Source organism: Mobula hypostoma, chromosome 26 (assembly GCF_963921235.1).
Source record: "Mobula hypostoma chromosome 26, sMobHyp1.1, whole genome shotgun sequence".
NCBI lineage: Eukaryota > Metazoa > Chordata > Chondrichthyes > Myliobatiformes > Myliobatidae > Mobula > Mobula hypostoma.
The window spans coordinates 37,401,832-37,523,727 of NC_086122.1; the positions used below are offsets into that span (position 1 = coordinate 37,401,832).

Sequence of the window (121,896 nt, forward strand, 5' to 3'; positions counted from 1 at the left end):
AGTGCTGGATATCCCATGCAGTGCCTAAATCAACTGAAAGTAGGACAAATACAAGACAACCATTCAGTGATATTGACCCCAGAACTCTGAGAAAAGCTCCCTTTCACTTTGTAAATAATGATATTGAATCTAAAGGCCACACAGGGAGAAAGAAATGTAAGGATGAGAATATTTCTTTTATTTTTGCACTATTTATTTAATTTAAATGTTATATATATTTAAGTGTAATGTGATGCACTTTGGGGAGTTAAACCAGGACAAAACTTGCATGCCCTGGCAAGTGTTGTAAAGCAGAGATACCTAGAATGCGAATGCAGTGTTTCGTGAAACTGGCGACACAGGCAGGCAAAATGATGAAGCAGGTTAATGGCATGCACGCCTTCTTCAGACCGGGCAATGACTACAGGAGATGTTGCAGCTCTACAGGACGTTAGTGAGACCACGCCTGGTTTGCTGTGTACAGTTCTGGTCTTTATACTGCAGGTAGAATGTGATCAAGCTAGAGAGGGGATGGAAAAGATTCAGAAAGATGTTGCAGAGACTGGAGGCTTGAGTGACGAAGAAAGACTGGATAGAAGGGATTGTTTTCCTTGGAGTGAAGACAGATGAAGGGTGACCAGTGAGTGTATAGCAGTTTATAAAATCGAAGGTCACTGTCTTTTTACTGGAGTAGGAGAGCTAAAACTAGAGGGCACAGGTTTAGAGTGAGAGGAGAAAGGTTTAAAGGGAACTTGAGAGTATGGTGGGTTTATGGAAGGAGCTGCAGGGGAAGTGGTAGAGGCAGATGATATGAAAACATTTAAAAGACATTTGGACAGTAGGAAAGATTTACAGCAGGGGTTCCCAATCTTTTTCATGCCATGGACCAACATAATTAAGCAAGGAGTCCATGGACCTCAGGCTGGGAACCCCTGGTCTAGATTAATGTGGATCCCACTAAACCTTCAAATGTGACTAGGTCAGGAAGGCATCCTGTTTGGAATGGACAAGTTTGGCTAAAGGTTTCTGTGCCGAACAGCTCTATAATTCTACAGCTGAGTAATCTGAGTGGAATTCCCTTTCCCTTGATTATTTATACTTAATAAATATGGTTTCTCATTTAAGAAGTGAGTGGATGACTCAAGGAGTTTGGAATTCCTGCTGACTCTTTTGGAATTTAGTGGCTTTGCATTTGAGATTCTTAATTCTAGTGGTGATTTCACCTGGTTTGCCCTTGACCCTTTGAAGAACAATCCAATTGAACCATTTTCCTGAGATTTACCTTTAAGCTTTAAAATCGTTTGCATTTGTACAATTTTCTTTTAAATTTCTTCCTAAACCTGCTGCCACCAGATTTTCTGGCAGTGCATGCTAAATTATTGCATCTCTTTGCATTTTCTTAACATAACTAAAATCTCTCCATCTTTCTTTTAGCTAATAATCTGATTGTGATTTGGTGCTGTTTCTTGTTTCCTGTTCTTTTCTCAACCTCCCACAATATTTCAATGTCTGTTAACTCGACATCTCATGATTTTCAATTTTAAAGAGAACAATCTTTTCCATTTCTTCACATAAGTGAAGCCCCTTATCCCTGATTTTCTGAAATAGGCATATTGGCGTTATGGTAGATTCTTAATCTCATCTGTGGTGGTTTATGGTGTAACATCACAATCAGGTTTTATATTGCTGACATATGTCATGAAATTTGTTGTTTTTGTGGCGGCTGTACAGTGCAATACATACAGGAAAAACTATAAATTGCAATAATAAATATATGTTAAAATATATTAGTAGCTCAAAAGATAGTGAGGTAGTGTTCATGGGTTCAGTATCCATTTGGAAATCTGACGTTGGAGGTGAAGAAGCTGTTCCTAAAATGTTGAGTGTGTGTCTTCAGGCTCCTGTACCTCCTCATTGATGGCGGCAATGAGAAGAGAGCATGTCCTGGATGATGGGGTCCTTAATGATGGTTGCTGCCTTTTTGAGGCGTTGCTCCTTGAAGATCAGAATCAGGTTTAATATCACTGGTGTATGCCGTGAAATCTGTGGTTATGCAGTACCAGTACATAACAAAAACTGTGAATTACAGTGTGTGTACATATAAATAAATAAGTAGTGAGGTCGTGTTCATGGATTCAATATCCATTCAGAAATCTGATGACGGGGGAAAAAGCTGTTCCTGATTTGTTGAATGTCCTCTGTGCTGGGGAGACTAGTGCCAATGATGGAGCTGGTTGTGTTTACAACCCTCTGTGGCTATTTTTCCATCTGGCGTCTCTTCATCTGCTAAGTGGGAAAGGATTGATGAGGAAATCTAACAGAGTCTGATCATTTATTGCAGGGGGAGCTGAAGGCAAAACTAGGCAGGTTGTTTATATAGGACATTGGTGACATTGCATCTGGAATGCTGAGTACAGTATTAGTTTTAAGGAAGGATGTTAATGGCTGGAAGCAGTTCAAATGTTTCCTTGACTCAATTCCTGGAAAGGCTGTGGTTGTCTCAGGAGGAAAGGTTGGGACACGATAGGACACACTTGTCTTTGTTGAGAATAATGAAAAGCAAACGTTCCTTAGAGAATTTAGTACTGGTGTCACTTTCAAAATAAGGTTTCATGTGTATAAGACCAAAGAGGCAAATATTTTTCTCTGAAGGTTATGAATCTTAGCAATTCCATTGCTCGAAGGGCGACCTTGAAACTTACTAAGGGCAACGTTAACAGCTTGGGAAGTAAAGGGGTGAAGCGTTATCAGGGATTGACTGTCGTGTCAGGAGCAGTCAATCAGTGATGATGCCATTAATTGGAAAAGGCTTGAGGGTCCAAGTGACCTGCCCCTCCTAACTTGTAGGTTCATAATTTTCCAAGACCTCTTTCAGAGTCGATGCCTCCAGAAGACATGGTACATCATTAAAGACCCCTCACACCCTCTCCAGGAACTGTTTGTTCTTCTGCCATCAGGCAAACATTACAAGAGCATCAAAACTAAAACCACAGGGCTACTAAACAGCTTCCTCCCACAGGCAGTCAGACTGCTAAATAGCTGCTCTACTTGACTCTGCTTTGGGCACTTTTAACTTGCACTGGACACTTACAACTTGATTTTAAATGACATGTGGCTGTTGTGTTTTACTATTTATTGTTATGTTTATTATTTAGTGTTGCATTCGTTATGTTTTGATTGCACTGCCCCGAGAAACGTTGTCTCATTCTGCCCTGCAGAGCCAATGTACCGTTAGAATGACAATAAAGTTTTTTGAATCTTGAATCTTGAATCTTTTCCCAGATCAACAAATTCTTGTGTACTTATGATCTACGTAATCTTGCTGATATCATCTCTGTGACCTATCTTGTGCTCTACTTGATCTTGCTGATATCATCTCTGTGACCTATCTTGTGCTCTACGTAATCTTGCTGATATCACCTCTGTGACCTATCTTGTGCTCTACGTAATCTTGCTGATATCACCTCTGTGACCTTATCTTGTGCTCTATTTGATCTTGCTAATATCATCTCTGTGACCTATCTTGTGCTCTACGTAATCTTGCTGATATCACCTCTGTGACCTTATCTTGTGCATATTTATTCGGTTTCTAATATACCGAATGTGCAATATAAATGTTGTGACCATACTTATCTCAGTGATAAAGCACTGCTTGGGAGGGTTTTTTTAAGATGGGAACTCCTTCATGCTCATTTGAGGGGGGGTGTTACAGGGAGGGGAGAATTTGGGCTGAAAAATGGCAGATGGAGTTTAATACAGACAAGTGTGAGGTATTGCACGTTGGAAGGACAAACCAAGGTAGAACATACGGGGTTAATGGTAAGGCACTGAGGAGTGCAGTAGAACAGAAGGATCTGGGAATACAAATACAAAGTTTCCTAAAAGTGGCATCACAGGTAGATAGGGTCGTAAAGAGAGCTTTTGGTACATTTGGCTTTTATCAATCAAAGTATTGAGTATAAGAGCTGGAATGTTATGATAAGGTTGTATAAAGCATTGGTGAGGCCGAATCTGGAGTATTGTGATCAGTTTTGGTCACCAAGTTACAGAAAGGATATAAATAAGGTTGAAAGAGTGCAGAGAAGGTTTACAAGGATGTTACCGGGACTTGAGAAACCCAGTTACAGAGAAAGGTTGAATAGGTTAGGACTTTATTCCCTGGAGCCTAGAAGAATGAGGGGAGATTTGAAAGAGATATATAAAATTATGATGGGTATAGATAGAGTGAATGCAAGCAGGCTTTTTCCACTGAGGCAAGGGGAGAAAAAAACCAGAGGACATGGGTTAGGGGTGAGGGGGGAAAAGTTTAAAGGGAACCTTAGGGGGGGCTTCTTCACACAGAGAGTGGTGGGAGTATGGAACGAGCTGCCAGACGAGATGGTAAATGTGGGTTCTTTTTTAACATTTAAGAATAAATTGGACAGATACATGGATGGGAGGTGTATGGAGGGATATGGTCCATGTGCAGGTCAGTGGGACTAGGCAGAAAATGGTTCGACACAGCCAAGAAGGGCCAAAAGGCCTGTTTCTGTGCTGTAGTTTTTCTATGGTTTCTATGTTATAGAACAGGAGCAAGCAGTCCCTTTAGTGAAGAGACAAATCCTTTGTAACTCTGTTCAAGAATGCCAGTACTTATATTTGTGCATTAATGTATCTCCCTTTAAGCATCCTGTGCTAGCATTTCTGGTTTATGATTTTATTGTTTGTTGTTCATCCCCGCACTTTGTGGTGCATCGGGTGGCAACCTTGCTGTTTCTTTAGCATTTGTCTAATTTTTACAAAGCCGAGTTGCTATCTGGACGCCAGCCCAGCACGGATGGGGAGCGTGCGAGGAGCTGGCCAAATTCGAACCCAGGACCACTGGCCTTGAAGTCCAGTGCAGATGCCATTGCATGGCTTTATAGGATACTGAAAGATGTTCACTGACGTTTTGCTTAACAAATTCATAAAGAATCTAATCTCTCGTGAGAAGAATATTTTTCATTTACTGTATTTTACCGTGGATTTGGAGATTTAGTGAATAGTTAGAAATTCTAGTTTTTTCTCTTCAGTGGGTGTTACATTGGCCAGTGCGGAGTGTCATTTGCTGGAAATCTCACAAAAGTGACTTGCAACCAGGTTCAGCATTAAACATGCACGAGCACTGGGAGAGCCACACTCTTCTTGCTCTTTCAGCAGGGATAGCAATTACTGGAGTAACCCATCTCAAATTCTTTTCCCCCACCTCTCTATTCCATCATACATCTACCCTTCTTGACTCACCACCCACCCCAGTTCATTCTGAGGCTCACCACAAGAGTCATTGCATTGAGAAGATCACTTTCCTTAACCAGTAGGTTGAAGGCTTCGTAGGAAAATGGAGGTTATGGGCTGTATCAGAATCAGTTTTATTAGCACTGAGATGTGCCATGAAAGTTGTTGTTTTTGTCTCAGCAGTACAGTACATGACATAGAAACATTAGTATAAGTTACAATAAGAAAGTAAATTAATAAATAGTGCCAAAGAGGAATAGGGAGGTGGTGATCATGAGTTCATGGACTGTCAGATGCAATGTCAAAGGCTAACATTGCATTTGCCTTCCTCACTACTGACTCAACCTGCAAATTAACCTTTCGGGAATAGTGTCATGGCTGCAGAAAAGGTGGACATCATGGAGGGATTGTCTACGGAGTCTCTGTGGGTGGAGGTTAGGAACAGGAAGGGGTCAATAACTTTACTGGGTGTTTTTTATAGGCCACCCAATAATAACAGGGATATCGAGGAGCAGATAGGGAAACAGATCCTGGAAAGGTGTAATAATAGCAGAGTTGTCGTGATGGGAAATTTTAATTTCCCAAATATCGATTGGCATCTCCCTGAAGCAAGGGGTTTAGATGGGGTGGAGTTTATTAGATGTGTTCAGGAACGTTTCTTGACACAATATGTAGATAAGCCTACAAGAGGAGAGACTGTACTTGATTTGGTATTGGGAAATGAACCTGGTCAGGTGTCAGATCTCACAGTGGGAGAGCATTTTAGAGATGGTGACCATAATTTGATCTCCTTTACAATAGCATTGGAGAGAGATAGGAACAGACAAGTTAGAAAAGCGTTTAGTTGGAGTAAGGGGAATTTTGAGGCTATCAGGGAGGAAATTGGAAGCTTAAATTGGGAACAGATGTTCTCAGAGAAAAGTACAGAAGAAATGTGGCAAATGTTCAGGGGATATTTGTGTGGAGTTCTGCATAGGTATGTTCCAATGAGACAGGGAAGTTATGGTAGAGTACAGGAACTGTGGTGTACAAAGGCTGTAATAAATCTAGTCAAGAAGCAAAGAAAAGCTTACAAAAGGTTCAGAGAGTTGGGTAATGTTAGGGATCTAGAAGATTATAAGGCTAACAGGAAGGAGCTTAAAAAGGAAATGAGAAGAACCAGAAGAGGATGTGAGAAGGCCTTGGCGAGCAGGATTAAGGAAAACCCCAAGGCATTCTGCAGATATGTGAAGAGCAAGAGGATAAGACGTGAAAGAACAGGACCTCTCAAGTGTGACAGTGGGAAAGTGTGTATGGAACCGGAGGAAATAGCAGGGGTACTTAATGAATACTTTACTTCAGTATTCACTATGGAAAAGGATCTTGGTGATTGTAGTGCTGACTTACAGCAGACTGAAAAGCTTGAGCATGTAGATATTAAGAAAAAGGATGCGCTGGAGCTTTTGGAAAGCATCAAGTTGGCTAAGTCACCAGGACCGGATGAGATGTACCCCAGGCTACTGTGGGAGGTGAGGGAGGAGATTGCTAAGCCTCTGGCAGTGATATTTGAATCATCAATGGGGACAGAAGAGGTTCCGGAGGATTGGAGGGTTGTGGATGTTGTTCCTTTATTCAAGAAAGGGAGTAGAGCTAACCCAGGAAATTATAGACCAGTGAGTCTTACTTCAGTGGTTGGAATGTTGATGGAGAAGATCCTGAGAGGCAGGATTTATGAACATGTGGAGAGGTATAATATGATTGGGAATAGTCAGCATGGCTTTGTCAAGGGCAGGTCGTGCCTTACGAGCCTGATCGAATTTTTTGTGGATGTGACTAAACACATTGATGAAGGAAGAGCAGTTGATGTAGTATATATGGATTTCATCAAGGCATTTGATAAGGTACCCCATGCAAGGCTTATTGAGAAAGTAAGGAGGCATGGGATCCAAGGGGACATTGCTTTGTGGATCCAGAACTGGCTTGCCCACAGAAGGCAAAGAGTGGTTGTAGATGGGTCATATTCTGCATGGAGGATGGTGACTGGTGATGTGCTTCAGGGATCAGTTCTGGGACCCTTACTCTTCATGATTATTTTAAATGACCTGGATGAGGAAGTGGAGGGATGGGTTAGTAGGTTTGCTGAGGAAACAAAGGTTGGAGGTGTTGTGGATAGTGTGGAGAGCTGTCAGAGGTTACAGCGGGACATTGATAGAATACAAAACTGGGCTGAGAAGTGGCAGATGGATTTCAACCCAGATAAGTGTGAAGTGGTTCATTTTGGTAGGTCAAATATGATGACAGAATATAGTATTAATGGTAAGATAGTATTAATGGTAAGACTGTTGACAGTGTGGAGGATCAGAGGGATCTTGGGGTCAGAGTCCATAGGACACTCAAAGCTGCTGCGCAAGTTGACGTTGACTCTGTGGTTAAGAAGGCATACGGTGTATTGGCCTTCATTAATCATGGAATTGAATTTAGGAGCCGAGAGGAAATGTTGCAGCTATATAGGACCCTGGTCAGACCCCACTTGGAGTACTGTGCTCAGTTCTGGTCACCTCACTACAGGAAGGATGTGGAAGCCATAGAAAGGGTAAAGAGGAGATTTACAAGGATGTTGCCTGGATTGGGCAGCATGAAAACAGGTTGAGTGAACTCGGCCTTTTCTCCTTGAAGCGACGAAGGATGAGAGGTGACCAGATAGAGGTGTATAAGATGATGAGAGGCATTGATCATGTGGATAGTCAGAGGCTTTTTCCCAGGGCTAAAATGGTTGCCACAAGAGGACACAGGTTTAAGGTGCTGGGGAGTAGGTACAGAGGAGATGTCAGGGGTAAGTTTTTTACGCAGAGAGTGGTGAGTGCGTGGAATGGGCTGCCGGCAACGGTGGTGGAGGCGGATACGATAGGGTCTTTTAAGAGACTTTTAGATAGGTACATGGAGCTTAGAAAAATAGAGGGCTATGGGGAAGTCTAGTAATTTCTAAGGTAGCGACATGTTCGGCACAACTTTGTGGGCCAAACGGCCTGTACTGTGCTGTAGGTTTTCTATGTTTCTAAGTAAAAGTAACAGATTACTCCTGAAAAAGCTATAACTGGGACAATGAACTGTGTGGCCTTGGTACAGCGTTTTGTCATGTGGTAGTGAGTTTGGGTGGTCCAAAAGCAGGAAAATAGTGACGTTGCAGCTATACAGGCTATCTGTGTGCTGGTGGATTGTTTTACAAGCAGTAGATTAAATGAGAGGTTTAGTCTTCATTTTAATAAACATTGGAGCTGAGAGTGTATGTGGCCCTTGGTAAAAGACAGTTATTTTCATGCTTGTCAGTATACTAAGCACTTAATTGCTGTAAACACAATCTTGTGACCATGGTAACAAAGATCATATTTTTCTATGATAGATGCTGTACTGGGTGGGCTTTTACTAGACTATAGGAGACGATGGAAATACAACCAGAGCTTTCAAAAAAATGTATAAAAGCACAAAAGTCCTTGCATTCATATTGTGCTCACAGAATGACAGCGAGTTCTGGTTAATTGGGCCATCAACTAATCAATGCAGTCCTTATTTGAGCCACCTCTTGAAGAACAAAACAGAAAACAGCCAGGATTCCCTTCGTTTATTTATGACTCTATGTCGCTTAATTGGGACAAGAGACGATTGCCATGTAGTTTCTAACTAGCATTAGTCACGTGTACATGCATGGCTGTTAGACACTATATCATGCTTAGAGTGAACAGTTTGTAAAATAGTCAGTTGCATGTGTTTGTGTTCAAAAAACAGTGATTTTTGACACTGATGGTTGTCAAAAATAAGCAATCAGATATTTCAGAACTGTTTTGCTCACTGCAGTTTCAAGCAGTCGGGCTTGGAGATGCCAGAAACGGCCAGGAGTGAAAATGAAACAATTTCACTTTTTCAACAAGTTAAGAAATACGAATATTACATACATTTGCGTATAAAGATAATACATACCAATCGCCTTTATACACAACTACAGAAGCCATGTCACCTGCCAAACCGGAGAGGGAAAGTTCTTCTCTTATTTTCTAATGAATTTTGAGTAGTATTTGTTTTTTTTTGACATCAGAAAATACAGAATTTGCATACTTAAATAGTCAGATTATTTGTGTAATTGCATATCTACTTTGTCTAATACAAGGGTTCCCAACCTGGGTTCCCCAGATCTCTCAGTTAATGGTAGGGGTCCAAAGCATGAAAAAGATTGGGAACCCCTGGTTCGATACAAGCATAGAAATGCACGTTGTTCTTGCCTGGATTAGAGCAGTGGTCCCCAACCACCGGGCCGCGGACCGGTACCAGGCCGCAAAGCATGTGCTACTGGGCTGCGAGGAAACGTATGATTTGACGATATGAAACGATATGAGTCAGCTGCACCTTTCCTCATTCCCTGTCACGCACTGTTGAACTTGAAATAACCTACCAAATCATACCAAATAACACATAAAACCTAAAATAACACTAACATATAGTAAAAGCAGGAATGATGTGATAAATACACAGTTTATATAAAGTAGAAATAATGTATGTACAGTGTAGTTTCACTAAACAGAATCGGGAAGATTAAGCCAAAACCGATTTGTAGGGAAAAAAATCGGCATGCACACACATGCGCACATGTCATGTATGCGCACGTCACGCATGCGCACATGGGTGCCCACGCAAGGCTTCGTGGTCATGGTAGTCTTTCCCAGGGAAAACACAAGTGTCCCATATTTGACTGCTACTTTTGTCCCTTATTTGGGAGTGAGAAAGTTGGCAACCCTAACTGTAAAACACATGTTGAGGTGAGTTTAACCCTACTTGAACAACCTCCCCCACCCCCCCCCAAAAGAGTTGAGGACCCCTGGATTAGAGAATATTACCTATAATGAGAGATTGGAATTTGTGTTGCCTGGATTAGAGAATATTACCTATAATGAGAGATTGGGAACCACTGGTCCAATACAAGCATAGAACTGCATGTTGTGTTGCCTGGATTAGAGAATATTACCTATAATGAGAGATTGGAATTTGTGTTGCCTGGATTAGAGAATATTACCTATAATGAGAGATTGGACGAGATTGTTACAGAGTCGTAGAAAAATGCAGCACAGATGCAGGCCCTTCAGCCCATCTAGTCTGTGCTGAGCTAAGAGGTGATCAATGAAAACATGAGAAGAATAGATGGGGTCTTTGGTTTACTGAGGCAGCAAGAGATGTCGACTGGGAAGGCTGGTTTCTATTATGTGCTGAGCTGCTCACTGCTGTTTCTTCTGGTGAAGGGCAGAGCAGCTGCCATACCAAGTTGTAGTGCATCCAGATAGGATGCGTTGTGTTGAACCAATAAAAATTGGCAAGGGCGAAAGGAAATATGCCAAAGCCCTTTAGATGCCTGAGGAAGTAGAGGTGTTAGTGAGACATCTTGAGAGCGGTGTCAGTGGAGTTGGACCAGGACAAGCAGTTGGTGATGTTCTCTCTCAGGAACTTGTGTTGAGTTATCTTAGTCATGAAACGGCACTTGGAGTATTATATACAGTTTTGTATAATTCCAGTCGAGATGGCACCTATGTACAAGTCTCCTTTGGTCGACATCTTCTAGATAGATCAGGAACCATCTTTTTAAATTCTTTTATGTCATTATTTGTTTCTTGGCTTGGACGTGATTCTGGAATTGTTGAAGGCTGTGTTTTGCTGTTTGGGGATAGTTTGGGTGCTTCAGCGCTCTGCAGCCTCCGAGAGGATTCCGGGAGGCAGAGGCAGCATAAGCAAACCTCGTAGGATGGCACACGTGCCGATGTTTGACCCTATTTTGCCGACTAAAATGACACGGGCGATTGAAGCGTCAAGGCGAGCACGGAAGTTTGGAGATTGTTTGGGTGTTCCAGCTCTCTGCCGTCTCTGAGAGGATTCCGGGAGGCAGTGTGCACAAACCTTGTGGCAGGCAGGTTGCAGGACCGGGCACAAGTGGATGTTTGGCTGCTTCGCTGATTAAAGTGAGGAGGGAGATTGAAGCATCAGAGCGAGTGCAGAAGGTGAGCGCTGACTGCCTGTCTTTCGATTGGTTGCTCTGTACCGGAGAGAGGAGCGCCTACTGCTGGGCCTGGGTCCAGAGACTATTACCCACGTTTTAGAGATGTTATGTCAATCGATTAATCCTAACCAGTTTTTTGTCTGTTAGTAAACTTACAATATATTTTGCTTTTCTAAATCTGAGAAGGTGGGAGAAAGGGGTTGAGAGGGAAAATAAATCAGGCGTGATCGAATGGCGGAGCAGACTTGATGGGCGGAATGGCTTGTTTCTGCTTCTACGTCTCATATTGTTAAGCCTGTTTTTTTAAAAAGGTGGATTTTCCCCGAATTCCATTTTAGTTGCATATTAAGTTACTTCATTTGTTTATTACAAGGGTTCTGGCAGGGAAGGCTTAATAAGCCATTCTCTGTGAGGAAGGCGTGTTGTCACATGCAGATTATGCTGAATCATTCCAAGAGAAGTGTTTGACAATTCGGCCTTAGAAAGCTGTGACCGGATTAAATGGCTTCATCAGGACCTCTATTTAATCAAACTAAAAAGAAACAGTGAAAAGATCTGTTTGTAGTGGCTATCATACTGTTAGCAATTTTAAAATGGTGATGTTCCATCTGCCTCATGAGGTGAGTGCCGATGGTTACAGGCCACAGCCACGGGGCCAATTCAGCGCTGAAGCACCTTGATGAAAGGTAAACAAAAATGCAAGAAACATGAACTGCAGAGGCTGTGAAAGTGAGTCCACAGCGGCAGAACCCGTTCAGCGCTGAGGTGAGTGAAGCCCGTCCAGGAGCCCGGTGGCTGCGGAGCAACAGCTGCTCCTGATGGCGTGGAACTCAAGACTCCTGCCCTTCTGTCTGACGGTAGTAGCAAGAAGAAAGGGAGACCGATCAAACACAAGCAGACGGCGTTGAACACCTGCTCGCTTTCAGCTCTTGTCCGCTGCTGTAGTGTACTGCTGTTAGTGTTATCTTGCTGTTGTCACAACTAGGCCTGGGCAGTAAACATGGCCCCTAACAGCAGTCCTCCATGCTATGAACCGGTAACAAAAATTCGCTGCAGCAGTTTGTACATTTCAGTTTACGATGGCGTTACTGAAGATGGGCAACAACCTATTGGGGGTTCATAAAGCAAGAAGTGCAACTGAAAACTTTTTGTAAAGACTTTTTCTGTGGGAAATTGTGGTAAGTGATCACTGCAAACAATGAAGGGGTGAGCGAAAGCGAGGCTGACTCGAGAGTCGAGGCATGCCAGTGTGATGCCAAGTCTGAGCGAGGCCGGGCATGTTCAAGGAGAAGTGGTCGGAGCGAGGTTGAGACGGAGTGACAGTGCAAAGTGGAAAAAAGTAGGAGTGGAGGAGAGGTAGATTTGGAGCCTGTCCACCTAAGTTGAGAGCAAGGTTTGATCGATCAGAGCACCGGACCGACTTGGAAAAGTCGGATACGGGCCGGAACATGGCAGTGGAGTCCAGGCCCGGAGCGTGTCCTATCCATTGTGAGGAACAACCAGATGTTTGGACCATTTAGAAGCCAGGCCAGAGGGTTTGGAAAGGCAGAGTGTCGGGACCAGAGGCGAGGGCCCTGCTTATGGCTCAGTGACACTTACTCGGCACTCCACATCACTGAGGTTGTGGCCTGCTCTCGGCTTCGTGTCTATGGACTCACTTTCGTTCTGAATGCTGTTGCTCGCTTTTATTGTTTGCGCCATTTGAGTTTCTCTCCCCCCCCCCACATTGAGTGCTTGTCGGTCTTTTTTTTAATGGGTTCTTTCAGGTTTCTTGTTTTGTGACTGCCTGTAAGGAGACAAATCTCAAGGTTATTTCATTTATACAAACTTTGATAATAAATGTACTTTGAAGAAGTTGAACTTTTGAGCGTTGAACCTAGGAACCAAACCGTTAAACTGGACTGTGGGCAGTGTGATGCTGGGGGTTATCTATGTCTGTGGCATCTTGTGGTAGGTGTACTTTTTCAGCCTATGGTAAACTGTTCTTTAATTCTTCTTTCTGTTTTGTTCTGTAATTACAGGTATCAGTGTTAGTAAGGCCCCAGTGTTACCATGACGACCGTGGTGATGGAACAGATTGGTAGACTCTTCATCAATATCCAGCAGATCCGTCAGATCCCAAGCCTGGTGGAGCAGTCCATTCCCAGCCTGCCGTGCACCGTGAAGGATTGGGAGGTGCCGCGGATATTCCGGGAGCCGTATATCCACTCTGGCTACAGACCGGTGGAGCAGAGCTGGCGATACTACCTGTTCACCTTGTTCCTGCGGCACAACGAGTCCGTCAATGTCTGGTCCCACCTCTTCGCTGCGCTGATCATCCTCCTGAAGCTGCAGGAGTTCTCCCGGACGGTGGACTTCTGGTCGGACCGGCACGCGTTGCCACTGCTGATCCTCCTCCTCTCTGCCTTCTGCTACCTGACCTGCAGCTCCCTTGCCCACCTCCTGCATGCCCGTTCGGAGCTCGCCCATTATTCCTTTTTCTTTGTGGACTACATCGGTGTGGCGGTCTATCAGTATGGGAGTGCTTTGGTCCACTATTACTACTCCATTGAAGAGGAGTGGTACCACGTCATCAAAATGTTCTACCTCCCCATGGCCACCTTGTTGGCTTGGATGTCCTGTTTAGGATCCTGCTATGCAAAATCTAATGCCAAGTTGCTGCACCCTTGGTCACGCAAACTCTACCAGATAGTCCCAGCCGGGCTGGCCTACATGTTGGACATCAGCCCTGTGGTGCATCGGATATATAGCTGCTACTCGTCGAATTGCACTGACACTGCCATTTGGTACCACCAATGCCAGATCATCTGCTTCCTTGCAAGTGCTCACTTCTTCTCGTGTCCTCACCCAGAGAAGTGGCTCCCCGGAAAATGCGACATCTTCCTGCAGGGGCATCAGATTTTCCATGCCTTTATGGTCCTCTGCACCCTGGCCCAACTGGAAGCTATCCATCTGGATTACAAACACCGGCAGCATTTCTATCAGACGTGGCATAGCGACTCCACCTGCTCTGTGCTGCTCTGTCTCGCAGTGATCGTTTCCTCCAGCGTTGTCACTGCCGTCTACATGAGGCACCTCATCAAAATCAAACTCGGCCTCAAGGAGAAGTGAAGATGGGTGCTTCTCAATCCAGCATCTCACCTATCGTGAATATACCATTCATTGGGGAGTGGCGGAAGGGTAGCGGAAAAACTGACTCTGGTTTCCAGCTGGCAGTGGACTCTGTGCCTGGGAGTTCGATTCTTGGACTGAAATCAGCAATGATTTCTACGGCATTTTCACATGAGACTGGCCGTGATTTTTGGCAAGCATCAAGGACGTGCAAGGATTTGTCAAATACTGTAATACTGAATGCCTTATATCTTTACATAGCACCTACCTTGTAATTGGTGAATTTGTTCAGTTGGCACCTGTTCAAGCAGAGCAGGGCCAAGCGTGGCCATGACTCCCTGCGGAGCAGAGTTGGCCAATGAGTAACTGCTAGCTTCTGGTATCTTTATCCTTTCCGGTTCTGATAAATTTGAAACAGTTACTGTGTTTCTCTTTGAACATGATTTGAGATTAGTGGAATTTATAATATCCAAAGTTTACATTGAATGCACTACACAATGACGTTGGTTGATGCTGAGAAAGTCATCGATCTAAATCAACATCAAAAGCCAATATCTGGATGTGCAAGGATATGAAGTATATCAGTGTTACAGAGCTATGGCTGATGTGGAGATAATCAGTGCTGTCCACGTGTTAAAAGGTGTACTGCAGTAAAGAATTAATCTATCATATCTCCCAGACCAGAATGCTCTCAATTATCGGTTCCATTCCAGCCCTTTCTATTCACTCCCTGAACTACTGAATAGCTTTTGGCGATGTTCTATATACCTGTATTTCCTGATCAGTGCCATGATAGTGTAACGCTTAGCCCGACGCTATTCCAGCTCGGGGCGTTGGAGTTTGGAGTTCAATTCCACTGTCATCTGTAAGGAGTTTGTATGTCCTCCCTGTGGAATGCGTAGTTTTCCTCCAGGTCCGCTGGTTCCCGCCCATAGTCCAAAGACGTACCGGTTAGTAGGTTAATTGATCATTGTAGATTGTCCTGCGTTTAGGCTGGGATTAAGTTGGGGGTTGCTGGGCAGAGTGGCTTGAAGAGCCTATCTCTGAATAAATAAATGAAATCAGTAGAAGGAGACCATTTGGTTCAAGTCTACATTGGCACTCAGACTAATCCCAGCCACCACTGTTTTTCTCTGTTACTTATCCTCCCACGTTTCCTTCAGCTTCTCCCATCCCCTCCCCAATTTTATCATGTGTGTAAGAACTAGGGGCAGTTTGGCTGGGTAACCTACCAAATTGCACATTTCTTAGGATGAGGGTGGAATCAGGAGCATCTGAAGGAAACCCATGTGGTCACAGGGAAAATGTCAGATTCCACACAAAGTTCTCAGCGGAGCTGTCAGTCACCATGAGACTACAGGTTTGATCTGGCTTGTCTCAGCTCTCTGTGTATTCATTATCACAGGAGGTAGTTGGACGTTTTAAACAATTTCCCTGCTCTGTAAATAATGCCATAGGATATTTAACATGCACCTGTGCAAACAATGTTGGTCATTGGATAGCTCTGATCCTGGCCGACACCTCTTCAGATAGTTGGTGCCTGCCCTTGCCAAACATTACACATTGGTATTGCTGATGGTTGACTCTTGAGAACTATCGAGGCTCTCCAAATGTGAAAGAACATTTTCTGTCTGTGTAATGTTGTGCTCCTCAAGTTCAAAGTCAATTTTGGAAAATTATGTATTTCGATGGCATGCCAGGATTAAACACTTCCCGTGTAATTATGGTCACTTGGTGTTTTGCCTCCTGCCAAGTCTGAACTGTGCCGGAAACCTTCCCTGTCGGCTCCATGTACAACAGTTGCTGCTTCTGTGGCTCGTGAAGAAAAGATTGGAGGTGCAAACGATTATAAAGTAGCAAAAATGGAAGCTTGTGTATGTCTGCTTTAGTGACGTGGGTTGAGAGCTGTCAGTCTGTTTCCCTTGAAATAAATGTCATTAAATTTTCTGTGTTCACCTGAGTTTACAGCACATCCAGAAAATGTGTGGTCTGGGGTATCACGCAAATTTTTTTTTAAAGTAATGGGCTGAAACAGGAGTGCATCCAGCTAAGCCATGAAGGACAACCACCCAAGAGCAGAAACCGCTTGCTGGATACAGCGCACATAATGTTCAGTTGACCTCATTGTTCACAAAGAGTGAAAGGTTACGCTGAACAACTCCTCTGCTGTTTTTTTTCCCTTGTTGCACTGTTTTGCAATACTCCCGCTATGATATTGGAAAGGAAGATGATCTTTGTGGTTGCCCTCTATTTCCAACTGTTGGGGAGAAGGGGTGAAGCTCTGGGTGTAATTGACTGAGGCAGCACTGTTTATGAAGCAAAACTTTCAGCCTTTCAACATGTGTACCCATGCAAATAAAATCATATTCAATGTTTACAAATCTTTTGTGAAGGTTTCCTGTGCTTCATTGAATGTGCATCACCACAACTAATTCCAATTCAAAAGCACCATGGCTTCCTACATGCTTCTGTCACCTTGGGTTTGGAGATCTCCTCGAGCAGCAGTGAATGCAGTTGTCTACAGCATATTGGCCATTGTATCTGTTGGTGACCCAAAATCATGCTTGCCCAGGTGGGGCCTTCAGTCCTTGAGGTTGTCTATGCAAACCAGGAAAATTGTGCAAGGAAACAAGATATCATATGGGGCTGAAAATCTCCTGTTTAAATTGGAACATGTTCTCCCTTGGGAAATGTTGGCCCTGACTTCAATATAGTCAGCTAAACTTTATACAGCTTGGTGTGACACTGGACCAACATACTGGAAAGTTAAAAGTATATTAAAATAACACTACCAATGGTTTACGTAGTACTAATTTCCCTATTTTCAGCATGTTATTTATATATACCTGTAGAAGCCTCCACTAATGATTGCAATGCTAATGGCTTCAGAGCTACACTCTGTAGAATAGTTCCCTTGGAAAAGACGTAAGTGGTGACCTTAAGGAAGTATGTAGTAAGACTAAAAGACATGAGCAGAATTAGGCCATTCGTCCCATCGGGTCTGCTACACTATTCCATCATGGCTAATTTATTTTTCCTTTGAACGCAATTTTCCTGCCTCCTCCCCATGATCTTTAAAACAGAGGTTGATCCTGTCAAGAACCTGTCAGCCTCTGTTTTAAATATACTCAATGACTTGGCCTCCACAGCTGCTATGGCAATGGATTCCACAGATTCACCACCTTCTGGCTAAAGAAATTCTTCCTCATCTCTGTTCATAGGAATGTCCTTGTATTCTGAGTCTTCCACATTCTCACTGCTCTTGGGGCAGATTTCTTCTGTGTTCCCTGATGGATTTCCTGGTGATAATAATGACAATCTTTGCTAAATTAAATAATGCTGTGTTCAAAACATGTCTACCAGTGGCAAGTACAAACTGTATTCCTAGTTGTAGTTTTAAAATTATGGAACTCAAGGCTAAGCTAATTGTGTGCTGGTTTAATATGAATTTTGCAGCAACAGGAATAATTCTGGTGGCGGTTGTCTGTCGTGCCTGATGGTGACAGGAAACCCATGCGGGAGGGTTTTTTAAGGTTGGTAAACTGTTGCACCGGGGCAGTTCCACTCCCTTGGGCTTCAGAAGTCCAATTCCAGTGGTACAAACAAGCATCGCAACGGGGTCTTGCTTAGATGCAGTCGATGACCATGACTTCTGTGCCTCGAAATGGCCTTCACTCTCCATGGACTGTTACAGAGCAGCCTTCCTGGCTGTTGGATCTCACTGTAGATCTCATCTGTCCAGTCTGCCAGAGCTGACGTCGCATGCTAGGACAGGCATGTCCTTATCTCACCGGGGTATGATGCCCACCAGCTACCCTCACCTGGTCTTGCCTGCCTGGCATTGAGGTGTACCAGGGTGTAGCTGCAGTGGCATGCAAACAGCTACTTGGAGCTACAGGTGAGAGTTGAGTGTCCAGTGGGGACCAAAGGTGAGTGAGCTCCCTCAGAATGGGCACGACAAGCCCCTTCACCAGAGGTGCTTCCCCTCTATGGACATTCCATCCATCCTGACAAGATTAATTCTAGTTGTACATTTAGGTGGGCCAAACCAAACCATTTTCTCTTTAGTTGAAGTTGATTGTCATGGGTGTTCATACCCTGAGTATAAGTGACATGAAAGTAAGCTACAGTGCGTTACAAGCGTACACTACCAAGCAAAAGTCTTAGGCACATATATAAGGCTTTTACACAGTAATGTAGTAATTTAATGTATTACACTGCACTGCTCCCACAAAAAATAAATTTCATAACATATACGAGTGATGATAAGCCTGAATCGGGCATGGATCTCTATTGTAGACTGAATGTGGGAAGGGTGCAGAGAGAGGAAAGAATCATGGTTGGGGAGAAGGGAGCACCAGGGAGACATTCTGTAGCGATAAACCAATTGTTTGGAATCAAATGACCTTGCCTTGTGTCTCAGGGCGGGGTGTGTCTGCATGTGCATCACCTCTACCCCTGCCCCTGGCATTCCTCTGCCACCTGTCCCACACCCCTCCACCCTTGCCGTTCCCAACATCCACCAGATCTACAAACTCGCTCTCCACTCGACATTAACACATACAGTACTTGACAGAGCTGGCTGAATCTACTACTCTTTGCAATCTCTTGTGATCCTGTGGTTTGGAGCCTCTATACCAGTTGGTGATGCATCCAGTCAGAATGCCCTCCACTGCACACTTACAGACATTTGCAACAGTCTTTGGTGACATACCAAATCTCCTCAAACATCTAATGAAGTAGAGCTGCTGGCATGCTTCTTCATGATTGTATCAATGTGTTGGACCCTTCTTGTTATATCCTGGTACCTTAACCCATGATAATACACTTTGTGCTATAAACCCCACTACAAAGAATCAAATAACTAACTGGTGAACATTAGCCATTCATATGTTGCTAGAATTGGAATGTCTGGCTGATGCAAAATAAATACCTTTACAATCCTGTGATGGCTTAAGGGAAATTTATTATCAAAGATGAAGATTCCTTGAGAGTGAGTCCATAGGTTGTGGGAAAGTTCAGTGATGGGGCAAGTAAAGTTGAGTAAAGTTACCCCCTTAGGTTCAAGAGCCTGATGATTGAAGGGTAATAACTGTTCATCAACCTGGTGGTGTGAGTCCTGAGGCTCCTGTACCTGCTTCCTGTTGGCAGCAGTGAGAAGGAGAGCATACCCTGGGTGGTGAGAGTGGGCCAGCACAGAATGAAAGTGGACAAAAGTGCCACAGAACAGGATTTCAGGAGATGCCTGTTCAAGTTCAACTTTGTTGTTTGCATAAGCATACTGTAATGGCTTCTTTGTAATGTTCACTGCTAATGCTAATGTGTTGGCTTCTTTGTAATGTTCACTGCTGAGGTAACGGTTTCTCTGTAGCAACCATGTTTGGGTTATTGCTGGAGATAACAGGACTGTTAGCCAATTGGGGATTGTTGTTTTGTCTTGTGTATCTGGAAAGATGTTGTTTTCACGGTCTTTTGTCGAGGAGAGATGAAGAGGGAAGACGCGAGTGGAGAAAGCTGGTAGTACACCGGACAGAGTGGCCTGGGGTCTGAGGGTCCGAAGGTCAGCGATGTTCGGAGGAGATCGATGGTGAAAGAATGACTACTGAGTGAGCTCAAACTGGAACTTTGACTTTGACTTGGGCCCTTTTTTTGTTTTGTTTATTTTCATTACTAACCCTATCTTCAGATTAAGATTCATAAGGTCTATCATTTAATTGCATATGGTGTACTGTCTGACATTCTGCGTTGTGGGTTTGTAAGTGGGGGTACATCACACAGCATCCACACAAACGTGATGAACCAGTTTGGCGGGGCTGAAGGCTGATTCCCCCAGATGAACACGAGCTGGGTGAGCCTGAGGGTTACAATACATACACAAGGTATAAATGCCATGGAAATTAGGTTTGTGCAGCAGGAACAAACATAAAATAAATTAATATCAGTTATACATAATTTGCACATGTCTATCTTTGACCATTCCTGTGAAGCACCATAGCCCTTTTTAACAGGAAGTGGTGGATACAACCCAGTCCATCACTGGAAAAACCCTCCCCACCTTTGAACACATCTAAAAGCAGTACTGCCATCCATCATCAAGGACCCCCACCACCCAGACCATGCTCTCTTGCCGCTACTACCACTGGGCAGGAGGTACAGAAGCCTTAGGTCCCACACCACCAGGCTCAGGGACAGTTATCACTCTACAACCATTAGTGTGGATAACTTCACGCACCACAGCCCTGGACAGATTCTGCAGTGTACAGACTCACTTTGAAGTATTCTTTACAACTCCTGTTCTCAGTGCTTTTCAATTTGCATAACCTGCCGTGCACATTGATTGTCAGACTTTATGTACAGTTTTTCATAGGTTCCATTGTTATTTCTTTATTTTCCTGTAAGTGGTTGCAAAACAAAGACTCTCAAGCTTGTATATGGTGACATAGGTGTACTTTGTTGACAAAACACAAATATGTTACCATAGGCATTCTTGAGATTCACTTTCTTTGATCTTGCCTTTAATGCAATTTTTCCTTTACCATTGTTACACCTAAAGACACGATGTGGAAGAGTTGTGTTTTCCGATTGGGGCCTGAAGTGAGTAGATTTTCTGATCCATAGGATGACCTTCACCTCAACCCAAGCTCCTGGTGGTGATTAAGGTAAGAGCAACATGTGAAAATAGAGGAGGAGGGAATCCAATGGCCCCTTGAAAATACTGTTCGGGCAGCATCTGAGGAAAGAGAGATATTTAATATTTAAAGTTGAGGATCTTTTATCTCAACTCAGAAGGAAAGAAAATAAGTTAGAAACATAGAAAACCTACAGCACAATACAGGCCCTTTGGTCCACAAAGCTGTGCCAAACATGTCCTTACCTTAGAAATTACCGAGGGTTACCCATAGCCCTCTGTTTTTTCTGAGCTCCATGTACCTGTCCAGGAGTCTCTTAAAAGACCCTATTGTATCTGCTTCCACCACCATTGCTGGCAGCCCATTCCACACACCCACCGCTCTCTGTGTAAAACAAAAAAGTACCCCTGACATCTCCTCTGTACCTACCTCCAAGCACCTTAAAACTGTGCCCTCTCATGCTAGCCATTTCAGCCCTGGAGAAAAGCCTCTGACTATCCACACGATCAATGTCTCTCATCATCTTATACACCTCTATCAGGTCACCTCTCATCTTCCGTCGCTCCACGGAAAAAAAGCCGAGTTCACTCAACCTATTCTCTTAAGGCAAGCTCCCCAATCCAGGCAACATCCTTGTAAATCTCCTCTGCACCCTCTATGATTTCCACATCCTTTCTCAATGAGGTGACCAGAACTGAGCATAGTACTCCAAGTGGGGTCTGACCAGGGTCCTATAGAGCTGCAATATTACCTCTCGGCTACTAAACTCAATCCCACGATTGATTAAAGCCAATGCACCGTATGTTTTCTTAACCACAGAGTCAAACTGCGCAGCTTTGACTGTCCTATTGACTCTGACCCCAAGATCCCTCTGATCCTCCACACTGCCAAGAGTCTTTCCATTAATACTATGTATAAGTTAGTTCAAGATTCAAATTAATTTTTCACGTTTAAATCAAAACATACAATGAAGTTCATTGCTTCTGTTAAAAACCAACACACCCAAAGGTGTGTTGAGAACAAGTGTTATCATACATTCCAGCACCAGCATACCATGCCCACAATGCTCAGTAGAGCAACACAGAACACAGCAACCAACAAAACAGCAACAGCAAAAACAACCCCGTATCTCCCTCCCGCCCATCCATGCACATACACAGTTCATTAACCCCAGGACAAACTTCCAGTCTCCAGTGGGCTCACTTGGACCTACTTGGACTCACCGGGATTCTACCTCCCCAGCAGACTCAAAGGAATTTACAGGCAGCTTTATCCTTGAATTCTGGACTCATTTAGTTTCTTTCTTTTTTTCTTTAACTATCTATCTATCTTTATTTACATAAAGTGCAGAATAAACCCTTTTGGCCCTTTGAATCACACCGCCCAGCAATCCCCCCCGATATAATCCTAGCCTAATCACGGGACAATTTACAATGACCAGTTAACCTACCAGCCGGTATGTCTTTGAACTGTGCGAGGAAACTGGAGCACCCAGAGAAAACCCACACAGTCGCAGTGAGAACATACAAACTCCTCACTGGCAAAGGCAGCACTTGCACCCAGTCGCTTGTACTGTAAAGCGTTGTGCTAACCACAATACTTCCTCCAATTCGTCTTCAGGCCTTGATTCTCGGCATCAATCATAGGGCACGCTGATCACTGAACTCCAGACTTCAAACCCTGGACTCGCCCCTGGTGGAACCTCAAACACTAGGACTCGAATTTAACTTACTTTATCAAATTGAATTCCTCTTGTCCCACACAGAACTCTGATTCCGGGGCCCACTGACCACTCTTTGCTTGGATTTTAAGTTGTAGGCAGGATGGGGAACAGGATCAAAGGAATATCTCTGATAGTGCGAGGCGGCGGTTGCCATGGTGAGAAGCTAATGATGAAGCTGTCTGCTTGATTGGTTAGAAACATAGAAACCCTACAGCACAATACAGGCCATTCAACCCACAATGCTGTACCGAACATGTACTTACTTTAGAAACCCTCTATTTTCCATGTATCTATCCAGGAGTCTCTTAAAAGACCCTATCATATCCGCCTCCACCACAGTCGCCGGGAGCCCATTCCACGCACTCACCACTCTCTGCGTTAGAAAAAAAACTTACCCCTGACAACTCCTCTTTACCTACTTCCAAGCACCTTAAAACTGTGCCCTCTCGTGCTAGCCATTTCAGCCCTGCGGAAAAAAACCTCTGACTATCCACATGATCAATGCCTCTCATCATCTTATACACCTCTCATCCTGGTTAGTAAGAGCAGGGACACAGCAAGAACACAACCAAAAGGAAATGTAAAAGATGTGTAATGCGGAGCTGCAGGGAAATCCAGCACAATATGCACTGTAGGTGGAGAGAGGAAACGCTCAGTCACCGGCGCAAGTAAAGAGCTCGCTGCTGCACAATAGGAGACAACGGGTTCCCTGAGGAACAGCAGCTGGGCATGTTTCAGACTTGTGCACTCAAATCCAGCACAGTCATATAACTGTATCGTCTGTCTGTCAAAGATCAGCAGCAGATTTGCAAAGGCCCATAGCCTCGTGTGTCACCGTGTGCACCGACAGACGACCGAGCTCAGGTGTGGAGGAACAACAAACTCCAATGCTGAGACAGAAAGAACAGTTTATTCATTGGAATTCCAATGAACGTCGGTGGCTTGACCGAGTGTCACCGCGAGCTGAATTAATCTCGAAGCACAGACAAAGATCCCGCAATCTGTGCTAATTGGGAATCTGCTTTAAATAAGCATGATACGCTGAAAACCCATGCCAGTCAAAATAAATTTAACAAGATTAAACAGAAAGCACGAGAGCTTAACGACTCTAGATCAGACAACAATGGACAAATTTAGGTGCAGAGGCCCGCAGGACTCACGACACTTGGGAGTGAAAAAGAAGCTTAAGAACATAGTCATAGTCATAGTCATACTTTATTGATCCCGGGGGAAATTGGTTTTCGTTACAGTTGCACCATAAATAATAAATAGTAATAGAACCATAAATAGTTAAACAGTAATATGTAAATTATGCCAGTAAATTATGAAATAAATGCAGGACCAGCCTATTGGCTCAGGGTGTCTGACCCTCCAAGGGAGGAGTTGTGAAGTTTGATGGCCACAGGCAGGAATGACTTCCTATGACGCTCTGTGTTGTATCTCGGTGGAATGAGTCTCTGGCTGAATGTACTCCTGTGCCCACCCAGTACATTATGTAGTGGATGGGAGACATTGTCCAAGATGGCATGCAACTTGGACAGCATCCTCTTTTCAGACGCCACCATGAGAGAGTCCAGTTCCATCCCCACAACATCACTAGCCTTACGAATTAGTTCATTGATTCTGTTGGTGTCTGCTACCCTCAGCCTGCTGCCCCAGCACACAACAGCAAACATGATAACACTGGCCACCACAGACTTGTAGAACATCCTCAGCATCGTCTAGCAGATGTTAAAGGACCTCAGTCTCCTCAGGAAATAGAGACGGCTCTGACCCTTCTTGTAGACAGCCTCAGTGTTCTTTGACCAGTCCAGCTTATTGTCAATTCGTATCCCCAGGTATCTGTAATCCTCCACCATGTCCACACTGACCCCCTGGATGGAAACAGGGGTCACCAGTACCTTAGCTCTCCTCAGGTCTACCACCAGCTCCTTAGTCTTTTTCACATTAAGCTGCAGATAATTCTGCTCACACCATGTGACAAAGTTTCCTACTGTAACCCTGTACTCGACCTCATCTCCCTTGCTAATGCATCCAACTATGGCAGAGTCATCAGAAAACTTCTGAAGATGACAAGACTCTGTGCAGTGATTGAAGTCTGAGGTGTAAATGGTGAAGAGAAAGGGAGAGAAGACAGTCCCCTGTGGAGCCCCAGTGCTGCTGATCACTCTGTCAGACACACATGCGCCCATGGCCCATTATGTCACTGTGCACCCGAAGTAACAGCTTCAGTGTGAAACACTGCTAATACAGTTCTTCACCTGTATAACATTGTGTCTCAGGGTCTCGCCAGGTGACCGTGGGTAAGTCCGAAAGTCCGATGAGCTTTATTTGTCACATGTACATCAAAACATACAGTGAAATGCGTCGTTTGCATCAAATCAAATCAGTGAGGGTTGTGCTGGGCAGCCTGCGAGTGTTACCGTGCTTCCAGTGCCAACATAGCATGTCTGGAATGGGGGAAGAAACCGGAGCACCCAGAGGAGACACGTGCTGTCACGGGGGGAACGTACAAACTCCTTACAGACAGCAGTGGGAATTAAATGCCGATCTTACTGCTTGTGACGTAAAGCGTTACGCTAGCCATTACGGTACCATTGCCACCCGTGAAGCATCACATTCTTCCCAGGCCAACTGCCACTTTAACCTCGTGCAATTATCTGCTGCCTTTATCCTAAATTCCATTCGCCTCCGCACGGTGTACATTGATCAATGCCCAGTCCTGTTCTGGCAAAAGTCTCAATTTCAAAACACTCTTAACTCAGGTTCAAGTGCACAGCCTCCCTCTGCCCTTCCCAACAAGGTATGAGTCACAGGTTTAGCATTAGGTTAACAGAGAATTGTTTGGTTACTTGGGTGCTATGTGCCTCCCACACTATGGTGATTGAATGACATTTGTAATTGTTTGCAAAAGATTGAGAGATTATCTCGTTCCATTTCATCTAAACAATTCGTAATTCCTTCTACAAATACCAATGAACGTCATCACTTAGTACTTGGCAGCATAATACAAAAGAGAGCATTTATTTTACAAATGCATGAGATTCAGCAGGCGTTAGAAATCTTGAGCAAAACACACCAAGTGTTGGAGGAACTCAACAAGTCAGGCCTTATCTGAGGAATGGTCTCAGTTGACATTTCAGGCTGAGACCCTTCATTGGAATCTTTTTTTTACATTTGCATTATACCTTAAAATTGAAATGCTCTGAGTCAAAGTGACTTGTATTTAATTCTAATTTTAGTCATTTGAACACAAAAAAAAACAGACATGTAGTCCAAGCCTAGTACTGCTTGAGTGCCTTACTGTGGGAAGCAGGACTAGAAGATAGATTATGTGCTCAAGTGAATAGAGAGACATCCATTTAGAATGGAGATGAAGGGGAATTTCTTTAACCAGAGAGTGCTGAATCAGTGGAATTTGTTGACACAGGCAGCTGTGGAGGCCAAGTCACTGGGTCTATTTAAGGCAGAGATTATTAGTTTCTTGATTGGTCAGGGCATGAAGGAATATGGGGAGAAGGCAGGAGATTGGGGCTGAGAGGGAAATGAATCAGGCATGATGAAATGGTGAAGCAGACTCGATGGGCCGAATGGCCTAATTTTGATATCTTATTGCCTTACAGTTTCAGTGGCAACAACTGCTTAGGATTAGCAGAACTAGAACCAGGATCCGATTTCTTATTGCTGACACGGGATGAGGTTGTGCCTACAGAAACTTGTACATTTCCAAACCAAAGCCATGGATGAACCAGGAGATTTGTCATTTGCTGAGGGATAGATCCATGGCATTTAAGTCTGATGACCCTGGTCTGTGCAGGAAAACTAGGTATGACCTGTGTAGGGCTATTTCAAGAGTGAAGAGACAATTCGGAGCGAGGCTGGAGGTGACAGCGGATGCACATCAACTCTAGAAGGGTTTGCAAGATATTACTTCCTACAAAGCAAAACCCAATAACATGAATGGCAGCGATGCTTCACTACCAGATGAGCTCAACACCTTCCATGCCCACTTTGAAAGGGAGAATACAACTACAGCTGTGAAGATCCCTGCTGCACCTGGTGACCCTGTGATCTCTGTCTCGGAGGCCAACGTCAGGCTATCTTTCAGGACGGTGAACCCTCGCTAGGCGGCAGGCCCTGATGGAGTACCTGATAAGGCTCTGAAAATCTGTGCCAACCAACTGGCGTAAGCATTCAAGGATATTTTCAACCTTTCACGGCTACGGTCGGAAGTTTCCACCTGTTTCAAAAAGCAACAAAAATACCAGTGCCTAAGAAGAATAGTGTGAGCTGCCTTAATGACTATCACCCAGTAGCACTCACATCTACAGTGATGAAATGCTTTGAGAGGTTGGTCATGGCTAGAATCAACTCCTGCCTCAACAAGGACCAGGACCCACTGCAATTTGCCTATCGCCACAATAGGTCTACAGCAGATACAATATATGCTCTTCATATGGCTTTAGATCACCTGGACAACACAAACACCTATGTCAGGATGCTGTTCATCGACTATAGCTCAGCATTTAATACCATCATTCCCACAATCCTGATTGATAAGCTACAGAACCTGAGCCTCTGTACCTCCCTCTGCAATTGGATCCTCGTCTTCCTAACCGAAAGACCACAATCTGTATGGATTAGTGATAATGTCTCCTCCTCGCTGACGATTGCCCACTGGCACACCTCAGGGGTGTGTGCTTAACCCACTGCTCTACTCTCTCTGTACCCATGACTGTGTGGTTAGGTATAGCTCAAATGCCATCTACAAATTTGCTGATGATACAACCATTGTTGGTAGAATCTCACGTGGGACAAGAAGGTGTACAGGAATGAGATATACCAGCTAGTTGAGTGGTGTCGCAGCAACAATCTTGCACTCAATGTCAGTAAGACTTCAGGAAGGGTAAGATAGCGGAGCACAAATAAATCCTCAAAGAGGGATCAGAAGTGGAGAGAGTGAGCAGTTTCAAGTTCCTGGGTGTCAAGATCTCTGAGGACCTAACCTGGTCTTAACATATCGATGCAGCTCTCAAGAAGGCAAGGCAGCAGCTATTCTTCATTAGGAGTTTGAAGAGATTTAATATGTTCTTAAAACACGCCAAAGGTTCTATAGATGTACCATGGAGAGCTTTCTGAAAGGCTGCGTCACTGTCTGGTATGGGGGGTGGGGTGGGGGGGGGCTACTGAACAAGACTGAAAGTTGTTACAGAAAATTGTAAAATTAGTCAGCTACATCTTGGGTACTAGACTCTGCAGCACCCAAGACATCTTCTAGGAGCGGTGCCTCAGAAGGGCAATGTCCTTATTAAGGACCTCCAGCACCCAAGGCATGCCCTTTTCTCACTGTTCAGGAAGTGGGTACAGAAGACTAAAGGCACACACTCAGTGATTCAGGAACAGCTTCTTCCCCTCTGCCATCCGGTTCCTAAATGGACATTGAACCCATGAATACTATCACACTTTTTAAAAAATACATATTATTTCTGTTTCTGTTCTATATTTAATATACATATATATACTCACTGTAATTGATTTACTTTTTTTTCCCTTTCTACATTATCATGTATTGCATTGAACTGCTAAGTTAAAAAAAATCTCACGACTTATGCTGATGATAATAAACCTGATTCTGATGGTGGAGGGGAAGAAGCTGTTCCTAAAGCATTGAGTGTGTGTCTTCAGACTCCTGTACCTCCTCCCTGATGGTCATAATGAGAAGAGGGAATGTCCTGTGTGGTAAGGGTCTTTATGATGGATGTTGCCTTTTTGAAGCATTGTCTTTGGAAGATGTCCTCCTCCATGATGTGAGGCTGGTGCCCATGAAGGAGCTGGCTGAGTTTATAACCCTTCATAGCTAGTTTCCTCCTGGACACTAAGAAGATGAGAAGAACTATACCTTAGCAACAGGAGTGAAAGAGTCCAGGCACCAGGTGCCTGAGATGTAGATTACACTACTCCGCAAGAATATACACTGGAGAAAGTGCAAAAGTCATTCAATAAGATGTAAGTGAACAGGGAGTTTGCAGCCTTGGGGAAATGTTGAGAAATTTGGAAACATTTTTCTTTGAAAAGAGGAGACCTGTTTATGGTTTCTAAAATTCTGAATGGTCTTACAATGGAGGACGTGGATGGAATTCAGAACTGGGAGCTGTTTGTGTGGTTTAGGGGGAATAATGTTAATGAAACCAGATTGTTCTGTGATTCTCTGCTTTTCAGATCAGTCAAGTTGAAAATTACACTGGTGGTGAGCTTTGGGTCTTGTAGTATTTTCACTGCTTGGTACCGAAACTGCATTGCGGTGGGCAAGAAGGCCCTACAATGTTAGTAGTCAAAACTACCCAACATATCACTGGCACCAGCCTACCTGCCATTAAGGAAATATACATAGAAAGGTGTCAGAAAAGGGCCAGTAACATCGTGAAGGATCCCACACACCCTGCTCATAGACTGTTTGTCCCACTCCCGTCAGGAAGGAGGCTACATAGCATCCAATGATACACCAGGACCACCAGAATCAAAAACTACTTTCCCCAAGCAGTAAGGCTGATCAACACCTCCACCCACTAACTCCTCCACGACTTCATCATTTCCCATCAGTCACCCTGTGTACAGCCTAGCGTCATCTTATGGACATGCAATGAATCTATTATATAAGCTATCTTATGTATTTGTATTTACGAGGGGTGACTGATAAGTTACTGGCCTAAGGTAGAAGGAGATGAGTTATTAACCAAACTTTCTGCATAATCACTCAAAGAGTTGAACTGCACGTGCATGTAACGAGAGCTGTATAACTGTCTCCTTCTACCTTAGGCCACAAACTTATCAATCACCCCTGCTGTGGACCACTTGGAGGTCCAAGACACTCTCGTTACATGCATCTGCAGTTCAACTCTTTGAGTGATAATGCAGAAAGTTTGAAGTTAATAACTCATCTCCTTGTACTTTAGGCCATGAACTTATCAATCACCCCTGCTGTGGACCACTTCTACAAGGAAGGGATCCGTATGCTCCACGACCGCTGGACTAAGTGTGTACATGTAGGAGGGGACTATGTTAAAAAGTGAATGTGCTAGGTTTTCTAAAATTGACTCCTTCTACCTTAGGCCACGAACTTATCAATCACCCCTGGTATTGTGTTTTCTTATGTTACGTACCCCGTAACTGGGTTGCCAAACCAGCAGAAATGGATCACTCAGTTGGAGTCTGGATTACTAGAACTAAGAAAGTTTTATTAAAGAAACAAGCAACACAGTAATCGAAAGGATAATAAATGCAACAGTTCAGCAATGATAAACATTCACGTGCACAGAATTAAGATAACAGGATCAATCAAGCTCTATCGTTGTCTAGGGGTAAATGACCAAATTTAAAAGTGACTCAAAGTTCAGTCCAGTTCAGTCCGCAGTAATCGTTGCCATGGCGATGGACAACGTGGGGGGGAGAGAGACAGAGAGAACAGGAACAACTGATCATTCAGACACGGCTTCACTCACAGACCGGCGAGATGGCTCACAAGCAGCTTTTGGGCGGGTCCTTGGTGATGTCACCTGAGGTCACCGACTGTGACCCCTCCTCCAGATGCGGTCGATCCTCTGCAGTGAACCCGGCACCCAGGCAAGGGCGGACACACACCGGGTTCCCGCTGATCGTACCTTTCCACCCTGTGCGTCTATGGCTTGGTTCCGCAACCAGCCTTCCAAACGACTCCCGCCGACTTGCGGGGGGGGGGGGGGCACCGCTTCCAGGGTCTCGTTACCTCGGGTGTCGTGTGTGTCCTGCCCCAGCGAACCTGTCCTTTTTTATCCCCCTGCTGGGGTATCGCCTGTCCATCACTTCAAACAGTTCAGGGTTCAAAGGGGGAGCCAATCTTGACAATACCCAGACTGATGGCTCCTTCATTAACACCTCCAAATGCTGCTCCATTGTTCCTTATCTCTCCCTCCCCTGAGGACAGGTGGCAGACCAACTGCTGATGCCACTGGTGCTAGCCCAGGCCAGCAAACATCTTAATTTATGCGTATTCTCGTCACAATTATTATTCTGTTCTTTATTTTTTGTGCCGCTTCAGATCCAGAGTAACAATCAGTCATAGAAAATAAAAAAAATAAATTACAAAAAAAGTACATCACAGAAACGGGCCCTTCGGCCCTTCTAGTCCTACAGAACTATCTAAAGTGCCTAATCCCAGAATTATTTTGTTCTCCTTTACACTTTTGTACAGGAAATTACATTAAACAATCTGGACAGTTGACTATGTTTCGGAGGAGGTTTACGCTGCGAGAAAGTTATCGGGTAAGAAAGGGCTTGCTGAGAAGTCAGCCGTCACACAGACATGGGTCTCTACAGACATTCAAAGATGTGCACAAAATGGCTTACTTTTAACTGCTTACCACATTTTTTGGATTAAAAACAGAAAAATCTGGAAACACTCAGTAGGTCAGGTCAGGCAGCAGCCATAAAAAATGGATTGGTATTAATGTTTCGCGTTAACATTTTTTCTGAGTTATGTGAAGGCATTGCTAAGCCAACAAACTTAGCAGAAGACTGTCCTGCAAGTTCTTTTTTAAGATCTCTGAAATAAATATTTTTTAAAATATGTTGGAAAAAATCAGAGGTTATCGAAAAATAACGGTATAATAGTCATGATTCGACTTTGTTGATACCCCCAACTACAAGATGCTTTAAGCAGGTTGACCGTGTGGCCTAATGGATAAGGCGTCTGACTTCGGATCAGAAGATTGCAGGTTCGAGTCCTGTTACGGTCGTACTGCTCACCTCAAGGTTTTAATTTCTACAGTGGGTACAATTGTATCAAACAAATGGAGAAACGGTTATCTATATCCCACCCTTGATTCGATGAGGTAAAATCAGGATGGCTGCTACGACCCTAACATAAGGATGGGAATGTGGGTCTGCGTTAGTCATGATTTTTCTAGTTTTGTTTGTAATGTGATTGGATAATAGTACGGTAGTGCTTTGAATTTATAATAAACGTATTTTTGTTTTAAAAAAACAGGCTATTAGCCAAACTATTTTCTATTAATGTCTGAAAAATAATCAGATCTGATGAAAGAACTGAAACATTACCTATGCTTCTCTCTCATCCCGAGTATTTCCAGCGTTTCTATTTCTACTTCAGATCTCCATCTCCCATGATTCTGCGTATTTATTACTCCTAGTTTTCAACTCTTTCCATTTCTTATCTTTTCCAACCTATGCTCCTTCCACACCTGACACTAGAAACCTCTTTTTAAGTCTCCAGTTGTAAAAGAAATTCATCTCCAAATTTCTCAATTTTCCCATTAAACCACGTGCTTACTTCTGGTACCATTCTTTTGAATTATTTCTGTAGTTTGCCAGAGTGTCTTCGTTCTTTACGGGCAAGAACAACACTCAAGCTGGACACAAAGGGACTGCAGATGCTGGGATCTGGAGGTAGAAACTATCTGCTGACTCTGTTTCACAGATTCTGTTGCATTTTTGTCCGACTGTGAATTCCTGCAAGAAAATGGATCTCGGGGGAAATTAAGGTGACGTGTGTAATTTCAATTTCAAGTTCCTAGGTCTGAATATCTCTGAGGATCCACCTTGGGTCCAGCATATTGCTGCAATTACAAAGAAGGCATGACTCTGTTTCATTAGGAGGTTGAGGAGATTTGGTATGTCGCCAAAGACACTCGCATAGTTCTATAGATGTACAGCGGAGAGCATTTTAACTGGCTGCATCTCCAACTGGTATGAAGGGGAGTGAGTACCGCACAGGATCGAAACAAGCTGCAGAAAGTTATGAACTCAGTCGGTTCCATCACCCAGGCCATCTTCAAGGAGTGATGCCTCAAAAAGGCGGCATCATCATTAAGGACACCCATCAACCAGGACATGCCCTCTTCTCATTGCTACCATCAGGAAGGAGGTCCAGGAGCCTCAAGGCGATGCTCAACGAATCAGCAATTGTTTCTTCCCCTCTGCCATCCGATTTCTGAATGGACATTGAACCCATGAACACTACCTCACCACTTCCCCACCTGGCTTTTCGCACGATTCATTTAATTGAACTTTTTAAATGTATATACTTACTGCAAATTACAGTTTTTAAAATATGTAGTTCAATGTACAGTGGTATTAAACTCGATTCTGATTTGATAAATTTACTTTGAACGTAAAGACAAAACACAAAATAATCTGCAGATGCTGGGGTCAAGGGTTCCGGCCCGAAACGTCGACCGATCTTTTCCACGGATGCTGCCCGACCTGCTGAGTTCCTCCAGCGTGTTTTGAGTGTTACTTTGAACGTTGAAGGATCAAGTGGCATCTGCGGGAGGAAGGAACTGTCCACGTTTCGCGTCGAGCCCTGCATTAGGACTGCAGGCTCTTGACCCGCAGCTTCAAAGGGTCTTCACTTCCCACAGATGCTCCTCGACCCAGTGAGTTTCTCCAGCAGTTTGTTTGCTAGCACCTTGTTGTAACTTGGCAAAGGTCTTAAAATGCTTAACATTCGATCCAAGAATGATCCTATTGTGGTGTTTAAGATGATGAATGTAATTAACATAGATAAGGGGAAATTGTTTTAGTTTGATGGCGGTTGTCAACCGTGTCCGACGATGACAGGAAACCTGTGCAGGAGATTTTTAGAAGTGGGAAAGCCGTTGCATTGGAGCAGTTCCACTCTCTCGACTCCAGAAGTTCAAGTCCAGAGGTATGATCAAGTATCACAAACTGGGGTCTTCCTTGTTTGCGGTGGATGACCAAGATGTCTTCTATGCCTTGCCATGCCCATCGCTCTTGTTGCAGTACCGCCTTCCTGGCCGTTGGATCTCACCCGTTCAGTCCGCAAGAGCGGGCCTTGCATGCTGGGGCAGGCATGCCCCATGTCCCATGCCCCTATCTCACCGGGGTTTGAGGCCGCCGGCTACCCTCACCTGATTTTAGCCGCCTGTCGAAGCGGCGTTGCAGCGTGTGGCCGCTTTCGCATGCAAACAGCACTCTCGAGTGGCCGGTGGGGACAAAGGTGAGTGAGCTGTGCCGGAAAGGGCACGACGGGCCCCTTCACCAGAGTGTATGGGGTGTCCAAGGAGTGAGGGGTTTACAATATTATGAATTACAGGAAGAATAAAATGGTGAGTCTACACCATTGTTAAATACGATCAAAGCTGATCTGATTGCAACCTCAGCTCTACATTCACTTACAAGAGAAAAACTGCAGATGCTGTCCTGTCGAAGGGGTTCGGCCCGCAACGTCGACTGTACTCTTTTCCTAGATGCTGCCAGGCCTGCTGAGTTCCTCCAGCACTTTTTCTCTGTGTTGTTCTACAGTCACGTGTTCTAATCTATCACTCGCCTACTTTTCAAACTGCTATCTAACTGCAGATTTAAAATATTCAAAGACTTACATCTCCCTTTAAGGAAGAGAACTCCAAGAGCTTGCAACTGTCCGAGCGAGATATGTCCTGATGGGGAAATCCCTTATTTTGAACATGAATTGCTAGTTGTAAATTCTCCGACAGGATAATAAATACTCTCCACAAACACATACCAAGACCTCACTATGTTCCATCTGAGTCACACACCGCTCACTCCTCCAAACCAATACCGCCAAAGTGAAGTAGCAATGAAACGAGCCCTTCATTTCACCTAGTCCTTCCCGACCAAGATGCCCACGCAAGTTAGTCCCATTTACCAGCACTTCACCCATGACTTTCTAAGCTCTTCCTATCCATCTTCCTGTCCAATTCCGTTTCAAAGGTTGTTGTTGTATTTGCTTCAACCATTTCCTCTAGCAGAGGGATCCCCACCCTTTTTTATGCCATCTTCTGATTCGGTGTAGTTACAAAGAAAGTGCAGTACACGCAGACCATTAAGTACAAGGCCATGACAAGAGAGATTGTGAGATGAAGAGTCCATTTTATCGTATTAGGGACCATTCAATAGTCATATAACAGCAAGATAGAAGCTGTCCTTGAGCCTAGTGGTATGTGCTTTCAAGCTTTCGTGTTTTCTGCCCAATGGGAGAGGAAGTGGGTGGAATGTCTGGGGCTGGTATGTCCTTTGATTATCTTGGCTGCTTTATAGACAGAGTCCATCGGGGAGAAACTGGTTCCCATGATACACTGAACTATATCCATAACTCTCTGCTGTTTCTTGCAGTCATGGGCAGTTACCATATCAAGCTGAGGTGCATGTAGTTAGGATGCTTCCTATGGTGCATCGATGAAAATGGACAGGGTTGAGAAATTTTCTCGGCTTCCTGAGCCGCTGGAAAGTTTTCTTGGTCATGGGGTCAAAGTGGTTGAACGAGGATAAGCTATTCGTGATGTTCAGTTCTAGAAGTTTGAAGCTCTCAACTCTCTCGACCTCAACACAGTTGATGTAGACAGGAGCATGTGCAGCGACGCTTCTCTGAAGTCCATGGCCAGCTCTTTAGTTTTTCTGACGCTGAGGCTCTCTGTCTCCTTCTTGTACTCTGACTCGGCAGTATTTGATACTTGGCCCACTTGAGCTCGTATCATCTGGGAGCTTGCAGAGGTAGAGCCGGAATCGGCCACACATTGGTGAGATAATGGGGAGTAGATTCGGGGGATGAGTGTTGTGAATAGTCATGGCGGAGGTGTTGCTGCCTACCTTCTCTTACTGATTATCCTGTCAAGGATCCAGTTGCAAAGGGAGGCCTGGAAATTTGGAGATGAGTTTGCTTGGAATTATAATATTGAAGGCAGAGCTGTAATCAGGAAGCAACAGTCTAATGTGGGTTCAGCAGGTTTATAGGTCACGTGTGTAATTGGGCTTGTTAGGCAGGAAGGACCTATCACCGCGCTGTAACTCCAAATAATAAAAAAAAGTTTGCATTTCCACCTGTCCTTAGGAATCAAGCAGCCTATAGCTCTTTACTTCTTTAGCGATACAGCGTGGAGTTGGCCCTTTCAGCTATTCGAGCCACACCAACCCAGCCACACCCGAAAAATCCGATCTTAATCTTAACCTCATCGCGGGATAATTTACAATGACATATTAACCTGCACGGTAAGTCTTTGGACTGTGGGAGGAAATCGGAGAAGACCCACGTATTGCACGCGGAGGATGTACAGAGGCGCCTTAGTTTTAGTACAGAGTGCGAGGCACGAGAATTGAACTTCAAACTCCAAAACGCCCCCGGCTGAAATAGCGTCACGCGAACTGGTAAACTACCGTGGTGATTTGTTATATAAGGAAATAAAAAAATTAAAAGATGCCAGACTGATCATTCTCATATAATCTTGGCAGAAAGCATTCACTTTTAGATCATTTTAAACGGATTTAGAGTTAGTGTCTAGTCGCAATTCTCAATAAACTCTCAATCTAGTAGCAGTGGATGTTGGATATTAGGGTTATTTTCGAACACTTGAAGCCAGTGTTCGGTGAAGCTGTGTCGCTAAGTGACACCTTACGTACTTCTGTGAAACACAACAGTTTACATGTGTGTTGCTTGAATTTCCAGCATCTGCAGAATTCCTGTTGTTTGAGTTTACAGATTAATGTACCTTGACATCCAAGGTGTTCCCTCTCTGTAGTCAGTAACTATAAATAGCAATAAAAAAAGTTCCTTTTCCTTGTTCCTTATTGACTCCTATAGAGAGGATGTATTACTGGTTCCTCAGGTTTGAAAAGATATGAGAAGTGAAATATCATTCTTGCCTTGTGAACTTCTGCTTGATTTGAATTTTTTTAATCGAAGGTATATGGACTGGTGCCAAAGCCAATACTCCTCCCCCACCCCCTCTGATATATATCCTGCTGATTCCGGCTTTGGGGCAGTGCTTGGTTGTGGTTTGAAGCAGCGAAAGGCAAGGTGGACAGGTGCATACTATGCACAGTGAAGTTAAACGTTGCTCACAAAGGTCAAGGTGAGTTTAATAAATTAAATTTTGACTGTGTTTGGAATAAAATATTAATTGTAATCAATGAATGAAAGAAGGGGAGAAAGGCTTGCATTCACACAATTTTGTTACAGACCACACCTGGAGTACTGTGTGCAGTTTTGGTCTCCAAATTTGAGGAAGGACAATCTTGCTATTGAGGGAGTGCAGCATAGGTTCACGAGGTTAATTCCCGGGATGGCGGGACTGTCATATGTCGAAAGATTGGAGGGACTGGGCTTGTATACTCTGGAATTTAGAAGGCTGAGAGGGGATCTTATTGAAACATACGATTATTAAAGGATTGGACACGCCGGAGGCAGGAAGCATGTTCCCGTTGATGCGTGAGTCCAGAACCAGAGGCCACAGTTTAAGAATAAGGGGTAGGCCATTTAGAACGGAGTTGAAGAAAAACTTTTTCACCCAGAGAGTGGTGGATGTATGGAATGCTCTGCCCCAGAAGGCTGTGGAGGCCAAGTCTCTGGATGCTTTCAAGAAAGAGATGGATAGAACTCTTAAAGATAGCGGAATCAAAGGTTATGGGGATAAGGCAGGAACTGGATACTGATTGTGGATGATCAGCCATGATCACAGTGAATGGCGGTGCTGGCTCGAAGGGCCGAATGGCCTACTCCTGAACCTATTGTCTATTGTCTATTGTCTATTGAAATATTTGACTGAATGGTCGAAATCTGTGAAGGACAGCCTGGGCAAAATGGTTATTAGCTATACCATCAGGCTCTTGAACAACTTCACTCACCCCAACAAGGGCTCTTCATCTCATGTTCTCAGTATTTGTTATTTATTTATTATTGTTAATTTGGATTGTTTTCTGTTTGTATTTGCACATTGGTTATTTGTGCAGTTTTCCATTGATTCTCTTGTTTCTTTGTGTTTACTGTGAATGCCTGCAAGGCAATGAATCTCAGGTTTGTATGTAGTGACGTATATGTACTTTGAAAATAAATTTAATTTGAAATTTGAGAAACAGCAAGGAGATAATGACCGGAAATGGGTTTAATTGATTGGAAGTTGAATCACTCACTTAAAAAAAAATTGCCTCACAATCTTCCAGTTTGTCCGAGGGGACTCTGTTTTGCGCGTTGTCCAAAGGACGTCTAGCACCCGAGACACGGCCAGTGCCACCCACTGTCTGCACTGCGTCTAGCACCCGAGACAGTGCCAGTGCCACCCACTGTCTGCACTGCGGCGGAATGCTAGCTCAGGACCTAGTGCTCGAAACCACAGCCTTCTGACCTGGACAGGAGTTCAGGGATGGCCCAAGACACAGACACAGAAACAGAATGAACGGTCCTCTGAGTTTTGATAAAAATTGTACAGAACAGAGGGAAATAATAAACGCCAGGCCAACAGGGCCACTAATTAAAAACTCTCAGATTAACTAAAAACTAAAACCGTCACTGCGGCTCAAAAGCAGTAACCCAGAACTAAATTAATACACTGCTTTTAACAACATCTATCTAAGTCACTAATCTTCCCTTCCGGAATGTGGACCAAGGTAAGAAGGACATTGTCACTATCCTTCAATTCACACTTAACAGGAATGAAACGCAAGGAAGGGAGTTAAATACAATTACAAAGAAACCCGGAATAGTTGGAAAGTATGCATTCTCATGTGCGTGATTGGCGTCTTCTTTCAGCTGCCCGTCTGCGAGGGTGCCCAGACTCCGCAGCGGTGTCCGCGGTTGTCACAGACTGTGCTGATTCTTTGATATTGGGTGGACAATGTGCGAGAGTTGATCTACAAAACACTCAACCTCAGAAAACTCTCTGATTTAAAACTTGGTTCCTGCTCAAAGATTGTGAAATATTCGCCGGTCAAGTTGGCTCACTCTGCGTTACTAACGCTGGATCAGAAATGAAGGGTGTTATAGGAGTTTGATATTAAGACAGTGATGAATTGTTGGTTCAAAACTGAGGGAAGATTGCTTTGACAGAAGATTGGTACTGAAGGCAAGCAGCAATGATAGATATTCGGTACAGAGGCAGTGCTGTACAGTTAGGACATTTCGCAGTGTCAGAAGGTCAGTCTCCTGCTGTAAGGATCTATGATAAAATTGTTGAGTGGAAGTCACCATAGAACAGCCATATTTTTCTTCGTACTTCCTCTGTATTGGAGTCATCTCCATCATGGGCACCAGCCTCCCCAGCATCTAGGACATCTTCAAGGAGCCGGGCCTCAGAAAGGCAGCATCCATCATTAAGGACCCCATCACCCAGGACCTGCCCTCTTCTCATTGCTACCATCAGGAAGGAGGTACAGGAGCCTGAAGGCACACACTCAGTGATTCAGGAACAGCTTCTTCCTCTCTGTCATCCAATTTGTAAATAGATATTGAACCCATGAACACCTCCTCACTACATTTTTCCCTTTTTTGCACTTATTTACAGTTTTTTAATGTTATGTATTGCATTGTACTGCTGTTGTAAAACAACAAATTTCATGACATATGCTGGTGATGTTAAACCTGATTCTGAGTAATTACAGGAACTATTTTATTTCTATTAACGTAGGAATTATATGAGGCAGTGAAAATGGTGAAGAATAGAAGCAGATATCCAAAGGATTTATTTATTTGTTCATTCATTGAGATACAGTGTGGGGGAAAAAAACCCTTCTGGCCCTCCAAGCTGTGCTATCCAGCAATCCCCCAGTTTAACCCGAGCCTAATCACAGGACAATTTACAATGACCAATTAATCTACCAACCCGGACGTCTTTGGACTGTGGGAGGAAACCCATGCGGTCACAGGGAGAACGTACAAACTCCTTACAGGCAACAGTGGGAATTGAACGCTGGTCGCTGGTAGTTTAAAGTGTTGTGTTAACTTCTACGCTACACGTGGAGACCAGATCCATCTGAAGCTGAATTTCCACCCCAAAGAGTTTAATTTCCCGATTCCATCATTTCCTATCAATCATGACATATAATTTATCTGCTGTTGAAGCATAAGAACAAAATATGCGAGCACACAAAATTCAAATGGGAGAAGTTAAGGAGAAAGAAACTTGACTCTGATCCAGCTGTATCCGTTACCAGCAGGTAAAAGAGGTTAAACTGATGATCTATCACAATAGCAATAAAAGAAAGAACAAAGTGGATTTATTTATCATCCTTAAGAACCCTCAAGATATTTGAAAGCACTTTCTACTCAATGAAACATTTTTCAAGTGTCATCACTTGTGAACGATCTGGGGAAATGGCATTGTGATTTGTTTTTATGAATTGAAGAACAGATGTTTGTCGTGGGGTAGGGCTATTGAATGAGAAGCACCAAAAGGAGGTCAGTGGGTACTGTGGTATAAATCAGTTATTACCTGATGGAATGATAGGATTGGCTCAAAGTTCAAAGTAAACTTATTATCGAAATACATGTATGTCACAATATACAGGGCTGAGATTCATTTTCTGTTGGCAATCACAGTAAATCCAAGAAACACAATAGAATCAATGAAAGTCCACACCCAAAGGATGGACAAACAACCAACGTGCAAAAGACGACAAACTGTGCAAATAAAAAAAGAAAAAAAGAAACAATAAATGTAAGTTGTAGAATCCTTAAAAGTGAGACCATAGCTTGTGGAATTAGTTCATTGCTGGGGTGAGTGAAATTATTGCCTCTGGTTCAGGAGCCTGATGGTTGAGGGGTAATAATAGTTCCTGAACCTGGTGGTGTGGGACTTGAGGCTCCTGTACCTTCTTCAAAGAGATGAAAGAGCTTTTATTCTTCCCATGGCTTTGATGTTGTGATGGACAGTGGCTAGGTCAACACAGAGCCCATTGAGTGAGATCCTGAAAGGTGAATCAGCTCTCACAAGGTGTATCCCAGTGAATGTCAATAGCTTCAGAAAGGATTTGAATCCTTTGAGCATTGATGTAACTCGATTTATGCCCCAGTGATTTAAACGAATGTTTAACAAGGCTGGAATGCTGCCCTTTAAACCTCAAATTACACATTTAGAATTTTATTAACTCTTCATGAGTTACAGTATGTTTGATTTAACCTTTTCTACATTATAATGAGTAACTGTGCCTTCAATGACAAGTGGAAAGTAATTTCATTGAAAAATAGATGTACATGAACTAACACTATTTTACTGGTCCACAGTGAAACCCTGGCATACCATTTCATCTAGCAGCTTTAAACAGGGAAAACATTCAAAAATCCAAGGTACAAAGGGATTTGGGAGTCCTTGTGTAGGATTCCCTAAAGGTTAATTTGCAAGCTGAACTGGTGATGAGGAAGACAAATGCAATGTTAGCATTCATTTTGATAGGACTAGAATATAAAAGCGAGGCTGAAATTCTGGGGCTGTATAAGGCACTGGTGAGGCCTCACTTGGATTACTTTGAACAGTTTTGGGCCCTGTTTCTAAGAAAGGATTTGATGACAGTGAAGGTAGGACCAATTAGAGATAAAGGTGGGAAGATGTGCTTGGAGGCTATGGAAGTGAGCAAGGTCCTCAATGAATACTTTTCTTCGATATTCACCAATGAGAGGGAACTTGATGATGGTGAGGACAATATGAGTGAGGTTGATGTTCTGGAGCATGTAGATATTAAGGGAGAGGAGGTGTTGGAGTTGTTAAAATACATTGGGACAGATAAGTCCCCGGGGCCTGACGGAATATTCCCCAGGCTGCTCCATGAGGCGAGGGAAGAGATTGCTGAGCCTCTGGCTAGGATCTTTATATCCTCGTTGTCCACGGGAATGGTACCGGAGGATTGAAGGGAGGCGAATGTTGTCCCCTTGTTCAAAAAAGGTAGTAGGGATAGTCCGGGTAATTATAGACCAGTGAGCTTTATGTCTGTGGTGGGAAAGCTGTTGGAAAAGATTCTTAGAGATAGGATCTCTGGGCATTTAGAGAATCATGGTCTGATCAGGGACAGTCAGCATGGTTTTGTGAAGGGCAGATCCGTGTCTAACAAGCCTGATAGAGTTCTTTGAGGAGGTGACCAGGCATATAGATGAGGGTAGTGCAGTGGATGTGATCTATATGGATTTTAGTAAGGCATTTGACAAGGTTCCACATGGTAGGCTTATTCAGAAATTCAGAAGGCATGGGATCCAGGGAAGTTTGGTCAGGTGGATTCAGAATTGGCTTGCCTGCAGAAGGCAGAGGGTCGTGGTGGAGATAGTACATTCAGATTGGAGGGTTGTGACTACTGGTGTCCCACAAGGATCTGTTCTGGGACCTTTACTCCTCGTGATTTTTATTAACGACCTGGATGTGGGGGTAGAAGGGTGGGTTGGCAAGTTTGCAGATGCCACAAAGATTGGTGGTGTTGTAGATAGTGTAGAGGATTATCGAAGATTGCAGAGAGACATTGATATGATGCAGAAGTGGGCTGAGAAGTGGCAGATGGAGTTCAACCCGGAGAAGTGTGAGGTGGTACACTTTGGAAGGACAAACTCCAAGGCAGAGTACAAAATGGCAGGATACTTAGTAGTGTGGAGGAGCAGAGGGATCTGGGGGTACATGTCCACAGATCACTGAAAGTTGCCTCACAGTTAGATAGGGTAGTTAAGAAAGCTTATGGGGTGTTAGCTTTCAAAAGTCGAAGGATAGAGTTTAAGAGTCACGATATAATGATGCAGCTGTATAAAACTCTGGTTAGGCCACACTTGGAGTACTGTATCCAGTTCTGGTCGCCTCACTGTAGGAAGGATGTTGAAGCATTGGAAAGGGTACTGAGGAGATTTACCAGGATGCTGCCTGGTTTAGAGAGTATGGATTATGATCAGAGATTAAGGGAGCGAGGGCTTTACTCTTTGGAGAGAAGGAGGATGAGAGGAGACATGATAGAGGTGTACAAGATATTAAGAGGAATAGATAGAGTGGATAGCCAGCGTCTCTTCCCCAGGGCACCACTGCTCAATACAAGAGGACCTGGCTTTAAGGTAAGGGGTGGGAAGTTCAAAGGAGATATTAGAGGAAGGTTTTTTACTCAGAGAGTGGTTGGTGCGTGGAATGCACTGCCTGAGTCAGTGGTGGAGGCAGATACATTAATGAAATTTAAGAGACTACTAGACAGTTATATAGAGGAATTTAAGGTGGAGGGTTATATGGGAGGCAGGGTTTGAGGGTTAGCTCAACATTGTGGGCCGAAGGGCCTGTAATGTGCTGTACTGTTCTATGTTCTACATTGCAGAGAGTTCAGAGAGGTCCACATGGATAATTCTGCGATGAAGGGATTATATAAGCAGTGATTGAAGCCTCTGGGCCTGTACTCACCGGATTTAAGAAGAATGAGGGGAGAATCTAATTGAAAACTATCAAATGTTAAAAAACATGAATAGAGTGGATATGAAGAGGATGCTTCCTTTGGTGGGGGAGTCTAGGCCAGAGGGCACAACCTCAAAATATAGGGACATCCATTTAGAACAGAGATGAGGAAGGATTTCTTTAGCCAGAGCAGGATAAATCTGTGGAATTTGTTGCCACAGGTAGCTATTGAGGCCAGATTGTTGGGTGCATTTATGGCAGAGTTTGACAGGTTCTTAATTAGTCATGGTGTGAAAGGTTATGGGAAGAGGGCAAGAGATTGGGGTTAAGAGGGAAATGAATCAGCCATGATGAAATGGCAGAGCAGACTTGATGGGCCAAATGGCCTAATTCTGTCCAATATCTTATGGTCCAATTGACATTTCATATTGTTTTCTGAGTATTCCAGTAGACTTTGGGTATTGTGTACACAATACATACTCCAGCCACAACACCACCAAAAGAAAGGTTAATTGGCCCCTGTCTCACTGCTCTTTGTACAATCTCACTGCATGTGGTTTACAACAATCTTTGGACCTCTCATTGGTTTGGATTATGATCAGGAAAGAATTACAGTGCTTATAAAATAATAAAAGGAATGGACTGTGTAACTGACTGTCAGATTAATTAAACTTGACCAACTGGGGAAAAAAATAGTCAGCATTCATTTAAGTTGCACAAGAGCAGAAGTAGGCGGGATGTTAACCCTTCTCTCCCCAGGCAGCAGTGAGCCTCTGCAATCTATTGTGTACTCATGCAGAAGAAGCTAACCATCTGCACATCTTCAGATGACATTTAAACTGGTTCTTGGTTGAAGAAGAGCCTCTCCATCTGGCTCTTGAACCAGGGGAAATAATCTCACTCAGCTTCTCTCACCCTATCACTGTCCCCGCAACCTAATGGCTCACTTTCAAGGACTCTTCATCTCATGTTCTCAATATTTATTGCTTATTTAATCTTTATTATTATTTCTTTTCCTCTTCCTTTTTGTATTTGTTGTCTTTTGCACATTGGTCCTTAGTCCATCCTGTTCAGTGTGGTCTATCATTGATTCTATTGTGTTACTTGTATTTACTGTGAATTCACAAGAAAATCAATCTCAGGGTTGTTGAATATGGTGATTTATATGTACTTTGATAATGAAGTTACTTAGAATTTGAAACAAAAAGTTAACGTCACATAAACATGGTTGGTGCAATCTATTGGATTGATTTCAATAACCTAAGAGGGTTGAAGAGGAATTTTCCAGCAATTTAGCTGTTTTCACTCTGCTTTTTCTTCTTTTGTTCTTTCTCTCCCAGGGATTAGATGTCGGTGGGGATGGAGGAGGGAAAGCAGTAAAGGAATACGGTATTGATGTACTGAGACCTCATGGGTTCATGAGGGGAAGTCTGACTGAATAGCAGGTCCTGAGTCACCAGAACCCAGAAAGGCTGAGCCCAGAATCGGAGAAGGTGAGAATTTTAAACTTGCAACAGAAAAAGCAACAGGTCCTTTAAAGCGGGGTTGGGTGAGGGCACATCACAGGATCGAAATAAGCTGCAGAAAGTTGTAAACACAGCCACTTCTGTCATGGGCTCCAGCCTTCTCACCATCCAGGACAACTTCAGGAGCGATGCCTCAAAAAGGTGGCCCCCATCATTAAGGACCCCCATCACCCAGGTCTTGCCCTCTCTCATCGCTGCCATCAGGAGGAGATACAGGAGCCCGAAGGCACACACTCGGTGATTCAGGAATAGCTTCTTCCCCCCTCTGCCATCAGATTTCTGAATGGACATTGACCCTATGAACACTGCCTCACTACTTACCTAATTTATATATATACTTCATTCCGTAAGTCACAGTTTTTATTATAATGTATTGCAATGTACTGATGCCACAAACAACACATTTCATGACATATTCCTGTCATATTAAACCTGATTCTGATTCTGACTCTGAACAGGTTTGAGTTTGGACTAGGGCAGCAGGTTTTCCATGACACCAAGGTTACAGAGGTTAGAATGAGAAAGAGCATCCAAAGATATATTGGAACAATTATCTCCAAAGGTAACAGAGGCATGGATGAGTATTCCAACAGAAAATGATGTCAGCAAAGTCATGGTGATACAATATAGGAACGGGGAATCTTTGCAATAGGTCTAATCAGGGCCAAATACAACAGCAAGATTATGAGCCATCTGGATCATGATTAGACATTCGCCAAGAGAAGGGTGGTGCTCTTGCCTTTGTAGGAGCTCTGATGATCAGGGTCGACCTTGGATGTTGCATCCTAACTGTCTACACAAGCCAGGGCAGTACGATACGGAGAGAAAGCTGTTGCCCGTGCAGCAGGCTCCCCCCGCCCCCCGACTCCACGGAGCTGATGAATGCAATGGGACAGCAGGGACCAAATACAATTTGGCAGCAGCTTCGCAGCAGTTGCCAGTCAACATTTAACTTAACATTGGACTGCCTTAGGGACTCCAGCTCTGGATTTTTCCCTCAAAGTTTATGCCCGAAGCCTTTCCCATGAGTAGGTGTAGCTACAAAGCAGCGAAGGTTTGAGATGAGAGTTTTCCTTCTCCAAGGTGAACTGACAACCACGGCTGATGAGCCCAATCTGCCCAAAGCGACTGGTTTTAAGGCACCAGCAACCAACATCTTCCCCTTCTCCTGTCAGTAGAAACAGTTCCACCAGACTTAGCAGCTAAGCCACACGTGAAGGCCAGGAGCGGGACTTGGTTGTCAGAGGCTACTTGAGCCTCATGCCATTGGGAGCATTTAACTGATAGTGGGAGCTTATTCTCACTACCTCCCCCGGCTATGACAACATCAAGGGAACACCGCTGTTGCCGAGGGAGCATATCTTATAACATAGACCAAAGGTAATGGGTTGCTCTCTCTGAAGGTTTAAGTGGAGGGAATTTCTGCTCACCTACAGTGGGATGTTGGATCTTGCAGGAAATGGTGGAAAATAAAAACAGTTTCTTGTGAGGTAGAGATGGATGATATTAGCATAAGCAGACACAAGGACCTATTGTCCTGTGAGTAATATCCTTCTGAATGTAGGTTCTCACAACGGGAATAACTGGTACTAACCAGGAAGCAGCACTAGGTGAAGAGAAACCAGGATCCACCAGCCATCAAAATTATATTCTCTACCATAAAGCCCAAAGACAAGTTCATATATCAGCGTACATTTGACTGATTTTCCAATTGATTGATTTCATCTGTATTGCGTTGACTGTGTCCATTTGACCGCAATAATTAATTTCAAAGTACATTTACTGTCAGAGTATGGACTATATACAACTTCGAGGTTTGTCTTCTTGTAGGCAGCCACCAAACAAAGAAACCCAATAGAACTCATTAAAATAACTCCATACAACAAAGACTATCAAACACCCGATGTGTGTGTAACGCATTGTAAGGTTTCACTGCTAATGTAATGGTTTCCCTGTAGAGCAACGTTTGGGTTATGACTAGAGATAGCAGGGGTTTGGAATGTGCACCATCCAGTGAGAGGTGTGTTATTCTTTCTTGTGGGGCTGGGAACAGGGATTTTGCAGTCTTTTGTCAGTGAGAGATAAAGAAAGAAGACGGGAATGGAGAGAGTTGGTAGACCGGCGGAAGGAATGGACTCAGGGTGAGGGTCCGATGGTCAGTTACGCTTGGAGGAGGAGATCGATGGGGACCGAATGGACGGAACCGTGAGCCCAACATGTGCTTTAGACTCTTTCATTAAAATGGGCCCCTTTCCTTTTTATTTTCTTCACTAACCCTATAGTCAGATTAAGATTTATGAAGTCCAATCGTTTAATTGCATACTGTGTACTCTCTGATATTTTGCGGCTCGGATTTGTAACCGAGCAACACATCACGCAGCCTCCACACAAACGAGATTTCTCAGCTTGGCTGGGCCAGGGGCTGTCTTCCCCTGGACAAACGCGTGCTGGCCGAACCTATGGGTTACATGAGTAAAAAAGAGCAAATCGTGCAAACTATAAAAAAGTAAACAAATAGCATTTTTTTTCCAACAGCTTGTACATGGTTTGAAGCAATTTCTTTCCACAAATTTGTGTTGATCTCCTTTAAGATTGGGGGATGAGGGGATAAAATCAATCAATGCTAATTTTAGATGAGAGATAAAAAGAATATAAACTGAAATGAAAAACTGCGAAATAATGATTATATGTCACGAAAGGGGATGAGTTAATTGTTTCAGCACAACTAGCTCTTATCTAACCTTATTTCCTATAACACAGGGATTTCAATTCCACCATTTTCGATGCAAACAGACAAAACAATGGTTTATTGATTTTCCTGGGATCACTGTGTGTACTGAGAGTTAAAAACCTCGTGATCATATTTCAGATGCAGAAAGGGGTGGCTGAGTGGTGGGGGGGGGGTGGTTTGGTAACATGTACAAGGTAGAACGTTCAAAATAAATTTACTAATAAAGTACATATATGTCACCAATACAAACCTGAGATTCATTTTATTGCGAGCCATCACAGTAAATCCAAGAAACATAATTGAATCAGCGAAAGATCTCACCCCGCAGGATGGACGAACAACCAACGTGCAAAAGACAACAAACTGTGTGAATACAAAAAGAAAGAAATAACAATAACAAATAAACCAAGTATACTGTAAATATCGATAATAGATTACAGAGATATTAAACTCCAAACATACCATCGACAGGACGATGGAGACGGAAGTTCATCAATGGTCTATACTCTACTGGGAAATAAGGACCCAAGAAGAAGATCTTCTTCTGAGAAGAAAATGAAGATGAAGAATCCTTGCAAGTGGGTTCAGTGATGGGGCGAGAAAAGTTGGGAATAAGTTGTAGAAACCCTCAAGCGCCTTTGGAAAACTCTTCAGCATCGAGATGAATCCTGGCAAATAAAAACTGCTTAATGAGTTTCCTGCTGACATTTGTGCAAAAACGTTGTATCCGTTCAGCTTATAAAGGAGCCCAGCTGGATGCAATGACCTGGAAGCTATATAGAAGTTGTTTAAATATGAGTGAAACTGGACATTTCCCTCATTTCTTTGTTGATTTAGCAGGAAAACTTTTTCAGACTTGAAAATAGAAGGAGGAAATAGGAAACAGTGCAGAACTAATAAAATTCATTTTATTCACTTCTTCCAAAATAATCATCTTATGTTTGCTGCTCGTTCAGTGGCACTAGTGTTTAGATCGCTTGTTTTGTGTAAGATACTGTAGATGACAACAAAATTCACCATGAATGATACTGCTTCTCATTATTACCTGTTTATCATTGCTGGGAAATATTACAAACTCTAATGTAAGGACCCATCAGTAGAATAATTTTGTAATACAGTGGATTCCAATTATTTGGGCCATTGGTTTAATCGGGTCACCTGCTTATTCGGGTCAACACTTCAAGAACAAATAGCAATTGTGAAAACAGCCAGGATTCCCTTCATTTATTTGGGACAGTTATGGCACTTAATTAGGACTGTAACATCAGATGAGCGCTGTTAAACACTACCCTGTGCTTAGAGCAAAGAGTTTTTAAATAGTGAATGGAGATGAGGAGGTATCTCTTTAGCCACAGAGTGGTGAATCTGTGGAATTCATTGCCACAGGTAGCTATGGGGCCAAGTCATTGGGTATACTTAAGGCAGGGGTTGATGCATTCTTGATTAGCCAGGGTGTGAAAGATACGGGACGAAGGCAGGAGATTGGGGCTGAGAGAGAAATGGATCAGCCATGGTGAAATGGCGGAGCAGACTCGATGGGCCAAATGGCCTAATTCTGCTCCTATATCTTATAGTCTAATGGTTTTACAGTTGCAAGTGCTTGCGTTTAATAAGCAGCTATTTTCTTCACTGGTAGCTAGTTAGGAATAAGCAGTAAGTCAATTCAGAACTGTTTAGCTCACTGCAGATTCAGACATTCAGGCTTGGAGATATCAGAATTAGCTAGGAGTGAAATTGAAATGATTTCACTACTTTAACAACTTAGGAACCATGAAGGATTTTAAGGTATTGATAATCATCTTGAATGTTACAATAAAGATGAAGATTTGCAGGATGCAATCATCAAAAGCTTTCAACGAAGGCAGTCCAGTATGTGCACTAGGTGTCTGCTGATTTTCCTCATTTACAGAAAATGTCTGAGCTAATTTTGTTGATTTATAGTCAATCAAAATAACACTTTAGCATGATTCCCCTGTCGATAACTATTAGGAACTAATACACAGTTTTATAGTACTGTAGTAGCATTAATAATGTTCTAATTTGTTTTGTATTTCATTTAAATACATATTTTGTTACTCAGTTAAATGGTAGTTTGCCCTTTTTTATATTTTTTAAATTATTTCCATGAAACTTCAGCCAATTGAGACAGCTGCTTCACTGAGCTGAAATGTACCGGTCCTGATGTTTCTCAATTAACTGGAATTCACTGTACTTGCTGTTTATTCTCAGGAGGTTAAATATGGGATGTTTGAAGGGATCTGAAAAACTTTTAGAAAGGACTTGCATTTCTGTTACCTCTTTCAATAAGTTGCAATGTTATCAGTTAATTCAGAGCAAATGCAGTAATGGTAGAATGCAGTTAAAATTTGTTTGCTTTGTCATCAGCCAATTTATTCATTTTTTGTGGGCATTGACTGTAAGTAGAAGAAACACAACAGAATAAGATGGCGGGGTGGAGACCTGTCTCTACCAAAGGAGGTGTAAGATGCTCCTTCCCTCCGCTAGCCTGCAGGTCACCCTTGGGCAAGGTGTAGCACCTGCTTAGCGCCCCCGCTCCTCCAGATCGGAGTCACATGAAGCCATGGGGGCAGCTTGTAGATCATTGAGTGACCTGCTGGTGGATATCACAAGTCACAAGTCCTGGTTATGTGGCCACGGACACCAGGCAGACAATTTCTGAAGAGTATTGATAAAGGCAGGAGACACCCAGCTTGAAAAGACAGTGCCCAGAAGAAAGCAATGGCAACCCACTTCTGTGGAAAAGTTTGCCAAGAACAATCATGGAAAGGCTATGATGGTCCATGTCACACGACACAGCACATAATGAATGAATGAACAACAGGATCAATGAAGACCACACTCCCCCCGGCAACCAATGTGCAAAAGACAGCAAACTGTGCAAATACAAAAAGAAAAAAAAGAAATGTTAATAATAAATAAATATCAATGGATATCGAGAACATGAGATGAAGAGTCCTTGAAAGTGAGTCCATGGGCTGTGGGGACATCTCAGTGATGGGGCGAGTAAAGCACTGAATGGCGAAGGAGAATCAACAGTGCTGCACGTTTCTAAATAGTGTTGAGTTCCTTGAATGTTGTTAGAGAGGATAAATACTCTATCAGATTCCTGAGTTATACCATATTGCAGATATTGGACGAGTCAAAAGGCAAGTTACTTCCATAGAACAGCTTGTTCCTTTCATTATAGCAAGTCAGTGGCTGGTCCAACATTTTGGAGACACAAGAGGCTCCCAGTGCTGCACACAGTCAACTGAAGGAGCTGTACAGGTCAAGCAGCATCTGGGTGGATGAAAGGAATTGTCCTGTTACAAGGTTTTGAGATGAAGCATTGAAAATTCCTTTCCTCCTACAGATGCTGCTCACTCTGTTGAGTTCCTCCAGCAATCTGCTTGTTGATCCACAGCATTTTGTTGTGAGGCAGGCCATGATGGTGAAACCACTGCTGTTTCTGACTTGGGATGATACAGTCATTGCAGATAATAAAATTCCCTACTTGCAAGATCAATCGGCATTCACAATAGAGGTGTGAAAGTCAATTGAAACAACCAGTGATAGTTTGAAGTTGGTAAAGCAATTGTCCTTTATTTGTTGGGTGTATATCACATCCTTCCATTATTCTTATCTCATCTGTCTCTGGCACCCCCTACAGTGTAAAGGAAAGCTATGTTCTTCTAGGTTGTCTACACACAGTCATTCTAATCTATCTGTCTGCAGTACGCAAGAGGTCTCACTTCAAAGGGCTCCCTTGTCGGGGTTTGGCTATAAACCACTACAGTCATTAACCCTTACCTCACCACAACTTCCACAATACGTAACGATGTGTTTGTTTTCCCAGGTTTCTGTGCAATTGGGCAGCGCCGGTGCCAGGCATCGTGATGGCTCCAGATCCGCATGGTATGATGTCTGCAGCTGGTCCTCTGCGGCTTCCTCAGTTGTTGCTGGCTGTGTCGGTTATTTTCCCACTGCTTCTCATCCTGGTCTTGGTCATCTGTGCTTTCTGCAGGAGGTATAAACTTGGAGTCTTTTGGAACTAGGACTTAGTCTTTTCCTCTCTGTGTCTGCATGAGTGTGCACCTTAACTTCAACACTAAGAATTGTGGTGTCACATCTTAACGTTACCTCTTAAAGATTAGTTTAATTTGTCAAATGTATATTGAAACATCAAAACGCAGAGTGAAATGTGTCATTTGCGTCAATGACTAGCACAATCCGGGAATGTGCTGGGCGCAGCCCACAATTGTCACATGCTCTTGGCACTAACATATTATGCCAATAACTCACTAACACTAACCCATTTGTCTTTGGAATGTGGGAGGAAACCAGAGCACCCAGAGGAAAGCCATGTAGTCATAGGAAAAACGTACAAACTCCTTACGCACAACAGTGGAATTGAACCGGGGTCGATGGTACTGTAGAACGTAATCTTATTAATTGCATAGATCATCCCAAAGCAGGTCATAGACAATTAAGTAATTTTCAAAAAATTGTCGCTACTACAGTATGACATAGAAAATAATGTGGTCGATTTGTGAATAGCAAACTACTGAAAACCACACTGTTACAATGACTAGATGGTGTTTTCCTTTTCAGGGTGCTGTCTTTATGATTTATTTCAGTCTGTGTCTTTATTGATGCTTGCTACCTGCTTGAGTGCTTGGAAGGGGGTGCTGATGCTTTTTTTGCTGGTGGGGGAGGGGGCATCATTGCTTTGCTGCTGCTTACGTGTGGGGGGGGAGCTGGGGGAGGGCTTTGAGGTTCTAACATTTAACTGTCATTCATCCTTTGGGGTACTCCTTTGTTTTCATGGATGGTTGCGAAGAAAACGAATTTCAGGATGTATATTGTATACATTTCTCTGACATTGCATGTACCTTTGAAACCTTTGAATAAGGTAAATATTGCTCTGGACACCATATTAATTGAGTATGGTGTTGGATCCCACTGTTCAATACTTAGATTGGACTGTTTAATTGTTATTTTCTTTGCTGTTTAACTATTAAATATCTGCTATTTTAAATAGTTCTTGTATATATACAAATAACTGCAAGTTTAATATGCCTCTAGTGGTTATAGAAAGTGAACGAGGTCCTCAATGAATACTTCTCTTCGGTACTCACCAATGAGAGGGAACTTGAGGACAATATGAGTGAAGTTGATGTTCTGGAGCATGTTGATATTAAGGGAGAGGAGGTGTTGGAGTTGTTAAAATACATTAGGACGGATAAGTCCCCGGGTCCTGGCAGAATATTCCCCAGGCTGCTCCACGAGGCGAGGGAAGAGATTGCTGAGCCTCTGGCTAGGATATTTATGTCCTCATTGTCCACGGGAATAGTACCGGAGGATTGGAGGGAGGCGAATGTTGTCCCCTTGTTCAAAAAAGGTAGTAGGAATAGTCCGGGTAATTATAGACCAGTGAGCTTTATGTCTGTGGTGGGAAAGCTGTTGGAAAAGATTCTTAGAGATAGGATCTCTGGGCATTTAGAGAATCATGGTCTGACCAGGGACAGTCAGCATAGTTTTGTGAAGGGCAGATCGTGTCTAACAAGCCTGATAGAGTTCTTTGAGGAGGTGACCAGGCATATGGATGAGGGTGGTGCAGTGGATGTGATCTACATGGATTTTAGTAAGACATTTGACAAGGTTCCACACAGTAGGCTTATTCAGAAAGTCAGAAGGTATGGGATCCAGGGAAATCTGGCCAGGTGGATTCAGAATTGGCTTGCCTGCAGAAGGCAGAGGGTGGTGGTGGAGGGAGTACATTCAGATTGGAGGGTTGTGACTAGTGGTGTCCCACAAACATCTGTTCTGGGACCTCTACTCTTCGTGATTTTTATTAACGACCTGGATGTGGGGGTAGAAGGGTGGGTTGGCAAGTTTGCAGATGACACAAAGATTGGTGGTGTTGTAGATAGTGTAGAGGATTGTCGAAGATTGCAGAGAGACATTGATAGGATGCAGAAGTGGGCTGAGAAGTGGCAGATTGGGTTCAACCCGAAGAAGTGTGAGGTGGTACACTTTGGAAGGACAAACTCCAAGGTAGAGTACAAAGTAAATGGCAGGATACTTGGTAGTGTGGATACTTGATACATGTCCACAGATCCCTGAAAGTTGCCTCACAGGTGGATAGGGTAGTTAAGAAAACTTATGGGGTGTTAGCTTTCATAAGTCGAAGGATAGAGTTTAAGAGTTGCGATGTAATGATGCAGCTCTATAATACTCTGGTTAGGCCACACTTGGAGTACTGTATCCAGTTCTCGTCGCCTCACTATAGGAAGGACGTGGAAGCATTGGAAAGGGTACAGAGGAGATTAACCAGGATGTTTCCTGGTTTAGAAAGTATGGATTATGATCAGAGATTAAGGGAGCGAGGGCTTTACTCTTTGGAGAGAAGGAGGATGAGAAGAGACTTGATAGAGGTGTACAAGATAATAAGAGGAATAGATAGAGTGGATAGCCAGCACCTCTTCCCCAGGGCACCACTGTTCAATACAAGAGGACCTGGCTTTAAGGTAAGGGGTGGGAAGTTCAAGGGGGATATTAGAAAATGGTTTTTTTACTCAGAGAGTGGTTGGTGCATGGAATGCACTGCCTGAGTCAGTGGTGGAGGCAGATACACTAGTGAAATTTAAGAGACTATTAGACAGGTATATGGAGGAATTTAAAGTGTGGGGGTGTTATATGGAAGGCAGGGTTTGAGGGTCGGCACAACAGTTTGGGCCGAAGGGCCTGTAATGTGCTGTACTATTCTATGTTCTATGTTCTAAAGTGTAATTGTGGAAAGCTTCTGTGTTCTGGTTTTCTCATTGGTTTACTCTTATCTATAAGTTTGAATGGAATTTTCCTTATTTATAGGTATAAAATAGCTAAGCCCAAAGCAGTTTCATCTTCTTAGTTCTTCATTCTTTTGTCTCCCTCTTTGCTTAGTCAACCTCAATCACTGCCTTGCAATTTTCCTTTGTTCTATCAACTCTTAATAAAACTATTGTGGAGCAACAGGTTTTGTACCTCTTTCCTGACTTCTGAAAGAACCTTGGAATAAACGCCAGAATCTAATGATTGCAATCTATTCAACCGGGAAATTCATAGTTTACTATCTCTTTTTGGGGATGCAAATGTGTGTATTAATGTCACATTTTGCAAGCAATGCAGGATTTAGAAGTATAATCATTGAGGTAATGTACGAATACATTTGTGCACCACAGGATACCACAAGCAGCAGTGTAACAGCCACTGGAAAATTTGCTTTGATATTGTTGGTGGAGGAATAAGTGTTGGCCAGGTTACAGGAAAAAACTCCTTTTTAAAAGCACTGCCATTAGGTCAATGGGATCCACCAAGACACATGTCTCTACTTGGTTGGGACTTTCCCAGCCAGAGTATTAGTCCTGCACTGCATCTCAGGTAGGACACTGAGGAGTGCAGTGGAACAAAAGAATCTGGGAATACAGGTGCATAGTTCTTTGAACACGCCATCACAGGTAGATAGGGTTACAAAGAAAGCTTTTGCCACATTGGCCTTCATAAATCAAAGTATTGAGTGCAGGAGATGGAATGTTATGTTGAAGTTGTATTAGACAATGGTGAGGCCTGATTTGGAGTATTGTGTGCTGTTTTAGTCACCTACCTACAGGAAAAATGTAAGTAGGGTTGAAAGAGCACAGGGATGTTGCTGGGACTGGCTGGACCTGAGTTATAAGGAAAGATTGAATAGGTTAGGATTTTATTCTTTGGAATGTAGAAGATTGAGGGGAGATTTGATAAAGGTATACAAAGTTATGTGGAGTATAGATAAAGTAAATGCAAATAGGCTTTGACCACTGAGGTTTGATGGGACTATAACTAGAGGTCATGGGTTAAGGGTGAAAGGCATAAAGTTAAAGGGAAACATGACAGGAAACTTCTTCGCTCAGAGGGTTGTGAGAGTGTGGAACGAGCTGCCTGCACAAGTGGTGCGTGTGATTTTGATTGGAATGTTTAAGAGAAGTTTGGATAGGTATGTGGATGGGTGAGGTATGGATGGCTGTGGTCTGGGTGCAGGTCGATGGGACTAGGCAGTTTAAGTGGTTTGGCATGGACTAGATAGGCCAAAGGGCCTGTTCCTGTGCTATACTTTTCTATGACCCTATAGTGACCTTAAAAGCCTCCTGCCTTGTTCTATGTCAATATCCTCATCTAATTGTGAGGTCAGAGGAAGAGACGTTCGCTTATGTCTGCACGATCTGTGATGCAGAGCGCATCCGAATGCAACAAGCCCTGGATGATATACCACAGTAGTGTAGCAGTTAGCCCGACATGACTGCAGCTCGGGGTGTGGGAGCTCAGAGTTCAATCCCAGTGTCCTCTGTAAGGAGTGCTTGGGTCCTCAGGATTCCTTCAACAGTGCAAAGACGTACCGGGCAGTTTAATCGGTTGTCAGGGCTTGCTGAGTGATGTGGCTCAAAGGGCTGGAAGGGCCTCCTCTGTGCCGTATTTCCAAATAAATAAATCAGTCAATCAATCCAGACCTAAAATGTATGACAAAGGAGTCATACAATGATGATATCCATCATGAAAAATTGCAGCCACCACACCCCAACATTCAAAAGAATTCCCATTACCAAATCTCCCATTATCAATATCCCGGGGGGAGGGGGTTACATTTGACTGGAAACCAGTAGCCATACAAGGATAAAGAGATTAGATATTAGTTTTACTTGTCACGTGTATATTGAAACATACAGTGAAATGCAGCGTTTGCATCAAGTCAAATCAGCGAGGATTGTGATGGGCAGCCTGCGAGTGACACCATGCTTCTGATGCCAACACAGCATGTCCACAACTCACTAATCCTGACCGTATGTCTTTGGAATGTGGGAGGAAACCAGAGCACCCGGAGGAAACCCACACAGTTATAGAAATTTCTCCTTAGAGGCAATGGTGGGAATTGAACTCCTATCAGTGATAGCTGGTGCTGTAAAGTGCTGCGCTAACCGCTACACTACCCTGTCACCCTCACAAAATGTGGCTACAAGAGCTGGTCCGGAATGAATAATCCTGTAGCGAGTTACTCATCTGCTAACTCTTCAAAGCCGGTCCACCATATACAAGTCCAGAGTATGATGGAATACTTTCCACTTGCCTGGATGAGGGTAACTTCAACAATACACAGGATGCTTGACACCATAGAGTGTGCATCAGTCTGTTTGATAGACACACCATCCACATCCATTCGATCATAGAGCATGCATCAGTCCAGTTGATAGACACACCATCCACAACCATTCACTCATAGAGGATGTATCAGTCTGGTTGATAGACACACCATCCACAACCATTCACTCACTCAACCACAATGAGGGTATCAGCAATTTGGTACCACCTACAGATGCACTACAGTTCTTAGAAGTTCTTAGTCAGCACCTTCCAAAACTACGGCTTCCACCAGCTAGAAGAACCAGGACATTAAAAGCATGAGAACACCATCACTCAGAAATTGCCCTCCAATTGTACCATCTTGACTTGGAAATATATCGCTGTTCATTCTCCGTCGCTGGGTCAAAATCTTGGAATTCTCTCCTGAACATATACCCACACCTCAAGAACTGTAGTGTTTCAAGCAAAGACCTACCACCACCCTCTCAATGGCAACTAGGCATGGGCAATTAAATGTTGGCTTGGTGTCACTTTGAATGCATTAATCCTGCCGACCAGATCTAACAACTTCCAAATGCTCCATCTCTCTCTAGGTTAGGAAGTTCTTCCGAGTTCACTATTTGATTCAGTTTTGCATTTGTGGGTCCTCCTATAAGTGGAAACTCTGTACATCTTCTCCAGCAAAGCCTTCCGAAACCTTGAAAGATTGCTCTCCCTCTGTTCGCAAGAGCAAAGAAACAGAAGTTTGTTCAGAACTTCAACTGTTCCCACCTCCTCTTTGTGACTTTACACAAGGAAATCCCCTGTACCTCTTTCAGTGCCTTTTAGGACATAGAGTCCAGAACTATATACACCACTAATTGTCACACTGACATTTGGGAAATCTCACGGATTTCCATGGCCCTCGGTCTGCTTGTGATTGACCAGCAGAGTGTGACTTCTTTAGCTGATCTACTGTAAGCCTTCCATTCTAAAAGGAAACAGGAAGTACATGTTTGGTAATTGATCATGGAAAGTTAGAGTAGTGTATGTTTTCCACCACAAAAATTTATGGTTCTTGCAGCAGATTTGGCTGATATTATTGAGGCCATTTGAATTCTATTATTTTTCTGCTCCACCTTGTCAAGGATTGGAGCTTCTCGCCTCTGGATGTAATCCTATGGATTACATCACGTGATCTCTCCCACATGATATCATCCACAGGATTAATGAACACCCATTTAGAATGGAGATGAGGAGGAATTTCTTTAGCCAGAGGATGCTGAATCTGTGGAATTCATTGCCACAGACGGCTGTGGAGGCCAAGTCATTGGGTATATTTAGGGTAGAGGTTACTAGATTCTTGAATACTCAGGGCTTGAAGGGTTATGGAGAGAAGGCAAGAGACTGAGGCTGAGAGGGGTGGTTCAGCCAAGATGGCCTAATACAGCTACTTTTCCTTATGGTCTTATGTGGGACCTCTCCTGTGTGCTTTGCTATCGATTGCCTTGTATGCCTGCCTGTCTTCTCCAGATCTCCATTACCTCGTTCAATGCCACACAGCTGTAAAGCAAAAAGAATTTCTCTAATCCCAACTTTATTTTCATATTAAACAAGCAAAGGAAAATGAGAGATTTTACTGAATTCCTCGCTGGTAGCAATGACACAGAGATTTTGGGATTCCGTGGATATTTGTCACCCTCATTCCAAAAGACAGAGGTTTATCCACATTGTACACTGCTCCCAGAATTCACTTCCTTTATGGCTGGGTTGAGTTCTTCTTCAATCTTAGCAACTTACTTTCAAATGTTACATCACCATACGAGGAGACATCATCAGTGTGCTGTTAGTTGTGGTGTGTCCTCCGAATGCTTGCCCTTTATGTACTTATCAATCAGCTGACTGGTTGTCATTTCGGAAACTCAGTTGTAACATAGGAGGAAATCTCATTGCTGATTGGTTGTGTATTGAACTTTGTGTGTTGTGGTCTGGATTTTTGCCCACATTGGCTCATAGATAGGATTGAGATCGAATTTGTGTGTCTCTTGATTGTCATGGAAAGAGGCTAGAGACTAGGGATTATTCCCAATCACTTCCTTTATGGTCAATAGAACCGAATGTAATAAGTCAAAAGCACATTCACTACAGTACTGCAGATTTAATTTATGTACCAAAGATACCCCATTAATTTAAGAGTCAGGTTGGTTGGGCTCATGACTTATTGGTGGTAACTTGTGCGATGATATGCACACAGAGTCATTAACCTGGTGCTGTTCCCTTTTATCTCCCCTTCCTCATCATTTTCTGCTCACCAGACTTTCTGAGAGAGTGCGACGCTCTGATGGACAGTTGAAAGTGATGTTTATTGTAAGTAAAATTTACTTCATAGGTGGTGAGAATGAATGTAGTTCTTGCGAATTAATGGAATGGGAGCTTGATTGACAAAACAGACTTTTTCTGTGCTATATAAACTGCCTCCGTGACATGTACAATTTGGCCGGTGGTGTGGTGTCATCAGCAGTGGACTGTGGTCCTGGGTTCGAATCCGGCCAGCCCCTTGCATGCTTTCCAGCCAGCAACTCCGCCTCATAAAGAACAGACAAATGCTAAGGAAATGGTGAAAAACGCCACCTCGTGTGCCACAAGGTGCAGGAAAGGAACAACAGCAATGACGTGAACAAGGAGCATTCAGCTTGTTGACAGAAAGTTTTGAGTTTTAAAAAAGACTTGCATTAGTTTAGCACCTTTGTCAACCTTATGATTTCTCAAATTGCTTAAAAGCCAATGATGTCACCATCACTGAGTCGTACAGTACAGAAAGAGACACTGTGGCTCAACATGTCCCTGTTGACACAAAGGCCTATCTGAGCTAGTTCCTACGTGCCTGAATTTGAACCATATCCCCCTAAAGCTTCCCTACCCATGTAAAACATTTTCATTGTACCCAATTCACCACTTCGGCTGCCAATGTCTATATGGAAAATCCCGTCCCTTGTGCCCTCTAAGTCTTTCACCTCTCACCTTAAGCCAGTGCTTTCTCATTTTAGACCCTTCTACATTGGTAAGAAGACTCGTGAAAATCCCTCATAATTCGCCCCTCAGCTTCCTAAACTCTAGGATTAACAGTCCCAGCCTATCCAGCCTCTTCTTACAACTCAAACCCTCTGGTCCCAGCAACATCCTTTGCGAACATAGATTCTGCAGATGCTGGAAATGCAGAGCACACATACAAACTCAGCGGGTCAGGCTGAGACCCTTCTTCAGGACTGGAACAGTAGGGGGCAGAAGCCAGAATATTAATTTCCATCCGTAGCTGCTGCCTGGCCTGCCGTGTTACCCCACCGTTTTGTGTGTGTTGCTCGACATCCTTGTGCATCCTTTCTACAGCTCAGTTAAGCCTCACTTCCCTAGCTTCATCACATCCTTTCCAACCAGAACGGCACACGAAACTCCAAGTACATCCTCGCCATTGACCTGTACAGAAAGAGTACGGCACATTTACTGTGTCACTGTGACAGTCACTTTGCAACTACGAGGAGATATCTCAGAGTTGAAAGTTCAGAATTTGACTGCCAGTGTCAGACTGCTACCCACTGTGTTATAGTTAAAATTGAATGGACCCAGGTCGCTGAATGGACCTGGGTCACTGAATGGACCCGGGTCAGTGAATGGACTCAGGTCGCTGAATGGACCCGGGTCGCTAAATGGACCCGGGTCAGTGAATGGACTCAGGTCGCTGAATGGACCAAATAGCCTAAGCTATTTCAAACTGTTTGATTATTCAGAAACAGTCTATTAGAGTCATAGAAAAGTACAGCACACAAACAGGCCCTTTGGCCTATCTAGCCCATGCTGAAACGTTTAAACCGCCTACTCCCAGTGACCTGCACTGAGACCATAGCCCTGCTTATCCCTGCCATCCATGCACCTATCCAAACTGCTCTTAAACCTTGAAATTAAAATCGCACGCGCCACTTACACTGGCAGATTGTTCCACACTCTCACCACCTTCCGAGTGATCAGGTTTCCCCTCATGTTCCCCTTAAACTTTCACCTTTGACCCTTAACCCATGACCCTTAGTTGTAGTCTCACCCAACCTCAGTGGAATAAAGAGCCTGCCTGCATTTACTCTACCTATACCCCTCATGATTTTACAGAAGTTAATGTAACTAAGAGAGTCAAGATGAGGGCACCGGGGACTATTTGAGGTTGAATGACAACAAGATGAATAGGGGATTTTTAGTAGGTGAAATGCCTGTATGACGTGTGATTGTTGAGGTTGATTCCCTGACTAGGTTGTGAGGATCAAATTAGGATAGATTGTGGGGGTACTTCATTGTTAATCATTAACAAACAAAACTCAAAACAACTTTCAAACCCCATCTGTCCTTTTCACTCCGCAGAAGAGTAACAGTGGTTCTGTTCGATTCAGCAACGATCTGGACTGTACAAGTGAAAAAGGAATAATTACAGAGACAGTTGGTATGTAATGGTCACAGAATCCAGAACAGAGAAGCTTCCTGCTGATAAAAATGGTGGCGACTCAGGTTCAATTCCCACCACTGCCTATAGGAGTTTGTACGTTCTCCCCGTGACTGTGTGGGTTTCCTCTCACAGTCCAAAGACGTACCAGTTGGTAGGTTAATTGGTCATTGTAAATTGTCCTGTGATTAGGCTAGGATTAAATTGGGGATTGCTGGGTGGCCCGAAATGTCTATTCCGCGCTATTTTCCAATTTGAAAAAAAGAACCAATGGTTGATATTTATTAAGGTATTGGATGGCAGTGGACTAAAAATCATTCATGTGCTGATAAAGGAATTCAATCTGTCTACTGAAACCCCAGCTGGTTTTGCTCTAAACTTGAACCAGAGCTCCCTCTGCTGGCATTGTGGTCACAAAGCCTAACACAAGAGCTTCTGCAGTCACTGGAAATCCTGAGTAACGCCCACAAAATGCTGGAAGAACTCAGCAGGAAAGGCAGCAGCCGTGGAAAGCAAGAAAGTGTCGATGTTTCAGACCAAGGCCTGCTGAGCTGCTCCAGCATTTTGTGTGTCTTACAATTTTAAAAAAAATCGTTCACATCTTAAGTTCTTCCAAAGCATTTGCATCAAGAAAATGAGTGTAGTCACTGTTGTGATGTAGAACTTAAAATCTTATAAATAGAAAAATTCCAGAGCATAGGAACAGAATTAGGCCATTCGGCCCATTGAGTCTGCCCTGCCATTCCATCATGGCTGATTTATTTGTATATTATATATACAAGTTACTAACCTTCAACCTATGCTTTAGTTACCCATAATCCTAAAATGTGCTGATCTTCCATTGTTACCAGTTCCCTGACAATTATACTGAAATAATTTCATAACTTTATTGCCTCATATTAGTCCTTCAGGCACCTCCCCTTCCCAGCAGATTCACCATTCCCTGGAATATTACTGTTGCAGTTGGCCACACCCTTCCCTATGCAGCGCTGTGGATGACCATGGCCTTTGCTACAAGCACTCAAGCCTTTGAGCATTCTTCCTCTCACTTACGAGTCTATAAGCTAATTTTTTGCAGCTGGACATGTGTCCAAATCTTTACCTGCTTTTATTCTATTTCCCTTAATAAGATTAAGATTGCCGTGCTGACCAGCAATTCCCTGATTTGTCCGCAGCCTAATCAAAGGACAATTTACAAAGATCAATCAACTGGTAGATGTGGGAGGAAACCAGAGCACCTGGAGGAACCCATCCATCCCACAGGGAGAAAGTACAAACTCCTTACAGACAGTGGCGGGAATTGAACCCCAGTCACCTGTACTGTAAAGCGTTGTGCTAACCATTATGGTACCGTGCCACTCCATGAAAATGGACAGTCAACACTCAACTCTTCAGGACTGATGAAGTAGACCCAAAAACCTTGACTGTCAGTTTCCCTCCATGGATGCTACCTGAGCCAGTGACTTCCCCCAGCATTTTGTGTGTTGCTCCAGATTCCAACACTGGTGATCTCTCGCTCTTCCGTGTCCCCAACAGCCTTGCAAACTTTGAGTGACAAAATGCTTCCTGATGTGACACCTGTAAGGCTTGGTTTTAATTTCAAGGTTAATTTTGTTTGTCTTGGACTATCCCCTCCAAATAAATTTAATCTTCTCTAGCCTATTAACTCATATTAAACACTGCAATAAGAGCACCTCCTTAATCTTCTGCATTGAAGGGAACCATGGTTAGTCTATACAATGTAGCTGCACAACTTTCCCAATTTAGCCAAGGTATAATTCTGTCAAATCTGTTTACCATATTTACAAGACCAATAGGTTCTTACCGAGATGCAACTCAATTCAGATGTAAAATTTTTTAAATGGTTTTTGTAATTCCTAACAAAGTTGTGTATTAATTACAGGCATTCTCCTTGTACTTTACAAATTAAAATATTTATTCTGTTTTGGCATAAAGTTAACGGAGAATTACCATGACTAGCCAAGTGGATTCCATGTGGTGGAAACAAAAATTAGGAAGAAATGTCAGCTGAAAGACCACATACTTTGGTAGTTTTTCTTCTACTTGTCTATTTCTTGGTCAAATTAATGACTCGTGACTTTCCTTCCACAGACTTGCAGATGGTAACAGAGATCAATAAATCCCAAGTTGTCCAAAACATCCCAAGTACTCAGTTGACTAACCATGCAGGGAATGACATGAGCAACGATGAAAGTTTGTATGAAGAAGTGAGAGACATCCATTGGAACACAAACAGGGGAAGTCTAAGTGTACTGAAGCCAGATTGTACCAACCGATCTGAGGAAGTGCCCTCAGCAGAATTAAACTGTAACTCTGAGGTGAGGGAGCCTACAAGCGAGGAAACACAAGAACCGATTTATGCAAGAGTGGTCAAACAGAGGAACAAAGAGCATCAATCATTTGTTCAGGAGAGACCTAAAGTTGAAGATGAAGAGATGGTGGATGAGGCGCCACCAATCCCAAACAAGCATTTAGACGATGATGATTCAGCTCCATGATAAAGATATGAGGTAACAAAATCATTCCAATACAAGTCTATTTCAGCCGGTAAATCCTCCACCCAATAAAGCGTGGACAGCAAGGGAAGCAAGAGTATGTTTAGGTTTCCCTCTAAGGAAAGACTTGATGCCCAAGGCTAACAGATGTTTATAGATCATCATGCATCTTCTTCTTCATCTGCTGCCATGATTTTTTCCATAATCCTATCAGCTGGAGGGAGGAGGGGCAGAGATTCCAAGATTCTGGCCTTGTAATGTTGAAGGAACTTCAATTATATCAAATCAGTAACAATTAGGTACTTAGATGGAAATCTATAAAGTCCCAGGACTCACACCACCTGGCACTCAACGTCAGTAAGACGAAAGAGCTGATTGTGGACTTCAGGAAGGCTAAGATGAAGGAACACATACCAATTCTCATAGAGGGATCATAAGTGGAGAGAGTAAGCAGTTTCAAGTTCCTGGGTGTCAAGATCTCTGACAATCTAACCTGGTCCCAACATATTGATGTAGTTATAAAGAAGGCAAGACAGTGGCTATACTTCATTAGGAGTTTGAAGAGGTTTGGCATGACAACAAATACACTCAAAAACTTATATAGTTGTACCGTAGAGAATATTCTGACAGGCTGCATCACTGTCTGGTATGGAGGGGCTACTGCACAGGACTGAAGGAAGCTGCAGAGGGTTGTAAATTTAGTCAGCTCCATTTTGGGTACTAGCTTACAAAGTACCCAGGACATCTTTAGGGAGTGGTGTCTCAGAAAGGCAGTGTCCATTATTAAGGACATCCAGCACCCAGGGCATACCCTTTTCTGTTACCATCAGGGAGGAGGTACAGAAGCCTGAAGGCACACACTCAGCGATTCAGGAACAGCTTCTTCCCCTCTGCCATCTGATTCCTAAATGGACATTGAATCCATGGACACTACCTCACTTTTCTTAATATACAGTATTTCTGTTTTTTCACACTTTTTAAAAAATCTATTCAATATATGTATACTATAATTGATTTACTTGTTTATTTTTTTTCTTCTAAATTATGTATTGCATTGAAGTAATATCCCTTACGTATTGGAGGCTGACCTGTTAGATACTATTATGAGTACGAATCCTTTGATTAAGGGTTCTATTGGAAGAATTTATAATTTATTTTTACAATGGGATAAGCGTCCTTTATCTAAGATTAAACAGGATTGGGAAAAGGACCTTAATTTGACTTTTATGACGGAGGATTGGATGCGGATATTGAAGTTGGTTAACTCTTCTTCAATTTGTGCTAGCCATTCATTGATTCAATTTAAAATTGTACATGGTTATCATTTGATGAAGGAGAGACTTTCTAAAATCTTTCCTAATGTTGATAGTCATTGTGATAGATGTAAAACTGAGATAGCTACTCTGACACATATGTTTTGGTCTTGTTCTATATTGGAACAGTTCTGGAAGTCGGTTTTCCAAACAAGTTCTAAAACACTTAAAATTAATTTACAACCTAATAAATTAACTGTGCTGTTTGAAATAATTCCTCAAAATATTCATGGTATTTCTGTGTCTGACCAACATGTTATTGCATTTGTTACATTGATAGCTAGGAGGGCCATTTTGCTGAAGTGGAAGAATACATCAGCTCCCACTTTGTCACAATGGTTCTCTCAAGTGATGCTATGTCTTAGTTTGGAGAAAATTAGAAGTCGGACCTTTGAACCTTTATTTGATTTTGAGAAAAGATGGGGCTCATTTGCTCGTTATTATCATTTGAGTTAATTGATATAATTTTTCCACGATCTAATTGTAATTTTTTTTAGTATATTTTCTTTTCTTGCTGGCGGTTTGATGTTTATTTTTAGAAGCTTTTTGTATGACGCATGGCTCCGGGGTTGTTAATAACTTTCACGTCACATGCTGGTGATAATAAACCTGATTCTGATTCTGATTCAAGAACATTTACTATCCCTCAACCATCAGGTTCTTGAACAAAAGTGGATAACTACACTCACTTGCCCCATCATTGAAATATTCCTACAACCAATGATCTCACCTTAAGGACTCCTTATCTCATGTTTTCGCTATTTATTGCTATTTATTTATATTTGCATTTGCACAGTTTGTTGTCTTCTGCACTCTGGTTGATCTTTCATTGATCCTGTTATAGTTCCTATTCTATAGATTTGCTGAGTATGCCCGCAGGGAAATGAATCTCAGGGGTGTATATGGTGATATATATGTACTCTGATAATATGTACTTCCCACTGCTGCCTGTAAGGAGTTTGTACATTCTCCCCATGACCGCATAGGTTTCCTCTGGGTGCTCTGGTTTCCTCCCACAGTCCAAAGATGCACCGGTTCGTAGGTCAATTGGTCATTGTAAATTGTCCTGTGATTGGACTAGGGTTAAGTAGGGGGTTGCTGGGCAGTGCAGCTTGAAGGGCTGGAAGAGCCTGTTCCATGTTGTACCTCTAAATAAATAAATAAGATTTACTTTGAACTTCGAATTTTTGGAATTTACTTTGAACTAACAATCCAGCATTCAAATCTCACTATGGCGGCTGTGGAATTTAAAATTCGGTAAACATATGATTTTATTTTTCAATTTGTAGTCATTATCACTAGATTATTGTAAGAACCCACCTGGTTCACTGCCCACGTTGACAGTGTTGTTGCTTTTGAATGTCCTGAGGGGCTGGTGATTTTGTATGAAGTGGTGTTCATTATCTCTTCATTTGGTTTCCCACATATATTAGAAGGTGAACTGTTAACTAGACGACTCTTGACCTGGTCAGATGGATTTTGTTTACCCTTTTCCTAAACAACAGGATTTGTTCTTAAAAGGCATTTAAGGAAAACATAATCAACTAGTAACTGCTGTTCCATTTTTTTTTACTTCAAACAGCATTGCAGACCACACAGAATCTGTCTGCAAAATATGTAATTTCCTTTTGATGTAAGTTCATAAAATAGCTAAAGGAGAGGAGTGACAGGGGACCACAAACCCTGTTGGGATACAAGGATACAGACAGGCACTCTGACAAGAGGTGTCTATTGGTGGTCCTGAGATCGTGGGTGAATGCTTGCACTTTCAGAAAGGTTGCATTGTTGGCATTTGCAGTGACTTCCCTTGGGCTGATGACAAAGTAGGTTGCAGAGATGCGGTGAGTTCCTGGATACAGCAATGGGTGCCAAAGGCCAGCAATCACCCTGATACCGGGAAGATGAGAGAGACCGTGACTCTCACCTTGATGAGCAGAGCAATCAATGTTCAAAGTCAATGTATTATCAAGGTACATGTGTGTCACCGCGTACACCATTGAGATCTGTTTTCTTTATAGAATAATAACTATAACAGAATCAAGGAAAGATCGCCCAACTTGGATGTTCAACCAGAATGCAGAGGACAACAAACTGCGCAAATACAAAAAGAAATAAGTAATAATATAATATAAACAAGCAATAAACATCAAGAACCTGAGATGACGAGTCCTTGAAAGTGAGTCCATAGGTTGTGGGAACATTTCAGTGATGGGGTGAGTGAAGTTGAGTGAAGCTTTCCCCTCTGGTTCCAGAGCCTGATGGTTGAGGGCTAGTAACTGTTCCTGGATCTGGTGCTGTGAGTCCTGAGGCTCCTGCACCTCCACCTTGGTGGCAGCAGTGAGAAGAGAGCATGTCCTGGGTGGTGGGGGTCCCTGAAAATGGATGCTGCTTTCCTGCGACAGTGTTTCATGCAGATATGCTCAATGGTGTGGAGGGCTTTAACTGTGATGGGCTGAACTGTATCCATTACTTTTTGTAGAATTTTCTGTTCAAAGGCATTGGTATTTCCATACCAGGCTGTGATGCAGCCAGTCAGTATACTCTTCATTACACATCTATAGAAGTTTGTCAAAGTTTTAAGTGCCATGCTGAATCTTTGCAAACTCCTAAGGAAGTAGATGTGCTGTCATGCTGTCTTTTAAATTGCACGTATGTGCTGGGCCCAGGGCAGGTCCCCCGAAATGATATCATCAAGGAATTTAAGGCTGCTGATTCTCTCCACCTCTAATCCTTCAATGAAAATGAACTCATGGACCTCTGATTTCCTTCTCCTAAAGTCAATAATCAGCTCCTTGGTCTTGCTGACATTGAGTAAGAGGTTGTTGTTATGGCACCACTCTGTCAGATTATCAATCTTCCAGATAGGGCTGATAGATTTTGGGTTTGGGGATGGGGGGGGGCGGGGGGGCGGGTGTCACAGTTCTCAAACAGAACAAAACCTGCATTTTGAATTTTGTAAATATCACACTTTATTAGTCCTGTCTGTCCTGAAGAATGAAAACCCCAGATCTCCCACTGGGTGCCAGGGCCCCCAGGCATGAATACTGCATATTTAACATAGAGTGATACAAACTTTCAACAAAGTGGCTTTTAGTCATGGTCATAGTCATAGTCATACTTTATTGATCCCGAGGGAAATTGGTTTTCGTTACAGTTACACCATAAATAATTAAATACTGCAGTAATAAAACCATAAATAATTAAATAGTAATATGTAAATTATGCCAGGAAATGTCCAGGACCAGCCTATTGGCTCAGGGTGTCTGACCCTCCAAGGGAGGAGTTGTAAAGTTTGATGGCCACAGGCAGGAATGACTTCCTATGACGCTCTGTGTTGCACCTCGGTGGAATGAGTCTCTGGCTGAATGTACTCCTGTGCCCAACCAGTACATTATGTAGTGGATGGGAGACATTGTCCAAGATGGCATGCAACTTGGACAGCATCCTCTTTTCAGACACCACCGTCAGAGAGTCCAGTTCCATCCTCACAACATCACTGGCCTTACGAATGAGTTTGTTGATTCTGTTGGTGCCTGCTACCCTCAGTCTGCTGCCCCAGCACATAACAGCAAACATGATAGCACTGGCCATCACAGACTCGTAGAACATCCTCAGCATCGTCCGGCAGATGTTAAAGGACCTCAGTCTCCTCAGGAAATAGAGACGGCTCTGACCCTTCTTGTAAACAGCCTCAGTGTTCTTTGACCAGTCCAGTTTATCATCAATTCATATCCCCGGGTATTTGTAATCCTCCACCATGTCCACACTGACCCCCTGGATGGAAACAGGAGTCACCGGTACCTTAGCTCTCCTCAGGTCTACCACCAGCTCCTTAGTCTTTTTCACATTAAGCTGCAGATAATTCTGCTCACACCATGTGACAAAGTTTCCTACCGTAGCACTGTACTCACCCTCATCTCCCTTGCTGATGCATCCAACTATGGCAGAGTCATCAGAAAACTTCTGAAGATGACAAGACTCTGTGCAGTAGTTGAAGTCCGAGGTGTAAATGGTGAAGAGAAAGGGAGACAAAACAGTCCCCTGTAGAGCCCCAGTGCTGCTGATCACTCTGTCGGACACACAGTGTTGCAAGCACACGTACTGTGGTCTGCCAGTCAGGTAATTAAGAATCCATGATACCAGGGAAGCATCCACCTGCATCGCTGTCAGCTTCTCCCCCAGCAGAGCAGGGCGGATGGTATTGAACACACTGGAGAAGTCAAAAAACATGACCCTCACAGTGCTCGCTGGCTTGTCCAGGTGGGTGTAGACACAGTTCAGCAGGTAGACGACGGCATCCTCAACTCCTAGTCAGGGCTGGTAGGCGAACTGGAGGGGATCTAAGTGTGGCCTGACCATAGGCCGGAGCAGCTCCAGAACAAGTCTCTCCAGGGTCTTCATGATGTGGGAGGTCAATGCCACCGGTCTGTAGTCATTGAGGCCGCTGGGGCACGGCATCTTCGGCACAGGGACGAGGCAGGACATCTTCCACAGGAACCCTCCGGAGCCCCAGGCTCAGGGTGAATACATGGCGAAGTACTCCACATAGCTGAGGGGCACAGGCTTTGAGCACCCTGGTACTGACACCATCCGGTCCTGCAGCCTTGCTTGGGTTGAGACGTTTCAGCTGTTGTCTCAGCTGTTCAGCTGTGAAGCCCACCGTGGTGGTTTCGTGTGGGGGAGGGGTATAGTCATGAGAGCAGGGTGGGGGACTGTGAGGGGGGGTAGGAGGGGAGAGTGGAATATGTGTTGGTTGGGGGCCGACAACAGATGACATGTGTGGGATGGGCAGGGGTCACAATGTCAAATCTGTTAAAGAACAGGTTAAGTTCGTTGGCACTGTCCACACTGCCTTCAGCTCCACTGTTGCTAGTTTGCCGGAACCCAGTGATGGTCCTCATCCCCCTCCAGACCTCTCTCATGTTGTTCTGCTGGAGTTTCCACTCAAGCTTCCTCCTGTACCTGTCTTAGCCTCCCTGATCCTGGCTTTCAGGTCCCTCTGTATTGCCCTCAGCTCCTCCCAGTTTCCATCTCTAAACGCCCTCTTTTTAGCGTTCAGGATGTCCTTAATGTCCTTTGTCACCCATGGATTGTTATTTGAATAACAAAGGACAGTTCTTGTTGGAACATTGCAGTCCACACAGAAGTTGATGTAATCAGTGATACACTCTGTGAGCCCATCAATATCCTCTCCATGTGGCTCACAGAGTGCCTGCCAGTCTGTCACCTCAAAACAACCCTGGAGCGCCTCATAAGCCTCCTCCGACCATTTCCTCACTGTCCTCGAGATTGCAGGTTTACTCTTCACCAGAGGCACGTAGCAGGGTTTTAGATGCACCAGGTTGTGATCTGACCTTCCCAGTGGGGAGAGGGGAGAGGAGCTGAATGCATCCTTAACGTTAGCTTACATCAAATCCAGAATCCTCTCCCCTCTGGTTGTACAGCTCACATACTGCGAGAAGTTGGGCAGTGTTCTAGCCATGGTAACATGGTTGAAGTCACCCGAGATGGTAATGACGGCACTCGGGTGCTGGGTTTGTAATCTGGCTATGACGGTGTAAATGATGTTACACGCCGATGTCGGTTGGCAGAGGGAGGGATGTACACAACAACCACAATTGCATGTGAGATTTCCCTTGACAAATAATATGGCCGGAGTCCAACAGCAAAAAGTTCAATATTCGGGCTGCAGACACGTTCCTTGACGGTAATATGCCCAGGATTGCACCATCTGTTGTTTACCAGAACCGCAAGCCCCCCTCCTTTACGCCTACTGCTCTCAGTGCAATTCCAGTCAGCTCGAACGGTCTGGAAGCCCTCTATGGAAACGCTTTGATCGGGTATGTCCTCGTGCAGCCACGTCTTAGTGAAGCACATGACACTGCTCTCCCGAAATGTTCTCTGACTCCTGACAAGCGCCGTCAATTCGTCCACTTTATTCTTCAGCGATCTCACATTTCCCATGATGAGAGAGGGGAGACACGGCTTATAACTTCTCTTCTCCATAAGTCTCTGTTTTCTTGACCCGGTCCTCTTCCCTTGCTTTTTTGATCCCCCTCTGCATCCTCTGTTGTTTTCCTCCAGATTTCAGCCGGGATGTCCGCCGCTCTGTTCGCTAAGCCGGCTGGCAAGAGCGCAATCAGCTGGTCCCTGGAATAAACAATGCGACCATATTGCTGCCCCGCTAATGAGACGTGTCCGACTGTAACTATTTCCAGCGCTAAAAACCTAAGTAAAACTCTCTCCACCAGCATGTTAGAGAGGGTGCAGCTTCAACGTGTTATCGTGAGAAAAAAATACAACAAATAACCTAAGTTAAAAAGTTTAAAAAGTAAGAAACTAAATGGAGCAACTGTAACAGGCTGCATGCACGACCGGCTCATGCAGCCTGTTACAGTTGTAAGAGGTTGTTGTTATGGCACCACTCTGTCAGATTATCAATCTTCCTGGTAGGGTTGATAGGCTTGGGGGGGTGTCATAGTTCTCAGACATAATCTGCATTTTGAATTTTGTAAATATCACACTTTATTGGTCCTGCCTGTCCTGAAGAATGAAAACCTCAGATCTCCCACTGGGTGCCAGGGCTGCCAGAAATGAACACTGCATATTTAACACAGAGTGATACAAACTTTCAACAAAGTGGCTTTTTACTTTGACACTGTGAAATCAAAAACCTTTCTCTGCCTGTTTTAATGCTCTTCTTTCTGACCTTTCTGCCAGGTTTTATCACAGCATGCCCAGAGCATGAATCTTTATTTCATGGAGAATTTGGACAATCCTACAGAACGGGCAAACCTACTGTTGATGCATTCTTGGTGTCATGGCTCTGGAGAGTAGTGTAAGTTCCATGTGGACACAGGGCCACTTTAGTCAATGTGGTTCTTGAACCTTCCTTTACATTTGTGTCTGCAAATGCTGAATGTATTCAGCAAGATTCAAGATTCAAATGTATTTATTTATCACAAGTACATTGAAACATACAGTGAAATGCGTCATTTGCGGTAACAGTCGACACAATCCGAGGTTGTGCTGGGGGCTGCCTTCAAGTGTCGTCACACATTCCAGTGCCAACGATGCCCGACAGAACTCAACAGCAACAAAACAACAGCAGCAGCCGAACCGGCCCCACTCCTCCCTCCCTCCCACATACACAGTCCCGTAACATGAAGACCGTCTGTCCTCTTTGGTCTGCAGGTCGGACACACAGACATCGGGTCTTTGACTACCGCAGAGTGGGCTCGCAAAAATTCATGGGCACGGAGCTCCAGTCAATGGGACTCGACCCCTGGGCCTCGGTCCTCGGCATCAACACCAGCACCCACCAATCACTGAACACCTCGAACTCCAGAATTGCTGATGATGGGACTCAAGCCCTAGGCCTCGAACTCCGGACTCGCCGATTCGCAAACCCATTAGAAATGAGCACCACAGTATCGTACTGGAAGTAAATTCACATTGAGCAATATAGTTGATGTTGAAGCTAAATTCATAATAAACTGCTTGAATGTTTCAACATCTACTGTTCAATCCCAATACAGTTTCCGTTGTATAAACCTGTCCCACCCTGTACAGTCTTGATATATTCCAGTTGTATCTTGGCTCATGTTCAGCCCTGAGTTAAAAGACCTATGCCAGGACTTTACAAAGTAATTCAGACTGTCACTCTGATAAATGCAGTATTGTTGGAGATATAGTGCTTCACGATTCATCTACCTGGATATTAACGATCAAGTGCCCAGGTAGTAAGTATTCTCGTGATGTCAATCTTCTCTTGACCAAGAGTGTGTGACTTGTTATTATTCCTGATGCTATTTTTGGATTTTGTTGTAAGTAAAGAAATCATTTTATTTGTGTACAAGTTGCTGCTTTTCAATGTAATATATTGTTTATAGGATGCTGAAAGGTAATAGTATGATGAAATTATTGAGAAGACTTACATTTTGTGTATGTTTGCATCTAGCTGGTTCTGACTCAGCCCATGGGGCTGGGATGATTTGGATTCTGTTCCTGTCCTGATCTGACTTACTGGTGGATCACCTGCCCTCAGCTCAGAATTCCTGCTGTTGCTCATCTCTGAATGCAGACATGTTCAAACATGAGGCTCTGAGATAAACAGCACGTTGGTGTTCAGTGCTTGGGCTGAGGTGTGAGAGAATGATTACTTAACTGATGCATGCTATCAGGAGTTCAAATGCCTGCAGGGGAATTCTTCAATTCCTCACTCTGGACTCTTACCTCTTCTTCTCACCTCCCCTGGGTCCCCTCCTCCTTCCCTTTCTTCCTTGGTCCACTCTCCTCTCCTATCAGATTCCTTCTTCTCCAGACCTTTGCCTTTTCCACCTATCACCTCCCAGCTTCTTACTTCATCCCATCCCCCCCACCCACCTATCTTCACCTATCACCTTCCAGCTTGTCCTCCTTTCTCTCTCCTCACCCTTTTACTCCTTCCTTTCCAGTCTTGATGAAGGGTCTTGGCCTGAAACATCGACTATTTACACATTTGCAATGAGTCTGCCTAACCTGCTGAGTTCCTCCAGCATTTTGTATGTGTTGCTCTAGATTTCCAGAATCTGTAGAATCTCTTGTGTTTATGATCTGTGGGGAAAGGTTGGGTGGGGAAGGGTTGGGTGGGTGGGAGGAACTGTGAATATGTTATTGGTGTGTTTGAACCTGGATATTAATAGTCTTCTCTGTGAATGTATTGTGCAATCTTAAATTTTCTGTTTCAGCTTACAACATGAGACAACAAAATAAAACCTTGCATTATTGTCCAATCTTGATTTCCTGCGGTGTAGCCTAGATTGTTGACACTGAGTAATAATTTATAGAATCATTAAAATTAGCAATCAATTTGCTCAGTTATCTCATTTCTGACCAAAAATCTCTTCAGCAGAATTAGAATCAGAATCAGGTTTAATATCACTGACATATGTCATAAAATTTGTTCCTAAAATGTTGAGTGTGTGGCTTCAGACTCCTATACCTCCTCCTTGATGGCAGCAATGAGAAGAGGGCATGTGCTGGGTGATGGGGGTCCTTAATGATGTACGCTGCCTTTTTGAGGCATTGCCTTGTGAAGGTGTCCTTGATACTGGGGAGGCTGGTGTCCTTGATGGAGCTGGTTGAGTTTACAACTTTCTGCAGCTTTTTCCGAATCTGTGCAGTGGCCCCTCCATACCGAATGGCGATGCAGCCAGCTAGAAAGCTCTCCACAGTAGCAGAAATTTACGAGGGTCTTCGGTGACATACCAAGTCTCCTCAAACTCTGGATGAAATATAGTTGCTGTTTTACCTTCTCTGTAACTTCCTCAATATGTGGAGCCCAGGATTGATCCTCAGAGGTGTTGACACTCAAGAACTTGAAACTGCTCACCCTTTCCATTTCTGGTTCCTTGATGAAGTCTGGTGTGTGTTTTCACAGCTTTCCTTTCCTGAAGCCTGCAGTCCATTCCTTGGCCTTACTGACGTTGAGTGCAAGATTATTGCAACAACACTCAACCAGCTGATCTAACTCAGTCCTGTGCATCACAATCTGAAATTCTGCCAGCAATAGTTATGCCATGATTTCAGATGGTGACAATGAGAAATTGCACTTTCTATTGTACAATGCCAACATAAAGTACATTTTAAATGTAGCATTGTTTTTTTTCTGCTCGTACTACCCTGTGTGTCAATGAGTTAATTCTCGTCACTGTCTGAGCTTAAAACAAACCCCTCTTTTTTCATTCCTTCGGGTAATTCTTTCTAGGTCCCTCATAATGTCATCAACCTTCTGAACCTTTCGCAAACAAAATAGCTCCATCTTAGGATGATTATCTCCAGTGGAACTGACTGCATATACAATGGCTGGAGATTGAATTGTCACTGGGTGTAAGAGTGCCAAGCATAGAGATTTAAAAATATTCTGACAAAACAGAACTTCTTACTCTGTTACAATGTACCTTCACTTGAGTTGAGAATCATTATAATTAAATGGGAACTATTTACTTATTTATTGTTTATTTATTGAGATACAACACAGAATAGACCCCTCCAGACCTGTGAGCCGTGCTGGCCAACAACCCAAGATTAACCCTAGCCTAATAGTGTCACTAACCGCTACACTACTGTGGGTGCACAAGTTCAACTGCAGGCTGATTTTGCTGTCTGTGTAGAGAGTCCACTGATAACATGGCACCTTTCATCTTCTGTTGATTGACTGGGTTATCAGAAAATGTATTCATCAGATCCCTGTCACAGTGGCCAACTCAACAGGTGATTGGCGAGATTACTCCTTCCTTCCTGATCACAACAACTCCAGAGTAAAGAGCATGGTCGTTTAAAGCCAAACTTTGCTCTCCTTTGGTGGCTGTCACCACACCATCTCATTCCTCTTTCTTCTCACTTATGTGAGGCTGAAGCTGAAGTTCATGCTGTCCTGTTTAGCCGTTGGATGTGAATCTTACCTGTATATTCTCTGGACCATTTGGCCTTGAATACGAAGTGATCAGCTCAGAAGTGATCATCTTAACTGTGTTAGCCTTCCATTGGTCTTAGTAAGAGTCAATAGATTGCAGACCTACACCACATCTTATAGAATATATTGACTGAAACTTCACATCTTCCTGGAATGCTTCTTGTAATATTTGTAAATTAATTAATTTTTTCCTCTGAGTTTGGGTGGGACTAAAACAAGAGGTCATGGGTTAAGGGTGAAAGGTGAAAAGTTTTAAGGGAAACATTAGGGGAAACGTCTTCACTCAGAGGGTGATAAGAGTGTGGAATGAGCTGCCAGTGCAAGTGGTGCATGCAAGCTCTATTTCAAAGTTTAAGAGAAGTTTGGATAGGTACATGGATGGTAGCGGTATAAAGGGCTATGGTCCTGGTGCAGGTCGATGGGAATAGAGAGTTTAAATATTTTGTTATGGACTAGATGGGCTGAAGGGCCTGTTTCTGTGCTGTACTTCTCTATGACTCCATAAGTGGCAGAAGAAAGGAGGCCATTTCAGGTTGGCTGCTGTAACAAAAATTATTTCAAAATTCGTTATGTTTTCTTTTCTCATTCTCATATATATTCGCAAACAAAGAGGACACTGCATGCTGCCAGAAGAAAGCACTTTATTAGAACTAGCACAAATGCAATACAGACAGAAAAACAGACGTCTACGGTAGTAGGTGTGGAGAAATCAAAATAATACTTACCATCCACTAGACAAGCCGATCTCTGCAATGTTAGAGGGGAGCCACAGATGCAGCAATCTCTCCCCCCCAATTATCCCAACCGGTACATCTTTGGACTATGGGAGGAAACCAGAGCACCCAGAGGAAACCCATGCACTCCACGGGAAGGACGTACAGAGACTCCTTACAGAAGGGCACTAGAAGTGAACTCTGAACTCCATCTCACCCTGAGCTGAATAGCTAACCACTATGCTACTGTGGTGTGCTGACATACTCTAACTCTCCTGATGTGCTTGTCCCTATCTTTGTAGCACTAGCACCAGCCATGACCTAGTTTAAGACAAGGATCCCCACTGCACACAGAAAATGTCCCTTTTTTAAACCCTTTAAGATTCCTTCAAAGTGTAACCTAATTATCTCTCCCGTACTTTTCTATCCCTTGGTGGTACCAGCTGCACCCTCTTATCTCTTATGACCTTCAGCCCAGACACATAATTTAGGAAAACAAGGACTACAGGTGTATAAGGAGGAAAACTTTCTTCACCGGCATCTCATATTAATGATGTGCATTCAAAATAGAGACAAAACATTGGTCAATAAAAGGGAAAACAGGTCATTACCACATTCCAACCCAACACCATTTTGTCATCAAACTTCCATTTTATTTTGGCATGTACCAAGGGGGAGTCATATTTAACTCTTTCCTTCCAGCTGCCAGCCAGTGACTAGTGGTGTTCTGCAGGGGCTTGTGCTGGGTCTGCTATTTTTCACATTGTTTGTTAATGATCTGGTTGATGGAATCGATGGCTTTTTGGACAGGTTTGTGGATGATACAAAGGCAGGTGGTGGGCCCTGTAGTTTTGAGGAACATCTTGGACGGGTTAGGAGAATGGCAAAGAAGTGGCAGATGGAATACAGTGTAAGGAAGTGTATAGTCATGCATTGTGGTAAAAATAATCTGCAGCTGGATCTTCAACTTCCTCACAGACAGGAGCCAGTCTGTAAAAATAGGAGACAAGCTCTCCTCTACAATCACCCTGAGCACTGGTGCCCCACAAGGCTGTGTACTCAGCCCCCTGCTGTACTCATTGTACACCCATGATTGTGTAGCAAAGTTTCCATCAAACTCAATATATAAGTTTGCTGATGACACAACAATTGTAGGCCGTATCTTGGGCAATGATGAGTTTGAGTACAGAGAGGAAATTAAGAACCTGATGGCATGGTGTGAAGACAATAACCTATCCCTCAACATCAGCAAGATGAAGGAATTGGTTGTTGACTTCAGAAGGAGTAGCGGACCGCACGACCCAATTTACATCGGTGGTGCGCAAGTGGAACAGGTCAAAAGCTTTAAGTTCCTTGGGGTCAATATCACAAATGACCTGACTTAGTCCAATCAAGCAGAGTCCACTGCCAAGAAGGCCCATCAGCGCCTTAACTTCCTGAGAAAACTAAAGAAATTCGGCCTGTCCCCTAAAACGCTCACTAATTTTTATAGATGCACCGTAGAAAGCATTCTTCTAGGGTGCATCACAACCTGGTATGGAAGTTGTACTGTCCAAGACCGGAAGAAGCGGCAGAAGATCGTGAACACGGGGGCACATCACACAAACCAATCTTCTGTCCTTGGACTCACTTTACACCGCACGCTGTCGGAGCAGTGCTGCCAGGATAATCAAGGACACGACCTACCCAGCCAACACACTTTTTGTCCCTCTCCCCTCCGGGAGAAGGCTCAGGAGCTTGAAGACTCATATGGCCAGATTTGGGAACAGCTTCTTTCCAACTGTGATAAGACTGCTGAACGGATCCTGACCAGGATCTGGGCCGTCCCCTCCAAATATCTGGACCTGCCTCTCAGTATTTTTTTGCACTACCTTACTTTCACTTTTCTATTTATGATTTATAATTTAAATTTTTACTATTTACTATCGATTTGTAATCCAGGGAGTGTGAAGCGCAGAATCAAATATCGCTGTGATGATTGTACGCTCTAGTATCAATTGTTTGGCGACAATAAAGTAAAGTAAAGTCAGTATGGACTATTTTCTGAGTAGGGATGAATCCAGGAATTGGAAGTGCAAAGGGACTTGGGAATCCAAGTGTGGGATTCTCTAACGATTAACTGGTAGGTGAGTCGGTAGTAAAGAAGCTAAATGCAATGTTAACATTCATTTTGAGAGGACCAGAATACAAAAGCAAGAATGTAATCCTGAGGCTCTATAAGGCAATGGCCAGACCATATTTAGAGTATTGTGAGCAGTTTTGGGCCCAATATCAAAGAAAAAATGTGCTGGCATTGGAGAGGGTCCAGAAGGTGTTTATAAGAATAATCCACCGGTTAATGTATGAGGAGCATTTGATGGCTCTGGGCCTGTACTCACTGAGGTTTTGAAGAATGAGGGGAGATCTCATTGAAAATCCTAGATAGATTGCAACACGAGGAATTCTGCAGATGCTGGAAATTCAAGCAACACACATCAAAGTTGCTGGTGAACACAGCAGGCCAGGCAGCATCTCTAGGAAGAGGTACAGTCAACGTTTCGGGCCGAGACCCTTCGTCAGGACTAACTGAAGGAAGAGCTAGTAAGAAATTTGAAAGTGGGAGGGGGAGGGGGAGATCCAAAATGATAGGAGAAGACAGGAGGGGGAGGGATGGAGCCAAGAGCTGGACAGGTGATTGGCAAAAGGGATATGAGAGGATCATGGGACAGGAGGCCTAGGGAGAAGGAAAAGGGGGAGGGGGGAAAAACCCGGAGGACGGGCAAGGGGTATAGTGAGAGGGACAGAGGGAGAAAAAGGAGAGTGAGAGAAAGAATGTGTGTATATAAATAAATAACGGATGGGGTACAAAGGGGAGGTGGGGCATTAGTGGATGTTAGAGAAGTCAATGTTCATGCCATCAGGTTGGAGGCTACCCAGACTGAATATAAGGTGTTGTTCCTCTAACCTGAGTGTGGCTTCATCTTTACAGTAGAGGAGGCCATGGACAGACATATCAAAATGGGAATGGGATGTGGAATTAAAATGTGTGGCCACTGGGAGATCCTGGTTTCTCTGGCGGACAGAGCGTAGCTGTTCAGCAAAACGATCTCCCAGTCTGTGTCGGGTCTCGCCAATATATAGAAGGCAACATCGGGAGCACCGGACGCAGTATGTCACCCCAGCCGACTCACAGGTGAAGTGTCGCTCACCTGGAAGGACTGTCTGGGGCCCTGAATGGTGGTAAGGGAGGAAGTGTAAGGGCATGTGTAGCACTTCTTCTGCTTACAAGGGTAAGTGCCAGGAAGGAGATCAGTGGGGAGATGGGGGGGACGAATAGACAAGGGAGTCACGTAGGGAGCGATCCCTGCAGAATGCAGAGAGAGGGGGGGTGAGAAAGATGTGCTTAGTTGTGGGATCCCATTGGAGGTGGCAGAAGTTACAGAGAATAATATGTTGGACCTGGAGGCTGGTGGGGTGGTAGGTGAGGACCAGGGGAACCCTATTCCTAGTGGGGTGGCGGGAGGATGGAGTGAGAGCAGATATGCGTGAAATGGGGGAGATACGTTTGAGAGCAGAGTTGATGGTGGAGGAAGGGAAGCCCCTTTCTTTAAAAAAGGAGGACATCTCCCTTGTCCTGGAATGAAAAGCCTCATCCTGAGAGCAGGTGCGGCAGAGACGGAGGAATTGCGAGAAGGGGATGGCAGTTTTGCAAGAGACAGGGTGAGAAGAGGAATAGTCCAGGTAACTGTGAGAGTCAGTAGGTTTATAGTAGACATCAGTGGATAAGCTGTCTCCAGAGACAGAGACAGAAAGATCTAGAAAGGGGAGGGAGGTGTCGGAAATGGACCAGGTAAACTTGAGGGCAGGGTGAAAGTTGGAGGCAAAGTTAATGAAGTCAACGAACTCAGCATGCGTGCAGGAAGCAGCGCCAATGCAGTCATCGATGTAGCGAAGGAAAAGTGGGGGACAGGTACCAGAATAGGTTTGGAACATAGATTGTTCCACAAAGCCAACAAAAAGGCAGGCATAGCTAGGACCCATACAGGTGCCCATAGCTACACCTTTAGTTTGGAGGAAGTGGGAGGAGCCAAAGGAGAAGTTATTAAGAGTAAGGACTAATACCGCTAGACGGAGCAGAGTGGTGATAGAGGGGAACTGATTAGGTCTGAAATCCAAAAAGAAGCGGAGAGCTTTGAGACCTTCCTGATGGGGGATGGAAGTATATAGGGACTGGACATCCATGGTGAAAATAAAGCGGTGGGGGCCAGGGAACTTAAAATCATCGAAAAGTTTAAGAGCGTGAGAAGTGTCACAAACATAGGTAGGAAGGGATTGAATGGGGGGGGGCGATAAAACCATGTCAAGGTATGCAGAAACATGTTTGGTGGGGCAGGAGCAAGCTGAGACAATAGGTCTGCCAGGACAGGCAGGTTTGTGAATCTTGGGTAGGAGGTAGAAACGGGAAGTGCGAGGTGTGGGAACTATAAGGTTGGTAGCAGTGGATGGGAGATCCCCTGAGCAGATAAAGTTGGTGATGGTGTGGGAGACAATGGCCTGGTGCTCCTTAGTGGGGTCACGATCGAGGGGTAAATAAGAGGAGGTATCCGCGAGTTGTCGCTGTGCCTCGGCAAGGTAGAGGTCAGTACACTAGACTACAACAGCATCCCCCTTATCGGCGGTTTAATAGTAAGGTTGGGATTAGTGTGGAGGGAGTGGAGAGCAGAGCGTTCGGAAGGAGTAAGGTTGGAATGGGAACAAGGTGCGGTGAAGTCGAGACGGTTGATGTCCCGTCGGCAGTTGATGTCCCTCCCTCCCTCTGACTATACCCCTTGCCCATCCTCTGGGTTTCCCCCCCTCCCCCTTTTCTTTCTTCCCGGACCTCCTGTCCCATGATCCTCTCGTATCCCTTTTGCCAATCACCTGTCCAGCTCTTGGCTCCATCCCTCCCCCTCCTGTCTTCTCCTGTCATTTTTGGATCTCCCCCTCCCCCTCCCACTTTCAAATCTCTTACTAGCTCTTCCTCCAGTTAGTCCTGACGAAGGGTCTCGGCCCGAAACATTGACTGTACCTCTTCCTAGAGATGCTGGCTGGCCTGCTGCGTTTACCAGCAACTTTGATGTGTGGTTCATAGATTGCGACAGATGTTTTAAATATCGGGAGAGTCCAGGAGCAAAGGGTCTGCTTCACAGTATAAGGACATTCCTTTAGAACAGAGATGAGGAGGAATTTCTTTAGCTAGATGGTGATGAATCTGTGCAATTCATTGCCACAGACGGCTGTGGAGCCAAGTCACTGGGTATATTTAAAGCAGTGGTTGATGGATACGTTATTAGTAAGGCCATTAAAAGTTATGGGGAGAAGGCAGGAGAATTTTGGTGTGAAGGGAAAAAGATTAGACATGATCGAATGGCACAGTAGACTTGATGGGCCAAGAGGCCTGATTCTGCTGATATGTCTTATGAAGAAACATAGACTGATTTAGGAAATGCATACAAGTGCACTTTAGGAAGTGCTCAGTCATGTGTTGGGGGGGTGAGCAGCAGTATGACACAGCTTATGAAATCCTGATGACTTCCGTGTATTAAATTAGCATCTACTGTGTGTAATGGTGGGCAAGTCCCCTTCACAGGAAATAGAAAACCTACTTTCTGAATAGGCTTTCATTTACATTGGCCAACAATGACAGAATATCATCCATTCAAAACAGTGTCATTTTCGAAGAGTCTTTCAGGAGTCAATTAGGATTCGATCATGGTTACTGGGTCAATCACACTTCCTTATTATAGAATCTGGGGAAAAGAAAACTGTGTGGGTCTCTGCGACGTGCCATAGAGTACTGGGTTTCTAGGTTTCTCAAGCATCAACATTTACTAATTGTTGTCTTAAGCCCTGGTGCTTTCTGACCAACCTTGTCGTTAATTGTGATCGGCACAGCATTTCTGATTTCTGTGATTATTTAATGCAGACTCCCATAAAGCGTGGTTCACAGAGTCCTTGTGTTTTGAATGATTTGTCTTGCATTGTCGCTCAGTTGCTGGAATTCCTGTATATAACTTCTTGTTTCTGTCTTTACTTGGACGTCTACCATTCCTCTGCACCTGGGTTGACTCATTGTCAGCGCACACACTGTGACGTAGCCCTTGCATTGCAACAAACTCAATAATGAAATATCTTCCTTGAAAGAGATTTTAAATTAAAATCAAAGGATTATGAGTATTGCCCTGAAACATTATAACTCCCCTTTACAAGCTGCAGCATTATGACCTCCATTGTAAAATGAAGAACGGTGTGTCCTGAGTGGTCAGGAATGTATCCCTGATCCAGAATATGAGAGAATTGGGGTTAGGAGGCAGGGATAAGTTTTAAAACTACAGATAGCAGTTGGACCAGTAGATGATATGATCTTGCACGCTTGTTTCCAGATCATGTTGAGAGTTGTTCTTTATAAAATTAATGGGAAGTGGAAGTTATGGAATTAGGGAACCAAGACAAAAGTCAGAGATAGGCAGTGGTGTAGCTGAATATCACAACAGGCTTAAGGGGTTTAATGACATTCTTCTCACCCTACACTTCCACTAACCAGTACCATGATGTTGGCATTACACCTATCATATTCTAAACAGGAATATTTTCTGAACTGAACATTAATTTTGTAATTTCTAACATTCTAGAAGATTGCGTGGAGATGCTTTGTGATGTTACATTGTTACTGTGCTGACACGACTATAAAGGAATGGGGTTTCTTTCATTACAATAATGCTCGTACAAGCAACATGGAGATGCAATTAATCATAATGGTGTGCTAGTTCTCCACACAATAATATTGACTCTGAGCTTAGTACTGCCAGACTGTAAGTTTCTTTTTTATGAAGTCAGAGTTTCAAAGAGGAATTGTATGTTCTATTTTGTTGCCTATCATTGTTCTCCCTTCCCATCTTCACCGTTGAACTTTATCCTGAGGACACTCAGATCTCCGCTCCCCTTGTGATAACTCACACTAAGGCTGTGTTCTCTGAATATCTCCCAGTTAAACTGTACCACTGTTTGGTAGTTGTCAATTTGTTTTCAAATCTATCCCTGTCCTTAACTGCTGTCCTTAACCTATGAATCTCTTCTCCCTGACCAGCCTTCAGGATGTCTAATGTTCTTCATTGAGCTGGGATGAGAAGTGGCAGATGCAGTTCAATCCGGAAAAGAGTGAAATGATATACTTTAGAAGGTTGAGCTTGAAGGCAGGTTACAGGGCTAAAGGCAGGATTGAAGGCAGGGTACAGGGCTAATGGCAGGATTCTTCATGGTGTGAAGGAATGGAGCGACATTAGGGTCCACACCCATAAATCTCTCAAAGTTGCTGAGCAAGTTGATAGAGTAGTTCGAAGGGACGTGGTCTGTTGGCCTTCATTAGTCAGGATTCTCTTGTGATGCTCCACCCTTGCCATTCCCAACATCCTTCACTTCTGCCAGATATAGGGAAGCTTGCTCTCTGCTCCACGTTGACAAATACAGTACTGTGCAAAGGTCTTGGCAACCCTCGCTGTATATAGTATCTGTGCCTCGGGTCTTTTGTACAGTATTGTACAAGGTGATGAGAGGTGTAATAGGGTAGGTAGTTGAAATATTCTTCAAATTATTTGGTAGGCTTATCAAAAGCAAGATGTTGTCATTTTAAGGAGTGAGGTAGGAGTTTTAAAGGTGAGCTCAGGGATTTTTTTTTACACAGAAAGTAGCTGAAATCTGAAACGTGCTACCAGAGAAGACTGGTGAAATCGGATATGATAAGATTCAAGAGGCAAGACTATTTCATATAATTTCCTGTACACAAGTGTAGGGAGAATGAAATCATTGTTACTCCACATCGATGCAGCATAAAAATATCACAAAAGATAAAGAACACAATAATAATAATGAAACAATAAATATAAATACATATGATAGCTTATATACATAGTTTGACTGTGTGTACATAAGGTGACGGCAGGCTGTACATAGGGTGACAGCAGGCTGTACATGGTGTGACTGATGGGAAATAATACAGTAGTGGTGGAGTTAGTGGGTGGAGGTGTTGATCAGCCTTCCTTCACAGCAACAACCTCTCATTCAATGTCAGGAAGACCAAGGCGCTGATTATTGACCTCAGGAGGAGGAAACTGGAGGTCCGTCAGCCGGTCCTCATCAGGGAATCAGAGGTGGAGAGGGTCAGCAGCTTTAAACTCCTGGACGTTATCATGTTAGAGGACCTGTCCTAGGCCCAGTATGACTGTACCTCTACTTAGAGGTTTGTGAAGATTCAGCATGACACCTAAAACTTTGACAGAGTTCTATAGATGTGTGGTGAGTGTATATTGACTGGTTTCATCATGTTGTGGTATGGAAGCACCAGTGCCCTTGAACAAAAAATCTTACGAAAAGTCATGGGTACGGCCCAGACCATGATGGGTAGAGCCCTCCCCCCCACTACTGAGCACATCTACACAGGAAGGCAGCATTCATCACTGGGGACCCCCACCACCGAGGTCATGCTCTCTTCTCGCTGCTGCCGTCAGGAAGAAGTTATAGCAACCTCAGAATTCAAACCACCAGGTTCAGGAGCTGTTATTACCTCTCAATCATCAGGCTCTTGTTGGGTCAAGTTCACTCAGCTTCACCTGCTCCATCACTGAACTGTTCTCACAACCTGTGGACTCACTTTCACGGACTCTTCATCTCACCATCTCTAAGTGAATTGCTTAATTATTTATTTTTTCTGTTGTATTTGCACAGTTTGTTGTCGTTTGCAGACTGATTGTCTGCCCTGGCCTTTCAATGATTCTATTATGGTAATTGGATTTATTGAGTATGTGAGCAAGAAAATGAATCTCAGGGTTGTATACGGTGACATATATGTACTTTGAAAATAAATTTACTTTGAACTTTGCTTTGGAAAGTAACTATTTTTGAATCTGTTAATCCTGGTGTGAATGCTACGTAGCCTCCTCCCTGATGGGAGTAGGACAAGCAGTCCATGAGCAAGGTGTAACTACTTTTAAGCAATGTCAGGACAGACACTTGAACAGGCAAGGCATAGAAGGATAAAGACCCAATGTGAGTAAATAGGATTATTGTACATTGGCAAAATGTTTGACAAGAATGTAGTGGATTGAAAGCCCTGTTTCTGAAATGTATGTTTCCAAAACAACTCATTGTGAATATTGTTTAGTGGTGGTGATTTGGAAAGTAAATATTTTAAGGATATGTGGACGATTCTCAGCACTTAAACATAGAACCTACTATGGGACATAGAGCACAGAAGAGTACAGCACAGTCCAGGCCCTTTGTCCCACAATGTTGTGCTAACCCTTTAACTTAACCAAGATCAATCCAACCCTTCCCTCCCACACAGCCTTCCGTTCATCTTTCATCTTAAATGTCCCTAATATATTCACTTCTAACACCCTTCGCCGCCCTGCGCTGCATTCAATGTGTAAACAAACCTACTTCTGACATTCCCCCTATACTCCAGCAACACGCACAAAATGCTGGAGAAACTCAGCAGGCCAGACAGCATCTATGCAAAAGAGTACACAGTTGACGTTTTGGGCCGAGACCCTTCTTCAGGACCCCCTATACTTTACTTCAATCACCGTAAAAATATGTCCCCTCACATGAGCCATTGCTGCCTTTGGAAAATGAACTAGCTAGTCACTCTGTTTTAGCCTCTTATCTTACACATTTCTATCAAGTCACTTCATCCTCCTTTGCTCAAAAGAGAAAAGTCCCAGCTTGCTCAATCTTTGCTCCTAAGACTTGTTCCTTTACCCAGTCAACATCCTTGTAAATCTCCTCTTTACCTCTCCAAATCTTCCACATCCTTCCTATAATGAGGTGACCAGCACTGAAGACTATACTCCAAGTGTGCTCTAACCAGAATTTTATAGAGCTGAGACATTTATCTCACTGTTTTTGAATTCAATTTCCCAACACCTTCTTAAGCACCCTATCTTCTTCATTCAGGTTCAGATACCTTTATTTATAACAATTACATCAAAACATACAGGAAATCTGCAGATGCTGGAAATTCAAGCAACACACACAAAATGCTGGTGAACGCAGCAGGCCAGGCAGCATCTGTAGGAAGAAGTACAGTCGACATTTCGGGCCGAGACCCTTTGTCAGGACGTGGTGGAGGCAGTCGAAATGTGTCATCACGCATTCCAGTGCGCACGTAGCTGCCGTGCAAGTGGTGCATGCCAGGTAAACTCCAATGCTTATGAGAAGTTGGATAGGAACATGGACGGAAAGTGTATGGAGGGCTATGGTCCAGGTGCATATCGAAGGGAGTAGGCAGTTTAAATGTTTCAGCACGGATTAGATGGGCCGAAGGACCTGTGTCTGTGCTGTACTTTACTATGTCTCTATGACAATGTTCAGCAGGACAACATCGGCAAAAACTACAACCTTTTGAGCTGCACCATTCCAACAACCCCAATTTAACCCGAACTTAATCATGGGACAATTTACAATGACCAGGTAGGATCAAAGTAAGCTGCAGAGACGTGTAAAACTAGCCAGCTCCATCATGGGAACCAGCCTCCGTGGTATCAAATCATCTTCAAGGAATGGTTCCTCGGAAGGACATCCCCTTCCAGGACACACCCTCTTCTCATCGCTGTCATCAGGAAGGAGGTACAGGAGACTGAAGGTACACTCAGTGATTCAGGAACAGCTTCTTCCCCTCGTCACCTGATTTCTGAATGGACATTGAACCTGTCAACACTACCTATTTTTTGCAGTACTTAATTAACTATTAGAAGTACTTCTGTTTTCTTTTTTTTTGCATTGTACTGCTTCCATAAAGTTAGCAAATTTCATGACATATGCTGGTGATATTAAACCTGATTCTGATTAACCTATTATCCAGTACGTCTTTGGACTGTGGGAGGAAACCAGAGCACCTGGGGTAAACCCACACATTCCACAGGGAGGACGAACAGCGACTCCTTACTGAACGAAGCTGGAATTGAACTCCAAAGTTCAGAATGCCCCAAGCTGTAATAGTGTTGAGTAATTCACTATCAGAATTTAGAAGGATGAGAGGGGATCTGATTAAAACATATAAGATTATTAAGGGATTGGACACGCTAGAGGCAGGAAACATGTTCCCGATGTTGGTGGAGTCCAGAACCAGCGGCCACAGTTTAATAATAAGGGGTAGACAATTTAGAATGGAGTTGAGGAAAACTTTTTCACCCAGAGAGTTGTGGATCTGTGGAATGCTCTGCCTCACAAGGCAGTGGAGGCCAATTCTCTGGATTCTTTCCAAAAAGTTAGATAGAGCTCTTAAAGATAGCAGAGTCATGGGATATGGGGAGAAGGCAGGAAAAGGGTATTGATTGTGGATGATCAGCCATGATCACAGTGAAGGGTGGTGCTGGCTCGAAGGGCTGAATGGCCTACTCCTGCTCCTATTGTATATTGTCTATTAAACTGCTAAGTTACTGTGGTACCCAATGTTTCAAAAGTTGTTCATAAGCATTAAAATTTAGTTATCAAAAAAGCAAGGGGTTATCCCAAGATCCTCTGTGTAAATGAAACAATAATTTTATATTACAAACGTTATACCATGTCATATCAATATAGTTCAATAAGGGCTTGCAATGTAGTTGAGATGCTGAATTTCTAAGTTGATAGTTAAGTGAGGCCCCAACCAACTTACCGGGTGGTGGTAAATTCATTAGTGCTACTTAGGGAAAGGTACTTGAATTCTCTTCTGAGCTCTGGCCAACGGTAACCCTTTAGGCAACTACATCCAAAGGAAAAAAACAGATTACCTGGTCTGTGGGCATGTTGGCCACCATGCTTTTAATACTTAAAACACTCAGAAACATCCCCACTGAGGGTAAATTGGGACCATCCATTTATTCTGTGGACGTGACACGTAAAACCACGATGGTAATCTCCAGCCCCTTGGTATGAACATAGAATTCTCCAGCTTCTGGTAATTCCCTCCCCGTCCCTTCCCCTATCTCTATGTCACTCTGCCCCCTCCCCCAGCTGCCTATCACCTCCCTCATGGCTCCACCTCCTTCTACTACCCATTGTGTTTTCCCCTATTCTTTCTTCATCTTTCCTGCCTATCACCTCCCTGCTTCCCCCCCCCCCCACCCCTCTATCTTTCCCCTTACTGGTTTTTCACCTGGAACCTACCAGCCTTCTCCTTCCCACCCTCCCCCACCTTCTTTATAGGGCCTCTGCCCCTTCCCTCTTCAGTCCTGACAAAAGGTTCTGGCACGAAATGTTGACTGATTGTTTCCACGGATGCTGCCCGACCTGCTGAGTTCCTCCAGCGTGTTGTGAGTGTTACTCCGAAACATCCTGAAATTGTAAGAGGTGCTAAGTAATATAGATAATTCAATCTTTAAGGAGCAGTAAAACATTGTGCAGAGAATGTATACATGTATTTAATTTGATATTGTTTGTGAAAGATGTCCTTCTCACATTTTAAAGTGGAAAAGCTGTTGCACTGGGGTAGTTCCACTCTCTTGACCTCAGAAGTCTGGCTCCAGGTATATGAACAAGCACCTCAAACTGGGGTCTTCCCTGATTGCAGTGGATGACCATGACGTCTTCTGTGCCTCGTCATGCCCTTCACTCTGCACGGAGCATCACAGTGATGTCTTCCTGACCATTGCATCTCACTCTAGATCTCATCCATCCACACAACTGGAGCTGACTTTACATGCTGGGACAGGTATGTCCCTGTTTCACCAGGGTATGAGGCTGCCAGCTACTCTCACCTGGTTTAGCCCACCTGACGAAGCAGTTTACTGGGGTGTGGCTGCTGTTGCATGCAAACAACTACTAACTCAACTGTGTTGCTCCAAAGAGCACCTTGTGAGGTCATTCTTACCTTCCGCCATTAGACTCTATAATCAGTCAACCTATTCTCGGGGAAGTGATGACCCCCTTCTGCTAGACTGTGTGAGGTAACTTATTTTATATTTTTTCTTAAAAGTTGCTGGTGAACGCAGCAGGCCAGGCAGCATCTTTTGGAAGAGGTACAGTCGACGTTTTGGGCCGAGACCTGACGAAGGGTCTCGGCCCAAAACGTCGACTGTACCTCTTCCTAGAGATGCTGCCTGGCCTACTGCGTTCACCAGCAACTTTTATGTGTGTTGCTTGAAATTCCAGCATCTGCAGATTTCCTAGTGTGTGTGTTTTTATTCTTTCTTACTTCCCATCTAATATTTGTATATCTGTGCACTTGTAATGCTACTGTGACACTGTAATTTCCTTTGGGATCAATAAAGTATCTATCTATGTATCTACTTGGAGCCACAGGTGAGAGTTCAGTGTCCGGTGGGACCAAAGGTGAATGAACTGCCCCAGAATGGGCACAACAAGAAGTTCTACCCCTCCCTTGAACACCCCATATACCCCTTTTGTAATAGGATAGCATAAAGATAGATGAACTAAGATAAGAACTAGTTTTCAAGTAATAAAACCTGTACTCAATTTATTGAGACATCCTGAATCTATCCCATTGGGGAAGATAGCAGATGAATGCTTTGCTATTAGTATATTGTTAAAGGTTAATCTCCGCAATTTAACACACCGTTTGGAGCAGATCTGTTTTGTCTCTGAACTGTCTGGTTTGTTGTATAATCATGAAGCCATTCCTCAATACTGATGAAATTCCCACTTGCAACTAGATAAAGGGATGACAATAGATGAACATTCCCTGCTATTAGTATGTTGTTAAAGGTGCACCTCTGCTACTTAGTCCACATTGCAGGACAGATCTGTTTCTGCTAGCTGGGAGGTGCTACATTATAAAAGTGTAATTCTGTGAATTTACTTATATTCAGGACATTAGAGTTAAGTAGGTGATTGAAACTGTAGTTAAGCACTTATTGTTGTTGAAGTATAAAACATCACCATCAGGAGACAGATTCTATTGGACTCTCTACGGAAGTTTGGCTGTGTGAATGAGCACATTACAGCTTCAGTTTTACTTCAGTCACAACAGAATCTACCTTGGATATTGAAAGCTAGGCAGCTGTAAGGGAGTTGATGATAAGGTTATTTTTTATCAATTTGTTTTTTGAATATAATAATGGGTTGATAGGATGAGATGATGCAGAATGGATAAAAAAAAGTGAAGTTGATGTTGAACCAACAGTCTGATTTTTAAACTGTCTTCTTAGGCTGTTCCTTGGGATCGTGGATAACTTGCTTCCACTCTAGTTCCGTGGATTCTGAGGTGAGTGATATGGTCCGTTCAGCAGGTTGGACAGATGAGTGGGCACTTAGTAAGGCGGCACACACAAAATGCTGGAGGAACTCTGCAGGACAGGGCCCATCTATGGAAAAGAGTAAACAGCTGACGTTTTGGGCCGAGACCCTTCATTGGGACTGTTGTGTTAGCTCAGGGAGTCTGTTGTGTTTGTTCAGGCAGGCTTTGAGAATATCCTTCAGTCTGCCTGATACTCTGTTCTCATCATAGACCTCAGAAAAGTGTCTGCTTTGAGAAGCTTGTGACAGGTGTGTAAACAATGTGGACTGGCCAGCTGAGGCCTCGGCACTGTACTGTAAAGTCTAGTGGTCACACATGGTTTTACAGTTACACCTGGTGGTTATATATTTGCTGGTTACATTATGTATTAGTGACACCCGTTAATACATGCTGGACATGTGCAGAACACATCTGTCACTGGTAATATTCCTTCTGGTAAACACTTGGTAGCAGAAACATCTGCTGTTAAATGTCTTCTATTTGCATTCTTTGCACCGATACTTACACTTGTAAGTTACACGCTTACTGCTGGAGGTCATACCTGTTGGTTACATGCCTGATTACCGGTTATGTAATCAGTGGCCACACATTTTAATTCCACGTCCCATTCCCATTCTGATATGTCAATCCACGGCCTCCTCTACTGTCAAGATGAAGCCACACTCAGGTTGGAGGAACAACACCTTATATTCCGTCTGGGTAGCCTCCAACCTAATGGCATGAGCATTGACATTAACTTTCGTTAATATCCTTCCTCCCCTTCTTAACCCATCCCTTATTTATTTATTTATCCCCCCCATCCCTCTCACAATCACTCCTTGCCTGCTCTCCATCTTCCTCTGGGCTCCCCTCCACCTTTCTTTCTCCCTAGGCCTCCTGTCCCATGATTCTAAAGGGATCAGGGGGTATGGAGAGAAGACAGGTACAAGGTTCTGAGTTGGATGATCAGCCATGATCATACTGAATGGCGGTGCAGGCTCGAAGGGCCAAATGGCCTACTCCTGCACCTATTTTCTGTGTTTCTCCCCCTTCTCCAACTCTGTGTCCCTTTTGCCAATCAACTTTCCAGCTCTTGGCTCCATCCCTCCCCCTCCTGTCTTCTCCTATCATTTTGGATCTCCCCCTCCCCCTCCCACTTTCAAATCTCTTACTATCTCTTCTTTCAGTTAGACCTGGCGAAGGGTCTCAGCCCGAAATGTTGACTGTACTCCTTCCTATAGATGCTGCCTGGCCTGCTGCGTTCACCAGCATTTTGTGTGTGTTGATTGAATTTCCAGCATCTGCAGATTTTCTCGTGTACTGGTTATGTTGCTGACTCTGCTAAGAACACCTGCCAATGACACACCTTGCTCCAGTGGTATACATTTGTCAGTTTTACACCTGAAAATAATATTTACACTTGCCAATTATGCAGCTGCTTCTAATTATATTGCAACTACTAGGCATATCTCCATGTTACACAAGGTGATTATACCTGCTGGCTATACACAAAATATAAAAACAGATAGCAAAAGTTTTTATGAATATATAAAGTGGAAGAGGGTGGCTAAAGTCAATGTAGGTCCCTTGGAAGCAGATAAAGGGAAATTGATATTGTGTGATAAGGAAATAGTTGAGCATTTTACGACTATTTTGTGTTGGTCTTCATGGTGGAGGACACGTCTAATATGCCAAAGAAGGATGTTTTGGACGAAATCATTGTCACTAAAGAGATAGTGATGAGCAAACTAGAGGGCCTGAAGGTAGACAAGTCCCCTGCCAATGCATCCCAGGGTGCTGAAGGAATTGGCGGAGGTTATAGTAGACGCGTTGGTAATCACTTATCAAAACTCTCTAGACTCTGAGCAGGCCTCGGTGGATTGGAAGACAGAAAATGTCACACCACTTTTTAAAAAAGGATGTAGGCAAAAGACTGGCAACTATAGGCTAGTTAGCTTAACATCTGTAGTCAGGAAAATGCTTGAAGCTGTCAGTATGGAAGAAATAGCGAAACATTTAGAAAGGAGTGGTTCCATTAGACAGACGCAGCATGGATTCAGAAAGGGCAGGTTCTATTTGATAAACTTACTGGAGTTCTTTAAGGACATAATGAGTGCAGTGGATAGAGGGGAACAGGTGGATGTCGTATACTTGGATTTCCAGAAGGCGTTCGATAAGGTGCTGCAAGAGACTTATAAATAAGATACGGATGCATGGAGTTGGAAGGAGTGTATTAGCATGGGTACTGGATTGGTTAAATGGGTGTTTCTCCGGTTGACAGTCAGTGGTGAGTGGGGTGCCACAGGGGTCAATGCTGGGCCCGCAGCTGTTTACTATTTACATTGATGATTTGGAAGAGGGGACTGACAGCAAAATTTGCTGATGACACCTAACTGAGTGGAAAAGCAAATCGTACAGAGGATGTGGAGAGTTTGCAGAGGGATATAGATAGGTTAAGTGAGTGGGCCAAGGTCTGGCAGATGGAATACAATGTTGGTAAATGTGAGATCATCCACTTTGGAAGGAATAATAGAAGAGCAGATTATTATTTAAATGGTGAAAGACTGCAGCATACTGTTGTGCAGAGGGACTTGGGAGTGCTTGTTCATGAATCGCAAAAGGTTGGCTTGCAGGTACAACAGGTTATTAAGAAGGCAAACGGAATGTTGACCTTCATTGCTAGAGGGATTGAATTCAAGAGCAGGGAGGTTATGCTGCAACTATACAGGGTACCGGTGAGGACACACCTGGAGTACTGTGTGCAGTTCTGTTCTCCATACTTGAGGAAGGATATACTGGCTTTGGAGGCAGTGCAGAGGAGGTTCACCAGGTTGATTACAGGGATGAAGGGGTTAACCTATGAGGAGAGATTGAGTCGCCTGGGACTATATTCTCTGGTGTTTAGACGAATGAGAGGGGATCTTATAGAAACATACAACATTTTGAAAGGGATAGATAAGATAGAAGTAGGAAAGTTGTTTCCATTGGTAGGTGAGACTAGAAATAGGGGACATTGCCTCAAGATTCAGGGGAGAAGATTTGGATGGAGATGAGGAGAAATTGTTTTTTCCCACAGAGTTGTGAATCTGTGGAATTCTCTGCCCAGGGAAGCAGTTGAGGCTTCCTCACTAAATATATTTAAGAAACAGTTAGATAGGTTTTTACATAGTAAGGGAATTAAGGGTTATGGGGAAAAGGCAGGTAGATGGAGCTGAGTTTACGGACAGATCAGCCATGATCTTATTGAATGGCAGGGCAGGTTCGATGGGCCGGATGGCATCCTCCTGCTCCTATTTATGTTCTTATGTATACACATTTCTGGTGATTACACCTGGTGTTTTTTCTTCATCCCTTACCTGCACTTTGCTCTGATGAAGGTTTATGACATGAAATGTTAACTCATCATTCTCCTTCCACAGACACTGCCTGATCCATAGGTTAATTTGAACACTTTTTGGTTTTGTTTCATGTTTTAACATATGTCTTTTCCTAACTTTATGAGAAAGTATTGCCTGGTCTGCAGAATTTTAGCCATGAGGGAAAACAGGGATGATCTCCTTTCAAACAGCAGTTAGAAAGTCCTGATGGAAGAGTCTCGGCCTAAAACATCTACTGTTCACTCTTTTCCATATGTGCTGCCTGGCCTGCTGAGTTCCTCCAGTGTTTGTGTGTGTTGCTTTGGATTTCCAGCATCTGCAGATTTTCTTGTGTCTTACACAGCTGGCTCTGGTAATTATACACATGGGTATGCACCTGGTTCTGGTGATTACACAACTAGCTCTGATGTTCCACCTGGTCATCATACAGCTGGTTCCGGTGAATACACCTGAACATTATATGCCTGGTTCTGGAGATTGAACCTGATAGTTATGCCTGGGGCTTTTGTGACTATGCCTGGTGGTTAGATATCATAGATACCTGACTCTATGACCTGGTGATTTTACACCTTGATTTTGTGATTACACCTGATGGTCCCTGCTCTGGGGATTACACCTGGTGATTACACACCTGGTGATTTTACACCTTGATTTTGTGATTACACCTGATGGTTGGATCCCTGACTCTGGGGATTACACCTGGTGATTATACACCTTGATTTTGTGATTACACCTGATGGTTAGATCCCTGACTCTGGGGATTACACCTGGTGGTTATACACCTTGATTTTGTGATTACACCTGATGGTTCGAAACCTGACTCTGGGGATTACACCTGGTGATTTTACATCTTGATTTTGTGATTACAGCTGGTGATTACAGGCCTGGCGTTTATACACCTTGATTTTGTGATTACACCTGGCTCTGGGGATTACACCTGTTTTATTACGGACCTGGCGTTTATACAACTGGCTCTGGTGATTACACCCGGACGTTATATACCTGGTTCTGGGGATTGAACCTGATAGTTATTCCTGGGGTTTATGTGATTACACACCTGCCTCTGGGGATTGCAACTCCCCGTTAAACACCTCAGTTTGGAGGTTATATCTGCCAAACTGAGCTGTACTATTCTGCTGAGAATAAAGTGGGAAAGGTATACAGCTGATGAAATGTCGGTTGAAGGGGAATTTGAACAAATAGGCCCGTTGCCCCATCCCACTGGCCGTATATTTAATAATATTACCCACCCCCCCGGTCGGTTAGCGCCCTCTCGGCGACGTTACCAATTTGAATTTACGCTCGCGCTGGGGCGAGCCGTACGCGCATGAGCAGAGGGACCGGTTTACCTGATGGGCAGGGCTTATGCGGCAACCCGAGACTAAAAAGGTGATTGGGTGGAGCTCGAATCTGAATGACAAGGCGGAGCCTGGACCGGTTGAATAAGGGGAGGGAGGGGGGCGGGATGGCGACGTGATGGACAGGACGCAGGTAGCGGTCCGGGCTCACGATTGGTGAAGGGGCGGGCGAAGGGGTCGGGCTGGATGACGTGAGGGGTGTCAGCACGTGCGTGAGCGGCAGTTATTTGAAGCTGGCGCTCGCGAGCGGGAACGCGGGAGTCGGAGGGAAGCAATGGCCGCGGGGCAGCAGCAAGCACCAAGCAGCCGACTGAGGTACAGAGAAACACAGCATGTACAGTCGGGCAAATAAAGACGATGCGGGCACGGGAAGGCTGGTAGAGGGACGGGGTGAGCGTTGTCTTCTCGCCACCTTCCCGTACCTACCGGCAGGCCGCGCAGAAGCGGTAGGGGGAGGGGCGAGGTAACCTCGCCTTCTGCGGCCTGTGTTTGCATCCATGCCCGGTTTGTCATTGTTGGTCGGCCCGGCTACCCCATCCCGGCCCAAGGTGGCCTCTCATCACCTCACTTCGTTTACAGGTGGATTAAAAGAGCGATGGGGGGGGGGGCGGGTGGTGATAAGTGACGGCGGCCTTTCTACTCTTTCCAAGCATTTGGGCATATAATTCCTTGATAGAGTGATTTATGTTATACCTGCCTGACACCTCACACCTCACCCACTGATTTGCCCTCTTGTTCCTCAATTGACACTTTTCCAGACCCTTATCATGGTAAACTGCAATAAAAAATCTAAATGAAGTCCTTTAATAGGATCCAAAACATCCCTAGAGCTGCTGGCAAAAGTTGAGTGAGGGCAGTATTGAACCACGTGACTACAAGATTGATTAAAAAGGTGTACTTTCAGAAATATCTTGACGGAAATGATGTGATGCAGTCATAGAATTAATACAGCATTGGTTGGAGTTCTTAAGTCAGTGTCTTTGCTGACATTTTTACCCAACTACACCAATTCCATTGTCTGAATTAGACAATAGAATCCTCCTATGCCTTGCATATTTAAATGTCTCTTAAACTTGGTTATTGCATTTGACCTCACCACACTTTGACAGCCACTGTCACAATGTCAGCTACTCTGGAGATAAAAATTGTCCACCAATTCTCTAAAGGCCTTCCTTTCGCTTGTTTATTGAGATACAGTGTGGAATGGGCCCTTCTGGCCCTGAGAGCCACATTACCCAGCAATTCCCTGTCTAATCACGAAACAATTTACAATGATCAATTAACCTACCAACCGTTACGTCTTTGGACTGTGGGAGGAAACCAGAGCACCCAGTGAAAAACGCACAGTCACAGGGAGAACGTACGAACTCCTTACAGGCAGCGGTGGGAATTGAACCCAGGTTGCTGGTACTGTAAAGTTGGGCTAACTGCTCTGCCCTGTACAGTATGTCTTGTTTGTTTTATACACCTCAGGCATAGGAAAAAGATCCTGACTAACTTGTGTCTCTTATGATTCTGTATATCTCTTTCAAAGTATCCTTGATCATCCTTTACTCCAGTACAAACGCATCCAGACTATTCCATCTCTTGCCTCAATCTAGACAACATCTGAGTAAATCTCTGCAATTTCAGGCTAGGGCAGGTAGTGTGAGAGCTGGGCAGGCACCCCAAGCTGAAGGGGATCAATATCTTATTATAGGGTTGAAGAGATCCGAGAGATGAGTGATAGTATCTCCAGAGTTTAGCGGTGGGGGAAACTGGGGTTTTAAACCCCATGTTTTGCTCATCCGGGTAGACAGTGTTCAAGGGAATGAGTGGTTTAGGGCAAGGTCACAATCACGGAGAGGAGCAACTGAAACAGTGGTTCCAAACCTGGGGTCTGCGGATCCCTCAGTTGATGGTAGGGATCCATGGCATAAAAAAAATTGGGAACCCCTGAACTAGAACAAGGGATGCAGTTTAGAACTGTTGAATAGGTCATTAACATGAGATTCTGCAGATGCTGGAATTCCAAAGTAACACACACACAATACTGGAGCAGCTCAGGCAGCATCTACGGAAATGAATAGACAGTTGAGGTTGCGGACCCTTCATCAGGACTGAGAAGGAAGGGGGAGGACGCCAAAATAAAAAGGAGAGGGTGTTTTGAGCTAACCAAAGATTCAGCAACAGATGAGCTGGGTACTGCTGAAGAAGTGGAAATAATAGTGATGTATTTTCAGAGTCCCAGAGAACTTGTAAAGTCAACGAAGTTCTTTCTGAAGTGAAGTCATTGACAATACAATTTTTGTATTGCAAGTTTTACAGTCTGCTGTGAAGTAAATGCCAGGTATTCTGGATGTAAGTGGAATAATAAAATATTGGCTGGAACAAACAGATTGGCTTCCCTGTCCATCAAAAAGCACCATTGAATTTTTCATGTTGACATGGTGAATAAAGTCCTAGTTTAATATTTGAAAGTTGTGATTCATGACTGTGTCACATTGTTAGTACTCCACTGGAATATTTGTTCAGACCACTGGAGTGTGATTGTGAACATCAACCCTTATAGAAATATGTTGTCAACTGAGCCATGGGGAACACCTTGTTCAGTTGTGCAGTGGGATTTCATTACTGTAAATTCTTCCATGTCACACTCTCTTCTTTCATTTTCTGTCTTTTGCACCCTGTATTCAGGCATTGGTGAAGCCAAATAACTTAATTCTGCTTGAGTGAGGGATCTATCTTAAGTGTGGCTACATTAGAGAAATTTATGTTCATCTATACAGTATGACTTCAATTGGAAACAAACGTATCTTGCCAATATTTTGATTTCCAATACTTGTGAGAACCAAGCTGCAAAACTCAAAAATGTTCTTAAATATGAAGCCGTACTTTGATTTTAATATCTTAAAAATATTGCTTCCCAGTGAAGATGCTTAGTCAAGTTTTAATTTGTGCAAGCAAATGGAGCTGTAGTTCACTTGTAGATAAATTTAGGGTTCGTTTCAATCTTAGTTTGGAAACTTTGGTTGGCGTTTGCTTCTTAGTGTTTTACGTAAAATAGATCTTTGGCATTTCAAATTTAGAACTGAATTTTGAGAAGAAAATGAAATTGCTTAATGTTTTGCATTTAATAGCTTTGTAAGTGCATTATCAAGACACAATTGTAATGTGATTCATTAGAGTGAATTACATTGCAATACATTAGGGCTTGCACTGAGCTGAAGGGTATGATGAACTGTGGCAATAAAGCATGCATTATTTAACAACCTTAGACTTTCCTTGGTATCATTCCACATTCTTACATAACATTGATTATCTTAGAATAAAAATAGTAACTTGGATATAGCCCAATGGGATTTCTTATTTCCTCCCCACCCTCCCAACTCCACACACAGTTCTAGAGTGTACCTAAGATGGTCTTTAATTATAATCAGGTTGTATTTGTGCCTCTGTGCAGGAAAATCACGGGAAGTTTACATTAAAGAAGAAACATTGGATTTATGAACGCCTTATCCACAATGTGAGGGTCAAAAAATTAAAATAGCATTCCATGGGCATTTGGAAAGTTCATATTTTACTAATATTAAATATATATATCATCCTCAAAGGCAGATAAATTTTACGCATTAACATTTGATGCTTTACTTCAGTGCAGATACAATGGCGAGGGATGTTAATTAGAACACATCTTTTTGTGGTTAAAATTATATACTGTATCCTGTAGTATATTACAGCTGAGTGACTTCTGAGGCCATTTCAGAAAGTAGTTAGTCTATTGCACGTTTGGTAGGCAAGCATTCGTAAACTAGATGTGATTAAACATGGATGATATGCACCCCTGGAAGGTATCACTGAGCTAGGTATGATCTTTTTGTATTGTATCAGCATCTTCACTGTCACCACTACTGTGATTATTTTATTTCCCAAGTTAATTCCTCAACAAACTTAGTTTACTGCCAAAAAGATTGAAGGCATCAGGCACATGGAACACCACCATCCACGTAATTCCCTATTACACTGTCTGATTTGGAAGTATATTGTTGGTCCTTTGTCATTGCTGCATTAAATCCTGAAGCTCATTATCCAAAAACATGACAGGACAATGGCAAAGGTGCTTCAAGTGCATTTGGGAATGGGCAATATACTGTAAACTGGCCTCAGGAGCGATATCCAGGTCCAGATTAGAATCATTTGGGTGTAAATGGACCCATTTTGCTTTTGTTATATGCTTCCTAAATTGGGCATTGAATGTATTGTTTAATGGTTTTTCAAGTCTCCATTCCTCCTTCACACCTATTCTCCAAGGAGCAGAGCTTTTATTTTGTAGATTGCCACCTTATCTGCTATAACTGACTGCCATTCTGAAGTGGGTATTTAAATCTTGGTTTACCATGGACAACGTCTTGGATAATTTTGAGTAGGTGCAGGCAGTTAATGTTCTAGTATTTTCCATGGAATTAAAGGTTTGGATTTAATTGTATTTGTACAATTGAAGTTGTTGTTAGTATCTGGGATTAAATTAAGGAGTATAGCGTCAGATTTGTAGGATGTTGGTGGATCTATTTTGGGGTGAAAATGAGGAGATAAAAGTTTGAAGAGACAAATCTGGCATTCTGCCTGCAAGTGGTTGTACAGATTGAAGGCTGAGGCAGAGGTATGGGGGATTCAGTTGTACTTAGTGAAATCCTAACAGTGCCTTCAGACATCAGTGGTTTTGTGAAGATCAATGTCTAGGAATAGGAATCTTCAGTTTGTATGTTGCCAAATCCAATTCAGTTGATCAACCGTATCTAGTCAGCTGTTGCTATAGTTGAAAGCCACTGCAAGAGTACAATTACAGTTTGAATTTTGAGTAGTCACTCAGTTTTGAAAGAATGATAATTGCAAAATCAACCCCATGTAACAAGGCAATCCTTAAGTATCATGAGGACTTGTTATAATCTCATTGCAAGTCTTGAAAGACGGATATTTTAATAAAGTATTCAATTTTTTTAACTTAAAAAAAATGTCCAGTGGGCTTTTGCTGGATAACATTTGAGCCAGGTTATTGGTCACAATATTATGATGTCATACTAGGCTGAAATGCAGCTAGCCAGCTGTACTTGGTAAATAACACTTGGTAATGCAAATCAGTTTTGCTGGAGCTATGCACTAATGTGCACTTAAGTGATAAAGGATAGGTATCAATGTTAGGAGGATTATAGCAGCACTGATGTTTGTATTGCAGCAGTAAAATCTGTTAGCGGTTATTTTATAATTATCTGTGTGGATGCTGAAAGGTAATGATAACAATGATGGATTTCTGTTATTAAATCATTGATTCAATTTGAATGCATGCATGATGGATTGTAGTTAATAGTTTTTTAAAATAACTATACAAGTCAGTTAGTGTTTGAGGTGAAGAAAATTTGCCTCCTTCAGCAGTAGTGGTTGAGAATGTGTGGGATTACTTCAATTTCTGCTGTCATTGAGATGGAGATGCTCTTAGGGCTATGCCTCCTGCAAAGTGTTAGGCAAAAACACTGTTCATGATTAGATGAGACTACAAAGAGCACTTACTGCTTTGCTTATGAGCGTATTCAACAAAATTTGATTTAACTGTTGCCAAGTAGAATGCCTAGTTTTAATCATGATTATGTTAGGGATTTGCAAGTCATAGTCAGGGGGTATATTGTTTATATAGAAGCTAATGATAGAAGCAAGAATCAGCCCTCAAGTTACTCAAGTGATTCAGAAACAGCTTCTTCCCTGCCATCTGATTTCTGAATGGATATTGAACCTCCAAACACTACCTCACGACTTTTATATTTTTACTTTTTGCACTACTTGTTTAACACTTATATATAGATATAGATTACTTTGCATTTTTTTGTTATTATGTATTGCATTGAGCTCCTGCTGCAAAGACAATAAATTGACAGTACATTTCAGGACATATGCTGGTGTTATTAAATCTCATTCGGTTAAAAAGTATTACAAGCAGTAATTGTGTTTGAAGTTGCAAGGTGGTATGTGAACAAGGGACTTCTGAGGACCTGAAACTGCATGCTCATAGGAGGGAGGCACCTGACATGTGGTTGGGAGATTGAGACATCTGAGACAAAGAGCCAAGTTTATTGGAATCCAGTGGGAATTGGAGTCTTGCCTTCGATCAGGGCACGGAAGATAATGTAATGTACTAAGTGGTGGGAATAGCTGTACTATAGGAGGTTCCAGGCCAGTTACCTTGACAACTAGGTGAAGCAAAAATGCTGTGGTCACAGTTTTATGATCTTCAATCATGTGTCATGAATTGTCTTTGTATCTAAAAGTGTAAAACTAAATGCTGTCAGCTAGAATGTCTAGCTCTTAATAGTAACAAATGAGAAAATCTACTGCAAATCAAGGTGGCAACAGCCAGCATCGGGACAGGTGAAGGGTCTTGGCCTGAAATGTCGACTGTTTACACTTTTCCATAGATGGTGCCTGGCCTGCTGATTTCCTCCAGCATTTTGTGAATTTTAGCTTTTAATAGTGCTAGTTCACACTAAAGTTTCATTTTTATTTGTATAGGTGCAGGTTTGTTCTATAATGACATAAATTCTAGAATGTAATTAAGTTTTTTTAGGTCTTGCACTGTACATTTCAGAACATATGTAGGTGATGATAAACCTGATTCTGATGTGATTGCAGGAGATAGTACATAGGGATATGAGGATGGTGCTGATGTTGGGAAATTAGGAAAGCTTCATGAAGTTTTGGAACAAAGGAGATGGTATGGAAGCTTAATGAAAAGGTATACATTTAATCATGTTAGGAAGGATTTTGAGGCAGAGGTGAGGGGAATGTGAAAATGCAGCTTTAAATTCTAGAAGCATTGGAGTTGTGTTGGGACAAAATTTGTTTTCAGTAGCTGTTGTGTAGGTGGTTTGGAACTTGTGAACTGAATGGGTGATGGGAGTTGACAAAATGGTATGGACATTAAGGAGCTGAATAAGTTGTCACCTGTGCAGTACACTTTTGATGGGCATTGAAAATTTCTGTTGACTGCGATAAAATCTCATTTTTAGACCACTGCAGTGTGCGTATGCAACTTTCCACGTGCCTTAATGTTACATTTGTCCTGTGCATTAGAAAGTATATATCTTTTACAGTTACTGTGCAATAATTATTGTGCAAATGCAACTTCAGATTATTGTAATTGTTCAAAGATTTTTTGGATCTTTAAGTAATGTTTTGCTATTGGAAATCTCCAGATAATCTTTACACTTTTGACAGTATTGTGAAGTCATTGCTCTGCAAAATTTGAAAATGGATTCCATAACAGTTTTCAAAATTAAAAAGCTGTAGATTCATCCATTTAATTGTTAAAACATTATTTTCAGGGAAATGCAATATTACAGAATTCATCAGCCACATCCAATGTTACCTCGAAAGAGAAATGTTTTCATTTTTCTTAATATTGTACTTTCTAAAGTGCAAATGGTAACCTTGTGATTTTTGAATATTATTTAAAGAAACAATGTTGGAACCCTGAATTAACGAAAGGTAGCAACAGATGCCATTTATGAAGGGAAGGTCAATTATGGCTGATATTCCTTAAACTTACAAGCTTCATACAAATTGCTCTCAAATTTTCAATATTTCAGATAAATTCTTGCATTTTTTAAAATTGTGGACTAATTAAATTGTAGATCTAATTCACATTTTGAATCAGTGAAAACCATCCGATTCTTTTAAGGTTGTTCAGGGCTACATTGCGTCCAGTTGAGTTTATTGTCATGTAGCAGTACACATTGGCAATGGAAAAATTGTTTTCAGGAGCTTCACAGACACATAACATCATACAAGTAGAATTCACGGGGGGTGGGGAACAAACATATTTTAAACAAGAAAACGCAATTAGAACAAGAACAAAAACAATCTATTTTAGTGTAAAGTGATCAGAGGTTGTTTGTGATTAGGGTTGTGCCATTTAGTTCAAGAACCAAATGATTGAAGGGTAGTAGCTGTTCTTGAACCTGGTGGTGTGGGATTTCAGGCTTCTATGCATCCTGCTCAGAGATAACTGCAAATAAACAGACAAATTGTATCACATTTATGGTCCAGGCAATGTGGGCACGTGTACGATAGTGAACTAATGGCAGTTGCTGTGTTCAACTTTTGATTTGTGAAACAATTTGAAATTGGTTTGAACAATTTGAACCTGCTAAAAAGAATATACATGATTTGAAATTGACAGTTAATGTTTGTGGGTTTAGTGGCTAATCTTCAGTATGGCTTGCATTTTGAAAATGCTTGCCTTTACTAACATCTTCTGATTTGCAATTAGCAGTTTGGAAATTTTAAATATTAAAAATACTATTAGGCTTGAATGATCGCAGATATTAAATTTACAGTTGCAGCAATTCTATTGAGTAGCTGCTCAACATTATAATTTAGCTGGGCAACAAATCCTAGCAGCTTAAAATAAATAAGTTTTAGATTTAACACTTGATGCCACAGTTGTCACGGGTACAAGGTTTATTAATATCTCGTGGGCTAAGTAACTAATTTATTACTGAATGTCTATGTAATATTAATAATACAAAATTTTAACAGAAAATCTGCAATCTTTTCAAAAGTTGTAATTAATGGCTTCTGATTTTCTTTCTAGTTATTAAAAACATATTCATGGCGAGTAGAGAGCCAAAGTACAACTTGGTGCGTGAATTGGGACGTGGCAGTTATGGTGTAGTGTATGAAGCAGTGGTGACAAAGACGGGAGCACGGGTGGCAGTGAAGAAGATTCGGTGCCATGCACCCGAGAATGTGGAACTGGCCTTGCGAGAATTTTGGGCATTAAGCAGTATCAAGACTATTCATCCTAATGTGATCCATCTAGAGGAGTGCATTCTGCAGAAGGATGGGGTGCTTCAAAAGATGACTCATGGGTCATCCTCTTCTCATTATTTAAAGGTAAAATATTTTCTACATCACAATAGTGCTGCTGGTAATTTAATTGTATGAAATGGGAATTGATGCCAAATACATGGCTGAAAACAACTCTTCAATTTTAAGTATTATTTTGTGAATCTTTCAAAGACAAAGCTCTTTTTCTGTAGATATTAGGTTCTGAATGTAGAGGGGTAAAGGGATTGACTCTAAAATGTATTTATTAGATGTAATTATGTTGTAATAAAGTTTAGTTCATCAAAGCATGTTAAATAGCAGATGATCGCTTAAATTTCCATGTTATTTCTGGTTTAGTAATACCTGGGTTTCCTCAAGACTTTTCTCCCCCTCTATCATAGGCTATAGATGTCCCTTAACTGTTATTGCACTTATTAGTCACCATAAAAATTACCTTGGGGTTTAGCATGGCACAATGTTGAACACAATTCTTCTGAATTAGAAGCTAAATATCACAATTCCTCTGAATAAGAAGCTGTGTTCTTTATAGAAATACCTTTGCAAATAATTTTGGCAGGTCAAAATAATAAATAAATAAAATAAGTTATTTTTATATTTTGATTTTTTTAAAGCTGGTGGAGACTTCACTGAAAGGGGAACTAAGCTTTGATTCCCGGAGCTCGTACTACCTCTGGCTTGTAATGGATTTCTGTGATGGTGGAGACATGAATGAATATCTTCTTTCACGGAAACCCAACCGTCGGACCAATGTTAGTTTCATGCTGCAGCTCAGCAGTGCCTTGGCTTTTTTGCACAAAAACCAAATTGTGCACCGGGACCTGAAGCCAGATAATATATTGATTACTGAAACCAAATCGGAAGCTGAAGGAGGAGGTCCTATTCTAAAAGTGGCAGACTTTGGTCTGAGTAAAGTGTGCTCAGGGTTGGGAGCAGATCAGAAGGAACCAGTTAATGTTAACAGATGCTGGCTTTCTACAGCTTGTGGGTCAGATTTTTATATGGCACCTGAAGTTTGGGAAGGTCATTATACAGCTAAAGCAGATATTTTTGCACTGGGTGTTATCATTTGGGCCATGTTGGAAAGGATTACCTTCATAGATTCAGAGACAAAGAAAGAACTTTTAGGTGGCTATGTGCGTCAGGGATCAGTGATTGTACCCCTTGGAGAAGCGCTGTTGTTAAACCCCAAGATGGAGCTTAACATTCCTGTTAAGAAGAAGTCCATGAGTGCAGGAATGCGACAACTAATCAAGGAAATGCTAGCAACAAATCCACAAGATCGACCTGATGCTTTTGAACTTGAACTGAGGATATGTAAAATCACATGCAGAGAGTGCAGCCGGACTGCGTAAGTCTGAGTGCATGTGAAAATAAGTTGTAATGAACTTTACCAGATGTTTCTAAATTGCCAGCAAATTTTGTTTTTTGCCAACCCTGTGCCCCAAAGTGAATGTTCTGAAATAGTTAGCTGAAAATTTATTACGCAGTTCTAAAAATGCTGCTGTTCTTTGGTACCCATGTCTTGAAAAGCAACCGCACTACTGTCAGGTCCCATTTGACAAATTTTTGAGCCCATCTACTCTTAACCTTGTAAATCTCTTTATCAAATGTTGAAGGGCGTAATCTGACATATGATTTTTTGTAAAGCTTTTCTTGAAGGAATATGTTCTATGGGGAATTTAGCAGGTTTTTGTTCAGGATATCTGAAATGTCTTGGTCATTTTTCCACGTTTTCACTATTCCCTGCATTGTCCTTTACTAAACTCATTAATGGTGCTTTGTGCCTAAAATTGATCTTGGTCTCCCTAATAATTTCTTAATCAAACCTTACTCTTTGCATTTTGAGCTGTTATCTCCCCCCCCCAAATGTCCTCCCTAGTCCTTGGGAACTAGCACCACCTGATTCATCGGGAGCACCTTTTGTTAATATGGCAGGTTCTCTGAGATTAAAAATTGCATTGATGGCGACCAATGCCGAAGTAATGTCTAGTTTGGGAAGTCTTTGGGATGACTGACCGTGCTAAAGATCTTGCCAGATATACTTTTAATTTATTTGTAGCCTGGCATTTAACTGAAATGATGATGCATTGGACTCATTGATGTAATTTTGTTACCAATGATATTATTTTGGAAATGGGCATTACTTATCAAAACCTGCACACAAGTTGTTGATTCTAGGTGGTGTCTGAAATTTTGTGTGTAACCCTTGCATGTTTGAATGATTTGAACTAACATAACACTGAGCTAAAGGGAAGAGTTTACACAAGGGTAATCCTGATATTTGTCTTCAAACCCTTAAAAGAAAATTTAGAATGAATCGATGCATCTGAGTACTCTGTTAACACTTTGTCATTGCCATCTTGGTGTGGTAAGAGCACTATACATCAAGAATCCATAGATCAAATGAAAGCTGTGTACAAAAGAGGATGGGAATAATAGTGATGTATAAAATTCCTTTAGGCTAGTTGGAAAAATTCAGGGCACTATCTTAAGTGGGTTACATTTCTACTGAAAACACAAGTGTATTAAACTATATAGAGTTTACTGTGAAATTTGTAAGATTGTGTAATTTATTCAAAATGTAATATGTACAAATAAAGTTATGAAAACCAAATTCTTTATTAATGAAGTTTGCTAATTAAAATGGACAGTTGGCTGACTAAGAATTTTATCTAATTAGTTTAGTGGGGGTCATTTTTCTACAAGCTTGCTGCTTGAAGTTGCATGCTGAATTCATGATTGGTAATGGGGAAACTAATACGGAGGGGATTTTGTCGTACCAATTGTCAGATTATCTATTATCAAAAATGATAAATCATAGGGAAATTGCCTGTATAAATTTTAAGTACTGTAGTATATAAGGTTTTTGTTTTAAAGCTTCTTTTGTCAAACTGTAATTAAATTCACGTCATTAGATTTTAAAAGATTAGCTTTATTTGTTCCATGTATATCGAAGTATAGTGAAATGCACCATTTGCATTAATGACCAACACAGTCAAAAGATGTGCTTGGGACAGCCTGCAAGTGTCCCCATGCTTTTGGTACCAACATGTCCACAACTTACTAACCTTTTATGTCTTTGGCATATGGTAGAAAACCAGAGCATTTGGTTTTCCAGGAGGAAACCCATGCAGTCAAGGGATAATGTCCAAACCCCTTACAGATCTGTAATGTATTCTGCTAACTGCTTAGCAGCCATGCTGTCTTTCTGTAACTATTTATTTCATTCTTTTTTTGGGTTATTTGAGTAATTTGTTCTTGAGTAAATCAATGCCACTTGATATTACTCGCTCAAATCTACGTGACAATGTATATAGATGGATTGCGTTCAGCTGGCCATTTACATTCAATAGTCACTTTATTAGGTGTACATTTCGTTTGTGCAAATATCTAATCAGCTCAATGCGTAAAAGCATGTAGACATGATCAAGAGGTTCAGTTGATCAGACCAAACATCAGAATGGGTAAGAAATGTGATCTAAATGACTTTGACATTGGAATGATTGATTGTGCCAGAGTATGGATGGTTTGAGTATCTCAAAAATTACTGAACTAGGATTTTCATGCACACCAGTGCAGAGTTTACAGACAATGGTGTGAAAAACAAATGACATTCCAGTGGCTGTTCTGTGGGCAAAAGCACCTTGTTAATGAGAGATGTCTGAGAATGGCCAGACTGGTTCAATCTGACAGGAAGGCAACTGTAATTTGTATAACGTATTACGGCAGTGGTGTGTTGTAAGAGCATCTCTGAATGGACAATATGTCGAACCTTGAAGTTGATTGGCCACAGCAGTAGAAGACCACGAACATACACTCTGGAGGCTTTAATAGTTACAGGAGTCCTCTAATAAAGTAGGCCCAGAGTGGAGATGTCTGTCTTTCTTTACATTTGTAATGTTTATTCAATAATGATGGTTGAGCAGATAATACTTTAGAGATCAAATCTGTTGAAGATACTATGAGATATATATTGGCACTTGGAACTAATTATACTTTAGTGATCACTGTTTGCCATGGCTTCTCCTATGTGACTTCCACAGCAAAGTTTCTCCTTGTGAGTACAGTGGATTTATATTTTTTCACTGTAGATATTTGGGTCCTTTTGGTTAATGCAAGAACAAAATATATTTTACCATGTGGAAATGGTAGTTGGTCTCACCTCGAATACTGATGTAACCTGCTGTCAAAGAACGATGGACCATCTTGCAGCATGGTGTGCTCATAACTGTTTGGAGCTTCATGCTATCAAGACAGTGGAAATGAAGATTGACTTCTGCTGACAATCCCCTCCCTACCTGCTCCCTTGGAAATTAATGGTCAGGCTGTGTCTGTGGTTGAATCATTCAACTTCCTGAGGACTACCATTACTAATACATTGATGTAGGACAAGCACATTATGCTCACACCAGGAAAGCCCAGCAGAGATTGTTCTTCCTACATCAGCTTAGGAAATTTAACATTTCAGGGCCTATATGATGAATTTTTACTCAGCCATCTTTGACAGTGTTGTGACTACCTCTGTCACCATTTGGTTTCCCACTGCCTCCCTCTCCAAATCCAGGTTGCAGAAAGTGGTCCACACAGTGGAGAAGATCATTGGCTATCAGCTGTTCATCACCAGAGTGAAGAAAAGATGGAAAAATTACTGATGACTCCACCCACCTAGCAGTCACCTTTTCACCAAATTGCCATAAGGGATTCACTATAAGTCCATCACCACGACATGATCTCTCCAAAGCTTTCCTGTAGCTATCCAACTTCTCAGCAAAACGCAGGTGTAATACCCTGTCTCTGCACAATAGCCTTACCTACTCTCCTTGTTCTGTTAATTATTAAGTCTGTTCATATGTTCATCTTTATTTAAGTTTGATTATTGATGATTGTGTATGTGACTGTTTTGCTAATTGTTGATTCCTCATGGCTGTTTGCACTATTGTCTTGTAAATTGTTGGTTGCTATTGTGTTATCTGTTATGGTATTGTCCTGTGTTTTATGCTTGGCACCAAACTACAGTCAATTCTGGTATGTTTCACTTACTGGCAATAAAGTGATTCTGATTCTAATCTGCAATTCTCAAACCCACAGCTAATCCTTCTAATGTTTAACTATTTTCAGCCAGTGTTCTCTCAATGGTTTAGGATTTCAGTGGAGCAGTACTTTAAAGTGACATATCAAGAATGCTCATCTAAATCCTGCCGATTTTCATGATTGAGGTACAAAAGGAATCAATTTGTTAATCCACCTGTTTTGGGATATATTGTTCAAGATGATCCCACCTTGGTGGATAAATCATTAGTCATAGTCATAGAACATGGAGCAATCTCCTTGACTCAGCAAGTCACAGCAGTCATCAACGACTTATTTATATTAATCCTATAATGAATTCATTTTTTATTCCAAACCACCACCCCAACCCTCGTTGCTTGTTAGTCTTTGTGTGTATTTCTTCACAGATTGTATTCTATTTATTGTACTGAGAATGGCTGCAAGAAAATGAACCTCGGGGCAGTAAATGTTGACACTTATGTTCATTAAAAATATATTTACTTAGAATTTTGAATTGTAGAAAACAAGATACTTACCAGAAATTAATCATATTTATGACAGTTAATAAGCAGACCCTGTACTGAAATTTCCAGTTTAATGGCAAAATATAAAGCAATTTAATGTTTTCTTGAATTATACAATACAAGGAGTTCTATAGCTATATAGAAAGGGTAGCAAGGAGGAGAATAGGTCCTATTAGAGATCAGTGGAGGAATTGATGGCTTTGTGGCCATATTTGCAGATGATACAAAGGTAGGTGGAAGGGGCAGGTAGTGTTGAGGAAGCAGGTAATCTGCAGAAGGATTTGGACGGACTGGGAGAATAGGCAAAGAAGAGGCAGATGGAATAAAGCATATGGTCATGCACTTTGGCTGAAAGAATAAAGACCATAAGACATTGGAGCAGATTTGGCCCATTCAACCCATTGAGTCTGCTCTGTCATTGGAGTACTGTATACAATATTTGTCACCCTGTTTTGGTAAAGACGTTTAACTGGAAAGAGTGCAGAAAAGATTTGAGAATGTTGGCAAAACTTGATCTGAGTTGAAGGGAGAGGTTGGCCAGACTAGGTCTTTATTCTTTGGATTGTGAGAAAATGAGGGGTGACCTTGTAGAAGTGTTTGAAATTGAGAGGCATAAATAATCTGGACAGTAACAGTCTTTTCCCAGGGTAGAGAAGTCCAAAAGCAAGAGGCATGGGTGTAGGATGAGAGGGCAAAGGTTTCAAAGGGACCTGAGGGGCAGAAGGAGTGGTTGAGGCAGATGTATTAGTATAATTTAAGAAATATTTAGATAGGTACAAGGAAAGGCGGTACTTAGGAGATACAGGCCAGACACGGGAAATTAGGACTATCAGACACTGTTCGGCATGGAATTGTTGGACTGAAGGGCTTGTAATGTGTTGTAATGCTCTGAATCTATACAAAGTTTTGTACTTATCCAGTGTCAGAGGGGTAAATGTTATAATAATCAGGTGGTCCTGTTCTTTTTTCCAGAGTTCATTTGTTTGCATTTGAGAGGAATTGAGCTAAGTTTTACTGTTTAATCTTCTAAATGGAAGTATAATTTATTTAACAACTGCTATTTTCAGTAAGTGTCTTGATCTGCTCAGGCAAGTTCAACTGAAGGGGTTACTGGAAAAAACACAGAAACTGGCAAGCTGTACCTGTGCCAATGAAAACAAGTAAAAACAAGATAGGAGGCAAAGAGTGGAAATAAAGAGGGCCTGTTCTAGTTAGCTGCTGGTGGCTAGTAGTGTGCCGCAGGAGTCAATGTTGGGACTGCTTTTCATGTTATATTGTCAGTGAAGGAATTGGTGGCTTTGTGGCCATATTTGCAGATGATACAAAGGTAGGTGGAAGGGGCAGGTAGTGTTGAGGAAGCAGTTAATCTGCAGAAGGATTTGGACGGATTGGGAGAATAGGCAAAGAAGAGGCAGATGGAATAAAGCATATGGTCATGCACTTTGGCTGAAAGAATAAAGACCATAAGACATTGGAGCAGATTTGGCTCATTCAACCCATTGAGTCTGCTCTGTCATTTCTCCATGGTTTATTTTATTCCTTCCAACCCCATTTTCCTGCTTCGGATAATCTTTAATGCCCTTACTAATCACGAAACCATCAACCTCCACTTTAAATATAGCTAATGACTTGACCTCCACAGCTGCCCTTGGCAATGAATTCCACAGATACACCACTCACTGGCTAATGAAGTTCCTCCTTATCTGTGTCCTAAAGTGATGTCCTTGTATTCTGTACCTGTGACCGGTCTGGTCCTGTACTCCCCTGGTATTGGAAACATCCTCTCCATACCTGCTCAATGTAGGCCTTTCAACATATGATAGATTTCAGTGAGACCACTCCCTCCCCCCTTGCCCACTCCTGCATTCTTCCAAACTCCAGTGGGTAAAGGACCAAAGTCATCAAATGTACCTCAGCTGTTAACCTTTTCATTCCCAGGATGATTCGAGGCATGAACTATTTTCTAAGTGGGGAGAAAATTCAGAAGTCAGAGGTGCAAACATACCTGGGAGTCCTTGTGCAGGATTCCTTAAAGATTAACCTGAAGGTTGAGTTGGTGGTGAGGAGGGCAACTACAATATTAGCATTAACTTCAAGAAGACTAGAACACAAAAGCAAGGATGTAATGATGAGGCTTTGTAACACATTGGTCAGATTGTATTTGGAGTATTGTTAGCAGTTTTGGATCTCTTATCTAAGAAACAATGTGTTGGCATTGGACAGGGTCAAACTGAGGTTCACAAGAATGATTCTGGGAATGAAAAGGTTAATATATGAGGAACATTTGATGGTTCTGAGCTTGGAGTTGCTGGAGTTTAGAGGAATGGGGGGAATCTCACTGAAGCCTATCACATATTGATCTGGAGCTGTTTCCTGTAGTGGGGGTGTCTAGGATAAGAGAGCTCAGAATAGAGGGATGTCCATTTAGGACAGAGATGAAAAATTTCTTTAGCCTGAGAATGGGGAAATCTGTGGAATTCATTGCCAAGGATGCCTGTGTAGGCTAAGTCATTGGGTATATTAAAGACAGAGGTTGATAGGTTCTTGACTAGTCAGGGCATCAAAGGTTACAGGGAGAAGGTAGGAGAATGGGGTTGAGAGGGATAATAAGTCAGCCATAATGGAACGCTGGAGCAGACTTGATAGGCTGAATGGCCAGCATATCTTTTCTTAGAACTTCTGCTATGGCTTATGGTCGTACAATGTAAAGTGCTTTCTCCACATTTGGAAAGGAGATGAGTTTATTAAGTGTAGATGTAAGAAGTTTGTTTAGATGGAGAAAAAGTGCCATCAGCATCAGTAGCTTAAATGTTTCGCCAAGAAGGTTAGATCTTGTAATGCTTATGAAGGAAACAGGAAAGATCTATAAAGGAGTCTGAGAATCCTGAGAGGAATTGTTGATATTGGCATATTGTGGAATAACTGCAGAGGTCAAAACAATGAAAATCTCTTATCGAAAAGAACATAGTACAGTCCCTTCTGTGCTGAATTAAACTAATTGCCTTCTGCCTGAACATAATTCATAACCCTCCATTCTCTGTACATTCATGTGTCTGTCTAATAGCTCTTAAATACCACTATTATATCTGCTTCCACACTGCTTGGCACCTATTGCTCTCTGTGTAGTTTTTTAAAAAAAGCACTACGTAAATAATTTGTTTATTTTATTTAGAGATACAGTAGGGAACAGACCCTTCCAGCCAACAAACTGCATTGTCCAGGATCACACCTATTTAACACTAGCCTAATCAGAACAATTTATAATGACCAATCAGCCTACTAGCTGTTATGTCTTTGCACAGTGCAAGGAAACCGGAGTAGTCACACGGGGAGAACATACTAACTCCTTACAGATGGCGGTGGAATATGCCCCGAGCTGTAATAGCATCACACTAACAACCATGCTACTGTGGCGCCCATCTTTAAAATTTCCCCACAACTTAAATGCATGTTGTCTAGCAATTGATAATTCTGTCCTGCAGTAAAACGTCTGAAACAGCAAATTTCACATCATACAAGTATGTCAGTTATAATAATTCTAATTCTATCTATAGACCTCAAAATCGTATGCAGTACACTACTATCAGGCTCTCCCTCAGTCTCAATACTCCAGAGAAAACCCATTTGTCCAATATCTCTCTATAATAATGCCCTCTGATGCAGACAACAGCATCCTGATAAACCGCTCCTGCACCATATCTTTCCGGTAATGGGACAACCAGAACTACACACAGTACTCAAGTTTCATATAGCTGCAACTGACTTCCTGACTCTTGTACTCAGTGCCCAAACCAGTGAAGGCAAACATACCATATACCACCTTTAGTACCCTAGCTACTTTCATGACAAGGAATAGGCTCATTTAATGAGTTTGAGATGAATTTTTTAGGATTTGATTTTTTTTTTACAGATTTATACAAATCTATAGCATAGTAAAAATGTTCTCTGCCAGGCCTCCATCCAACCTATCAAATCTAATCCTTTTTGTCTATTTTATTACTTTTCTCCCCTGTGCTCATGAAATTAAATGAATAAATGCTTCAAGAGGGCAGAGGAGTAATGAAGGCAGGTTCACTGATGGTGTTCAAAGAGGAGTTGGCTAAGTACATTAAAAAAATCCGGAATACTATACTCACACTACTGAATGCTTTAAATGTTGTAAGGGCTAGTTGCTGTTTCTTTTACTAACCATTTCAGTGAATATATCCTTTGAATTTTTGCTTCTAGATCTAGGTAAATGACTTTTGTAGATGTAAGAGGACTAGAATGTAAGAGCAAGGATATAATGTTGAGGCCTTATAAAGCACTAGTGAGGCCTCACAGAGTATTGTGAGCAGTTTTGGGACCATTATCTAAGAAAGGATGTGCTGACATTGGAGAGGGTTCAAAGGAGGTTCACAAAAATGATTCTGGGATTGAAAAGCTTGTCATCAGAGGAGCATTTGATGGCCCTGGGCCTCTACTCACTGGAATTCAGAAGAGAGAGGGGTGACCTCATTGAAATCTATCAAATGTTGAAATGTTGAAAATAGTTTTATTGATCTATAATAACCACTGGGAAATTGGTTCATGCACCATTTTAATGATGCTTATCAATAATTTATTTTTGTTTATAAATTAATTGCTGAAGGTTGCATTCTGTACTCTTACTAAACAGATGTTCCTTAAAATAAATGAAATGCTAAGAAATATATCCATATCTTTCAACTGTGAGGCTTCTAACTAGGTAAAAACAAGGGTCTGTAAATTCAGTAGGGAATTTGGTAGCAACCTCTTTCTCTGGAGACTGATAGTTATGACAAGTTCACAGGTTATAATTAAGGCAAACAGATTATAGATGTTTGAGGATTATCTGACTATGATGTGGAAGGGAAGAAGAAGTGTGTGCTGATTTCTTTTTTGATGCATTTGTTCTTTAATCCTTGGATATACTACTGGTTGTATGGGATTACTGTGATGATGAGCAAATGTAACATTGAGTAAACTACCACACTCCATCTGGTCAACAGCTTTGTAAATCATTGCTGACACATCTAGCAATGTCCCTGACTTTCACTAAATAGGTGCAGGTCCTCCCTCAGTTCTGAACCCCTGACTTATGGACACCTGTACATACAAACATTGGGAGACCAGCAAGCTGAATTGGGATGGATTTTGGGGGTTGCGGGCATGATCTTCCAGTTGTGAATGGGGGATTTCTGTGTGTCTTCTCTCCTACCACCCCCTCCAACCTCACTGTCTCTCCATGAGCTACAACAATTGGGCTAGGTTGAGCTGATCTGAGGAAGGAGGTCTGAGCAGACTCACCGACACAGTGGGTCAAGCTGGCAGTCGGTCTCCCTGTGTCTGCTTGCTCTCCCATCGCAACTGTCTCTGTGACCCTCTCCCACATTTTACTTATCTCTGTCTTATGAACTGTTCAAGTTATGGATAGTTCTCGAGAGCGAAAGCCTGTTATAATCAGGGGGTTGCCTGTACGTTTCCTATTTTTAATTTACATTGAATCTAATGTTAACAATATTCTGCCTTTGATACTGGATGTTAGAAGGTGCAGGATGATATGTACACACTGCTATGAAATCTGCAGTTTAGCTGTACTGTCAGACAGCTTAGCTTCACAAACACCAGCTCTGAGGTCAGGCTGGACCTGCTGCAATGCTAAACTGCCTCTGTGGCTGTGGATTATCTCTTGGGAACTCTGTCTGTGTGTTACTTGTTTACATTTTTTATGGTTCCATGATTTGTTGTTTTTTCGCACATTGGGTGTTTGATGGTCTTTGATGTGTGGGTTTTTTTAAAAGTGGGATCTATTGTGTTTGTTTTGTGACTGCCTGCAAGAAGACGAATTTAAAGGTTGTGTATGGTATACATACTTTGATAATAAAAGTACTTTGAACTTTTAACTTTGTAGACTCTGGAAGGCTTGTGGCTAAAAAAGTGCCAGTGCAATGGGATGTTCTGTTGAAGTTGTATAAGACATTGGTGAGGCCTAATTTGGAGTATTGTGTGCAGTTTTGGTCACCTACGTACAGGAAAGATATAAATAAGGTTGAACGAATACAACGAAAATTTGTAAGGATGTTGCTGGGTCTGGAGGACCTCAGTTATATGGAAAGATTGAATAGGTTAGGACTTTATTCCTTGAAACGTAGAAGATTGAGAGGACATTTGATAGACGTATACAATATTATGAGGAGTAGTGATAGGGTAAATGTAAGCAGGCTTTTTCCACTGTGGTTGGGTGGGACTACAAGTAGAGGTACTGTAATGGGTTACGGGTGAAAGATGAGAATTTAAGGGGAACATGAGGGGAAACATCTTCATTCAGAGGGCCGTGAGAGTGTGGAACAAGCTGCCAGCGCAAGTGGTGCATGTGAGCTCGACTTCAACGTTTAATAGAAATTTGGATAGGTACATGGATGGTAGGGGTATGGGGGGCTATGATCCCAGTGCAGGTTGATGGGAGTAGGCAGTTTAAATGGTTTGGTACTAACTAGATGGGCTGAAAGGCCTGTTTCTGTGCTGTACTTTTCTACGACCCTTATTGCAAGCACCCTCTGTACATGGGCTGCTCTGAGGGTTTCTTAGCCTAATAGGAAGAGTGGGATCATAAGCATTGACACAACTGAGCTGAATTAACTGTCTTCCAGACTCCTGTAAGATGCAGCATTTTTAAATATAGAATTTAAAATTGCTATATCCAGAGTCATTCTAGAAAAACAATCCCTGAAAACAGAGGGCTAAATTGATTAGCTCCGCCTCCATCTAATCTATCCAAACCACAGCTCCCTGTTCTGTTGATAATGAAACCAGTGTAAACAGAAAGTTACAGATATGCAATGTTCAATGAAGCTGGTGTATTTTTAAATGTTGTGTTTACTTTCAACTTTAACCAATCACATTCAGTAAAACTACTGCTCCCAAACTTGGGTGTATTTCCTGGTTATGCTGGAACTCAACTGAGTTTCTTTGTCAGTCACATACCAGTTGTTGATTTAAATAAGAAAAGAGCATGAATCTTAAAGACTAAACTATTGAACCAGGTTTTGTTAGCAATGGTGGAAAGTTATGATAAAATTAAAACTAATATTCTGAGAAGAATTTGACAGAAATGAGAGCAAGAAAGCATTCTAGATATTAGTAAATGAGCTGGTGTCTTTCAACTTTGGAGTATGTTGCCAAGATTCGTGAATGCTAAATATTCCTGTGTTAGATGGCTAAAGTATCATCTAAAGTGGAAAAACTTGAAATTGATTGCATGGTCTTGAAAGGTGTGGCTGAGAAACTAAAAAAAAATAAACTGAAGGATGTTGTTGGAGATTACTGGTGGTGGTTTGGGAAAAGACCTGTCATTTTGGCTTAAGCCAAAAGACCCATTCAGACCCTTCCTATTTTGCAGATGGTCTCTGATGGAATGACACTGCAAATAGAACATAGTCATAGTCATACTTTATTGATCCCAGGGGAAAATGGTTTTCGTTACAGTTGCACCGTAAATAATAAATAGTAATAAAACCATAAATAGTTAAATAGTAATATGTAAATTATGCCAGGAAAATAAATCCAGAACCAGCCTATTGGCTCAGGGTGTCTGACCCTCCAAGGGAGGAGTTGTAAAGTTTGATGGCCACAGGCAGGAATGACTTCCTATGACACTCTGTTGCATCTCGGTGGAATGAGTCTCTGGCTGAATGTACTGCTGTGCCCAACCAGTACATTATGTAGTGGATGGGAGACATTGTCCAAGATGGCATGCAACTTGGACAGCATCCTCTTTTCAGACACCACCGTCAGAGAGTCCAGTTCCATCCCCACAACATCGATGGCCTTACGAATGAGTTTGTTGATTCTGTTGGTGTCTGCTACCCTCAGCCTGCTGCCCCAGCACACAACAGCAAACACGATAGCACTGGCCACCACAGACTCATAGAACATCTCTTGACTTAAAGGGTTTCTTCAAAAATAGAAAATACTTCTTTTGTTGGAAGCTGTGTGTGTGTACGTTTCCCCCATTTTCAGGTTTATAGGGAATTATTTCAACTACATGGGTGCTGTGGTAATGTAGTGGTCAGCGCAATGCTACAACAGCTCAGGACATTAGAGAGGATTCAAGCTGTCAGGAGGGTAAGATTAACTCAAATAACCACACATTACAACAGTGGTGTGCTGAAGAGCATCCCTGAATGTACAGCCTTCCGAACCTTGAAGTGGAAGGACTATAGCAGCAGAAGAGCACAAACATATGCTCAGTGGCCAGTTTATTCGGTACAGGAGGTAACTAATAAAGTGGCCACTGAGTGTAAATGTATACCTTCAATGGATTGGATTATGGGTTTGAGTTTATTTTAGGTTTTTCATTCTCACAGTTGCCTGAATTCCTCAGATGACTGGGCGTGATTGTGCAAAAAAAGACCATTCTGCTTGAAGCAAACTAATCATAATTCTGCTTGGCAGTGAGAGGCATGTGATTTAAAATAAAAGCAGCTCAACTGTTAAACTTGTTGGAACAGGATGGAAGGAAGCTAAAACTGCATGACTTCATAAAGAAGAACCATCTTAATAGGATTAGAAATAAGACAATCGGTAAGACCAAGGAGCTGATTGTGGACTTCATGAAGGGTAAGATGAGGGAACACAAACCAATACTCCTAGAGGGATCAGAAGTGGAGGGAGTGAGAAATTTCAATTTCCTGGGTATCAAGATCTCTGAGGATTTAACCTGATCCCAACATAAAAAAGGCAACACTGCAGCTATATTTAATTAGGGGTTTGAAGAAATTTGGTTTGTCACCTAAAACACTTGAAAACTTCTGCAGATGTACCTAATGGCGAATGGCCTACTCCTGCACCTATTTTCTATGTTTTTTCTATGTACTGTGGAAACATTCTTTCAGGCTGTATCACTGTCTGTTATGGGGGTGGGTGGGGAGCAGTTTACTGTTCAGGACCGAAAGAAGCCACAGAAAGTTGTAAAGTTAGTAGTCAGTTCCACCTTGGGTACTAGCCTCTGTAGTATCCAAGACAGCTTCAGGGAGAGGTGACTCAGAAAGGTGACGTCCATTATTAAGGACCCCTATCACCCAGGACAATGCCCTGTTCTCATCAGAAAGGAGGTGAAGAAGCCTGAAGGCACACATTCAGCAATTCAGAACAGCTTCTTCCCCTCTGCCGTCTGACCCCTAAATGAACATTGAACACTACCTTACTTTTTTGATATATAATTTCTGTTTTTGCACTATTTTAATCTATTTAATGTACAAATATATACATACTGGTATTGATTTAATTTTTTTCTTTCTATATTATCATGTAATGCATTGAACTGCTGCTGCTAAGTTAATAAATTTCATGACACATGCCAGTGATAATAAACCTGATTCTGATTCATACAATATAGGAGCAGAATTTGGCTACTCACACAATGAGTTTGCTCTACCATTCGATCATGGCTCTTTTATTTTCTCCTCCTCCTCCACCCCATAATCCTTGACGCCCTTACTAATGAAGAGCCTATCAAACTCTGCTTTAAATATACCCAACGATTTGACCTCAACAGCCATCTATGGCAATGAATTTCACAGATTCACTACCTTCTGGCTAAAAAAAATTCCTCCTCATCTCTGTTATAAAGGCATGTCCTTCTATTCCAGGGCTGTTTCCCCCCCCCTCCCCCCCCCAGTCCTTGACTCTCCCACTGCTGGAAACATCCTCTGCACGTCCACACTATCTAGGCCTTTCAATATTTGGTAGATTTCAATGAGATTGCATTTCATTCGTCTACACTCTGGCCCAGAGCCATCAAACACTGTTCATATATTAACCCTTTCATTTCTGGTACCATTCTCATGAAACTCCTCTCAACCCTCTCCAATGTTTGCATTTCTTTCATTCTTTGATATTGCTAAAAAAAACTCCCCAGTGTGGTCCGACCAATACCTTACATGGCCTCAGCATTACATCCTTGCTAATATTGCATTTGTCTTCCCTATTACTGACTAGACCTGCAAGTTAACTTCTAGAGAATCCCACACTAGGACGCTCAAGTCCCTTTGCACCTGAAGTTTCCGTAATTGCTCCTTGTTTAGAAAATGGTCTATGCCTTTACCACAGTGGTCCCCAACCACCGGGCCGCAAAGCATGTGCTACCGGGCAGCTGAATCATATCGTTTCATATCGCCAAATCATATCATTTCATATCGCCAAATCATAATGATATGATTTGGCGATATGAAATGATATGAGTCAGCTGCACCTTTCCTCATTCCCTGTCATGCACTGTTGAACTTGAACAACCACCGCACCCCCCCCCCCCCCGGTCGGCCAGTCCGCGGTGCAAAAAAGGTTGGGGACCCCTGCTTTACCAGAGTGCACAAAAATACACTTCATGACACTGTATCCATCTGTCACATCTTTGCCCATTCTGCTAATCTGTCCAAGTCCTTCTGCGGACTCCTTGCTTCCTCATCCCTACTTGCCCTCCACCTTTTTTTGTATTACCCTCAAACTTGGCCACGAATCTGTCAATTTCATTATCGAGATCATTAACACGTAACCTGAAAAGTAGTGGACCTATGGAACACCACTAGTCAACAGCAGCCAACCAGAAAAGACCCCCTTTATTCTCACTCTTTGCCTTCTGGCAGTCAGCCAATCTTCTGTCCATGCCAGTATTTTTCCTGTAATACCGTGGACTCCTATCTTGTTTGGCAGCCTCTTGTGCAGCACCATGTCAAAGGTCTTCTGAAAATCCAAGTAAACAACATCTACCGATTTTCTTCTGTCTACTTTCCCTGTTATTTCCTCAAAGAATTCCAACAGATTGTAAGGCAAAATTTTTCCTTGAGGAAACAGTGCTAACATTGGCCTGTCTTATTATGTACCTCAAAGTACTCCATTGCATCATCCTTAATAATGGATTCTAATATCTTTCCAACCATTGAAGTCAGGCTAAATGGCCTATAATTTCCTGTCTTTTGTTTCCCTTCCTCTTTAAAGAGTGAAGTGACATTTGTGATTTTCCAATCTTCTGGAACCATTCCAGGATCCTCAGAGTTTCCCAAACTGATGTCATTGGACCCTTTGCTTAATGGTATTGGTCCGTGCATAAAAAAATGTTGGGAACCCATGAACTAGAGATTCTTGAAACATCATTGTTAATATCTCCACAGTCTTGTCAGTTACCTTGTTCAGTAATCCAAGGTAAAGTCCATTTGGTTCGGGTGACTTATCTACCTTCAGACCTTTCAGCTTCCCAAACACCTTCTCCTTAGTAGTAGCAATGACAGTCTCCTTTGCCCCCTGACACTCTCGAATTTCGGACATTTAGATTGTTGAACTTATTTAAGAACCTAGTGGTAAATGGAATAATTGTGTGGAATTTTCATGAAGAACTTAATAAATGCGCTTTGGTCCCTTGGATTCCTTTCTAGTCCCTGCCTTTATCTGTATACTGACCATATGACCTCCCCACTCTCAGTCCTAATGCAGGGGTTCAACCCCATAGCATTGCGGACAATTGATTTCCTCTCATTGATGCTGCTTGTCCTTCTGATTTCCTCTAGATTACAGCACCTACAAGTTTCCAGTGTCTCCATATTCTGGCTTTCATTATTTGAGATCTGATTTGATCTTGTTGAGTTGTTTTCTTTGAATCATATGGTGCTGACATGAGTTGGGCTGTTGTCACCTGGACTTGTTGCCTTGTGCCCTGATGGTGTGTAGTGCAAGTAATTATCTTGGACATTTTTATTGGGAATCACAAGAACCTGTTGGACGATGGTAATGTAGTATGAAACAAGCCTGGTTCACTGGTTCATTGACGAGACTGACGTTGCCTCAGTTGTGGCAAGGACTAGGCCGAAGTCCTGGGATCATCTGTTGCAGCCACCCAGGAAAGGAGACACCAAGCTGGTGTGAGAGTACCTCTCTGAGGCACTCTGGAAGCTGGCCACTCCCATCAGTACTGCGCTCTGGCGTTCGCTCGCTGCTGCTCTCCCGTGTTCACTCACTGGAAAAACAATCTGAACTAGGACGACACTCATGCCACTCAGGGATGTGGGTTATATTATGTTTTTCTTTAACACTATGTTTTTTCTGAATTCGTAACCATATGTGTTACTTGAGCTGTATGTAATGTGCTGTGTGCTGTTGGTAATGTGTGTTGCACCCTGGCCCCGGAGGAACTCTGTTTCATTTGGCTATATTCATGTATGGGTGAATAATAATTAAACTTGAATTTGATCTTGAACTCTAGCCAGTGGACTCCATTCTGGGTAATTATTTAATTTTGAAGTTCAAGTTGTTCTGTGTTACACATGTATCAATGGATAGAAAATTTATCCTAAACTTTGGGAACTGGAATTGATAGGAAGGGAACATGATTAGTGCATGATTATTTTTAGAACATAGAACATTCCAGCTCAGTACAGGCCATTCAGCCCACAATTTTAACCTACTCCAAGAAAAATCTAGCCCTTCCCACCCACATTGCCCTCCATTTTTCTATCATCCATATGCCTATTTAACACTCTTAAATGTCTCTGCTGTATTTGCCTCTACCCCCACCTTTGGTAGTGAATTCCACACACATCACTGTGTTTTAAAAAAAAATCTGACCTCTGACATTCCCCCCTATGCTTTCCTCCAATCACCTTAAAGTTATGCCCCCACATAGTAACCATTTCTGCCCTGGGAGAAGTCTCTGGCTGTCCACTCATTTTATGCCTCTGGTCATCTTGTATACCTCTATTAAGTCACCTC

General features: G+C 42.7%; 3 protein-coding genes and 1 non-coding gene across 8 annotated transcripts in view; all 4 read left to right on the forward strand.

Annotated features, from left to right (window-relative positions):
* paqr7b (progestin and adipoQ receptor family member VII, b) overlaps positions 1-16,737 on the forward strand; it is a 20,149-nt gene extending 3,412 nt beyond the window's left edge. Inside the window, exon 3 of the mRNA XM_063033693.1 lies at positions 13,267-16,737. Coding sequence (XP_062889763.1) covers positions 13,298-14,356 — 1,059 coding nt within the window. The 5' untranslated portion in view covers positions 13,267-13,297 and the 3' untranslated portion in view covers positions 14,357-16,737. The remainder of the gene's footprint in view (positions 1-13,266) is intronic.
* A 14,669-nt stretch (positions 16,738-31,406) lies between these two features.
* trnar-ucg (transfer RNA arginine (anticodon UCG)) lies at positions 31,407-31,479 on the forward strand. Its single transcript has one exon. It is a non-coding gene; the product is annotated as a tRNA-Arg (tRNA).
* Positions 31,480-35,573: 4,094 nt separating this feature from the next.
* On the forward strand, positions 35,574-72,939 carry LOC134338262 (uncharacterized). 4 transcript variants are annotated; one of them, XM_063033980.1, is made up of 8 exons: positions 35,577-35,731; positions 36,423-36,591; positions 44,193-44,345; positions 50,966-51,136; positions 58,557-58,608; positions 60,646-60,724; positions 62,837-63,255; positions 71,274-72,939. In XM_063033980.1, the coding sequence occupies exons 4-7, from the start codon at positions 51,006-51,008 to the stop codon at positions 63,241-63,243; spliced, it is 669 nt and encodes a 222-aa protein (XP_062890050.1). In that variant the 5' UTR covers positions 35,577-35,731; positions 36,423-36,591; positions 44,193-44,345; positions 50,966-51,005; the 3' UTR covers positions 63,244-63,255; positions 71,274-72,939. The 4 variants fall into 4 exon arrangements, with proteins under 4 accessions (XP_062890047.1, XP_062890050.1, XP_062890049.1 ...); XM_063033977.1 differs by lacking the exon at positions 44,193-44,345 and having other exon boundaries at positions 35,574-35,731; XM_063033979.1 differs by lacking the exons at positions 35,577-35,731; positions 44,193-44,345 and adding an exon at positions 35,753-35,887.
* A 16,870-nt stretch (positions 72,940-89,809) lies between these two features.
* On the forward strand, positions 89,810-106,395 carry pdik1l (PDLIM1 interacting kinase 1 like). Of its 2 annotated transcripts, none has more exons than XM_063033975.1 (3): positions 89,810-89,940; positions 103,308-103,609; positions 104,176-106,395. In XM_063033975.1, the coding sequence occupies exons 2-3, from the start codon at positions 103,325-103,327 to the stop codon at positions 104,914-104,916; spliced, it is 1,026 nt and encodes a 341-aa protein (XP_062890045.1). In that variant the 5' UTR covers positions 89,810-89,940; positions 103,308-103,324; the 3' UTR covers positions 104,917-106,395. The 2 variants fall into 2 exon arrangements, with proteins under 2 accessions (XP_062890045.1, XP_062890046.1); XM_063033976.1 differs by lacking the exon at positions 89,810-89,940 and adding an exon at positions 94,908-95,002 and having other exon boundaries at positions 104,176-106,394.
* Positions 106,396-121,896: the final 15,501 nt, after the last annotated feature.

Bases quoted from the DNA above. Each gene is read 5' to 3' on its own strand.
- LOC134338262 (XM_063033977.1), top strand. From the start codon at position 36,554: ATGCACAGTGAAGTTAAACGTTGCTCACAAAGGTCAAG. The intron at 36,592-50,965 runs GTGAGTTTAATA...TTGTTTTCCCAG, and splicing joins CGTTGCTCACAAAGGTCAAG to GTTTCTGTGCAATTGGGCAG. The intron at 51,137-58,556 runs GTATAAACTTGG...TCTGCTCACCAG, and splicing joins ATCTGTGCTTTCTGCAGGAG to ACTTTCTGAGAGAGTGCGAC.
- pdik1l (XM_063033975.1), top strand. From the start codon at position 103,325: ATGGCGAGTAGAGAGCCAAAGTACAACTTGGTGCGTGAATTGGGACGT. The intron at 103,610-104,175 runs GTAAAATATTTT...ATTTTTTTAAAG, and splicing joins CCTCTTCTCATTATTTAAAG to CTGGTGGAGACTTCACTGAA.